Genomic DNA, 121,896 nt, shown 5'->3' with positions numbered 1-121,896 from the left:
GGAACTGCGGCGGTATCCCTTTAAGAGGGTTTGCCACGTTCGTCACAGAGACCATAGAGGTAGAAAAAATGTAGAGCGGTACAAAACATGATTTTTTTGGCAAACCGCTCTCGGGTAGCTTTGTGGAGCTGGAAGGGACCCCCAGGGTCATCTAGTCCAACCGCCTGCAATGTAGGGAAACCTCCGTGGGTTCCGACCTATTGCTTATCCGCAACCTCTTGGATGGCGTGTGAGTCTATCCTTCTTCTACCTCTAATGTGTAGAAAGGCGAGAGGGCAGTTGGAAAGGTTTGACTCCTCGGAAGGGCCTGACGCCTCTCCTTCATCTGAAATCCAATCAGAATACGGGCGACGTGTGACGTAGGGCGTTTTTTGTTTTTGTTTTTTGAGGAAAGGTGACAGGCGACGTCAACATCGCCGCCTGCGCTGCCCTATCGACCATCCAGAGTAGGCGGGGCGAACGAGACGCCGCTAATCCCCCGGCTTCATTTCCCTGAGGGTTGCAAGGAGGCGGGATAAAGGACACAAGGGCGTAGCCCATTGGGTAAGGGCGGCGACGGCTTTTCTTTTCTTTTCTCGTCGCAGCCAATCACGGAGCAGAGATTTGCCTGACGGGGGCAACGGCGGCTTGGGAGGAAAAAAGGGCTGAGGAGAGGAAGCTTTGCGGGGGGTGAGTGCTGAGGAGAGAGCGAGAGGGGGAGGGGAGGCCGGGGATGCTGGTCCTCTCCCCCCCTCGCCAGTTCCCGCGCTTTTTTCCCGTATACTGTATAGATAAGGCGAATGTCAAAAATAAATGGCATGCGAACTGTATATAGGTTTAGGTTCTAGAAATATGTATGCAGAGACGCGTATACTGTATATGCGGAACAAATGTTACACGGGCGGCTCTTAACTAAACACACATTGATCTATCCCTCCCTTTCCTCTGAAGCGCAGAGCGCAAAGCCCCCGGTTTAGTCCACGACGACCCTGCGAGGTAGGCTCGCCTGACAGGAGGCAGCCCCGTGAGCTTTTTACGGCTGAGTGGGGGATTTCATATTTCCCTAAGATTTATATACACTGCCTGATAGTAAAACAAAAATCAGAATAGAACACCTCAGAGCAAAAAGATAAAACAACAAAACATATTTATGCCTCGGCTATTACTTCAATGCCTAGCTGTCAAGTTTTCCCTTTTCTTGCGAGGAAGCCTATTCAGCATAATGGAATTTCCCTTAAAAAGGGGAGAACTTGACAGCTATGCTTCAATGGATATTTATTCTGTTTATAGAACTGCTTCTATACCACCTAATTAAAATTAGTAGTAGTAATAATAACTCCTATGTTTATAACTGTCCTTTTTTTTTGGTAAGCTGCCTTTAGTCAAGGAAAAAGGCGGGGCGTAAATAAATGTATAACAATAATTACTTCAATGGATATTTATTTTGTTTATAGAACTGTTTCTATAACACCTAACAATAACAATCTCTATGTTTTAGCTGTTCTTATTTTTTTATTTGTAAGCTGCCTTAAGGCGGGGTGTAAATAAATATACTGTACTGTATAACAGTAATGATGATATATAGACTCAAATGCACCAGAAGGGAGATTCTGACTAAACATTAGGAATAGCTTTCCCTTAGGAAAACTATTGAGTATTTTTAAACAAGAGGTTGGATGGCCACCATCTACCAGGGATCCTTTGGCTGTGATTTCAGCATTGCAGGGGGCTGAATTAAATGACCCTGCGGGGTTGGGATCCTTCAAATGCTACAATGTTAATGAATATCAGGGTGTTTTACAAAGCAAAAACACAAGACTTCCTTTAAAAAAATGCAAATAGTTGTTGACTGGCTAGTCAAAAGTACAGTATGTCTGTCTGAATATAGTAAAGCAGCCTTCTTTGTTTATGGCTTTTATCCTGTATTAAAATGTTTCTGAACCCTCAGCGATGTTTAGAAGAATATTGCCATCTGCACCCTGCTGGTTACGATGCCAGATGTATAATGTTTCCAGATACACAGCTTTAATGCAGGTGCAAGAAAAGCTAAACTTGCTAGAATGTCCTCTTCAACTGTTAAAAGCACAAGGTTTCTTGCCCTGGTAACCCAGTATGAAAATGTCACAGTATAATTCAATGCCTATAAGTATAAAGTACTCCTAATAAAACAATTGCAAGTGTTCTGCTTAGTTGTAATTCAACACAATTTAACAGTTACGTAAAAACTGCAATACTGTACACTTTGGGGAGGGGGGCAGTGGGACAACAGTCCAACCCTGTGATATGTAAATGAAAAATATTGACTAATGTTAAGGATTTAAATCAGTGCTTTCTAATCTGAATGGTTTACTTAAATTGTCACAAAAACTAAGATGCTTGGAAGCAACTCCCATTGAACTCAGTGGGACTTACTCCTGGGTAAATAAGAATAGGATCGCGCTGCAATGCAGTCTTATTTCATTTCATACGTCGGGTGTATTTTGCAAAATGGCTTGTCCTAGATAAATAATGCAACAACTGATACTTGTGGAGTTTAAAATGCAGAAATGTGTTTTATCTTTGGCTACACAAGCCGAATCTTGGGGGCAAGTTTACTTTAATTGTTAACAGTGAATGACAATTTATATAAAATAAAGGTAAGATGTCTTACATAATATCCACAACAATACCTGCCTTCCGCCCTGTAATTTGTATATAGTATAAATTGCGAAGTCACTTGTCAGTTTGTCTTGTGGGGAATGAAGACCGGTCAATACATATTATGCTAAGATGTTTTCTATTTGGTCTCCTGACTTTCCAGGTTGCTCCACAACTGGTGGGCATTTCTCTTTGAGGTTACTGCATGGGATGGCAAGAGGTTTCCTGGCCGGGACGGTTACCGTGGTTTCTCTCACTGTGACTTTAACTGCTGTTGCTGCTAAGTCTTCTTCCTGCACTTACCCACTATTTCAAGCATCCAGGAATCTAGCCTACAGGTATTTGTCCCAGAGTTTAATATTATAGTCCTATTTTATACATAGATCAGTGAGCAAGGGCTCCTAAATGTGTGGGGAACAATGTCAGAATGAAAATGTTGGTAGCTTAATAGTTTTCACAGCCAACTTAATTAATAAAATGCATTTTAATTTTATATATTTTAAATGTAAGCATAAGGGTTTCTGAGTTATTCTAGCTAGCGCCTTTAAGCTCCTTGGCTAGAATGCTGAAAGGTGGGAGCAAGTTTGCTTCTTGGTGGAACAATTGCATAGCGGAAATGGAGCCTGCAACAAAATGTTGCAGTGTATTCTCTTCCCCCCCAAATAATATTTATTGATTTTCTAACATTACAAATTACAAATATTCACACACACACACACACACACACACACACACACACACAAAACCAGGAATTAAAACATAAAAAAGAAAAAAAACATATCTATTCTAACATTTTAATTAACATTGTAGACTTCCTCGATTCCCCTCACACTGGGTCCATTTTTAACTCCAAATTAAGCAATTTACATTTATTATCTTAAATCATTCTAACACATTTTTTCATTATCTCACAACTATTTCTATTATTAAAAGCATCGACTATCTTCCTCCCGTAATTTATCTTAATCCAAATCTAAATTTATTTTCCCATCCATCTATCCTCTATTTCTCCCCTTAGCCTCAAATTTATATCCAATTTTTTCCCATACATTCAAATATTGTTTCTTTTATCACAATAACATTTAAACACTTAAATCTAATTCAGCCCTCCCTCCCCTGGACTCAGGGTCTCTCAGATGAATCAGCCAGTTCCATAGGTCGTTCCAGTTTCGGGCCATCTTGATCAGTCAGAAAATAACATCCATTAATACTCCTCACCCCACTCCTACTCTTACACCACCTATCCACCACTCTCCCTTCTTCATCCCCTGCTGCCTCCCCAATTTCCTAGCTGTTGCACAATACCATCCAACTACATTTCCACTTTCCAGCCCTGTCTCAATTTTGATACCCCTTAAGTTCTGGCCCCAGCATGAGTCCAGTCTTCCCTCTCTCACTGGGAGGGCATTATTCCATGCCCTCCTTGATTGCTCTTTGAATCAAGCATGAGTCCTGTTCCCCTCCTCTCACTGAGGGAACAATGTTTCATGCAGCTTCTTTATCATCTTTAAATTCAATTACATTGTCCATGGCTGTTAATTGTTCGTCTTGCTTCTCTTCATACATTGTTGAGATTAGTCCTTTCTCACATTCCGCACAGTTCTGTTTTATTTTTTTAATCTGTATAGCATTCTGATGCAGTTCATCCCTAAAATCCAAAAGCAATTCCAAAAGTTCCTTTTGAAAGTCAATAAAGTCAGATGATGTTGTGTCTACTTACATCCTGGTCATCTCCAATTTCGTGGGAACAGCACAGATTACAGCAGGAAATGGCGCAGTTCGTATTTCCAATCTTCAGAAACAGAAATTATGCCCAATCTGGTTACAAACTCTCATTTTTAATTCTTCTTCATATCTTAAAACTCATATATCAATTTATGAAAAAAGCCTCTGTCAAACTTCTTATTCCCAATCTTATATTTTACGCTCTCTTCAATGTTGACAGTTTTCAAACTCAAAGAGGTAAACAAATTCCATCCTATTGTGATGTCATAATGGCGGCTCGCTGATCTCTCCAAGGACTCGACTCCAGCTTCCAGGGGGACTTTCCCCAGGCCAAATTAAAGAACCTTTACAGGGATTTTGCGGAATTCAACCTTTCTCCCCTTTACCCTGCCTTAGGGGGAAAGTTTTAAGTCCGATTTTTGGTGATTAAAAATTTCCTGTCAACTTCCCAGCTTCGGGCAAGTTAACTGCGTCTCAATTTGCTCAATGGGGGAAATCGACTTCCTCTTTTAATTTCCCCCGTGTCCAAATCATTTCAATTAATTTTTTAAAAAAATCCTTTTCCTTTACTCATGGTGTCCAATGTTTTCAAATCCTTTAAATCTGGAAAAATCCACTGCTCCACAGGCTGCCGGCTCGGAGCTTCACGTTGTGAGGGTAGCAGATTGACTCAAGGCACCACGTCTCCACTCCGCTCGCTCTCGGCTCCCTTAATAGGGCTTACCGGGGGACAGAGGAGACAGAAAAAGGTGCAGCTGAGTCCCCAAGTCTCCAGACCGCTCGATCTGGAGCACTTTCGGGGGTCCGCGGTGCTCTCACGGCTCCCCCCTCCCTCGCAGCGCTAGAGAATCTCGGAGCTCGAGATTCTCCCGCCGGTCAGCAATGGTGGTAGACCGGAAGTCCAAGTGTATTCTCACCTCCTAAAAGCAGTGCTCTTATTCAGGTCTCCAGCCACCACACCTTCCTCCAAGATACTCCATTCTCTCTCTCTCTGTCCCCTAATTGTCGTTTGCTGACTTTCTTTTCCAACTAACATTCAGTGTTCCATGGCTACTGATCATACACAGTGTTCATTAGTTCTGGTTACAGGTAGGTAGCCGTGTTGGTCTGGATCGAAGTAAAATAAAAAAAATTCCTTCAGTAGCACCTTAAAGACCAACTAAGTTTTTATTTTGGTATGAGCTTTCGTGTGCTCATTAGGGTGTTCATTAGGGTGGTGAGTTTTCCCTCAGGTGTGCATTTAACCTTCATGCATATACCACCTCCTTGTTTCACAGTGACTGTGCTTTGGCTGCAATCCTATCAGCACTCACTCATCGCTCAGTAGTAGAGGGAACAATATTGCCTTAAAAATGTATTTCCCTAACTAAAATCACTAGAAAGTTAGTTCTTCATTTTCATTTTTTTAAAGCTGATAATTCATTAAGGAATATTGGGTGGGGGTATTTGCTTATAGTCTTTATTCTTTTTCCCCCTTTTTGCAAATGATTTAAGTCATTTACTAAAGTGTCCCCATCCACTTTCCCCCCCTCTTTGAACCAACAAGCATTAGAAAAGTTCACCATGCCAGCCCTACAATACCCATGAGCACCATACTTGATATTTTATTTATAATGTGATGAAACTACAGTTTGGTTGATAAATCAACAGCTTGTGTAAGGAAATTTCCACCTTCATAGAATTATAGAATTGCAGGGTTGAAAGGGAGCACATGGGTCATCTAGTCCAACCCCCTTGCATTGCAGGAATCTTCAACCCAATTAAGATTAAGAGTCTCATGCTCAACCGACTGGGCCATCCTCCTGGGGAAGGATGAACTTTCCCCCCTTGCCCACGTTTTTTTAACAGTTGGTTATTTAGTACTTCAATCATACAAGATATGGAGTTTTCCTGGATGGCTATGGTACTTGATGGCATTTGTATGCAATTTACCAGGGGTCAGCAACCTTTTTCAGCTGTGGGCCGGTCCACCGTCCCTCAGACCATGTGGTGGGCTGGACTATTTTTTTTTTGGGGGGGGGAAATGAACGAATTCCTATGCCCCACAAATAACCCAGAGATGCATTTTAAATAAAAGCACACATTCTACTCCTGTAAAAAAAACCAGGAAGGGCCTACAAATAACCCAGAGATGCATTTAAAATAAAAGGACACATTCTACTCATGTAAAAACACGCTGATTCCTGGACCATCCGTGGGCTGGATTGAGAAGGCAATTGGGCCGCATCCGGCCCATGGGCCTTAGGTTGCCTACCCCTGCAATTTACTATGTATGAAATGTCCCAGTCCTGCAACATACAACATTACATCAAGTTTATTTCCCCTCTTTGTGTGCAACTCCTTCTATTTTTTCTACAGCGCATCTTCAGAAAGTTGGTTTCACAGCGAGGGTGCTAAAATGTCGAATTGTAAAGATGCAAGAGAAAATTTGCATAACAAAGCAAGGACCTCCCCATATCCAGGATCAAACATTCAGCGCAGCAGGGTTCCCAACGATAAGGTGGATTGGTCAACTGAATGGGAGGATTACAGCCCTGTGGAATATACAGCACAATCTGTTTTGGCAGGACCTAAGTGGGCAGATCCAGAAATTGGGTGAGCATTGTTGGTTGACCAATGGGGTGCAGTAAAAGGGGAGGGCTTGTTTTTGAGAATGACTTAGCTTTTGCTTGACTAAAAGTAAATGGTGGGCATAATATTTATGAATGTGACCATATATTGCCTTTGTTCTTAGTTATTAAAAAAAACTGTTGAAAGAGGATTTGTGTTTAGTTATTAAGATGGTTCTCCAGGGAGGCTGCTGAATACAGTTCCAGTTCAGGTTTTTTATGCCCCAAGACTTAAATGGGACTTAAATTTTGGACTAAGGGAGCCACAAATGCTGCAGTTAGAATACGCAGTGCTTGAGCTCAGCATTGTGGAAATAGCTTGCTGAACAGATTTTGGCACTTAAAGGGTAAATTTTCGAATCTTGTTGACATGTAGAAATTTAGCTGTGTTCATTGTACTTCTAACTGTAGTTATATCAAGGGCAGCAAATATTGTCTTCAAGGTTTGCTAATGCACACATGCTTTCTGACAGTGGCAGGGAGTCTTCTTTCTTTCGCGATCACTCGTAGCCGAGTAAGATTATCTTCCATGAATACAGTCTTAACAGTGAGTCCGTAAGTGACTGTGGAAGCCAATTCTGGATCCACACAGCCTTCCACAGTGGGGACATATGTTTCCGGGCAGGAGTTGATCATGGTGAGGGTTTGCCAAACCATTCTCTTAGCACCATTGCCAAACCATTCTCTTAGCACCATTCTCTTAGCACGTTTCTCCCTTTTGTCCTGGGTTCCGAGCGTCTTCAAAGTCCATGACACCTTTGGTGAGAGTGGCAGGGAGTAATGAAGGCTCAAGGGGGAAGCCCTCCCTTCTGCTTGGTGAGTTGGCACTGCCACTTAATCCTTCCAGTTGTTAACTAGCAGCTAAATAAAATATAGTAGCAGCAGCTTTGGATAAGGTGCTTCCTTTGTTTTATTTAGTCTGGTAGTAGCAAACATATTAATAGGCATGAATACAATTCCATAGGAATTGTGCTGAGATCCTACAAATTAACCGAAGTGTTTAATTTTGATATGGTGGGATTAGGGAGGCTACCCACAGTAGCAAAGTTAAGCACTTTATAAATTTGTAGGACTTGTTCACAATCAACAGATGCAAAAGTAATGGATGCATTCCTTAAATTTATCATGCATCTAATATTGTATATATTTATTGTGTCATGCCCTTTTTCAGAGGTTCTGGAAGGAAGAAAACACATTTTTAAGAAGTTCATAAAAAATCATTGCATGCTTGTGGGATAATCTGAACAGTTAGCGTGAGTCCACATTCAGCACCATCTGCTATGCCATACTGGTAGCCTTAAACTTCCACCTTACTTTCATTTATTTTGCTTCATAAAATGTATAGACCACTTAGTTGTAAAAAACAACAACCCTCAAAGCAGTTTAAAAACCTTAAGGAGATTTACTAACTTAATTCCAGAGCACCAAGTAACAAATTGAAACACGAAGGTCTTACTTTACTAGAAGTAAAGTTATAAATCTAGTCTTCTCTTGGTTTACATAATGGAGTTGTTTATCATCCATTGTCCTGCATGTACTGAAAGCTTCTTTGCAGGCCAGGGTGACAACTGAGCCCAGCTGTACCCCTTGGCTGTATCCCAAAGAAGTCCTTTGCCCCTTTCATGTAGCATAGCTACCTAGTGTTCCCAGATTTTAGTACCTGCAATGCTAAAAATAAGCATGATTTGAAAGAAGCCAAATATTAGCATTGTTTTAGTGCAAAATCAATGCCATGATGACTTATTCTTTTGAACCATAAAATAACCAGAGGTTTTACCCCCGTTGGCTCTCTGACTGCATGAGAAAATCAAGAGACGGTCAACGATCAAGCAGCTGCCAAATGTTTGCCAAATAAGCTTTGGCCTTGGGCTACAAACTTCTTTATGTAAGGGCTAAAGAAGGCGACACCTTTTGTCTAAAAAAGATAGGTCAGGTGTGCACACGCTTGAAAGCAGAATGCTTCTTCCACCTACCTGAAACTCTAGGCTGTCCATGCTAAGCTTTAAATGCAGCCTTTTAACTAAGTTTTCTGTAACTGGCATCTGTCCAGCAATAAAAAATGAAAGTCTGCCCTGCATCATTGCAACAGGTAGGCTAGGCAGGTAGGCTAGACAGGTAGGCTAGACAAAGACAGCATGTGATATAGGAGTGAGTTGCAGTATCCAAGCCAAGGTGCCAGGCTATGCTAAAAAAATGAACCTTAAGTGAAAGCACAAGGCATATATTAGTGCAGAGTTCCATAGGATAAACATCACACACACACACACACACACACACTCATGTACAAGAATACCAAAAGGATAACACACGCCACTTAAGACCTATTCTTTCCCCTGCAGCCATCCCAAAAAGAGTACCCCAACAATAGTCCATTTCCCTACATACCTGCACACCACAAACTTTTCCTAACAGTTGGCACACAAAGTCATGCCAAGCACATACACAGCACATGAAGGTAAATGGATATCACAGAGAAGCACAAATGAAAGGAGCAAGCCAAAGAGCACACACAGCAATGCAAAAACAGGCTGACTAGGATTGGGCTGCCAAATTGTGATCCTGAACACAGCTAATGTTGGAAATAAGTTCCATTGAAACTGGGATGTTGCTAATGCACATTGAAGGGGCTTTAATTGTTTCTTTCACTATTATTATTTTCTTGAAAAGGGTGAAAAACTTTTCTCCAAAGTTCAATGAGAAGGATGGACAAGTGGAGAGGAAGAGCCAAAATGGTTTCTATCATGTGGAAAATGGGAGGCCCAGGTATTTGACATTCTGTGTTGGTTCTTGTGCATGCATCAAAAATCTGTGTGTGAGTGAGTGAAAGTCTTGATCTGATCACATACCTTAGCAGAAATAACCTAAGAGGTTAGCACTGATTCACTGGTTCTGAATCCTGGTTGCCTGTCTGCTAAAAATGTGTGTCCAATACATATTTGCAAGTTTCCAAAAAAATTTCTGAAGCCTTGATTGCCATTAGGACCATGGGTTTAAAAGATAATTAAAAGAGCATAACTTCAACCAGTATTGCTTTTTTGTGAAAGGCAAATTAATGGTTGTTATGTGGCCCAAGTGTAAACAATGAAGCAGGAAGAAAAGGTTTATCTTATGCTGTTTCATAGCTCCTTGAGCTGTCCTTGATAATGTTTTTCTTAACTTTGTATTTAATGTAAACCAAATTATATATTATTATTCCTCAAAAATTATATTCAGTACTTCAGCATTTAAAAAGAAAACACTGAAACTACTACATGCTTTTAAAATGCATTCTAAAAATAATGAGAATATAAGAAAAACATCTCTAACAAAATCTTGAATACTCTGTAAGCCATTTGTTCCCAAACAATCTCCCCTCCCTGCCTATTGTAGCAATTGTAATGCAGTGTGCTAGATGCTGTATTTAATTGCTTCTTTTATTTCTTACATTGTATTTTATAATAATACTATTTTCATCCCATACATTGTAATACAACAAAAACATATGAAAAATAAGATGAACGATTAAAATGCAATTAAAAAAAATCCTACAGACCACAGTTTGGGAGCCCCTGCAATAACTCTGTCATAACACTGTTTTGTTAAATATTTTTAAAATACATATGCTTCGAAGACCTATTTTGGGTCCACATGCCCAGTAGGATTCTGGTCTTTGAGCAATAGATCCACCCCACTCCCAATTCTGTATCAAAGACTGCATTTGAAAGGCTTCCATGTTTCAAAAGTAGTGTGCTAATGTGACGAGTATAGGACTCCTTTGAGTTGTTTATGACTCAATTAGGAGCCACTAAATGCCGCCCGGCACGCTTTCTCTAGCGCCTCTGCTCCGTAGACCCGGGCTTAGCAGTAAAATAGCAGAGTTCTCCTTTTTCCTTTCTCACGCACAGCGGTAGCTTGTATAGCCTTTGGATAAAAAGCTTTTTAAGAACACACAGAGTCCGAGGTGTTCTAATAACTACTGAAGTTTATTTTACAGAGAAAATAACAAACGACCTGGTGAGCTCGCAGACATCTTGCGACCGTCTCCCAGGCAAAATCGAAACCAACTGTTACACAAAGAAATGCTTCCAGTACATTCTGTAACATGATATCTTCCTCAGTGGTCAGGTGCTACACAGTTAACCCCTTGGTTACCTGTTACTCCTCACAGCTAAGTGGTCTTTGGTTAAGAGGGGGCATTGCTGTTCAAGAAAGATGAGCTGCAATCTTCTTTGGCCATGTGGAACTTAAGTTGTGTGGGCCTTTGGATCATATCCAGGCATTCATTTGTGCTCTGTTATTTTTCAGGAATCCTGTAGGCAGGACAGGAATAGTGGGCCGAGGTCTCTTGGGGCGTTGGGGACCAAATCATGCTGCAGATCCTCTTGTAACTAGGTAAGTAATATCATTCCAGATGATGTGAAAGGGGAATATTTTACATTCAAGTCAATATGTGAAATTTTAAAAATGCTGATCATGACATGCTTCTAATTCTGCTTTAAGATGACTTAAAAACTATATGGAAGCAATTGCTATATTGCCTGAGCCCCCACAATGCATCTTTGCTGAGCGGATCCAAGGTTTCCACATTCATTTCAATTATTCCAATGCTCTGGGTGGGTTCAGACAGAATACCAAACCATGGAACTGTATGAATGAACCCAGAGCTCACACCCTTTCTCCTTCTTTCTCTTCATTTCCTCTCTTTACCTCCCTCACTTCCAGTTCAGCAGCAAACCTTACATTTGCAACTGCAACAAAATCTGGCAAAACATAGTTCAGAAGTAGCAGAAAATCATGGCTTGCAGCTAAATTGCAAGCAAGAGAATCTGAGCATGTGGTATGAGTGGGAAGCACGCCGGCATTGGGCTCATAGCTATGGTTTGACGTTACATTTGAAGCGGTGTTTTCCTGCATGTCTTGAGCTGAACCACAGATTAATCTCTCCCCCCCCCCCGGTTACTCTTTGCAGGTGGAAGAGAGACGGCAGTGGCAATAAAGTAGCTCACCCAGTGTCTGGCAACAGTATCTTGCAGTTCATTGCAATCAAAAGGAAGGACTGTGGGGAATGGGCCATTCCAGGGGTGAGAAGAGAGAATTGACAGAATTGGCTTTCAAAAATGTGCTGGCCTCCAAAAGACTCTGTGTGTGTGTGTGTGTGTGTGTGTGTGTGTGTCACAGCTCCCTTTCTTGCTAAGCATTTGAAGGATTACTAAAATCTTCACCTTTTTCATCCTGAGGGCCACATTTCCTTCTGAGGGCCGCACACTAGCTCCTATGCACACCCCTCTGTATTTATTCCTGCATTGCAGGGGGTTGGACTAGATCCCTTCCAACTCTATGATTCTAACAACACTCAGCAGCTGGCTATTGTTACATGGCATATTAGGCCATGTAAGAGCATAACTGACATGTCGAGAGAACTGTCATCAGATATCTCCATTGTTTTTCATTTTTTAAACTATCATCTGCCACTATCATATTTCATATCATCCCTGCCTCACCCCCTGATGTCGTTTTTATAATGATAATCACCCTCCCTTACAAAGGGAAAGCATCCAGCCTCTAAAGGGTAGATGTAACAGGTGACAATGTTTTATTTTAGGGCATGGTAGACCCAGGGGAAAAATTGTCAGCTGCACTAAAGAGAGAATTTAGCGAGGAGGCCTTGAACTCCTTACAGAAAACTGAGGCCGAGAAGGAAGAGATGGAGAAACAACTGAATAGGCTGTTCAGTCAAGATTACTTTGTGGTGAGTGCCCTCTCTGCTCCTGTTATAATTTTGCAAGCCCATTAAATATTACATGCAGAGGTCGATGAAACTCTTTTCAATTACATTTCAAAGAGTAGCAGCTTCTTATTAAGCAGCTTTTGGTAGCAGGAAGTATAATAACCTTTAATGGACTGATTAAAATAATCAGTGTACAATATTCTCTCCACCCTGTTTTTAGTACATTTTAAAGAAAAGTGCTTTTAAAAACTGCCAGTGGCAAGCATACATTAAATGGCATTTCCCTTGTTCCAAGACATTACCTGATGCGACTGAAGCATGCATCATTCAAAAACAAATATTTTTTCTTTAAATTTCCCATCTCAAATGCACATTTATGCAGATTTATTTAGTTGACAAACTCACATGATTAGCTGCCTAAGACTTCTTTAATTGGGCAAGAGCCCAAATGGTAAACAGGACAGTTGCCAGCCTGTATCTTGGCTTTCCAGGTATACAAAGGGTATGTGGATGATCCTCGGAACACAGACAATGCTTGGATGGAGACAGAAGCCGTAAACTACCATGATGAAACTGGTGAGTAAGGGATGCTGCCTTCCTTGTTTTGTGGTCACACCCATTGTCATGTTGTTGGAACAAGGGTGGGGAACCTGTGGCCTTCAGACATTCTGCACAATTCTCAGCACGAGCCAGCATGGCCAGTGGACAGGGATGATGGGAATTGTAGTCCAACAGCTGGAGGACCACAAGTTCCTCATCTCTGTTAGAAGATGGGGAGGATGATAATTATTTTTCCAGTTGCTAACCTTTTTTTTTTGGCACATTCTTGACTATAGGAATATGGAGGATGACAGAAAAAGAAATTGAAGTAATACATGAATACCTAATTGTTGGCACACTTACCTGTGCATTGTTATGCTAGTATATATACTTTTAAAGTTCAATGCTAAAAACCAAAAAAAGGTTCCTGATGATTCAGGAGTGTTTCTTATAGTGGCACATGGGTACCATTGCACAAAAAAAATGTCATCTTGTCATTTGTTGCTTTAAGTTTCAAGCAGCCTTTTATGTTTCTGTATACCAAACCAGTCTATTGGTTTATCTACCGTAGCTCAGTATTGCAGTGGCTCTTCAGATACTTATCTTTCCCAGCTCTAACTGAAGATGTTAGTGATGGAAACTGTGACCTCCTGCATGCAAAATATCACCAAAGCTATCACCCTTCCTTTGTGTTCAAGTCTGATTCCTTGGGACAAGGTGGGCTGTCAAATCTACCGAAAGTATGAGAACCTCTGTCACAAGAGTGTTCAGTGAAAAGAACTGTTTACTTATGTGCTTTGCCGTGGAAGCTGTCATGGGGTACACGTCCTGGTGGAGGATTTAATGGGTTGTGCTTTGGGTTAAATGGAGTCACACTAATGCCAGAATCTCTCTTTGCATAACAGGTGAAGCAATGGAGAACTTACACTTGGAAGCAGGAGATGATGCTGGGAAAGTGAAATGGGTTGACATTGGTGAAAAGCTGAAACTCTATGCCAGTCATGCTGACTTTGTCAGGCTTGTAGCAGAGAAAAGAGGAGCACACTGGAGGGAAGATCCTAACCTGGTTTGCTGTGATGGGGCTGAGATCAAGGCCTAAACTAAAGCCTAAACATGGCTGATAGAAGTTTAGGGATAGAATGGGGTGTTAATGCTGCTTGGGTTAGAGAATGAGTTGGTCTCTAAGGGGCTACTGGAAGGATTTTTTTTTTATTTTGAAGAATTAGATTACTGATGTATGGATGCAGAACCTGCAGCCCTTCAGATTTGTTGGATTCCAGTTCCCATCAGCCCCATCCACCATGTGCCAATGGGCAGGGCTGATAGGAGTTGTAATCCAACAGCATCTAGAGTTTCACAGCTTCCTCATCCTTGTTTTATAGCCACAAAGGATGGGCAGCCAAATTTAAGTGAAGCTAAATCCCCATTCAATTTTCCAATGAAATAAAATCCGTGTGACTTCTAAATGTCTAGCTTTGGCTGAACAGTGCCCTCTCTTTTTATCAAGAAATATTGCTAAGGTATTCGATAACACATTCTGCATCCATTATACGTAAATAAAAACATGTATAAGAGTTTGATTTTTGTTGATAAACAGGAGTGTTGGGAGGCATTTTACAATTATAAAAATTAACAGCCGCAATCTGTTTTACTTCCTGTTATGGAAGTAACCCTTTAGTGTCAGCACTTAATATTTATTTGCCATAATCAGGAAGCGATTTAGGTTGCGCTCCTATGCATTTAATCTGGGAATAAACCCCATTGAACCCAGAGGGACTTGCTTCTGAATAAATCATGCACAGAATTGCATTGTGTGTCTTTAAGTCAGAATCTGAATGATCTCTTGCTCATCATACAAAATAAGCCGCCATACTATTGTTGTTTTTACCACACTGATCCTAGTCTTTGTAGAGAAGGGAAAAGAGATCTTTGGTATAATCACAAAGAAAATGTAATATAAAATTTGACCCAGTAGCCTATGATTGAGGAAAGAGAGTAAATACTATGTTTTAAAATATTTACTTGGATGAATGAAACGCACCTCTAGGCTTAGCTCATATTGGAATGAAACACTCCAGTAAGCTTATCTTTTATTGCCATTTCCAATTTTTTAAAAAAGACTGGAATCCAAAAAGCTCTTTTAATTATTCTCGTTTCCTGTACTGGCTGAGCTTTCACTGTTTTGGCCACGGGAGAATATTCTGATATACAGGAACTGGTTGTTTTAGTGTTTGAACAGAAGCTCTCTGACTCCAGTAACAGAATATTCTTGATTGAAACCACCAGCAGTTTAGAAACTTGCTTTCAAGCACTTAATATTTCCACCACCAAAGTGATTGTAAACTACCTTGGACCACTCTGAAGAATATCTTTGCCTCTGAGCCACTGTTGGAGTGTCTTCATGCCATGGCCTTCTTAAAGGTCATTATACTTTGGAACCATCCCTGTAATGACAAAGGCTTATCAGCAAATCACCAATAACGCTAGCCTTTTATGCTAGCCAGCTTCTCATTGGTCATATTTGTAATGCTTAGTTTTTTTCTTATGAACCTTTGGCTAAAGTTTGGGGTGGCTGTTCATTATGTACCCTTCTATTTGTTATGTCAACCTGCCAATATTTTCTGAAACACATGAAGCGATTTTATTCTTTGACTTCTGAATAAATTGCACAGCAGCCACAGTTTCTGGCATGCCTTGCCTTCTGCGTATGTTATCTGTTTTTGCTTTGCTCTGACAGGCCCCAAAGCACCATTTCCCAACAATCGTGCTTCCATCCCGGAGTCCTGACTCTGGACAAATGGGAGGGCAAAATGCTGGAATACAATATAGCTCATCAAGCAGCACAACTGGACACCTTCATCTGCCCCAGCTGCAACAAAATGTGCAGGTGCTGCAAACGTCCAACAGCTTGACCTCATCCCCAAAGGCACACTGCTCTGTTGGCTCCCGAGACAGATTGATGCCAACAAAATCCTGCCATTGTAAGGAGAATGCATGCTTATCATCCTGGGATCTGGTATTTAATCTTTTTGAATGTGAGATGGCCTCCATTTATTCCAGAAGAAAAATTAACCCAGATATCGAATGTTTGGGAAATGCTGATATAATAAAACCATCTGGCTCGCACTTTATGCTAAGGTTTATTAAACAATTTTTTGTATTAAGTGTTATATATAAATCCTGCACAGCAGCTTAACAATGGTTTGTTTACAATATGAAGTGCTTAGCTTATGAACCTTGATTTGTTTTAAGCATGGCTTGGCACTATGTGAGAATGCAATCCCATTCCTTAACCATAGGGGTTTGTGGGGTTGTTTTTTGGCCTCAGACATTCATCAAGCTGCCAAGTCCTGAGCAGCTAGAAAACAAGTCATGGTTTGTTCAGTCACTTGTGGAATGACACATTGTTAATTGTGATTCATTAAGGAAACCACGGCTTACTGTTATGTGCAAACTAGGCCAGCATTGTGATTAGGCTTTGTCAGAAGCTACTGAATCTACATGGAAGAGAAAAAAAACAGACCATAAACATAAATTTGATGTGCTCATTTGTATTCTTTATTCATGCAATTTTTAAAGGGAATACGCCTCCCACTTTCCAGCAAGAAATATAAAAGATATTGTGGGCTGGGTACTGTTAGTTACATCTTAGTACCGTGGGACTTAAGTTAGTCATAACTATTTTTTCTCATTGATTGGAATGGAATTAAAACACAATTAACTGAAAGTGACCTATTTGACTGAAATTTGTTAAGCGAGACATTTCAATCACTTACTGAGGCAGAACAGCAGACCAAAATTTATGCATTTCTATCTATTTGTTACACAATACAGCATTCATACATTTATCATCTTTAGTGGTGTTAACGAACTTTGAATCCATAGTTAAAACAGTGGTCTTTTCTTTTAAAAATTGACAATTTCAAAATGGAACTGTCAGTGCTTACATTTACCCAATCAAATATGAACACTGGTTAGATTAGAAACTGATGCCTTTATATTGCATTAGGTGAAAACAATTCTTCACAAGAGATGACAGATGGTGTATCATTGTCAAAAAAAGAAAGTACTATTACTTAAAGCCATTTAAAGTAAATAACTGCCATTCAAGATGCATACAAATGTGGCTTGAAGACTGCAGAAGGGAAGTAAAAGCAGACATGGAGCACATCCTTCATGTTCTTGCTGTCACCTTTAGAACACAAAAATCAGATTTGAAGCTGAATGAATCTGTTACAACTGGGTTTAAAAAGCATAGGCAACAACTCTTCTTCTTTTTTGCAAGATCCCATCAATCTACTCTGCTTCACTCTGTAGTAGAGCATACACTTTGAATCTAGAAGATCCCAGATAGGGTTATGAAAAAGACCTCGGCTGAAAATTCTAAAGAACCATTGCTAGTTAATGTATACAATATTGAGCTTGATGGACCAATAGTCTGGTTGTGTGTTCCTGTGAGAAGAGATTTACAAGCTTCTCTGTCACTTGCAGGGCCGGCCCACCCATGAGGCAAGGTGAAGCAACCGCCTCAGGCGGCAGGACCCACAGGGGCAGCAGATGTAGATCTTTATTCTCCTGTTCCTGGTGTAGATCTTCACTCATTCCTTCTTCCCTGGCGGGGAGGGGGATGCCATTTTGTGGTTTTCCTCTGACATAAAAAATGTCTTGGGCTGGCCCTGGTCACTTGTCTCATTGTGCTACAAATCTGCTCTCCAAGGATATAATTCAGCCAAAGCAAAGTCCTTGAAAATCCCATTGGTTTCTGTTTCTCTCACTGAAAGCCATGGGACACCCAGCCCAATTTTATGCATTTTTACTTGGGGGGTACAATGAAACCTGCTGTCAGGTATATGGAATATGATTGTAGCCTTAAGCATTTTTAAACATTCACTGGAATGTGTCCTGAATAAGTGAGGGAAGTTGGCACACATGATGGGATGCTGTACAGGTTTTGACATACTAGTATTAAACATAAGCATTTCATAAAGCATTTCATAAAGACATGAAACGGAATTTGTCAACAAAACACTTGGTACATACCGCAGGAGGGTATATCAGCTGGGATGCTATTTCTGTTGAAGAAAGTAATGCTTCATTGATTAAAAGTTCTTATTATTGTCTTGGAAAATGTTTAGTAAGGCCAATTCTGGGGTCATTTCTAATGTTTGCTTGGTTATTTTAACCTCTCTCACCACCAAAGGAACACAAGGGAACAACAAAGAACCTGCACAAGCGACGCTGACACCCCCCCCCCCAAACGTATATTAAGTAAAATAGAAACACCGTCACCTGACCCCCCATCTACTTCTATCCCTCTCTTTCTTCCCAATGTCTCAACAAATGAAACTGATTTGGAAACATGTTATGAGAGACATTGCATATATTTCTGTAAATCAATAAAATCTTTAATAATAATAATAATAATAATAATAATAATAATAATAATAATAATACAGAAAGTATGTAGGCAGAATCTGCTCAGTTCCCAATGTCTGATTCTGGTCCCTAGTAAAACTCTGTCCCAGTTTAGATGATGTTTCAAAGCTTCATCCACCACGGCCCTGGGTGGTTTATTATCCCATCATTCAGTTCATCAGTTCAGATGTAATGGGGAACTCTGGCTTAACACAAGCCATGAAGGAAGGAGAGTAGGGAGTACTCAGCCCTGAGGCTCATTCATAAACCACGATTTCCTCATAATACTATGTTATGCTTTTTGAGATGATGTTGGGGGAAGCCTATAGGAGTTCATACACATGCTGTAGTGGTTTCTTTAGGCCTCCTCTCCTTAGGGCATAGAATCATAGGACTGAAAAGTTGAAAGGGACCACAAGGGTCATCTAGCACAACCCCTTGCAATGCCCTGCAATTTGCCCAATGTGGGGCTTGAACCCACGACCCTGAGATTAAGAGCCTCATGCTCTACTGACAGAGCTACAGCTACAGAACAGGTTTTACCTGGGAAAGGTATGGGACAAGCATGGCTGTGGATGAGGGGCATAGAAACTGAACCTTGAGGTGGAAGCAAGGAGGCCATGGCCCTGGGTGCACAATTTTGAGGGAAACCAGCCCCCCTAGACGCCAGCTGGTTGTTATTAGTACTGATAGAAGTATAAAAATACTTACCCCCACAACAGGTGTGAAGCCCTAAAAATGTATAAGACAGTAAGACTCTTGAAAAGCATTTAACATGAATCTTGGTAGCCTCCAAGAAAGGTGTGGGCAGATATCAGGCAGGAAGGAATCTACTTTCTTTGGTCCCCACTTCCCGAACCCAGAAATCCACCAATAGAACCATGTGCAAAAAACATTGATTCACCTCCAGGTACCTTCCCTGGTACTCGGAAGGTACCCGTCCCACTTCTGAAATTACACTTGAAAGTAGTATTCCACTGTAGCCAATGGAATAGGTCGCAGTGTGTGACTGGTCATTGCGTGTGGTCTGCAACAGTTTCTCCAGATCTCAAATGTGTCCACGGTCCTCAAGAGACCCAAACCCACTCATACAATCAGGCAATCATTCAAAGACCTCTGAGTTTCCCCTTGGATCTCTGACTATGGAAATATGATGCAATGAAGATCAATGAACTTACCGCCCCAGGAATTCCAGGATAAGGGATCTAGAGAGAGGCAAAAAATCAGTACACTGCATTCTTGTAACAGAGGTCAATCACACGGTTATTTGGTGAACATTATGGGCCAATTCCCACAGTGCAGTGTAGCTATGCCCTCCACCTGCCCCCCCCCCCCGCCCCTGTGCTACGATCTAGTAACAATGATGAACAGTAAATTGTCTTGCATGACGAGGTTGCCCGAAATCCCCCCAAATAACTCACACCAGGACACTTAATTTTGGTTTGGGTTTTTGGCATTATTTTGGCCACAACTTTATTTAATTACAATTATTTAGTTGAGTGTTGGCTTAGGCTTTTGGTTAAACCAACTGTCCCCCGCTTTGGGACAGGACCAATTTCCATCTGCCCGTAGGGGCAGGACCATTTCCATCTGACCACTTGGGTCAGGACCATCACCATCTGTCCAATTTGGACAGGACCAGGCTCCGACTTCCCCACGCGTAAAGGGAAGTCAAGTAAACACCCAATGGGAGAGGAGGTAGCTGTGCCCAGACATTCCTCCCTCTTGTCCATGAGTGTTCCCCAAGGCTCAGTCTCTGTAAAGAGGCCCCCCAGCCCCGCCATTTGACGGGGATGTAAGGACGAGAGACAAAGCCCCAGGATTCCTTTAACGGAATGCTTCTATATGGAGCAATGTTAAGAAGAGGGTCGACATGTAGATGCCACACCCCTCCTCCAACAAATTAATTAACCAAAAGCCTAACCACCAACCTAACAAGTTGTGACGATTTGCTTATCAGTAGGCAAAAACCAAATGGCAAGGCCAATCAGCCAGATGGCAAAATTCCTACTGGACCCCTGAATATAGGCAACCCCTAGAAAGGCAAAGCAATGTCAGGCTAACACCTTAAGACAAGCGGCAGGTGGGAGGGAGATTCAAAACCAGCACGAGTGAGTGACCAAATTCAAAAGATGCCAGGAATAAATAGGGGGCCCATTAGCCATTAGGGTGCAGATCCCCAGCACCCACCCAAACCAGGAGGATTTCTACATCCCTTCCGCAACCCGCATTATCTTTGATTAGATAATGTGCTTTGCGTGACGAGGATACCCGAAATCCCCCCAAATAACTCACACCAGGACACTTAATTTTGGTTTGGGTTTTTGGCATTATTTTGGCCACAACTCTGAGTTTCCCCTTGGATCTCTGACTATGGAGATATGATGCAATGAAGATCAATTAACTTACCGCCCCAGGAATTCCAGGATAAGGGATCTAGAGAGACGCAAAAAATCAGTACACTGCATTCTTGTAACAGAGGTCAATCACACGGTTATTTGGTGAACATTATGGGCCAATTCCCACAGTGCAGTGTAGCTATGCCCTCCACCTGCCCCCCCCCGCCCCTGTGCTACGATCTAGTAACAATGATGAACAGTAAATTGTCTTACCAGAACTGGGCCACCAGCAGCTCCAGCTCCAGGGTTCACCAAGAGTTCAATCATATAAAGTTTGGTTTCAAATACTGGCTTTCTATATCAGAGAGCTGCCATAATGCTATGGCAACGAGGAATCAATGAGACCACCCACTTTAGCTAAAGTATTTACAACACCGATGCAGAATTTGATGAGTAGTGTTGTTGTCTTGGTGCATTTTATTCCTTCCCATCTCTTAGATTCGGGGAGTAACCCAGAGAAAGTAAATGACATTCCACAATGCAATCTTAGCCATGTTTGCTCAGAAAGTAACTCCCACTGAGTTCACAGGGGCTTTTCCTTCCAGGTAAAAAGGTATAACATTGAACTCAATGTGGCTTACATCTGAGTAGAGAGGTTTTGATTATTGTGCTGCAAGTGCGGTCATTCAATGATCGAAACTGACGTTACTTGATTGGTGCTCTTTGGAATCCCCACAAAGAAGTCTGTTCTGAAATTGGTTTAAGCCAGAATTGGCACTGTATATTTTTCAGTTCATTTGATCAAATGCGCACGAGTTTTTCTATGGAAGTGCATAAACTGACACCTTCTAAAGGTTCTGGACTAAAACTTCCATCAGCCCCAGTCAGGAGAGTCATGCAAGTTGGTTCTGATAGAAAGAAAGCAGGTTGGCCATGTCAGCATAGACATTCAAAAATGTGAACTTTTTTAATATTAAAAAATTGGACTGATGAAACCATTGGACAGATGGTAGGAGATAACCAAGGAAGGAACTACCCTATGGATGATATTTCACTCGTGAACTCTCATTTCTTATTCAATCTAGGCGTTAACCACGGCTGCTGCTTATGAAAGTCTGAAATCAGTGGTGGTATAGAAAGCAAGCAGAATTTTGAACTTACCACGCCTGGCAGATTGGTGAGAATAGAGGGCAAACCCTAAGGGAAAAGAAGAAAACAATGGAGATTCAATATTAATATTTAAATTTATTAGTCACTTTTTAAAAAACACACACAAAAGTAACTCAAAGTGACTCACAACAGTAAATAACTCACACATTAAAACCAGCATTAAACAAAACTGAGTAAAATCTGATGGGTTAGAATCATAGAGTTGGAAGAGACCACAAGGGCCATCCAGTCCAAACCCCTGCCAAGCAGGAAACACCATCAAAGCATTCTTGACATATGCCTGTCAAGCCTCTGCTTAAAGACCTCCAAAGAAGGAGACTCCACCACACTCCTTGGTAGCAAATTCCACTGCCGAACAGCTCTTACTGTCAGGAAGTTCTTCCTAATGTTTAGGCGGAATCTTCTTTCTTGTAGTTTTAATCCATTGCTCCGTGTCCGCTTCTCTGGAGCAGCAGAAAACAACCTTTCTCCCTCCTCTATATGACATCCTTTTATATATTTGAACATGGCTATCATATCACCCCTTAACCTTCTCTTCTCCAGGCTAAACATACCCAGCTCCCTAAGCCGTTCCTCATAAGGCATTGTTTCCAGGCCTTTGGGTTACACTATCTAGGTTGCCTCCTTGCGGCAAAGCAGGTTAATTACTAACACAGACTGATCAATACACAGAGTATTCCTTCTCCTAGGTGGGCTCCCCAGGTTGACAAGCCCCACCTGCCCCTCACTTCCCACTACAACATGGGCAGAAACCGCCTTCTTGGCCGTTGGACCCACTATTCGTTTCATCTGCTCAGTCCACTGAAGCCTGTCTTTGCATGCAGGGGAAGTCCCTATCTCACCGAGGGTTCAAGACCTGATGGCTGCCTTCACCTGGTTTATCTTCAAGATATACTCATCACAGGTGTTATGTACTGAGCTGAATCTTAGAACAATAGGATCCAGAATGCAGCAGTCTGATTGGTCCGCAAGAGCCACTCAATCCAGCTTCAGGTGGAAGTGAATCAGCAACCTGATTGGCCTGCAGGAGCAGCCAATGAGGCTGCTTGCAGAAGTGAATCCGCAACCTGATTGGCCTGCAGGAGCAGCCAATGAGGCTGCTGGCAGAAGTGAATCCGCAACTTGAATGGCCTACAGGTGCAGCCCTGAAGTAGCCAATCATGCAAGGACCATTGTGTAAATAATGTATATAAGCACACATTTTGGGGAGCCATTCTTCTCTTCTTCTTCTGTTGCTACTACAAGCCGAATAAAGAGCATGAAATTCACTCTCGACTCAGAGTATATTTCAACAGGATTTCCCACCTAGTCCTTATCCCCCCAGTCTGAATCCTTGCTTTCCCCCTCTGTGCTAGAATTCCCCCATGCATGGATATCAAGAAGTTACCTGAGCTGGATCATAGGTCACATAGATTGGGATCATCTGTAAAAGAAACAAGGCTGTGAAACAAATTGTGCTAACATATTCGCCTTTAATTATCTTGTTATTCATATCCCCCTCATGAAATTTCTCTGTCTGGTTGCTAAGGCATCTTCTCAACAAAATGGTCAGCTACATGAAATGTCATTTTTTCCTTGTGTACAATACACACCAGACTTTGGGGAAGAAAACCAAAGTTCTTATTGAGAACTACAGTTGTTTGAAACAATGGTGCCATCTGGTGGTATAGCAATTCTATAAGGGTTTTAGGAAGTGTTCAGCCATCCAGGAATCAGAGGAAGGAAGGGCTAGTAATGTGGGCTCTACGCATAACAGAACAGCATCAAACCAACTTCATACTAGAAATATGCATGTCAGTTCTTGGATGTTACAGCAGCATATTTTATTGCATTTTGTTGTATACTGTATAACCTTGATGCTATTTTTAATTGAAGGTACTTAAAAAGCAGAGACATCACCTTGCCGACAAAGGTCCGTATAGTTAAAGCTATGGTTTTCCCAGTAGTGATGTATGGAAGTGAGAGCTGGACCATAAAGAAGGCTGATCACCGAAGAATTGATGCTTTTAAATTATGGTGCTGGAGGAGACTCTTGAGAGTCCCATGGACTGCAAGAAGATCAAACCTATCCATTCTGAAGGAAATCAGCCCTGAGTGCTCACTGGAAGGACAGATCCTGAAGCTGAGGCTCCAATACTTTGGCCACCTCATGAGAAGAGAAGACTCCCTGGAAAAGACCCTGATGTTGGGAAAGATGGAGGGCACTAGGAGAAGGGGACGACAGAGGATGAGATGGCTGGACAGTGTTCTCGAAGCTACTAACATAAGTTTGACCAAACTGCAGGAGGCAGAGGAAGACAGGAGTGCCTGGCATGCTCTGGTCCATGGGGTCATGAAGAGTCGGACATGACTAAATGACTAAACAACAACAACAACAACTATGCAAATGTGCTCAGTATATAAATGAGTTGAATACAATGCCTAGGAAAACACAGAGTTACTAAGATCACCTCCAGACATCCTATTTATCCTGCATTCATAATGACTTACGCTCATGCTACTGGGCTGCTCATATGAGATCTTGCTCTCAATTCTGTTTGCGCCCGCAAAACGTTCCAGGGCAGTCACACTGCTCCAGGACCATTTCCGATCAGTACATATCCTGCAACAGCCTGCTGAGATTCTGCAACTTTTACAGCACAAATGCTCTGGTTTATTTTTGTTTTTCTTTTGTTGTGCTATAACTCTTCACTCCACCCCACCCCACCAGCCCCGACAGCAATAACGCAGTAGTATAATTGAAGAACAAAGTAAAGCAGAATAAATGCAGCATCAATGCACTGCAAAATACACCCACAATTAGGGGCGCCAACCTGCCCCCCACATTGAGGTGGCCCAGCATCATGTGAAGTCATACACACGACCTCAGTATTGGGAGGGGGGGGGACTGAGCTCCCTGCCCACAAATATTGAGGGGGCTGAATCCCCTTCCAACCCCCATAGCTGGCCCTGCTGCCCACGACAAAGCAGCAGTCAGGAGCAGCCCTGATTGAGGTGGGACTTGCACACCATCTCTTGTTGCTCCCAGGTCATCTCCAAATCCAGCCTGACAATATGGCACCCTTTAAAATGGCCTCTAGATGACGATGCAGGTCGCCCTCTTGCAACTTGTTATCAGTGGGCTCTTCCTGTTTGGGGAGCGAGGCATCCAGGAATGCAAAATCACAGCTCTACATTTTGGTAAATGGGGTGTGTGCCATTGAAGGAATGAACTTGGTACTTGCCACAAGCATAGGCATGCACCCTTCTCTTAATGCCATGCTGGTTTTACCTGTGCTGGGTATGGCTGTGCTGGAATCTGAGGTGGGTATGGCTGTGCTGGAAATTGAGGTGGTAATGGTTGTCCTGGAAGTGGAGGAAGAAACCGAGGAAGCATCTGAGGAGGAACCTGAGGAGGCACTTGGGGAACCATGATGGGAATGCGCTATGGAAAGAGCAAAACCAGAGAAACAGAAGGTGGAGACAGACAACTAACACCGCAAGTGTGGCAGAAGTGGTTTGAACACACTCTGCTGACACCCACACTTCATAGCTGCCAAGTTTTCCCTTTTCTCGCGAGGAAGCCTATTCAGCATAAGGGAAAATCCCTTAAAAAAAGGGATAACTTGGCAGCTATGCCACACTTTCTTCCTGTAATGCTCTCTCTGCAGGGCTACCTTTAAGAATGCAGCTGTCACAATGCTTATGGCATCATGTGACACCCATTCTGTTCCAATTTAATTGGTTGTGTGTGTGTTTCGAGGCTCGATGTATTTTGGTCTTCTTCAACCTGTTGCTCTCCAGGTGTTGCAGAGCCCTATCAGTCTCAGCATGGCTATATTAAAGAGCTGGTTTTGATATTTTAAGCCGTTGACAGTTAAGGACCTGGTTATTTGAAAGGCTACCTGCATTTTGGTGAACCCAAGATCAGTCATCATCAGAAGCCTATCAAAAGCAAGCGGATTTTGAAAACTTATTTGCTCTGGTTGGAATTTGATTGATGGCTTTATGCTTACACACACATCTCATACTGTTTGATATATGAAGTTTAGTAAATTTGGGGAGTGGCCTTGTGAAGAGCCTGCCCTAAAAATACTAGAGTCAACATTAAGGTAACAAACAAGCAATCATATTCATGCTGCTCTTAAAATATCTCCCAGAAATCAAAAGCATCTTGCAGAAGTTGTGCTTTTAATATTGTTTCTATGGCACTAAGGCTCTTGGACACAGGAAATTATTGATATAATTAATTTTTTTATTATATATATGTGTGTGTGTGTTTAGGGAAGCTTTTAATACTGGATGAATCATTGTATTTTAATATTCTGCTGAAAGCCACCCAGAGAGGCTGGAGAAACCCAGCCAGATGGGCGGGGTATAAATAATAATAATAATAATAATAATAATAATAATTCCACTTATATATCAGAATGGCTTCTAAGTAGCATACAACATTAAATATACAGTAAAACAAATATAACAATTAAGACAGTTAAAAAAATATAAAAGATGGTTTACCTCATTGCTGGCACTGCCACTTGCTGACCGCTGTCAAAACATGAAATAAAAACAGGGTTAGATTTCATGTTTTTTGTGGGTTAGATTTCATGCTTTATCCTCACAGGATGACATTGGGAGGCTTTGTAAAGTATCCCTCTAGAACCCAAGCAAAGGTTCCACCTATCCTAAATTCCCCATTTCCTCAGGTTCCTATCACCTCCCATGAGAATTCTTCTCACTTCCCTCATCTCACAATGCTGTTGGAGGCACAACTTGTCCTTGTCCATGGATTGGTCAATGAGAGTTTGCTGGGACAAGGCAAGAGTCCCTAGCATGGTGCTTCCAGACACCCCTCTTGCAGCCCATGGAGGCTTCTGCTTCTTCAAACAGTTCTTTTTCATTTGTTTTCTTTTCATTTGGGCAACGCTGGCCTAGCTCGAAAATGAATTCCAGGTCTAGACCCCCCCAGCCTTCCCTAACATATCTCTGAGCCCAGAGACATTTCCCTGAGCAAGGGAGGAGAAGGGCAGCTGGTGTAAGGAAAGGAAGAAGAAGAAGATTTAGAAGCTAGAGGCTGATGCCTGGCTTTCCAGCTGCCTGGCGTAACATGAAGGAAGGAAGGAAAGTAGGAAGGAGATGCTGCTTGGTAAGCCCAGGGGTGCTCCCAGCCCTTCCATTAGGCAGATTGAAGCAGCCACTTTATATGGGCCAGGACTTGTTTATATATACAGAGTTGGTTATCCCATGAATGCCAGTTTGGGGCATTCACATCTCTGAAATGGTGAACTCAAGTGTGATGAATTGCTGTTTGTATAACATACACAAGATGGAAAGAGCCTGAGAAACAGGGTTTCCCATTATATGCGCACTGGGCAAAATGCACATGCGGTGGCACGCTTGCAACTTTCTATGCAGAACTGGTACCCAGAGTAGGAAATATGCCATGTTCTTAGCAGCCCAAATGGCTCTGCTTATCTCTTGGACATCTACCCCCTTTACTTATTTTTATCTCATTTTCATGTTGTTACAGTGCGCAACAACTGTATTACGAAGAGATTCTAGCTGTGGTCGGCCTGACAGTTTTCCCCATCCACAGGTTCAGTGCTACTTACACGGACTGGGACAGCAGCTGCTATGCTCAGAATGCAGGAAAGACAAACCAGCAGTTTCATTGTGGCAGAGGAACCTGAAACAACACAGGCAAGAAACAATGGATGCAGGTTTTTGCCTGCCCCCCCCCCCCAGCTTGCTAAAGATTGGGTAGTTGGCAGAACTCTTCTTTTTACAAAAATTATCCAGAAGTTATCCAAGACTGCGCGGAGAGAGGGGAGGAGACCCACACATGCTGCTGCCACCCCAACATCTCATGACCCACTGGCTCCACTCCCAGTCCTTCATGTCTACTGGGTTTGGCAAGAATACAAATAGGTTCCTCCTGAAGGCACATCATTTCCCCTTCAGAACTTCCACCCAATGAATGACAGAGCTGGCAACAACTGTGATATTGTGGGCATGGCCAGTGTGTGACCTCACTTCCCCCCATGTGTTCTTCAAGGACAATTCCCGCACAAAATTTTTCTTGGATGTAAATCCCATTGAAATTAATTACTTATTTCTACTAAAGCAATATATTTTTGTAATTTTAGGAAGCAGCTGTTCAGATTACTTTTTGACCACTAGATATACATTTTGGCTCATAGCTGGGGTCCAATCTGGATGCCAGCCCTGATAAGATGTAATGAATATATGTCATTTTACCTGTAGAGTACATTTATAACACAACCAAGTAGTTTAGCCTCTCTAAATTGCAGCAAAAGCCTTGGGTTCATCCAGATGGGTGATTATTGTGGGATCGATGCTCCCAATGCATGAAATTTTTTTTTGGGGGGGGGCAGCAAGCACACAGTGTTGTTGTCATCAAAATGCTACCCTATATCCCACACCCTTCAGATTTTCAGTTTTCAAGGAAAATCCATTAAGTTGAAAACAAATAAACACATGTTGTTAACAAGCCATATTTGACAACTCAGGAACCTTTTTTGCAATTTGAAGCCCCCAAATGGAAGCACCCCAAGCCTTACCTTTGCTTTGCTTTGCTTCAAGGTTGTCTGAAGAAAAATCTAGAAGTCAACTTGATCTCACAACTCTATGTAAGCAGCTGGTATTTATATTATAGTCATGTCCCAATGACATGGCTTTAACCATTGAAGAAAAAAAACACTGGTCTTCATGCGTCATAATTTGTTAATACCCAATAAGATTAGGAGTTTGGGTTTTGTGTCTGTGGTTTACCTGCAGAAATCCCTGGGCCATCTTTTTATTGTGATAAGAAGCGATTGTCAGAGGAACTGCCCCTAACTGAAGTATGCAGCAGTCTTGCTGAAACTAAGGTCACTACCTCAATATTATCTGGGAAATAATATCTCCACTGCATTGAGTACCACAATGGAAAAAATGCCATCTGCTCTGGACAACCTGTACGGTGGCAACCCGGTTCAAAGAGTACCACTACAGTGGGAAGGTAAATGACATTTCCGTGTGCTGCTCTGGTTCACCAGAAGTGGCTTTGTCATGCTGGCCACATGTCCTGGAAGCTGTACGCCGGCTCCCTCGGCCAATAACGCGAGATGAGCGCCGCAACCCCAGAGTTGGTCACAACTGGGCCTAATGGTCAGGGGTCCCTTACCTTTAACCTCTGAGACAAAGTGTGACAAAAGGACAAAAGGACCTTTAAGAAGGAAAAATGGAGGCTCTCTTTTTCATTTAATTACTTGTTTGTAAAAAATAAATAAATAGGTTTTTTTTGGGAGGCAGAGAAAGTTCAGTGGGGCAGACCCCCATCTCCCATTGGCCAGGGGCCTGCTACCCTTTTCTGAAGTTTTTCCAGTTCTACAATGCCCTTTTTTAAAGGTGCAGCTACCACACAGTACTCCTTGCGCAGTCACAGCTTAGCTACCAGGCTACGCTCAGTGGTACCAGGATATCTGAAAGGTCACCTCCCCTTATGAACCCAATTGATTCCTATGCTCTGCATAGCTCCATTCTCCTCAATGTAGCAACTGGGCTTTAAATGTTGTGGCTCCCACCCTTTGGAATTCCCTCCCCTTATATATGATACAGGTGCCATCCTCTCCGTTTTCTTTTCAGCACCCGCTAAAGACCTTCCTCTTAAACACGGCTCCAGCCTGAGATCTTCAGGAATTTTCACAAAGATGTCTTTATTGTTTTATCATTAGTTCTGTGCCACCCTAGGCTTCTTTGGCAGGAGGGGAGGGATATAAAATAGATTTGTATAATGGCATTATGAATTATGTGCTTTGTACACAATACTGCCCTTTGTGTGTTCTGAGTCTCCAACCATTTGCCATCACTAGGTTCTGGAATTAGGAGCTAGGGAGGTGCTTTCTCTTTCTGTATTGCACATAATTTCATACACATCTTTCCATTCCCTCCACACTCACCTCTCCCCTCTAAACTAAAAGGACCTAAACATCGCATTATTTCCTCATAGGGAAATTTCCCCAGCTCCTTTATCATCCTGCTTCCCATTTTCTATCCCTTGTTTGAGTCTCATCCCAAGGATTTGCGCCCAACATTTTCCCACTAGAAGGAGGATGGTGGAGAGAAGAAGGTGACATGCTGGAGGTAGTGGGAACTTAGCAAAATGCACCCCCCCCCCAGCCTACTCTTTCTGTCCTACATGAGTTTCCATCCTGTGTAAAAAACCAAACACCTTAACAGGGTTAAGGAGCTGGCATGATGTTTCTTCAAGGCTTTTGTGAAAAACACTGCCTGCTAATCCCAACCATTGGCTTCTAACTCCAGTTTTACTTTGTTGTGTCTAATACTCACATGGGATTTGTTTTATTTTTGCAGGATTAAGAAGACCTTTCCAGTATGGAACTTCATCATACTTTGCCTCAGTTCGGAGAGTGCCAAACCCTCTCACTGTGGTGAATCTCCTAAGACCTAGAAAGTAACCCGCAGAGTTTACTCACCAGCCAGGGTGGGTGAATGTGTGGGTTTTGGTTTCTCTTGGTTTCTTATTTTTCTAATCTAAGTCCATTCTCCACATTTTCCCATCAGCTTGCCATGTGTTTTTTTTAAAAAGTCTCAGTGAAAATGTGTGTGGGCGCCCCGCGGCATGCCCATGCGGCTGCTGCAGAAGTTTTTTTTGTGTGTATGGGGGCTTGGCCCCCACAGCTCCCCCATACTTGGAGCCTGTGATTCCAAGTCCTCTCCAACCCCCCTCCCTTCTGATCACTAACCTCAAACATGGTTCACTGGGGCCCTACCTGAGCCACAAGGGTTACGCAACTCCACCCTGAGCACTCCCAATGGCCCAGTCTCACGACAGCAGCCTAAAGAAGGAGGGAGCTTAAGCTGTACCCACTTAAACGCCTTCCCATGGAAACCCCATGGAAACCACTGGGAGTGTTTTCATTGACATCACCATCCTCGGGATTAGACAGTAATGTTCAGACTCAACAAAAGCATTTAAGAACTTGTCCCATCAGCAGCAGTATGACACCTGCAGTTGTCTCAGTGGTTTTCTCAAAAAAGAAAGAAAGAAAGAAAGAAAGAAAGGGAAGAGGGAAAAACAAAAGTGTAGCTTTTTTGTGTGAGGGGGACAAAATAGCTCCTGGAAAACCCCATAGCACAAGTGCCAGTGGCCTGAGACACACTTCCCCACTGCTACTCTCTGGCAGGAAAGAAACCGTTGTAATTCAGTGCCTTTGATACCCATCCTGGTCCAGAAGGATGTCACGGTCAAAGGCAGGGGTCAGCAAACTTTTTCAGCAGAAGGCCGGTCCATTGTCCCTCAGACCTTGTGGGGGGCCGGACTATATTTTGGAAAAAAAAATGTACAAATTCCTATGCCCCACAAATAACCCAGAGATGCATTTAAAATAAAAGCACACATTCTACTCATGTAAAAAACACGCTGATTCCTGGACCGTCCGCGGGTCGGATGTAAAATTGAAATAGAAATAGAAATTGAAATACTTTATTGTCACTTGTACAACTTATATACAGTGAGATTACACAAGCACCCCCACTTAGCTATTGGTCTTAATTCCCCTCATTTACTGACGCGCACCCACCAAACCCAAAAGTCAGTTGCCCTGTTGTTATGTTTTCATTCAGCAGCCTAACAACCCACGGATAGAAGCTGTTCTTTACCCTGTTGGTGCGACTAATCAGAAAGTGCCGGACAGAGTGTGAATCATCCCTAAGAATTTTCCTCACTCTCCCGAGACAGCGGTCTTCCGCAATGTCATCCAGCGGATTCACAGACAGCCCATAATATCTTGTGCTGTATTCACCACCCTCTGTAGGCACTTCCTATCCGTTGATGTCTAGCCAGCGTACCACACCGTGATGCAGTATGAAAGGACACTTTCTATTGTGGACCGGTCAGCTTGCGATTTCTATACAATCTGAACATACAAATACTGCATTTTTTCCTGCCAACCCCAATTCCATTCCAGACTTAACTGGAGTGAAATGACACCCCAAACTCAAAAGGGAAGCCAACTGACTTAAATCAACTGCTTCAACTTGTATCTGTATGCCCTGTTTCTGTATGTTCATCGCAATAAATTGCGTACCATCTTAATAAAGATGCATTTCTTCCTTGTATGTGTTTGTGTGTGTGTGCGCTCTCTCTCTCTCTCTCTCTCTCTCTCTGTGTGTGTGTGTGTGTGTATGCCTTAAATTATCCTTTATTTTTCTTCAAAAATTGCCTGAAAAATATTTTAACCATAGAATGTACTTGCAGGTTATAATTTGGAAAATTATATTATCTCATACTTGGGAACATCCAAAATTAACAAGGACAGGCAACAAAGATAGAAGTTTCCACCAATTCGGAAATGGGGTGGGAACACAAAAGCCCTGGATCAGCCAGCATCCTCTCCCAGGCCTCAGAAAGTGGATGTTTTTGGAAGAACTGTGATCGGAGAGGGAGCTGCTTCCCCCCACAAGAGCCTTTTAAAAACGTGGGAAGGGCAAAAAGGAGATTTCTATTCTATACATTCCAACTATTCCGACCAATTTAAGAGGGAGAGTATCTACTAGTCTAGCTCCATCTGGCCTCCTCTCCCTCAGCTCTCAATTGGGAGCAAGCTTTCCTTTTTTGTGTAAGTAATTTTTATTTGATTTTACAAGTGTGAAATTATAACAATATCAAATGCATACTCAGGTTTAGAGATTCTTCTGAATTTCAAGACCTCCCTACATCCCTTCCATGGGTCCTATTGCCATTTTTTCAAACAGCATATTATTTCATTATCCATATTTTAAATCTCTCCATATTATCCAACGTATTTGTTACCTTACAAGTGTTGTTAAAATCCTGCTAATGTTTTCATTTGCTTATAGTGGTCTCTTAAATACAGTAAATTATAAATCTTTCCCATTCTTTCTTAAAACTTTTGTCTTCTTGCTTCCTGAGCCTTCCGGTCAGTTTTGCCATTTTGGAGTAGTCCAACAGCTTAGTTTGCCATTCTTCTCTTGTAGGAACTTTATCTTATTTCCATCTCTGGGCTAGTAGCATCCGTGCGGCCGTCATTGCATACATAAAAAGTCTTTTCTGTTCCTTTGGAATCTCGGTACCTACAATTCCTAATAAAAATGCTTCTGGTTTCTTTATAAAGGTTATTTTAAATATTTTTTTCATTTCATGATATATCATTTCCTAGAATGCATTTGTTACACATCCACCACATATGATAAAAGGTACCTTCTTGTTCTTTACATTTACAACAAATATTTGTACTTGTCTTATACATTTTTGCTGATTTAGTAGGAGTCAGATACCACCTATACATCATTTTCATATAATTCACTTTCAACGTACAACATGCCAAAAATTATTTATTTTTAAATATATTTTATTAACTTTTATTATAACAAGCATCTTATAACAATAAACATTAAGAATTTTTTTAAAAAAATAAAATTCATATATCATTTTACATACTGTTTATGCAAAATGTGGGATTTCTACAATCCCTTGACTTCCCTCTACCTTCTCTGTGGTTCCATTATTTCCTTGTTAAATCATGCATGTCCAAGTTATGTTTCCATCCATTCGTATCTGATTTTATCTATTATTCTAACATTGCAAATGTTTTTTTTTTAGAATCCTGCTGATGTATCAGCTTGTGTACAATGCTTTGACATGTATGCAATAAAAGTTCCCATTCATTTTAAAATTTGTTATTGTCCTGATTTCTGAGTCTGCCTGTTAATATGGCCAAATTAACATGCCAAAATTTTTAAATCCGTTTTCCGTAACCTTTCCCAATCAGAAAGTTGATCATGCCCCAAATCCCTCGCCCAGTGTATTATTACCAATTTAACCTGCTCATCCTTTGTGTGCCATTCTAAAAGTAATTGATACATTTCCCAGTAATTTTACATTATTTTCTAACTGGGAGCAGCCTTTCCATTAGACTGCCTCAGTGGGAGAGCTACTGGTAGGAAGCAGGACTCATTCCGTCAGCTTTGCTGAAAGCCCATCTCCTGAACTATGGAAATGTGGAGAATTGGACTTAAGATTGGGAAAAAATGAGAAATGGAGGCAAATTCAAATGGACAGATTTGCCCACCCCATTTCTCCCCCTGCTACCACATTCAAAGCCGAAATGTCTGCTTTGGGAACAAACGCCTCAGCATGAGACAACTGTACGATGCAGAAGCAAAAAAAACTAATATTATTCTAGGCTGCACCAACAGAAGTCTAGTGTCCAGGTCAAGGGAGGTAATCAGGACAAAAGGGAGAAACATGCTAAGAGGAAGGCACATTTGGCAAACCCTCACCTTGATCAACTCCTGCCTGGAAATATATGTCCCCACTGTGGAAGGGTGTGTGGATCCAGAATTGGCCCCTACAGTCACTTATGGACTCACTGTTAAGACTGTGCTCATGGAAGACAATCTTACTCCGCTATGAGTGATAGAAGAAGAGGAGGAGGAGGAGGAGAAGGAGGAGGAGTCCCACTCCTGTCTGACATCAGACCACACCTGGAATACTCTGTCCAGTTCTGGGCGCCACAATTTAAGAAGAATATTGACAAGCTGGGATGTGTGCAGAGGAGGGTGACCAAGATGATAAAGGATCTAGAAGCCAAGCCTTATGAAGAACCATTGAGGGAGCTGCAAATGTCTAGCCCGGAAAAGAGGCAACATCTTCAAATATCTAAAGGGCTGTCACACGGAAGATGGAGCAAACTTGATTTCTCCTGGACTGGAGGGTAGGACCTGAACCAATGGATTCAAGTTACAGGAAATGAGATTCCGACTAAACATCAAGAATAACTTTCTGACAGTAAGAGCTGTTCAACAGTGGAACAGACTCCAACAAGAGGTGGCAGACTCTCCTTCATTGGAGACTTTTAAGCAGAGGTTGGATGGCCACCTGTCATGGATGTTTTAGTTGAGATTCCTGCATGACCCTTGGGGGGTCTCTTCCAACTCTACAATTCTATGATTAATATGAACTGGATGGTGTTAGAAGACATGGGGAGAGCAGGGAGTATTTCACATTTCTATGTAGAGTGAACTACGATCAAGGAAATAATAATTATTATGAATTAGTCAGCCACTATAGAGAGGATATTCTCCTGTAGCTTCAATAAAATAAACCATTGCCTTAAAAAAAAAAACAGGAAACAGAAAAGGTCTTGTGATGAAATTATAGTTTCACTACAGAATGTGGCAGTGGGGGCAGGAACCAGGCAATGGAAACACACACACACACATCTTTTATTTTGTGGGTGGGTAAAGTTTCTCATATCTGTATGTCCTGAAGGAAGGAGAAACCAGAGAGGGAGGGAGAGAGAGAGAGCACATGAAACATAAGCATCTCAGTGGAGAGAACTGGGTGAGCATTATTTTCTTTCCCATAGAAAATTAGATGTTTGGGGTCTACTGGCTGAAAATCCCAACCTATTATAAATACCATGTGATTCAAGGGAGGCTCCCTCTGTTGTGTCAACAGGATGTCTGTGCAGAATGTTCATGGCCCAGTCTGAAGCCACACCAAAACCCACCCACCCACCCACCTGTTAAGTAGGCTTCACTAAGTCAACTCTATATTTAGGTAGATTTCCCCTCCAAGCACATTCTATAACTAGAATCAAAATAATGCAGAACACAAAAGGCCATTCTATACAGTCTGAGATTGGTGTGAATACATGTGTGGATTTGTATCTCTCCCCCCCCTCCAATTCTCTGAGCGGTGTGGGGTCTCTGTTTCTTCTTCTTCTTCTTCTTCTTCTTCTTCTTCTTCTTCTTCTTCTTCTTCTTCTTCTTCTTCTTTTAAATAAATCTTTATTTATTAAATAATAACTCACAAGAATTACAGGGAAAAATGCATTAAGATTTAAAAAAGCAAAAACACCACATCTTGCATTTCATTATTCGTTACAGATACATCAATTCTAGTCCAAATGCACATAAATAAATTAGATTTTTTAAGTTAGACTTTTTGGAAGATAGTATAAAAGGAAAAGGAAAGGAAAAGGAAGAGAAATAAAATAAAATAAGAAAAAGAAAGAACACAGAAATACAAATAAGAAAGAGAAAAAATATCAGCGAACCAATCCTAAGAGAAAAATAAGAAAGAGAAAGAGAAAAGTAATAAAGAAAATTTCATCAACAACTTTTGACACTTAATTATATTAATTCCTAGAGCACTTCCACCGCCTTCCGCACAGCAATTATACATTTTAATTCTTTATTCTGTCTCAAGAAGACATCAAGAAGAACTTTGAGACCGTGAGCTGTTTGCCAGTGGAACAGTCTCCCTCAGGAGGTTGTGGACTCTCCTTCTTTGGAGGTTTTTAAGCAGAGGTTGGGTGGCCATCTGTCATGTATGATCTGGCTGAGATTCCTGCATTGCAGGGGGTTGGACTCGATGACCCTCAGGGTCCCTTCCAATTCTACAATTCTGTGACTCTATTATTCAACTTTGCATCTCCTGAAGCAATACAATTCAAACCGAAACACAACTATCCTTAAAACTCCTCACTTCTCCAGACTTTAATGATGCAGATAAAAAAAAGTCCACAGGACACAAGAAAATGTCCATAAAATGGGTCAAAATTGCAAGGCAAAATTCAGCATATATTACCCTGAAATGTTGAGGACATTTAAAATAAAATAAAAAAAAGCTGTAGGCTGATGTGGGAAAGTGAAGAACCTGAACTTAATGAGAAACTGGGGAAACCAAAATTGACAGGTGAGCCCATCCCTAGTTGTCCAGAGGGATGTACAGTACATTGATTCCTTCATGGAAGCTCTCAGTTAATGCTGGCTTTCAATCTGTGGGAAGGGCACTGGGCACCCAGAGGAAGTCCATATATGGTGCTGCCTTCCCTGTTGCTGTTGTTGCCTTAAGGGATGCTTCTCCAAAGAACGTGGCAGTTACTCCATTTCCTTGAAGACGACCACAAGCAGTAGTGTGTAATTACTTCCAAGCTCAGCACAAGCAGCCCCCAGTCAAAGGTGGTATGGAAGCTTGCAAGGACGGTCAACAGTGTGTGGCATTTTATTTCCCTATAGGAGATGAACAAAGTTTGCTTCTAAAGGGACTTTAGAAGCCACTGTAAAGCTCAGACGATGGACATCGAAACCATTTTACTTGTGTTCCTGAGCAATAGTGATAAATCACTGCCACCATCAGCATAGAGCACTGTAGTGAGTTCAAAAAACTTCACATATGTACATACCCAGTGCCAACTTTTGAAAAGAAAAATTCTGGTAGCTGGGAGAGGCCTGGAAGAATCTGCCTTCTGGGTTGAGGCGAAGCCTAGAGCAAGTTCAGGGGTGTTGCCAGTGGGTGGAGAGGTTCGGAGTAGGTTCATCAGTGGGTCTGGGGTTGTAGCCCAATGCAGCGGAAAAATCTGTCTATTTGCCTACATGCATAGTTCAGGGTCAAACTATTCGCTCCATAGGACGCACCTGACCATAACACGCACCTAGTTTTTAGAGGAGGAAAACAAGAATTTTTTTTTTGCTTTCTTGAATTGTCCTAGGCATAGCAGCCAACTCCTAGAGGCCTAGGTGCCTTTACCCCCCATTAAATATTTGAGAAAGCTTCTTCGGCAAAGGGGGAAAGCTCCATTTTTAAAAGGATCAGCTCAAAGTTGTGCAGCTTTTTTTGCAAATGGAAAAGCCCCGTTTTATTTGGGGGTGGAGGGTCAGCTCAGAGTTGTCCATCTTTTTGCAAAGGAGGAAAGCTCCATTTTTTAGGATCAGCTCAAAGTTGCTGAGTTTCCTTGCAAAGGGAAAAAATCCTGTTTTATGGGGTTCAACTCACAGTTCTGCAGCTTCTCAAGGAAAGGGACCCATTCAGGGGTGTAGTGAGGTGCCGCGACACATGGGGCGGCAAATTGCCATGCCCCTGGGGGGCACGGCGTCGCTACATAACGACGCATGCGTCGCTATGTAGAGGGGGATCGCAACCCCCCCCATGGATTCAAAATGGAGCCTGGACGCGCCGTTTAAGCTCCGTTTAGAAGTCGAGAGGGATTGCGCCCCCGCGACTTCTAAAAGGAGCCTAAACGGCACATCCAGGCTCCAGGTAGATAGCCCACTGGCGCGGCGTGCCCACCGCACCAGTGGGCTATCTGCCTGGAGCCTGGGTGCTCTGTTTAGGCTCCGTTTTGAAGTCGCAGGGGGGTGCGCGATCCCGTCTACATTGTACACATGCACAGCATCCCGCTGCACATGCATGCTAGGTAGAGGGGGATCGCGCTCCCCGTGACTTCTAAACGGAGCCTAAATGGAGCGTCCAGGCTCAGGCGCCGATCCCCGAGTGCCACCCCACATCCAGCAGGCACCCGCGTGGCGCCCAATCACTCGACCGGCGTGCCTGCAGTCCCACCCCCCGAGGCTGTCTTGCAGAGGCGAGGGGCGGGGGCGCGGCCCCGAATGACACCCCCTCCAGGGTGGTGCCCGGGGTGGACCGCCCCGCCCCTTGCTCCGCCCCCGGACCTATTTCTACAGTTTCCAGACAGATAATCTAATCAGCCAGTCACATGTCTCCCTCTGCAGAGAACAATTGAGGCCTAGGCTCTCTTATCTCCCTCCCTGATCTTTTGCAATCAGCTGCTGAGCGGGTTCCTTTCTCTTTCCCACTTGTTAGCCTTTAGCTCTTTTGTTTTTTTAAAGAAGAAGCACGATCTGCCTTTTGCCCCTGGGCAATTCGGCTCCAGGGACCATGCATTCGCTCCATAAGACACACAGACATTTCCTCTTACTTTTTAGGAGGAAAAAAGTGTGTCTTATGGAACGAAAAATACGGTACACGTTACACTTAACACATAGCATGAAGTTACATCTCCATTAACTGCAGGCATGGCAGGGGGATCTGACTGGATCTGACTGAAACTCCCACCACCCTAGCAGCTACAGGCGTGAGCAAAAAAAGAAGTTTCCATTGACACCTATTAGGATTTTCAGGGTGTGTGTCTGTCATTGATGGAGATGGAAGCGATTAATTTGTCCATTGTGGTCCTGATAGCAACCTCCTCCCTGTTATCTAAAATTATGTAAGGGGAAGGTGGAGGCACACCTGGAGATGTAGCTGTATGCTATGCAATAAGAGTAACAACAACAACAACAACAACAACAACATTCAATATACAAACAAAACCAGTCTTAACAATAAACACTGTAAAGCATATTTTCAGAAATGAATATCCTGAACAGTACTGCTTGAGCTATATTATTCTGTGATGGGTAAAGCAGCTTTTGTGTTGCCCCCCAGACTTCATAAGCTGGACAGTTGCATAATTTGTATGATTGAATAAGAATCATTTTATTTTAAATGCACAAACTGATAACTTTTATGGGGTTGGGGCAATGTTATGTTATGTATTTGCTATTATATAAAAAGCCAATAAAAGTATTTTTTTTTAAAAAAAAAATACAGGAGAGAAATGACATTGCCCCTTGAGATTTTTGGTAACTGGATCCCAAACGGGCAGAAAACAGACTGGCAAAATGACTGTGTGACAGAGGATGGGAACGTAAGAAGGAGCTGGTGTATCCCCATCGTCAAGAGCAGGCACCCCCAAACTTCGGCCCTCCAGATGTTTTGGACTACAATCCCCATCATCCCTGACCACTGGTCCTGTTAGCTAGGGATCATGGGAGTTGTAGGCCAAAACATCTGGAGGGCCGCAGTTGGGGATGCCTGGTCAAGAGCTACAGAACCTCATACGGTAAATGTGCCCCATAGCACAGCGATGGAAGAACCTGAGGCCCTCCAGATGTTGCTCGTCTACATCTCCTGTCATCCCTAACCATTGGCCATGCTGGCTAGGGTTGAAGTGTGTGGCTGTCCAACAATGTCTCAATGGCACAGGTCTTTTAGTTCTGAGTTAAGTCTGGGAAAACCAAGTTCAGAGTTCAATGAGTAGCCTTGGACCCAGTGGGGTAGAAGAGCAGGAACCTGGGGGAACACAGACAATATCTGGACGGCCACAGGTTTTCTACCTCTGTCCTAGCTGGTCGTGTAGATGTTACTTTTAACATAATATTAGCAAAGAGAGACGACTTTTTGAGCAAATTAAACTTTTTTATAAAAAACAAACAAACAAAATTTTACTAAGGTTTATAGAGAAAAACGTAGTATCTCCCCCCTTTCCCCCCACCAAACCAACACTTTTATCTAGATACAATAAAAACACAAAGGGTGTGGGGGGAGAGAGAGAGAGAGAAAGAGAAAGAAATTTAAGAAGCGTAGAAAAGAGGTTAAAAGAGAAAGATACGAAAATAAGACTTGGAAAGTAAAGAACTTCTGATTCTTCATCTGCCCACTATATAAAATCAATATTCACTCAACCCAATCCAATATGTTGTCGTTTAGTCATTTAGTCGTGTCCGACTCTTCGTGACCCCATGGACCAGAGCACGCCAGGCACTCTTGTGTTCCACTGCCTCCCACAGTTTGGTCAGACTCATGTTCGTAGCTTCGAGAACGTTGTCCAACCATCTCGTCCTCTGTCGTCCCCGTCTCCTAGTGCCCTCCATCTTTCCCAACATCAGGGTCTTTTCCAGGGAGTCTTCTCTTCTCATGAGGTGGCCAAAGTTTTGGAGCCTCAGCTTCAGGATCTGTCCTTCCAGTGAGCACTCAGGGCTGATTTCCTTCAGAATGGATAGGTTTGATCTTCTTGCAGTCCATGGGACTCTCAAGAGCCTCCTCCAGCACCATAATTCAAAAGCACTCATTCTTTGGCAATCAGCCTTCTTTATGGTCCAGCTCTCACTTCCATACATCACTACTGGGAAAACCATAGCTTTGACTATACGGACTTTTGTCGGCAAGGTGATGTCTCCGCTTTTTAAGATGCTGTCTAGGTTTGTCATTGCTTTTCTCCCAAGAAGCAGGCGTCTTTTAATTTCGTGACTGCTGTCACCATCTGCAGTGATCATGGAACCCAAGAAAGTAAAATCTCTCACTGCCTCCATTTCTTCCCTTCTATTTGCCAGGAGGTGATGGGACCAGTGGCCATGATCTGGGTTTTTTTTGATGTTGAGCTTCAGACCATATTTTGCGCTCCTCTTTCACCCTCATTAAAAGGTTCTTTAATTCCAATCCAATTCAATATAACACCCAACAAAGCCACTTTCCAGCGAGTTTAACTTTAGAAGACTTAGTGAACCACCCTAAGTGTCTATGGCTGAAGGGCAGCATACAAATTTAATAAATAAAATAAGTTAAAATCCACACTTCTACTTCCCCCTGGAGAAATCTGCTGTTTGCTGCTGAATTGGGGCTGATGTCAAACAGGTTTTCTCCAGACTGTTGTTAGCTCTGATTTTGGTGCTAAAGGGTGGGTTTTCTGGGGAAAGCATGGGATAAGCGCAAAGCCACTCAGACTCATGCTTTCTAGTGGAAGTGTGAACAAGCACTCACATTTCTGAGATGATAAATAGCTTTAGAGGCAACAAGATAAAATGACTACAGGTTTGTTTGTTTTTTTGTTTAAAGAGAATTCAGTTGGGAAAAAAGAACTAACTGAACATGCCTTTCTGATAAGCTGATTTAAAACACACCCACCCACCACAATTGTTTGTGTGTGTGCGTGTGGTTCTTAGAGCTGTTATGTCTCATTTCCAAAGCAACCTGCAGAAGTAACTTCCCCTTTTGTGTTTAATACACTGTGGTTTAATCTATTTAAAGGCAGCCTCTCCCACAAGAACATTGTTTTGCCAGACAGATAATAACTGGGATGAGCACAGTTATTTAGACTGCACACCTTCTTTGACCCTGCCGAGTGCCAAAAAAAGGTAACTTTATACAACAACTCGTTTTTGGGCTTCCAGCAGTTTACCTTTTGCTGCCTGCTTACTTAAGGCTAGTTTACACCAACAGAGAATAAATGCAGTGGAGTGGAGTGGTTAGAGCAGGGTTGGGGGCACTCCAGCTCCCCACATGTTGGTGGACTGGAATTCCCATTCCTGTTCATGAGCCATGCTAGGAATTGTAACCCACCAACATGTGGACAGCCACATGCCTTCCTAAAGCAAGACGTGAATTGGAACATAGCCATCCATCTCTGGATTTTGCAACACAGTTCTCTGACCGCAGTGTGTAGCAAAAAAGAAGGAAAAAAACTGGGATAAAGTGTGCATAAAAATGCATATATTAGTGAAAAGTGTTTGCTAAAACGTGAAGAAATTGGCACTAAAATGCTGGTGAGTTTTCACGAGGGCTTAAAGGAAGTCGGCAAACTGAGCTGGCAATGTGGAGAACTGCATAAGATGGGAAAGATTAGAAACTGAGGGGAACGAAAAATGACAGATTCACCAATCCCTGTAAATAACTCACTCTGGCTGGTTATTGAAACTTCATAATTTTTGGAATACATAACATAATTTAATCATATTTGCAAAAAGGAGACCTCCACACTATCCTTTAATTTCTTTTTTTAAATGTGCTCTAGAGTTCTAGACTGATAGACAGATGTACAAAAATGTTCAAAATATGGCCTAGACATGGACAATATTTTTAAATGGCTATTTCTCAGCCGTTCTTCATGAGAATGTTGTGACACTTAACAAGATCATGTACCTTACCAGGTAGATTCACATTTCCATATTGAATGTGAACTTCTACCTCAAATTTCAAAATCTCTACCTCAAATTTCAAAATCTCTACCTCAAATTTCAAAATCTCTACCTCAAATTTCAAAATCTCTACCTCAAATTTCAAAATCTCTACCTCAAATTTCAAAATCTCTACCTCAAATTTCAAAATCTGACTGCTTCAGACTTCTTGGCTGCTTTTTTTTGGTTGTTGCTGCCAGTCTTCAAAATATGAACTATAAACTGTCAGCTGCAAATGTTGTCTAAATCTAAACACAGCATAGTGTTTGAAACACATGTCAACGATCAAATACAGTGGTACCTCTGTTTATGAACACAATTGGTTCCGGAAGTCTGTTCATAAACTGAAGCGTTCATAAACTGAAGCGAACTTTCCCATTGAAAGTAATGGAAAGTGGATTAATCAGTTCCAGACGGGTCCGCGGAGTACTCAACCTGAAGCGTACTTAACCCGAAGCATGGGTGTAATTGGTTCCGGAAGTCTCTTCATAAACTGAAGCGTTCATAAACTGAAGCGAACTTTCCCATTGAATGTAATGGAAAGTGAATTAATCCGTTCCAGATGGGTGCGCGGCATTCGTAAACCGAAAATTCATAAACTGAGGTGTTCATAAACCGAGGTTCCACTGTAGTGTCTAACACCAGACACCATTGAAATTCAACTTATCAAATACAGCGAAACACTCGATACAGCTGCAAATACTGTGTCAGATGCTAGACATACTGTTCTATGTGTGCTATGATCACAGATGGACAAATAAGTGTTAGGAGTTTGTGAGTGTCTGGCACCTATAATTCTTGGACTCAGCATGTGTTAGAATTAATTTAAGGCTTGGTGTGTGTGCTGGACACTTTTAATTTCTGAACTCAGCAAGTATTAACAGCTAATTAAGCCAGGCTAGTTCCTGTGAGGTGATAGCTTGTGTGGTGGGCCATTAAGAGAATAAAAGATTAAAAGGAACCTGGGCTGGATCTATATTGATCTGATAAGCGTGTTTTTTTAAAAAAAGTTTTATAAAGTTTCATAGGAGTTTCCCATTGCCAGTGGTTTCTGTGATGTCACATTTTAACAATGCATTGATAACTTTTTAGATGACGAGTGTAGATTAGTCCTCGGTGTGAGATGGAAAATGACGGCAGAACTTACGTGAGAGTTAGGAGTTATGTGGCAGAGAAGCAAAGTAGCAGGCAGATCTGTTTGACTCCAAGGCTGTGACTATGGGAGAAACAGGACCTTTTCGGGGTGTTAATGCTGTGAACCCTTCTGTTGAAAGCTCAGGTTCTATATGTGAGTAAATGAACCATATACCTTAAAGACACCTCAGTCTCTGCTGTGCCTGGAACCTCTGGAATCTCAGAGATCAGGTTGGCGTGCAATACAATAGAATTCTGTCAAAATATTGGTGGTTTGTGGATGGATTTTTTTGGGGGGTGATTTTGGCATAAAGGCAAGTCAGAACTGGGGAACCACAATGCAGATCCTAGAAAGCACTGAATAGAAGCTTAAGTCAGACTGTCTCATTCAAAACATACTGTATATTCCGGTGTATAAGATGACTGGGCGTATAAGACGACCCCCAACTTTTCCAGTTAAAATATAGTTTGAGATATACTCGCCATATAAGAAATATGACCTGGCGTATAAGACGACCCCCGACTTTTGAGAAGATTTTCCTGGGTTAAAAAGTAGTCTTATACACAGGAATATACAGTAAGCTAAGCTATCGCCTGAGAAGGTTGTTGACATTGAGAATAGCACTTTCCCAAGCTTTGAAGCGGTATGTGGTGCTGCTTCCCGACCCTGCTACATGCAGAACTCATATATTTAGACAAATTGGAGGCATAATTACAGGAAACAAGCCCCAAAGGATATCGACTTCCTTCTGTGAGAAAGCTTTAAGGCATTCTATAGGACTGTTCCCTGCCCTCTAAGAGTTCCTATGTTTACTTGCATTCTAGGCGTCAACTTAATTTTCCTGTCTGTTGCAGTCCCCTGCTGCTTCCATTTGTTATGGTGACATTTTTGTCAAGACTGCATGCACACGAAAGCTCATACCAAAATAAAAACTTAGTTGGTCTTTAAGGTGCTACTGAAGGAATTTTTTTATTTTGTTTCGACTCAGACCAACACGGCTACCTACCTGTTAATAGCATCAGGTCATTGCTCTATCCAGCTCACATTGACTGGCAGTCATTCTCCAGAATGTCAGAGAGTGAAATTCTGATGCCTTCCAGAGGTTTCGGACTACAACTCCCATCATCCCTGGCCTATCAGACACACTTCCAGGGGCTGATGGAGTTTGTGGAAGGCTGGTCTGGAGATCCCATGCAGGGCCACAGGGATCCACTTCCCTTCGCAAGCAGGTTTGCTGGGTAACCAATTGAACGGCAATTGCTTCTGCGCTTTTCTGACTTTTAAAACCATCGGCATAAAGGAAAAACCGAGGATGTCACGATGACCCACGAAGGCACAAATGGAGCAATCAATGTTTTATCATGGCTGTTAAGAGTAATTAATGGCCATCCCAAGGAAAGGGTGTTTTTCGTTAATAAAGGCTATTTACCGGGGAAAGTTGGGAGATTATAATGTAAAATGACCACAATGGGAAAAGAAATGTCTGGGTCACCGTGTCTGCAGGCAGCTGATTCTATATTATTTAAGAGAGGCTGTACTGGCTTGAAGTGGACTTTTTAATTAAGTGGAGGGAAAGCAGTCTAGTCACACTGGAACCAAGTTGATTTTCGAGCCCCTGAAAGCCTATCGTCCTGTTAAGGAAACGTGGGTGGTTAATATGTACTTCACCACCGAAGTTGCATCTTGCAGTGCCCCAAGAGCAATGATTGGTTAGCATCCTACCCAAACGGAGTTTAAATTCCAGCAGGTTCAAAGGTGAGGGGCAAAGCGTCCTCCGGAGTTGGTGAGGTGGAATCGAGGTCTAGAAGATAGTGTCTATCTTGGAGGTCAAGGTAAGAACTGACTGTGTCAGCTAGTTAGTTTTGCAATAAAAAAATGTCCTGAGATGCGTTCGGGCTTAACAGATTCATTGTAGCATAAGGCTTTGTAGACTACAGTATTGCCTAATCTGAATCAAACTATAAGATGAAACATCGCTCAGAATCACCCAGATGGGTGGAAATGTGAGATGATTTAGGAGGGAGCAGGAATCCTTTTCTTATTCAGCTGGTCTACTCAGTGTTATCTTTCTAGGAAAAGAGGTGCCAGAACTCACCATTCTTTTAGAATGCCAATGGTGCCCACTTGAGATGTGTCAGAACCGAGTTCTGGCAAGTTCTGGCTGGAAAAAAAGCCCTGGGTTTCCAAAGGGGTTGCAAGAAATAGATTGCAGTTTGAATGTAAAATTCCTAATATATATTAATATTCTCTCTCCCACCCATACACATATCTTAGGGAAATATTCCAGATCTTTCCTCTTCTCCAGTCCATGTGCATGTTAAAATGAAAAGTAGAAAACACTGTTTGCACTGATGTTCCCTTGCATATGAGAGTCTTGAATTACAACTGAGGAAGTTTCTTGAATTATAATTGCTTAGAAAAGGCTAGCCTGTGCCACAAAGCTTTGTTAGTGCAATGCAGGAACTCATTCTAGTCTTGTTTGGAGCTAATAGACCAACAATGCAAGCAGGAGAGTTCATTCTCATCCTCCTCCTCCTCCTCACTGGTTGCATACAGACCTTACATTTGAAGCACTTGTAAAGCACATAAAAGCACATTTAAAGCACATTACTTCACCCAAAGAATCCAGGAAACTGTAGTTTGTTAAGGGTGCTGGGAATTATAGCTGAATGAGGGGTAAACGACAGTTCCCGGGATTCTTTGGAGGAAGCAATGTATAAACTCCAAATCCATATTATGTGGCAATGTGGGCAACTCCCCAGCGAGCTTCTTGGCTAAATGAGGATTTGAGCTCTGGTCTCCATGTCCTCATTTGACATTGAAACTAATACATCCTAGGAAGAAAGAAAGAAAGAAAGAAAGAAAGAAAGAAAGAAAGAAAGAAAGAAAGAAAGAAAGAGAAAATTGGAGATAATTAAATCACACCTGAACAATACACTAAACAGTACGTACGTCATGGTATAGCAATGTGTGCTTGGATTTATAATTCAATGAATGATCTGTTTATTTGCAGTCCCATTTGTAAGGTCAGGCTGTGCCTGCTGATGAAGATGAAGAGAACAATTGTGTTTCTTTGCATTGTTGCCATAGCCTGGGCAGCCCCAGTAAGTTCCTCTTAATGGCTTGCAAAATGTCAGACATGTCCACGGGCACGAATTAGCCGTCAAATGGGCGCATGCAGAGATGTAAAGGAATATATTCTTACGTGAAAGCAATGGCTGTTAGGTAGAGGAACTCGCAGGGCACATTGTACTTAAAGACAGATGAACAGTGCATGGAATTGCTTGAGAAACATGCATGGAAGACTCCAGGTGGAGTCTGAGCAGCGGCGTCCTTAACGCGGCAACATGCCAGAGCTATGCACGTGCAACTTTGCACCCGCAAGGCACGCCGTGGCCTAGAAACGTTTTCACGCTGCAGTAGGGCTCCCAAAGCATGTGCAAAAAGCCACCAGCCTGGCATTCAACACCAGCAGTTGCAGACTCGAGGGCTTGCTGATATGACAACCACAATTCCCTAGGATGGAGGAGGGGCTGGCACACAGCACAGTCACTAACTGCCCGGGCCGTGTGCCCCTTACCCGGGCTGCCCCTCCTCCCAAGTCATACCTCCCCCTAACCAGAACCGCTGTAATTGGGCCTCCCCCTGCTCTCCTCCCAGGCACATCCCACCAAGTGCCCTTACAGTCAGTGAAAAACCGTTGAAACACTGAAAAAAGAATTTAAAAGGATATTAAAACAATTTAAAAATAATTTATAAGAGGAAGCCCTCTCTGTTGAGCAGCAGCAGCAGCAGCAGCGCTTATAAAACCTGTCAGGCCCCACCTTGGGCCAGGTAGATCGAGGCAAGAACAGGGCCCTTAAGCCAGGCACCCCCAAACTTTGGCTCTCCAGATGTTTTGGACTACAATTCCCATCTTCCCCGACCACTGGTCCTGTTAGCTAGGGATCATGGGAGTTTGTAGACCAAAACATATGGAGGGCCGCAGTTTGGGGATGCCTGCCTTAAGCTCTCAGCAGAGTGGTCCTTGCTGGGCCTTATGAAGCACGTGAGTAACTGTTAAGGAGAGGTAGGTAGCCGTGTTGGTCTGACGCTGTCGAAATAAAAAATTAAAAAATAGTCCAGTAGCACCTTAGAGACCAACTAAGTTTGTACTGTGTACAGTGGTACCTCTGGTTATGAACTTAATTCGTTCCGGAGGTCTGTTCTTAAGCTGAAATCGTTCTTATCCTGAGGTGTGCTTTCGCTACTGGGGCCTCCTGCTGTGTGCATGCCTCCGGCGCACAATTTCCGTTCGCATCCTGGGCCAAAGTTTTCAACCAGGAGCAGCTACTTCCGGGTTAGCGGAGTTCGTAACCCGAAGCGTTCGTAACCAGAAGTACTACGTATAAGCTTTCGTGTATCTGAAGACGTGTGCCCGCACACGAAAGCTTATGCCCAGTAAAAACTTAGTTGGTCTCTAAGGTGCTACTGGACTATTATTTAATTTGTTGAGAATTGACTCAAATTACAAATGGAAATTATTTTTGGTGGGAAATTCTCAAATTAAATTGGTTGTTTTTCCATAGTCTCTTTAGTTTAAATCTTTCCCTGCTCCCGTTTTGCAGAATTTTCTGTGTTGTTACATAAATTCCCATCATACCCTCCAACTCCCGGTAAGAAAAACCTGGGATCAGCAGCAGTGCGGCACCGGAAGTCGCTTCTACGCATGTCTGGACATGCGTAGAAGCAACTTCTGGTGCCGGCGCTGCCTGATTTCCGGTGCCCAGACATAGGCAGAGCGGCACCCGAAATCGGTTCTGCGCATGTCCGGATATGCGCAGAAGGAGCCTCCCTGGTAGGTAGGAAATCCGGGGGATTTATGGGATTTTTCTCTATTTGGGATAACAGCATAAAACGGGTTTAAATACGGGGGTTTCATTTGAAAAACGGGAGACTCGGCAGCTATGATTCCCACTACACATCAGACCAATTTTTTTTATCACTTTTGATATTCTCTGTTGGTTAATTCTTAAAAGTGAGCTTCAATTGCCTTTTCAACTTTGTTTTTTTATTTAAAAGCTCTCGCAGAGTGAGCCAAGTAACAACAGTAGCATCGGGGGAAATCAGGTGAGTTCATCTTTGTGAAATTTCTTGGCTATGTGATTTGATTCTGCAAAGTTGAATCATATTTCAGATTTCCTTTGACATATATTCAAGACCCACTGCTCCTAGTAAGAGCTTAACCATATTGGCCCCTACTACGAGTATCTGGGGAGCCCAGCTCTCTCATTCCAAATGCAACACAGCACATAAGGTATAGCCTGGGCAGAGAGTTACTCCAGGGTTGGCCCACCCATGAGGCAAGGTGAGGCAACTGCCTCTGACGGCAGAATCCACAGGAGCAGCTGATCCTGATGTAGATCTTCACTCATGCACTGGAGGTGGGGAGGGGGAGTAAGGCACCATTTTGTGATTCGCCTCAGGCGGCAAAATGTATTGGGCTGGTCCTGGGTTACTCTGAACATTGTAGCTCTGTGAAGGGAACAGGTATCCTCTAACAACTCTCAGCACCCTTAACAAACTGCATCTTCCAGAATAATAATAATAATAATAATAATAATAATAATAATAATAATAATAATAATAATTTATTATTTATACCCCACCCATCTCCAACAGAAGAATAAAATAACTGATTAAAGATTAAAAGCCTCCCTAAACAGGGCTGCCTTCAGATGTCTTCTAAAAATGCCTGGCAATAACAACAACAACAACAACAACAACAACAACAACAACAACAACAACAACAATTTATTATTTATACCCCGCCCATCTGGCTGGGCTTCCTCTGCCACTCTGGGCGGCTTCCAACAAACATTAAAATACATCAAATTTCACAGATTAAGAACCTCCCTAAACAAGGCTGCCTTTAGGTATTTTCTAAATGTCAGGTAGTTGTTTATCTCTCTGACCTCTGATGGGAGGGCGTTCCGCAGGGTGGGCGCCACTACCGAGAAGGCCCTCTGCCTGGTTCCCTGTAGCTTTCCTTCTCGCAGTGAGGGAACCGTCGGAAGGCCCTCGGCGCTGGACCTTAGTGTCCGGGCAGAACAATGGGGGTGGAGACGCGACCCTACTCTTGTCCCACAATACTCTGGCTGGTTTGTTGCGGATTAAGATGGAGCGGTGAACATTTGGATTATTCTAACTCTGAGGGCCACAATTCCTTCTTACATACCAGGGTTGGGCAGTGCCAGAGGCAAAACTGGGAAGGGTTCCCTAGAAAGCGGGACTGTTGAACCATTCTGGGAAGCCATGACTGTCCAAGTGTTATAACAGTGCTTTAAATGTTATACTGTGTACGCAGCCAAATAATGGCAGCTATTCCTCGGTGGAATAAACAAGACGGTCAGGTGATGCTATCTTTACACCCAACCATGTCGTTTTTGATCCTGCACTCCTTTGAAATCTGACATTTCGCCCAGGCCTAACTTGGCACTTCCTGAAAAACTAATATTTAAAGAACAGCGGTTTTCCTGTCTGTGCCAAATTAAGCTCCCGTTTTAGCTCTTGTCACAGGTTCCAGCATGTAGCCTAAAGCCTTGAAAACAGCCCACCCACCTGCCATTGTCGCCGTCAATTAAGGCTAAGCAAAATCAACAGCAGTCAAGCAAAATGTGTCAACTCTTTTTATTTCTGGTCACCCGGGAGTGACCTCTAGCAGGGAAAAAAAAAGTGTTAGAAAAGGTTTTGTTGGAAGTGCATTGACATATATGTTGCTTGAAAAATAACCCCAAAGCTATAGGAATGGCTAATAGAATGTGACAGATAGACAGGTTTTGGTGTTTTTTAAAAAAAGGAATCGAAAGAGCAATTGGATTATGGAGAGAAGACCACAAACCCACCTTCCCCAAATTTAGGCAACCAATTCTTCCTCTGAAAATGGTAGTAAGAGTGTTAGATCACCTCTGGCCATCCTGCAATTTGAAAACTGGCTTGCACCCTGCTCTGAAAAGAATTTAAAGACATGCTAGCCCAGGGGTCAGCAAACTTTTTAAGCAGGGGGGCGGTCCACTGTCCCTCCGACCTTGTGGGGGGCTGGACTATATTTTGAGGGGGAGAAATGAACGAATTCCTATGCCCCACAAATAACCCAGAGATGCATTTTAAATCAAAGCACACATTCTACTCATGTAAAAACACGCTGATTCCCGGACCGTCCGCGGGCCGGATTTAGAAGGCGATTGGGCCGGATCTGGCCCCCAGGCCTTAGTTTGCCTACCCATGTGCTAGCCCTATTCCAAGAAGAAGGGGAGGGGGAGGGCCCTCCCTAGCCACACCCCCTCAGAGCATCACTGTTGACAGCTGCATTGCCCCTTCATGCATTGGTGGCTGAGCCAGTGTGGTGTAATGCAGTGTTTTTCAACCTTTTTTGGGCAAAGGCACACTTGTTTCATGAAAAAAATCACGAGGCACACCACCATTAGAAAATGTTAAAAAAATTAACTCTGTGCCTATATTGACTATATATAAAGTAATTTTTCAATTTTTTCCACGGCACACCAGGCAACATCTCGCGGCACACTAGTGTGCCGCGGAACAGTGGTTGAAAAACACTGGTGTAGTGGTTAAGAGCGGTAGACTCCTAATCTGGGGAACCAGGTTCGCGTCTCCACTCCTCCACATGCAGCTGCTGGGTGACCTTGGGCTAGTCACACTTCTCTGAAGTCTCTCAGCCTCACTCACCTCATAGAGTGTTTGTTGTGGGGGGAGGAAGGGAAAGGAGAATGTTAGCCGCTTTGAGACTCCTTCAGGTAGTGATAAAGCAGGATATCAAATACAAACTCTTCTTCTTCTTCTTCTTCTTCTTCTTCTTCTTCTTCTTCTTCTTCTTCTTCTTCTTCTTCTGGGAGGCTTCTCTGCTTGTGGCAGATCCCCACAATTTAGAACCCTGGAAGATCAGTATTCTAAACCACACGAGAGACCTACACAGGTAGAGAAGGCTCCCTGAGGTGGCATGTAGAGGAAATGCCCCCAAAGAGATCTATTTATTTATTTGCATTGATTTAAGATCACCACCCTAGGTTCCAGTCTCCTTTTGCATTATGAGTACAGGAGGCGGGCCCTTTCCACCGTGGCACCTTCAATATGGAATTTTCTCCCTGGGTAACTCCAACAGGCCTTCTCTCGTTGAAAGCGATTTTATTCAGGAAAGCCTTTTAGGATACGTTTCCCTTCCCCCTCACCCCCATTGCCTCCAGGAACGGTTTGACATCTCTCTGGGCCCTCTATGGGCTCAAGTCCTCCTGTCACATGACTGCCACGGACCACATTATGGCTGCCACCGCATGCTTTCCCACATAGTCTCCGTAACACAAAGCCAGCCTTCAGCCGAGTATTGCATACTTCTTACTTGGGAGTCTTCCCACTTTTCTTTGAGCAAGGGCTGTAGCTCAGTGGTAGAGCAGCTGCTTTGTAAGCAGAAGGTCTCTGGTTCAATCCCTTGCATCTCCAGGTAGGACTAGCAATGTCCAGTGAAACCCTGGAGAGCCACTGCCAGTCACCGTTCAAAACTCCTACTGTTCTAGGCACATTTTGCGACAGGGAATTTCATAAACGCGAGCAGTTTCTGAGATCTGGGTGCAGTACTGCACCTAAGATTTCGCATTAAAACTGCCACTGCTGGCACTGAGAGTGTGAGAGGAGAAATTCCTCCCTGCTAGACTTCCAAAAGATCTAGGGGTCGTCTTATACACGGAAAAATACAGGTAGGTAGCCGTGTTGGTCTGACGTAGTCGAAACAAAATAAAAAAAAATTCATTCCAGCAGCACCTTAAAGACCAACTAAGTTTTTTTATTTTGGTATGAGCTTTCGTGTGCATGCACACTGGTCATACAAAAAGAAAAAACTTAGTTGGTCTTTAAGGTGCTGCTGGAAGGATTTTTTAAAATTTCGTTACGGAAATATACAGTAAGGTTTGTGAACTGAACACTCAAGGTGGGTGTCTCTGCCATCAGTTGTATAGGCCCTAAATATGTGTTTATTCTGGTGCCAGAAAGATATATTTTTATATGAAGGGAAAGGGGTGTAGGGAGAATCCAGGGCTTGTCTGCAGAGTGGAAGGAAAGGAGGACCTTTTTCTGCCTCCCCACTTCCAGCCACTCTCTGAAGACTGGAGAAGAGACCCTCTTAAGAATATTAGGGAGGTGGGCAGGGGAAGCATGGCTTTGGTTTTGTTTTTTTGCAGTCTTCTGATGAGGACTAGACCATGTGGAAAATGAGTGTAAGATTTTAGCTGCAGTTCATTCACTTTCAGCTTTGTATTCTTGTTATAAAAAAGTGTGCCCATAGCCTAGGTTTAAGGTGCCATTTAGATCCTAGCTTTCATATCTCAGTTTCTAACATTGCTGCCAGTCAGTGGAGACAACATTGAGCTAGGAGGACCTATGACTTGACTCAGTGTAAGACAGGTTCCTATGTTCCCTTTTCATTTCTGTTCAGTTCCTGCTTCCTGATTATGTTTCTCTCCACAGGATGTATCAAACGTGGACCACACCAGCAAACACGATGGTGCAGAGAATGACGAGGGGTTGTATGAAAGTGGAAACAGTGGAAATACCACTGATTGCATCAACAGAGGAGATGTTGGCCATGAAGAATGTAGAAGAATCGAATCTGCCACACCCAGAGATACATTCAATGGAGCTGATGATTTAGTGAATGCTCTTGGAAATGCTGGCAGAAGACCTGAGAGCAACCCTAGTCATTCCACAACAAATGGAAGCAGAGAAGAACCCACTGCTGAAAGGGATGTTACTGGAGAGGACATCCCTAGGGGTAACTTGGAAGGTGGAAACTCAAGTGATGGCAGACGTGGGACTGGAGATGGGAATGTTGATTATACCATCCGAACAGACCTTTCCACAGTCACTCAAAATGACGATGGAATGGAAAACCACATTGGCAACATGGTTGGAGAAGGATATGGTGGCACCCCAGGAGACCAGACTAACGACACCCAAGGCCCAAATGGTGCAGGTGGAGGTGGATATGCAAATGCTGAACCTGAAGGAAACATAACCAGGGGATCTATGATAAATATGGTCCATGGAGAAAGCATTCACTGGGCGGACGTGAATGAAACCGGCAGTAGTAATAGCGGAGATCCAAATGAAGAAGGTTCTAGCGATAGCTGGGGGGAAGGACGTGATGAAGACACAGCAGCTCTGGGGGGAAATGAGAGAGCGAAGCCTAGCAATCAGACTTGCGACGAAGACAGAGAAGTTGGCCATCCTAATGGGGGAAGAGATGTTGGTGGAGACCCTGCAACCAATGGAACTGTGGAGCTGTGCCTCAAAAAGAAACAGAATGACACTCTAGGGTCAGAGGGTGTCGCTACGGTGAGTTGGGACCCATGGTGGGGCAATGTCAAGTAGAGAAGGAGCAGGTGGGAGGAGGCCAAGCCCTGACTTTGCCCCTGCCACCCCTCCCACTTCTGCACCCTGAGACTAGAAATAAGCTTGGTCACAAGTAGAGCAGCTTGAGGGAGGGGTTGCAGGAGCCAAAAGTTGGAGCCGGGGGAAGAATGTAGCACTGCCTCCCAGCTGCTGCTTCTCTGCTTGGAATTGCCGCTTCACCCCTTTATAGCATTTTAGCACAACCCGCTTCTCTGATGCCATTCTCCTAGTGGACAGTGGTGTGAATGCACAATTGCTCAAAATAAAAAAAAATGAAGGCACATCTCTCTTCCCATCTGGAAGGGTTGTTGTGGGGCTTTAAGCCCCTTTGCCTTCAGTTGTGGGTCCTGATCCAGATCACGCTACCTGCACTGCAGCAAAAGCTCCCGTTTGCTCTAATGAGAGCTTCCCTCCCTCAATTGCAAACAGCAAGTGCATGGGCCCAGTCTGGAGCTGAGCTCCGGGGGGGGGGGGAGGCAAAGGACTAAAGCCCCTTCAATATACACCAGCCCACCCCCCGCCTGCCTGCAGTTTAAAATCAATTCATGGAATTGCGAACTGCATGATTTCATTTGGGATTTGCTTGCATTTTTGTTCCCCTTTCCTTTTGGTCTCCAGGGCACTGACGGTAGCAGTAATGGATCAGTTGTGAACCATGCAGATGGCAGCAATGTGAATGATACTGGCAGGGATGGGACCCCTGACAACAGAGAGGCCATTGATGGGCTTCCCAGTGCAAGCAGCTCTCAGGACGCCAGTGGAGGTCGCCCAGAGGATACCAGTGACCATGAGGACACCAGCGAAGCCGAGAGCAATAGCGCTTATAGTCTGAGTGTTGAGCTCATGCAAGGGGACGAGCCCGACGAAAGCCCTGAGTCTGAAGGCTCTGAGTCGAGTAGCCAGCAAGAAGCATCAAGTGAGGCAAGCGATGGGGAGGACTCAGAAGACGCGTCTCAGGGAGAAGAGGAAGAAAGTGCCAGTGAGAACGAGAGCAGCGAGCAGGCCGAGAGCAACAGCGAAGACAGTCAACCAGAGAGCAGCGAGAGTGACAGCCATCCAGACAGCAGCCAAGGTCAATCTAATAGCAGCAGTGGAAGTGAGTCTGAGAGCAGCAGCGAGAGTGGGTCTGACAGTAGCAGTGAAAGTGATGGCAAGGCTGACGAAAGCAGCAGTGAGAGTGAGTCTGAGAGCAGCAGTGAGGGTGACAGCAGCAGTGGGAGTGAGAGTGGCAGTGAGAGTGAGAAGTCCAGCAGTGAGAGTGAGAGTAGCAGTGAGAGTGAGAAATCCAGCAGTGAGAGTGAGAGTGGCAGTGAGAGTGAGAAATCCAGCAGTGAGAGTGAGAGTAGCAGTGAGAGTAAGAAATCCAGCAGTGAGAGTGAGAAGTCCAGCAGTGAGAGTAGCAGTGAGAGTGAGAAGTCCAGCAGCAGCAGCGAAAGCAGCAGCAGTGAAAGCAGCAGCAGCGAAAGCAGCAGCAGCGAAAGCGAATCTGACAGTAGCAGTGAGAGTGAAAGCAGCAGTGAGGACGACAGCGAATCTGATAGCAGCAGTGAGAGTGATAGCAGTGGTGCATCGGACACCAGCGAAAGTAGCAGTCAAGCGGGGAGCAGTGAAAACGGCAGCCAGTTCATGCAAGGGGACGAGCCCGACGAAAGCCCTGAGTCTGAAGGCTCTGAGTCGAGTAGCCAGCAAGAAGCGTCAAGTGAGGCAAGCGATGGGGAGGACTCAGAAGACGCGTCTCAGGGAGAAGAGGAAGAAAGTGCCAGTGAGAACGAGAGCAGCGAGCAGGCCGAGAGCAACAGCGAAGACAGTCAACCCGAGAGCAGCGAGAGTGACAGCCATCCAGACAGCAGCCCAGGTCAATCTAATAGCAGCAGTGGAAGTGAGTCGGAAAGCAATGGAGAAAGTGAATCTGAGAGCAGCAGCGAAAGTGATGGCAAGGCTGACGAAAGCAGCAGTGAGAGTGAGTCTGATAGCAGCAGTGAGGGTGACAGCAGCACTGGGAGTGAGAGTAGCAGTGAGAGTGAGAAGTCCAGCAGTGAGAGTGGCAGTGAGAGTGAGAAGTCTAGCAGTGAGAGTGAGAAGTCCAGCAGTGAGAGTGAGAAATCCAGCAGTGAGAGTGAGAGTAGCAGTGAGAGTGAGAAATCCAGCAGTGAGAGTAGCAGTGAGAGTGAGAAATCCAGCAGCAGCAGCAGCAGCAGCGAAAGCAGCAGCAGCGAAAGCAGCAGCAGCGAAAGCGAATCTGACAGTAGCAGTGAGAGTGAAAGCAGCAGTGAGGACGACAGTGAATCTGATAGCAGCAGTGAGAGTGATAGCAGTGGTGCATCGGACACCAGCGAAAGTAGCAGTCAAGTGGGGAGCAGTGAAAACGGCAGCCAGTCAGACAGTGATAGCGAAGACGGTGGTGAGTTAACGAGCAGTGAAAGTGAGAACGATTCGGCAAACCAACCCGACAGCGATAGTGAGAGTGCACCTCTGAGTGCAGAAAACGGTACTGCCAGCGATGGTGCTTCAGATACAGCGGAAATGGCAAGTGACGATGAATCTGCAGCAAGCGAGGAGAGTGACAGTGATTCTCAGTCAGAAGGTGGAGACACTGAGAGCGAATCCATAAGTGAAGGCAGTCAGAGCAACGACCTAACCAGTGATTATTAATGCAAAGTTGAGGAAGGATCAAATTATGGCAATGGAAGCGCTCATGATGGCAGAGGAAGACTGGACAGCGACATAGAAGCCAAGATAACCGGCCGAAACACGTTTGTCAGGAAGTTACCACCGCAAGATCTCTAAATAAGTGTGATTAGGATCATGGTCAAAGTCGAATTGGGGGCACATTACGGTAGCAGGAAAGCTGCCCCAGTCCTCATAGTCACAGGGGGTCAAAAATGCTGTGTTTATACATTTTTGAGTGCTGCGGTTTGGTTTCCAATAAACTATATGCCTTTGCACAATGGGTATTCAATTATTGGTAAACAGATACAATATAAATAAAAGCCCAGGTTCTGATACACATGTTCATTCATCAAAGACCTCCAGGGTTGGTTCTTATAAGTGTTCTTATAAGTGTTATTCATTACTTGGCTGCAACATCATGACTTGCATGTGTGAATGAAACATTGCAAATAGAATTCCTGGTAAACACCACCTGGCCTGTTTTTCTTGGTTTACTTGTTCAATATCGTGGTTCTTAGAACATTATAAATGTGCCCTGTGTGTAAACTGTAAAATAAATTATTATTTTTCATGTTGTTTCATGTATTTTTCTTGGGAATGGCCCATCCAGCTTTTACTCTCTGTTTCAAAAGCAAATCAGAGAAAGGGATGGTATTGAGCCACATCAATTTAACACTGTGCAGGAGGCAATCATGTTTTGTCTTGAATCCAGTGGTTGAGTTCCTATTTACAATTGTACGTGAGTAAATATACTACTTGATGTAAACAACATTTGGTCGTAGGAAATATATTTTCAATTTGCAGCCTTGTACAGCCACAATTCAGTGAGCGCCACAACTGAACAAGAACAACACCAGTTATTGTTATTTAACTTATAGACCACTTACATGCCCAACTGGCTTTTAATATGTTCACAAACAGGAAATCAACCCATAATTAAATTACACAATAACAACATTAATATACATTTAAAAATCAGTTAAAACAATAACATCACAAGTTCAACTCAAGGGAATGCTTCCTGAAGAGCCGGTGGAATGCCAATGCTGATAGGACCTCTAATATTTCAGCAGATAAGGCATTCCACAACACAGGCACTACCAGGCAATGGTAAAATTAAACAGGTTTTCATATGCTGATTGTAGGAAGATTATTATTTTTTCCAGGTAAGCTGGTTCAGAGTTATTTAGGGGTTTGTATGTAAGTAGCTGAACCTACTTACTACTGGTGAGTTGGTGGCTAGGGAAAATGTTACATTTCCTGAACTTTCCGAAGTATGTCAAGAAAATTATTGTTTCACATTCCTCTTTTTCTGAGCCCTGGTCAGGTGGGATAGCTGTTTCCCTTTGAAAGATAGAGCAGATTTATATACAAATGTACAGATTGAGCAGGGATGCGGATGGCACTGTGGGTTAAACAGGGCCGTCTCGAGCAGGTCGGGCGCCCTGGCGCTGAGGCGCGGAGATCACTCCGGCGCCCCTGCCCTCGCAGCGCATAACACGGCTTCCACGTGGCTTTGCCGCGCAGCGCCCCCCCTGCCGGCCCGGCGCCCTGGCGCCCTGCGCCACCAGGACTGCACCTAGAGCCGGGCCTGGGGTTAAACCACAGAGCCTAGAGCTTGCCGATCAGAAGGTTGGCGGTTCGAATCCTTGCAATGGGGTGAGCTCCCATTGCTCGGTCTTCCTCCAAGTTTTGAAATGCAGTTCTCCAGACAAGTAATGTGGATAAAAATGCATGTATCAGGGTAAAACATGCATATAATGAGTGAGAATAACATGCAAAATATTTTATACTCACGGAAATTGCTTTGCAAAATGTGTATAGTAGGCAACATTGCATTCAAACCTGTGTAAGGGAGAAATTTGCACCCGGATCCTGACAGATTTTTATGAGCGCTTTCAAATGATAATCACAAAGTGACGTGGAATTGTGGAGGTCTACATTTAAGTCTGAAAACAATAAAAATGGAAGGATTTGGCCATGCCTACCACCCAGAGGAGCCACTCCCAGAGCCTCAGGTGGAAGTCCCACTTGGAAGCAAGGTACAGTATATGCCCCCTTTATGCCAGAGACAAGTCTGTGAAGTTTTTGTTTTCTTAAGTACTTCTTCTTAGCAATTTATATAAAGCTTGGTTTCTCAAGCAAGCTTGGAGAAGCCCTTCCTGGCAGCTATTCCTAACATTCCTTGTGGGTGTCGTGAGGAAATGGCTGAGCTGAGTGTGAGGAAGTGGGGAAACTGTAGTAGCCGTCATGGATTTTCTTCTGCTTGGGTAAGCTTTCTCTGCCTCCAGTCCCTCATGTCTCACTAACAGGATGTGGCAAGGTTTTATTTAGGTCCAAGCTGGGCGCAGTCATTGGTATATGTTTCCCCAGCACCTCTTCATAAGGATAGACAGTATTATTTCTGGTCTGTGTTGCTTTCACATGTTTTCATTTCCAAGTCCGTTCCGGCCCATTTCCATGTAAATCTGTCATCCGGTGGAAATTTACACTTGGTTCAGCCCATTAATTTGGGAGCATCAATTCACAGCAGAACACACAAAGAAAACTGCCACTATATAATGCCACTATACACATCTATGGTGTGAGATAATAATAATAATAATAATAATAATAATAATAATAATAATAATAATTTATTTATATCCTGCCCATATCTTTAGGGAAGATTTTAATATTTGATGACTTAATGTATTTCAATATTTTTCTGGAAGCCGCCCAGGAAACCCAGCCACTCTGGGCGGCTTCCAGAAAAATATTGAAATACAATAATTCATCAAATATTAAAATCTTCCCTAAAGAGGGCTGCCTTCAGATGTCTTCTAAAAGTAAGATTTTTATTTCCTCTGCCTGGTTCCCTGTAACTTCACTTCTCGCAGTGAGGGAACCGCCAGAAGGCCCTCGGCGCTAGACTTCAGTGTCCGGGCAGAATGAATGATGAGCAATAATAGAGCAATAATATTATGACATATTAGAAACAGAGCCCGCTGCACTACATCAAATGGTTACAGTGCTCTGGTTAGGGCACTCAGCAGTGATCTAGCGCTAGATTAACTTTTATATGTTCCTTGAAACCACAATGATGTTCAGTTTCTGTTAATTGGTTTTCATGGGAAACTTACAGATTCTTGCTTCACACAATTAACTCAAGGCAGTGTCAATTTACTCTTGGCAGAAAGCCAAGGTCTGCCTGGCATGGAAACTACTCTCTGATTGGTTAATGACCAGCACTGAACTCTGTTATCTAGAAATGCTAGCACAGTTATTTCTTGTTAGGTGTTAGGAGTAGAAGTGCTGTGTATATGATTGGAGAGAGAGAGAGAGTAAGGATTTATTTTGCTTTGCTTTGTATGCAGAAACTCTGCTAGTTTTATTTTCTTTTAATAAATCCTGTAAATAGTTATTCTGCGTCTAGCCGACTAGTCATTTCCACCTCAACTAGCTTCTAGCACAATGGTCCAGACCTGATATTAGCTATGCAGTAGGCATACTAAGTAGATTGGTCTCAAAACCCACACTAAATGCCTGGAAAGGGGTAAAGCAAGTTCTGAGATATCTCAAACAGACAATTGGCTATAAGTTACAACTAAATTCTTCAGAGGATGAAATGTTGAGTTGCTACTGTGATAGTGACTGGGGAAATTTGCCAGATAGAAAATCTGTCACAGGATTAGTCATAATGTTCAGTGGAGCTTTAATTAGCTGGCGATCGCGCAAGCAGAACGTTGTAAGTGTGTCGTCAACGGAATCTGAGTACGCCGCATTGAGTGAATTGTGCAACGAGGTGGTTTATTTCAAGCGTTTGTTAGCAGATTTAAATGTAAATTGTGGAGAACCAGTACAAGTTTACATTGACAATCAGGCTGGTATAACCTTAAGTAAAACACAGGGTTTCAAGTCATGTTCAAAACATATTGCTGTGAAATACCAAAATGTACGTTGCAGTGTACAGGACAATGTACTCACATGTACCTATGTATCAAGTGATCAGAATGTGGCAGATATGTTAACAAAACCATTGGCAAAGATAAAGAACAAGCAAATGTGCAAGGGTTTAGGTTTGCTGGAGAAATGAGTGAACAGTAAAAGTTCCTACACAGGTGTTATTTGATGTTAATTGTCCAGAAGAATCTGTGAGGGGGTGTTCAGTTTCTGTTAATTGGTTCTCATGGGAAACTTACAGATTCTTGCTTCATACATTTAACTCAAGGCAGTGTCAATTTACTCTTGGCAGAAAGCCAAGGTCTGCCTGGCCTGGAAACTACTATCTGATTGGTTAATGACCAGCACTGAACTCTGTTATCTAGGAATGCTAGCACAATTATTTCTTGTTAGGTGTTAGGAGTAGAAGTGCTGTGTATATGGTTGGAGAGAGAGAGAGAGTAAGGATTTATTTTGCTTTGCTTTGTATGCAGAAACTCTGCTGGTTTTTGTTTTTTTTAATAAATCCTGTAAATAGTTATTCTGCGTCTAGCCGACTAGTCATTTCCACCTCAACTAGCTTCTGCGCTGTGCAGGAAAACTCTGCTACGTTTGGGCTAAAGCCACTAGAGCTATGCCTGACACTTCAAAATTCTAAGAAATGAAACTAACAAGAGGAATATTTAAATATTCCTTTGAAGTGTTTACCCAGTGCTGGATAGGCAGAGTAGGCCCCATTCCTTTTAGGGGCCCTGTGACAACGGATCAAAATAATATTGATTTGATCTTGAAAGAAAATTAACAACCAAGCTTTCTTTGTTCAATGTTACTGTATTCCACTAGAGTGCATGAATCGGAAACCTCCAGGTACGAAGCTTTCTATGAGTTAGCTTGTTGCAAGTTCCTGCTGACTCCAGATCCTAGTAGAATATTCGCAAGTAGCCGAGTAGAAGCATAAATATTGTTTGTTGCCGCTCTTGTGAGCCCCCCCCCCCCGAGATTTTGACTGCCTAGGGTCCTCCACAGGGTTTAATCCAGCACTGTGTCTACCACACACTGAAGAGGCAACCCACTTTTCAGTTTGAAATTGAAAAACGGCTTGCCTCTTCCACTGCCTAAGCCAGTGATGGGCAACCTTTTGAGCTTGGTGTGTCAAAATTCGCCAAAAAACCGAGAATAACTCGGGTGGTGTGTCACTTCGAGAAAAAATAATAATTTCATGATATTTATAGTTTAAATAACAAAAATGTATACAGTGGTACCTCTACTTACGAATAACTCTACTTACGAATGGAGCTCCGTCCGCCATCTTGGATGCATCTTGGATTTTTTTCCACTTACGAATTTTTAGATAGGGTTGCTTCTACTTACGAATTTTTTCTCCCAATGCATTCCTATGGGATTCGACTTACAAATTTTTCTACTTACGAATGTGTGTTCGGAACGCTTTAAATTCGTAAGTAGAGGTACCACTGTAATTGTAATATATAACTGTATTTAATAAACCAAAAACTTATTATTTAACCTAACCAAACCAAAAACCCCTTATTTATCACAAAGTGCCCAGAGTTGTTGAGCTTTTTGGGGGGAGCTGCTGACCAAAGTTTTGGAGGGTTTTTTTGGGGGGTGTGTGTGCAAAAGTTGCTTTGCTTTTTTGGGGGGGATGCCCCAAAGCTGCTGCGCTTTTTGGGGGGGAAAGAGAACAGAAATAAATGACGAATAATACCTTCGCTGGAACTAACACACAGCACTGACATAGTCTGCCAAAGCGCCAAAAAACCCAGCACAGAACGGGTTAAAAATGAACGCTGTTACACCCAATCATCGTCTGCCAAAGCGCCAGAAGAAACAGCACAGAAAGGGTTAAAAACCAATCTCTGGCTACCAGCAACAACAACAACAAAAAAGGATCTGGGTTTTAACAGCGGAGACAAGCTGTAGTGGAGCGGGAGAACAAATGGGGGGGGACACAACAACAACAGCGCGAATGGGCCGATGGGGCGCGTGCCAGCAGTGAGGGCTCTGCGTGTCACATCTGACACGTGTGTCATGGGTTCGCCATCACTGGCCTAAGCAGTCACAGCAGACATGCTAAAGAAACTCCTAGCTGGGTGCAAGCTTCTCTCCCTTGGCGTCTGTAGCATGCCAATTTGTTGTATCACAGCTGCAAAGGGCAAATTCAGCAGTTTCATTTCAGTGTTGCAGCTGTTCCTCCCACGTGGTGGCTGTAAGGCAAGAAGATATGGTAGCCCACAAATCTTTTTATGCTAAAGACAGTGCTCGGAAGCATTTCGGTACAAACTGTCTATTGGTATAATACATATATTAGCAGGAAGTGAGTCCGACTGGGGATGACAACACTCTGGGTATAAATGTGGGTGACACTGCAACTGTTTACACTCATAAGCCTGCATGCATGAGAAGTGGCATAAATTTAGAAATCCAAATGAACCCTTAGCAAGATCCCTCATTAAATGCAAACTGGTCTAGTCATTTTGAGAACCACATCTTATTTTTAGGGAAAACGTCCATTTGGAGGCAGAAGGGAAGCGGGGGCGGCCTGGATGCCTGATGACACCTCATGACATCACTCTCTTCCTCAAGGCTTCTGATTGGTCCTTTTGCAGCTGAAGCAGAGTTTAAATTCATGCACCGTCAAAGAAGATGTCAAAAACTGGTGTTCAAGAATTAGATCCCAAACCGATGTGCTTTGGTGGAGCAATTTTGAAAAAGAAAACCTTGCAGCAACCTCATTGAGACAAACACAAAGGTAAAATCTTAAATTATTTTCCTTGTTCCAATGCTGTTAAGAGTTAAAGCCAGCACAGGGGGCACCTGCTGGAACTGTATTAATGAGAAGTCTTAAAGATGTGGGAGATTAATGAGGAAGCATTAATGAATGATGATGATGATGAAGGAGAATGTTAAGTCCCTGTTCTCATTAACTGATGTTTATGAGATTTATGCAAAAGGGGTCTTTAAATCATTTTGATACTCATTGAACAATGGAAATGAGTGTTTTATAAAATGCAAATTTGGATGCATGTGAAGACGAAACAATAAATTGGGAGAATCTTGCCTACAAACTTTGCCTCCAAAATACAAGTTCTGTGTGTCTTGCTGTTAACCAGAAGGTTGGTGGTTCACTTCCGCCTGGGGACAGCTATGAGCAGGATTTCTGCATCGTGGGGGGGTTGGACTAGATGACCCTCAGGGTTTCTTCCAACACTACTATTCTGTAATTCTGTAATATTAATGCCATGTTTGCTAATAATATGTACCTGGTTTCCATTATTTATTGTTGAAATATGTGTGGCCCCGCTGGCTGAACAAGGTTTAGGGCTGATTTTTATGCATCATCTCCTGATATCTCCTCACTTCTTATCTAAACATTTGATGAATCCCAGCATGGTGCCACCATTCAAAAGGATTGGGCTTCCATGTTTATCAGGCAATGCAAAAGGTTCCAGCTGTAGTGATTATTATTGTCAATCTGTGATAGGAGATCTATATGCTACATATGCACTAAGAAGGAAAGGGGCAGCTTCAAAACACGGTGCAAGGATGCATGTACACTTATCACTAACAGAAGTGACTGGTGCCCATTGGGACCAGTAAGGCAAAAGACAGGGAGACCAACAGTAGGAGGAGCCAGAGACAATAATAGACAGTCACCCCCAATTATTATTATTTTAAATAGTGGGGAAGTGCCCCTTCTTCTAATAGACCATCATCCATGGATCATTAGTCCCAATGTGTTTTGAGAATACTGTGTGCAGGTGATCACTTATCTGGAGCTGCTGCAATCATTTCCCCAATGTTGTTGTCTTGGAGGTAGCATCTATATCTAACTGTACAAAGGTATTGTGTGTGGTTGTGTGAAGAGGAATGACCTGGAGGAATGCTTTACTTTCCTAATTGCATTTGCTCCCTTTATTTCATACAACTCAATCATGAAATTTACTAAGTCATGTTGCAAGCGACTTAGGATCATTCTTGTCCATTTCTTTGTGTGTGTGTGTGTGTGTGTGTGTGAGAGAGAGAGAGAGAGAGAGAGAGAGAAGCTTAGCACTTAAAAATAAAGAAGGCACATTATTTATTTATTGCATTTATCTACTTCCTTTTCTACAAGTCACTCAAGGTTTCTACAAGCCACTTAGACATGGTTCGCCCTCTCTGCAATTTATCCCCAAAACACCCTGCCTTAGCCCTCCTATCTTTGGACATAGACTTGGGCTCCACACCGCATCGCGGAGAACTAGTAGGCTTCCTACTGACCGCAGCACAATTAGCAATAGCTCAGGAGTGGAAGAACCAGACTGAAATACCCCGGAACATATGGGAAAATAATACCTGGGATCCAGCAATGTCTGAGCGCCTTACTAAACACAGGAGGGCAATTAAAGGCATAACAAATAGGTACACCTTCCAAGAGATGTGGAACCCCTTTCTTTAACTATGTTAATGACCCAAATCAGGACCTTGTTATGCCAACCGCTCAATATTCTCAGTTGAGAAGTTACGTTAAGTAATATGTTTGAACATGGAATGTGTAAGTTTATGTCTAAAGTCAATGGATAGGGCAAACATCATTAGAGGCACTGCTGGACAAGTGTTTAGTGGTTCTTTTATTGGTTTAAAAACCCTGGTCTCCCCGGTCCGAGTCCAATACTCTAACCATTACACCACACTAGTTCTTATGAGTGCTTATGTGGATGTGTGAGATATACCCTTGTTTCTTTCATGTACCGGTAGTTAGGAAACGGAATTTATTTATTAAACAATCCTTTAAATACTATTTCCATAGTTATTAGGGGCAGGGTGTAGTGAGTCACCTATGAGTCATACAAAAATGCAGGTGTTGGGTCCCGATTCTCTGTTTCCCTCTCAGCCTTTTCAGGGGTACCGTTTGAAGTGTTATGAAAGCATGGTGGGACACAAAGCAATGATGGCTCTATATGTTTTATTTATTCAGCAGAACCTGTATGCTGCTTCATTAAAAAAAAACCAAAGCTGTTTACAATTAAATATACCCTATTACTTCAACTTCTCAGAAATGCAGTCAACATTCTGTGTACAACCACTAGATTATGTGCAGGAGGACACATTTGGCAAACAAAGTTCCAGGCATGCCCTCTCTATCAAAATACGGTTTTGTTTGTAGATGTGGTGTGCTTTAAAGTGCAGACCACAGCCAGCTCAATACATTTTGCCACCTGAGGCCAAATGCAAAACAACGCCCCCTTCCCTACCACTACCAGAAAAGAAGGGGTGAGTGAAGATCTACATCAAGAACGGGGGGGGGGGGATAAAGATCTACATCAGGATATGCTGGCCCTGTGGATCCCCTGCCACCTGAGGTGGTTGTTTCATTTTGCCTCACAAGTGGGCCGGCCCCAGTGCAGCCTGTGTGCTCAAAACACATGAAGTAATAATTGCCTGGAAAAAATAAAATGCACATGCAAATTTGGTTTCCCCCTATCGTTGCATAGTTGCACATCATACATAGTTTTAGCAAGCAACACTGATTTGTTGCTCTAAACTGGCATGGAATTGGCAGCTGGCCGCATGTGGGCTGAATCCACTTGCTAGCAACATGCAGTGGGCCATTCTGCCCTGCAAAAAGAAATGACTAGCCTTAGCATGGGGTCATAAAGAGTCGGACGCGACTAAACGACTAAACAACAACAGCCTTAGCAAGCCTGGTCTAGGTCTTTCTGCATAAACCAGCCAGGTGTGTACTCTGGCACTAGCATGATGAAAAGGAGCAGTGATGGAGGGACTCTTTACCATCTCTGACCTAAAAATGGCCAATACAGTTGCTGCTCACTCTCTATTTTTACACACTGCTTTTGATGTTGTTACAGAAACTAAAATGATTATGAAGAGGATGGCACTCTTGTTTATCTCCCTGTGGGCTCTATCCTGTGCTCGTCCTGTAAGTATTTTTTTTAAAAAAAAATGCATTGCAACCCTGACATTTTAAACATGTTTGGTTTTAAGTATGTCCTCAGCTCACCCGCTGAAATCAGTAGGATATAAAAACATGTAACTTCAACTGGCTTGTTCCTTTGTGCTGACTTTCTTCTGAATAATTTCTCTAACAGCTACAGCAGGGGTGGCCAACTCTCAAGAGACTGCAATCTACTCACAGAGTTAAAAACTGGCAGTGATCTACCCCCTTTTGTGGGGTTCAGGTTAAGGTTGTTGAGCTTTTTTTTTAGGAAGGAAAGCCCTGTTTTTTGGAGTTCAGGTTGAAGTTGTTGAGTTTCTTAGGGAGAAGAAAAGCCCCGTTTGTTAGGGGTTCAGGTCAAAGTTGTTGACCTGCTTTTAGGGAGGAGGAAAGCCACATTTTGGGGAGTGCAGGGCAAAAATGTTGAGCTTTTTTAGGGGAGCCAAAGTTGTTGAGCTTCTTTGGGGAGAGCCAGCGATCTACCAGTGATCTACCACAGATGTCCAGTGATCTACTTGTTGGACGTGCCTGAGCTACAGCATTCATTCATTCATTCATTCATTCATTCATTCATTCATTCATTCATTCATTCATGTTTTTCTTCTTTTAATATATCCAGGTATCCAGGCACCTAGGTGCACATCACAGGAGCTCTGAGGAACATTGGGTAAGCAGGTCATTGTACTTTCTCTTTCATTAAATGATGAATTCTGCTACAAAATTATTTTAGGAGTCAAAAACAGGAAAGAACTCTGCCTAGTACCACTTGAGATCATCAAGTTACATTGAGTGCAACACAACCAAACAAAAAACAATTCCTTCAGATTTTGAGTTGTGCTATGGATGAAATCACCTGGCCATCTGCCACACTATAATTATTTAGGCAGCCTTTCTTGCCCTCCTCCTTGGTTTTCCCAAGTGTTGCCTTTTGTTTTCTGTCACACAGCCCACAGATGACCACTGAAGCAAGCTGGAACTCAGCCCTTGATAAAAGCAAGTCTTCCTTTGCTACCAGTTGCTGGGGAGCAGCTTCCATTTAGATCTTTGGAGGCAAAGGCTCAATACATTCTGCTGTGTGAGGCAGATCAGCAAATGGTGGTCCCTCCCAAAGTCAAGATGCATAGTACTCAAGGACACCCAAGTTATTATGGTACCTGAGGCAGAAAATCCCAGGAGTTGCCTTGCTCTACCTAATGATAGGGCCAGCCCAGCAAAGGAGTAGGACACACAAACACACAAAATTTGATAGAAATACACCTGTGCACATGTGTCCCTCCAAATGTTGCTGGCCTTCAACTTTCATTAGCCTAGCCACCATGGCCAATGATCAGGGATGATGTGAGTTGTAGGATGAAACAGCTGGAGCGTTAGGGGTGGCTGATATACTCCCATGTGATAGGAGCCACACTAATTTTGGCATTTACTATAACAGTGTTTCTCAACCAGTGTGCCTCCAGATGTTTTGGGACTACAACTCCCATCATCCCTAGCTAGCAAGACCAGTGGTCAGGAATGATGGGAGTTGTAGTCCCAAAACATCTGGAGGCACACTGGTTGAGAAACACTGTACTATAATATAACAAATGCATAAGAACAGGAGCAACAGCAAAACTGCAACAAGGCATTCCTTAATGTCCATCTTTTTGTACAGGCTACAGCAATGGAAGGAAGCTTGAATGAGGTAGCTGATTCCACAGATGTTAGTGACGAAGATACAGAGAGCAGGCTAAGCACAAGCATGGAAAATGGAAGGAAAGATGCCAGTGAACGTGTGAGCACTAGCCATGAGAGCAGTGAAGGCAAGAACTTCATCAGGAAAGTTTCCAGTGGAAGCCTAGAGAGCTCTTCAGAAGATGACCATGAATGGATCACTCGGGACAATGATGACAGCAATTATTTCAGAGTCCACCACCAGACAGTTCAGAGGAAATGGGCAGGTCACAAGGACTACCATGACCATGGGGACAGTTCTGATGATCAGTCTGCTGACGGAACATCTCTGGTAGGTATTTAAAAGGTTACCATATAAACCTTTGAATTGTAGTAGCCAGAATTGACTCCCAGGCTGTGTACCTGGTTCTTCGGGGGCACAGTTACCCCATTCAGGACCAGGGAGTCCTCCACACCAGCCCGCCCCCTGTCCCCCCAAAACAGTACTTTTGTCTTGTCAGGATTCAACCTCAATCTGTTAGCCGCCATCCATCCTCCAACTGCCTCCAGACACTCACACAGGACCTTCAGATGAGAGTCTGAAACCTGTGCAAGCAAAGTTCACAAAGCTTTATAAAAGAACGAACTTCCCTTCAAATATAAGATAATCCTTTCCTATAGACTCCTCCTTATTGGTGGAGTCCTCTTTGGTGAATTGGTGTTGCCCGTGTGGTACAGCAAGGTGATGTTCCCACTGCAACTCATTCTCTTGCTGCTCCTAGATCCTCTGCTGTCCCTTGCAGCTTAGGCTCCAGCACTTAGCTCCAGACTCACCTGCCTGCATATAATGTTTGATCACAGCTCCCGCTTCAATAGATTCACTCCCCAGTGACGTTCCTGCCTCACTTTTCCTCTCTAGTTTCTTGTGCCTTACCTTTCTTTCTCTCCTACCCAGTTGGCAAGTCTCTCTACATACTAACAGCTACTTTCTCCACCCAGCCTTGACCTCCATCTGGCTGAGTCACAGCAGCACACCAGCATGGCAGTGGTGTGGTTGGCACGGTGAAAACACGCCAGCAGGAACGCCAGATTGACTGCTCTGCTGTATTTGCGCTGTGCCAACCTTGCAACCTTGCCATCTCCCACCCCATCCTGGTATACTGCAGCAACTCACCTGGGTGGAAGTCAGTTGAGCTACACAGTCCTACCCTGCTCCCAATTTCACTGCCTGAAAGTATAGAGTGGAGAATTTTAGGAGGCCATTTTCATGCAGTTGTAACATTTTGATAGATACAGCAGCAAAACGCTGTGTCATGGTGCCGTATGGAAAATGTATCCGGAAGACAAAATGTATCGAGGAGTTAGAGGTCTGACACGGAGCCTTTCCCGCCTCTGTTCCTTTCCCCTCCCTCTCTCTTGTTGAGTTTTTTGATGGAATGTATTTTGGCTTCTCATCGTTATTTTCTAATATGAATGTTTTGAGAACAGTCTTTGATGTTTGGGGAACATTGCGAGGAGGTGAAGCCCCAACCCCCTCCCCCAGCTACCTTATCAGTTTGGAAGGATAGTACTTGGTACCTTCTCTCATGTTTGACATGTTTTGAGAAAGTGAGGCCTTGAGAGGGGGTGGCTAATGGATGATCTGCACGTAGCCAGTCTTGAAAGCTACACAGGTTGTCTATAAAATCTGACGGTTTGGGCAGAGTTTCTCTGAAGCTTGTGCACAGACTCATCGGCCGCAGGGCTGTGCAAACTGAGGCTGGGGGAGCCGCTTCTCCGCTTCTTGAGGGCTTCCAAGTGGCAGATTGAAGTGCTTGCTTGATATGAATACATTGCTTGCTGTTTTAGAACAAAAACCTTCAATCTTCTCTCTCACTTGTGTATTTTGTATTGCTTCTGAATCTCACTGTAAAAGAACCACCTTGCTTTTTGGCAAAACAGGTGCTTGTTGGGGTAGAAGCAAGAGTGCCACTTGGCCTTTGAAACTCTAAAAAAAGGTGAAATAATAAAGTTTTGTCCCCCTTCTCATTTGTCGTCTTCTATAGGAGGATCAAAATGAGGTTCGCGAAGACCACAGTGATATCAGAAAATCCAAAGAGCAGTTTGATGTTGAAAATGATGGCATGCTTTATACCCCTGATCAAGTCTTGTATACTTTCATGGGGAAAGGAGGAAGTGATCTGACCAATGATGAGGGTGCCAGTGGTGATGATGGACATAACGAGGAAGCCACTCATGGACACACTGTAACTCCAAACAAAGGAAATGATCAGCAAACTCGGGTGACCAACGAGGAGCAAGATGGTGACAATGCTATCGGCCAACGCCATGATGGCAGTAGTAGTAGCAGCAGCAGTAGCAGCAGTAGTGAGAGCAGAGACCTTGAAAAAGAGAATAACCAAATTACTGATTATAGCAAAAAACAAGGAAGTGATAATAATAATAATAATAATAATAATTTATTATTTATACCCCGCCCATCTGGCCGGGTTCCCCCAGCCACTCTGGGCGGCTTCCAAAATAGTTACAGCAGCAGCAGCCAAGAGGATAGGTATGATTTTGATGACAAAGGAATGCAAGGAGATGACCCAAACATCTTTGAGAGCCATGACAGTGATTCTCACATGCTTCATGGAGATGTCCATTCGAAAGAAAGCAGCCAGGAAAGCAGCCGAGAAAATGGGCAGAGAAAAGCCAAACATCACAGCAAATCAGTGGAACAGTTTGCCAGGAAAGTATACCATTATGTTGATGCTGATTCAGATGAAGATCACAGTCCTGAAGAGAAAAGGTCCCTGCAGGAGGAGGGTGCTGATTCCAAAGAAGAAAGCCAGTCTGTAGAAGACATTAGTCAATCAACAGAAAATGTTCCCAGTAGATCCAGAGAGCATGCAACCAGTCATTCCAGAGAGGCTGTAAAGCCTTCATCCAGAGGGCACAGCCGCAGTCAGTCCAAAGAGACCTTTGACAGCCACTCCAGGGAAGATGTGCACAGCCGATCCAGGGAAGCCAAGCACAGCCACTCCAGGGAAGATGCGCATAGCCAATCCAGGGAGGATACACACAGCCGATCCAGGGAAGCCAAGCACAGCCACTCCAGGGAAGATGCGCATAGCCAATCCAGGGAAGATGTGCACAGCCGATCCAGGGAAGCCGAGCACAGTCAATCCAGGGAAGATGCACGCAGCCGCTCCAGGGAAGTCAGACACAGCCACTCCAGGGAAGATGCACCCAGTCGCTCCAAGGAAGATGTGCACAGCCAGTCCAGGGAAGATGCAGATAGCCAGTCCAGAGAACTCAGGGCTAGTCAGTCTAGAGAGGATGAGAACAGTCAGTCTAGAGAAGATGACGACATTGCATCTGCAGAAGACTTAAAGAGTGAATCCACTGAAGACAGCAGGGGCTCCCATGAGAAGACTTTGAAAAAATCTGTAGAGATAAGCGACAAATCAGATGAACCCAGTGTTAGCAGATCTAAAGAGCAGGAGAGTGACTCTAATGAAGAAGTAGGGAAAGTCCCACCAAGGGGCAGCGAATCCAGAGAGTTTAAGAGACAACACAGCAGATCAAGTGAGAAGAGCACATCTACAGAAGAGAGCGAAGAATCATCCGAGGACACAGATGAATCCAGCCAGGGTGACAGCAGGTTGTCTCAAAGTGCATCGTCTGAGAGCAGCAAAGATTCCCAAGACAGCGCCAGCAGTGAAGACAGCGATTCGAATGCTCTCCGGTCTGAAGAATGGCAAGGCCAGCAGAGCAGATCAACAGAAAGCAGTGAATCCAAAGGCGAGGAGAACAGTCGTTCTATGGAAGGGGAATCCAGCCAATCCAGAGAGGACACAAAGAGCAGCTCTGCAAGTACGGAAGACGACAGCTGGTCAAGGAGCATGGAGCTAGAAAGCCGAAAGTTAATGCTTGACATTTACCATAATAAGCCTTTTAGCGATTACGATGATAACGATTGCCAGGATGGGTATTAAAGCATTAAAACTCTACGTAATATTTTGAGGTCAAGATGCGAGCTCACCTTTTAATTTATTTTATCATGTTTAGCAATGTGAATATTGATGACAGGAAATTAGAGTCACTGCTGAATTTCACTTAAAGTGAAATTCGAGATGGATCCTATCTGAGGAGTAAGATTAGCAGAACAAACCACGTGAGGTTTGACACACTACCAAGTTGCCACGGAATTCTATCTAAAACACAAGTCAAAGCAAATGTTGAGGTTCCTCCTCAGGTAAAACACCTGAGTAATTCTGAGGGGGACTAAAATATTTCAACACACCTCAGAACAGTGGAAGCCACCAGGAATTTTGCCTGACACAGGGCAGGTCCATGCAGAGGTGGGGACAGCTGGCTAGACTTGCCTCAGGCCTTGGAGGGCTAAGAGGGCTTGAGGGGCCCCTCCAGTGACCAGCTGCATTTTGGTTACAGGTAGGTAGCCGTGTTGGTCTGGATCGAAGTAAAATAAAAAAATTCCTTCAGTAGCACCTTAAAGACCAACTAAGTTTTTATTTTGGTATGAGCTTTCGTGTGCATGCACACTTCTTCAGGTATCTGAAGAAGTGTGCATGCACACGAAAGCTCATACCAAAATAAAAACTTAGTTGGTCTTTAAGGTGCTACTGAAGGAATTAGCTGCATTTTTGTTTGAGTTTATAACTTTATTCTAACAAGGCCTCAGACAAGCTCTGCACTAGCCGGGCACACAGGTTGGGAATCTGGGGCTGCCCCCTGTGTTGCTCTCCTACAACTCCCATAAACCCATTTGCCATTCTGACTGGGACTGATGGGAGTTAGGAGTTCAACAACATCTGAAAGGGGGTTCCTCACCCCCATCCTAGCAATCTGTTTCTGCCACTACCACTGAATTTTTGGAGGGCTGTTGTGTACGTGTCTTGCAAGGTAAAGGTAAATGACCCCTGGACGGTTAAGTCCAGTCAAAGGTGACTATGGGGTGTGGCATTCATCTTGCTTCAGGCCGAGGAAGCTGGCATTTGCGCGGTCAGGCGGAGTCCCCCAAAACCCCAGGCAGCCCCCGAGGGGAATAATGACACAGGACACAACTTTATTAAGATTCAGATGTAGGGAGACCTTGGCTCAGGCATTGGGCGTTTATCCTTCCCAGCCCCCAACCGGGGGTCTGGGTAATTTCAGGGTTATCCAGCATGTGTGGGGGTTGGGCTACCTCTGGCATTTGTCCACAGACAGCTTTCTGGGTCATGTGGCCAGCATGACTAAACCGCTACTGGTGCACAGAGGGCCAAGATGAGTGCCAGAGCGCACAGAAACACTGTTTACCTTCCCGTCGCAGCGGTACCTATGCATCAACTTGTACTGGTATGCTTTCAAACTGCTAGTTTGGCAGAAGCTGGGACTGAGCAATGGGAGCCCACCCCATTGCGCGGATTCAAACTGCCGATGTTCTGCTTGGCAAGCCCAAGAGGCTCAGCAGTTTAGACCGCAGCATAGTCTTATCGGAAACAGTAGTCCACAGTATTAGCAAAATAAAATTCCCAGAATAGGTTCTCACTGTAGCAGCTGATGCCTGTTCCATTCAAAAGAAGGCCTTTTAGTAAAGTACTTGGGGAACCATCTCCACTATGAACCTCAGCTACATTTTAAGAGCCCCTACACCGTGTTCCTTCGATTCAAGAAATTAGGTCAGTAGTGACGTAGCAGAGCTTACTTTAGCCCCTGCCCCACAGCAGTGAAATCCCCTGCTTGTCTGCATGCTGCTTGGGCCTTGTTATTGGCATCAATTGGCCAGTTCCTGTGACGTCACTGAAGAGACAACAAGGAATATATTTCATTCCCTCCATTCTTGAGCATTTATTTTTTGCTGTTTGGAGAGTAGAGTTTATTTTATTTTGATTTTTTTTTTTTAGGGTGGGTCCTCCTCTGCCTTATAGCACGATTGCTCCTTCCACTATTTAAACATGGTGAATGTATGCATGACTGTTTATTTCCTTGGTGCCAATGCAGCCTCGTTTTTAAAGAGGACAAAGAGGGAGCTGGTTTTTCCTATGCAGCTAAGTTGCTCACATACAAAAAGGCTTCACACACACACACACACACACTCCCAAATTTCATTTGAATAACAAAAGCACCCCAAATACAAGACGGGTTCTTGAGGAATGAGAGATCTAAAGGACGACCTGTTTTCCATTGCTTGTACAAAAGAAAAAAAAACGCAGCCATGCACAGCCTAGGGCAAACACTGATTCCAAATATATAGTAGCCAGCTCCAGTATGCACCTGTGTGGTAATGAAAAGACACCTGTTAACTGTAGCAACTGCACAGATAGAAAGCAAAGAAGATATTTGCCACATGCCTGTGCAATAAGTTGTTCACACAGCCTCAGAGGTATAATTAATACAGGATGTATGTAATTTTTTGTAATAGATGTATAGCTGTATTGGAAGAATGTTGTGGGCTATTTTCTAATACCTTTTTTATACAAGTGGTCCTAAATTAAAACAACAACAACATAACTCTGTATTTCCTAATAAAGAACTTTAAAAGGTAAAAGGAAAAAATTAGTTACCTGGTTTAATACATCTCTGTTGAATATTTTTGATATATTGCCTGTGGGGTGCAGGTTTCAGAGAACAGAAGCAGGAGTGTGACAAGTTTTTATGTGGAGATAAAAGACAACAAATAACAGCCCCCCCCACAACCTCCCCAAAAGCTAAACCCTCTCAATATAAATATACAGTGGTACCTCGGTTTATGAACACAATTGGTTCCAGAAGTCTGTTCATAAACTGAAGCGTTCATAAACTGAAGCGAACTTTCCCATTGAAAGTAATGGAAAGTGGATTAATCTGTTCCAGGCGGTCCGCGGGGTACTTAAACTGAAGCGTTCATAAACTGAAGCAAACTTTCCCATTGAAAATAATGGAAAGTGGATTAATCCGTTCCAGATGGGTCCGCGGAGTACTTAAACTGAAGCGTTCATAAACTGAAGCATGGGTGTAATTGGTTCCGGAAGTCTGTTCATAAACTGAAGCGTTCATAAACTGAAGCGAACTTTCCCATTGAAAGTAATGGAAAATGAATTAATCCGTTCCAGATGGGTCCGCGGTGTTCATAAACCGAAAATTCATAAACCGAGGTGTTCATAAACCGAGGTTCCACTGTACAATATTTGGGGCCAGGGGGCATTGGGACCAAGGGGGTATCTGAGAGCAACATGATGCCCAGTATATCCAATCCAGCCATATACCTGCTTCTTCTGAATCTCCAAATTTTGTTAAGCTTGCAAACAGGGGTTGGATTGGGGAATACGTCCAATCTTCTGCTTATGTTACCAGCCCCCCCAAACTCATATCTGGGCCTGAACCCAATGAACTTTGCCAGCATGTCTGTTTGTGTCACCAGACAACCACTGGACTTGGAACTACTGCTTAGAGTATTGCCTGCTGTACAATGCCGTAGCAATAAACAGGCCAGCTGCTCCCTCTTCTGGCGAGCCAACCCAGGGGTAGACAGAGCTGCATAGGTCTTGTTGACAACCGTCTCCAGTTTAGCACCCCCAATCCTTTACACTTTTCCAGCTTAACTTGATGTTCCTCAGCTACTGTTCCCAGAGCAGTTTAACAGTCCACCCTGCTTCCAAGGGAACTCTGGAAATTGTAGGTCTTTGAGGGGATTAGGGGTTTCCCAACAACTCCTAGCATCATAGCTGTCTGCAGCAGATTTCCCCAGGGTGTGCAGCCAGCACTAGCGCCAACTCTATAGGCAGGGCTGTCTTAAGCATATGCGGCACCGGGGTGCAAAGATCTGCCTGGCGCCCCCCTCCCCCGGGTTGCCCAGTCCCAGGCGTGCAGGAGGGTGGAGCTGTCCGGCTGCCTCAGCATCTCACTAGCTTGGTCACCCCCGAACTCGTGGCGCAGAGCCACACGAAAAACACTTATGTACATATGGCACTCCGACCGACAGGCGGGCTCTTCCCCAGATTCAACTCTCGGGCCCCGGACTCTCAGTTTGGCGCCCCTGGGAGGCCGGCGCCCGGGTGCCCCACACCACTAGCACCTATGGGTAAGACGGCCCTGTCTATAGGGCTGAAGTGTCTTCAGACCCTTCAATATCTGCTGGAAGGGGGCAAGAGAGGAGGAGCCACCAGCCATTGAAGCTGTGCCTTACTGGGCCCTCGGCTCAGCCTCGTCCTGATGATGCAATGTTGTGCATGTGCCACATGCATAACATCACACACACACACACGCATCGTGCGTCGTGCACATGATGACACACACTGCATGTCAGGCCCCCTCAATCCTGGGTGCAAGTCAGCATCTCTGGCAGCCAGGGAATTGTGCCTTTGTGGAAGAAGGGGCAGGACCCGGGCTGTTGCCTGAGACCACGTAACAATGCAGGGCCCCCACAGCATGTGTGCCAGAAAAGCACCCCCACAGACCTCTCTTCCCAAAAGGTGGCAAATGGTAGGCTCCTCACAAGCCAATTGAAAACACACTCCCAACCCTTGCAGGAATGGCTCTTCCCATCTCTCCTCAGCCTGTACACACCACTGTTGTCCTCTACATGTTGGTTGGGCTACAATTCCCACCATCCCTGATCATTGACCATGCTGGCTGGGGCTGATGGGAAATGTAGTCCAATGTCTGTTGGTGGCAACCGCTGTCCTAGAAGCTGCTGCGAAAATAAACTGTGATGCTTTTTAATGGCCAGCAAGTGGCACTGCTGCTTAATGTCAGAATAATCATGCCTGTTGCTTTCAGGCTGAATTGAAGATCTGCTGTGCAAACCTTTCATATAAGTTTGTCAAAAGAAGCAATGTTTTAAGAGAGAAAAGATAGGAGGGGGGGCATTTTCCAGAACTGAGTCCTGATAGAAATTTGTAGAAAGCACTTCTACAATAATCTACACGGAGCTTAGTTGTGTAAGGGGGAAAAATATTATTTATGTACTCTAGAAGGAAGACTTAGGAGTCAGGAGTAGGAAATATTCTCACAGTCTTTAGGTATAAAGATGATGCTTCAGGTCCCAGAAGAGGGCAACCAAAATGGTCAAAGGCCTGGAAACGATGCCTTACGAGGAACGGCTTAGGGAGCTGGGTATGTTTAGCCTGGAGAAGAGAAGGTTAAGGGGTGATATGATAGCCATGTTCAAATATATTTAAGGATGCCATATAGAGGAGGGAGAAAGGTTGTTTTCTGCTGCTCCAGAGAAGCGGACACGTAGCAATGGATTCGAACTACAAGAAAGAAGATTCCACCTAAACATTAGGAAGAACTTCCTGACAGTAAGGGCTGTTCAGCAGTGGAATTTGCTACCAAGGAATGTGGTGGAGTCTCCTTCTTTGGAGGTCTTTAAGCAGAGGCTTGACAGGCATATGTCAAGAATGCTTTGATGGTGTTTCATGCTTGGCAGGGGGTTGGACTGGATGGCCCTTGTGGTCTCTTCGAACTCTATGATTCTATGATTCTATGACTGCCAAATAACTGAACCTTGAGTAGGATAGGATAGTAGAGATCTCAGCTACTCCTTTTTTATTCTTTATGGGCATCCTGTTACTGAGTCTCAGAGCTCTTCCCCCCTGCCAGCCAACACACCTCATTGCCCCTTACCTGGGTTCTCAAAGTCTCTGATGATTATGGTGCCTCTCCCTCCTTTTGTCACATCCTGTTGGCCCCACCTGTTGCCATCAGGAACTGTAGAACCCTGGGTCCTGTGGTTGGAAGAGCAGGCCATGGCACATGTCTCTCCTTTTTAATCCACTAATTAATGGAACAATGAATGGAACAATCTATTAAACAATGGAACAATCTATTTTAAAAAAACAGTTCCGATACAGGTGCAGACTGGAAAACACCTCTGCTTAAAAGACATGTTGAAAAGGGAAGATCTTCAGCAAGCACTGAACAGACAACGAAGACGGCTCCTGTCTCATACTTAATGGGAGGGAATGCCCAAGGGTAATTCAGTAGGAATTACATCTGAGTAGGCATGGTGGCACTGTGGTCTAAACCACAGAGCCTAGGGCAGGGGTCCCCAGACTACGGCCCGTGGGCCAGATGCGGCCCAATTGGCCTCCCAATCCGGCCCGCGACGTCCCCCACCGTCCGCTGCTGTCGCCCACTCTTACGGCGCACAGCGCGGTGGTGCTCTTCCAGGTCGGAAAAAAGCGCCGAAAATCGTTTGTGTGCATGCATATGGGCCTCTCCCGACCCAGAAGAGGTCATTTCCGGTGCACTTCCGGGTCAACAACAACAACAACAACAGTCTGGAAAGCTATGCCCTAGAGTTTGTGCAGCGAGAAAATACAGCCAGTCTGATTATTGTAGCAAAGTTTCCTTGAGAAGTTATGACTTCCTAAGTCAAAGAAGTTTTTAAGGAGGAACCTTAAAAGTCGGCTTTGTCTTCCACCTGTTCTGGGGATCACAGAAGGTGAGCTGCCTCTGGATGTGGCGGGCTGGAGTATTTATACCATCAGGCATCCTTCCTGGATGACTGAGGTTAAGGTGGTTTGCCTGCTTGTCCTGACCATTTAAATAGATCAATAAAGCCAGAAGAAGAGGCTCATTGAAATTTCTGGAAAGGATACATTTCAACCTGTTTCAAAGGGACATTTTCTCCCTTAGTGTTTCCATTAGGGGTGTTCCAGAAATTCCCCTTTCAGTATGGTTTGGCTACTTCCAAGAGTTGCCACAAATATTTAGATATACAGATATTACATATCTGAACTATTAATTATTAATATTAAATCTATTAATATTTAGATATTATATACATTCTATTTAGTCTGGGAATGGTTAATATGTGGAAGTATATTTTTAATTGTCTTTATTTTTAGATTGTTTTAATTTGTTTTAGAACATTTCTTGGGAGCAGCATATAAATATGATTATGATTATTATGATTATACTTTGTTTTCATTTTAAAATTGTATATATATTTTCTGCCCCATGGCTCCTTAGGGTGGAAGGGTGGGATATATATTCAGTCAATTAATCAACCAACCAACAATATATTCCCAAGTCATAAGTCACAGGCACAAACTACCAATAGATTTTTCCTGTACCCATTTTGAACCAGAGGGGCTTGAATGAAGAGGTGCTGCCCAGGTATTTTTTTGGGTGGTGGTGGTAAATTGCCTGCCATGGTATAGCCCTACCCAGACCTGGAATCTGAGGTCTCTTTAGATGAGGACCAAGGAGAGCAGGACTCTCCAGCATATCTCTCCACGGCCAGCGATCTGGAGAAGTCATTGGGTTTGGACCTTCCAATCCCAGGGATGGACATCACCATACTAGCTGTCTGTATTCTCCGTCAGCTCTCTCAGACTTCTTCTCATCTTCCCCAGAGCCACAGCAGCAGAGGAGGCAGTGAACCAGACAGGAACTTCAGGCTAGCTACCTGTGAAGGTGCTCAGAAGGAGGGTGAAGTGAAGGGAAACATCACGGTGAATTGCCCTGAAGCCACTCCAGGAGGTATGATAAGAGGCTGAAATAAAGGGTCTGCTTCTTATGACTGGAGCCTGAAAGGTGGACCTCTCTCCTTACCTTGCTAGGTACCACTTAAATGCAATGTATATTTTTACCTTTATGGCAAATTGCATGTTCTTCCTCTACTTAAATGAAGCTGACATCAGCTATTGACAAAGCAAATGATGTCTCTTTCCTTTTACTCCTGGGTTGGGCACATACAAGAAAAAACAAGGGGCAGTAAAGTTGCTCAGGTCTATTGGATGAAATGTTGTTTTGATGATTTTCCAGGTGATTGCCTTCACATTTATTAAAAACACAGTCATTGGTTTCATTGAAGCACCATTAAAAAAGAATGTTAATGAAGTGCACGTAATGCTAATACAAACTATGGCTTAGCAGGAATATGTGAACTTGCAGGCTCCCAGAGTGGATGGTTTGTCAGGAGATGACAAACCATGAGCCAAGGTTTGGACGGCATGCTAAGCCAAACCAATGCTTATACGTTCATAATAAGCTATGGCTTGGCTCAGTGCTACATGTGAATTATCTGCCAGTGGTTTACAAAGCGAATCTTTGAAATTTTCATACTGGATTTTAAATTGCTTCAAAATTGCATTTCTCCTTTAATTCAAGCCCACCAAACCACCCTGGCAACACAACTCTTGGTTTAATATGATCTTTGCCATCAATTTATAAAACTTGGAGCGTTTGCCTCAGAAAGCATGCCAGAATCTCACTGAAGTGCCCACTCCAAACCGTCCTACAGAGTTCTAAATATGTTTCTTGTTTTTGACCACAATGCTGTGGATTTTAAAAAAGCGAAGTTCTCAAGCTAAGGTTTGTTACACATGGCTACAGCTCTCTCTGCCATCTTCGGGAGCCCAAGAGGACGCCATGGCAATAGGAAACCTTTGTGCGCTTTCAAACTTTCGGCAGGCAAATGTCTTCCCATTGCGTGGAGCCCCAGCTTCCCAAGTATAATAACACACCGCCAAGAGCGAGATGAAGGAAAAGTAAGGAAAAGGATTTCAAAGTGTTCTTTACACAAGATCACTCTCTCATTTTGCCTTTTAGTGAGAACCCTATTTTTGGAACACCACAGGAATGCAGCCGAGAGAGAGAGAATGAGAGATTCTTCTCCTCAACCACTGCCCTTACTGTTACACCTAGTACCCTTGGTCTAAATCAGTAGCCAAGCTACAACTCAAATCCAACGTTTTAAATGTAGCAACTCTAATGTTCACTACAGTGCTTATTCAAGGTTTCCCTTATCTCTTGGTGGTACTATGAGGGCACTTTGAAAGGCCAAACTTTGGTGCCCTCCCCCAGCCCTTGCTCTGCCTTCCCAAGGGTGGGTAAGGAGACATCAGGCTTTGGGAAGGGGGTGTGAGGGCTCTGGTAGGGTCCTAGAGCCCCCCACCTCCTTCCCAAAGCTGGGAAAATGCTAACTAGACTTTGGGAATGAGGACCCTGCCAGAGCCTTCACACCTCCTTCTCAAAGCCCAGCCCCTCGCTCAGCCCCTTTAGCTCAGCGCCCAATATGTCTGAACAGTCCTAAATTGACCCCTGTTCTGGTCTAGGGATGGACACACTTCAGGCTTGTGCTATCAACTTCGTTTTTTTTTTTGCTAGAACCCCGAGGGATCTAGTAAGGCCAGGTGCAGAACGGCGATTTCGGGCAGTGGTGGTGAATGTTCAAGAGCCATGTGAAAAATGATTATGTTAAAATTAGTTACAGGTAGGTAGCCGTGTTGGTCTGACGCAGTCAAAACAAAATAAAAAAATCCTTCCAGTAGCACCTTAGAGACCAACTAAGTTTGTCATAGGTATGAGCTTTCGTGTGCATGCACACTTCTTCAGATACACTGAAACAGAAGTCACCAGACCCTTATGTATAGTCAGAGGGTGGGGAGGGGTATTACTCAGAAGGGTGGTGGGAATGGGTGACTGCAATTGGTCTTGCAAGAAAAAGCAAGGGCTGAGTTGCTAAAGAAAGCTTGATCATGTATAATCAGATAAGAATCCAGTGTCCTTATTCAGACCAGGTCTCTCCGTGGTTTTAGGCTTGGTAATGAGTTGCAATTCAGCAACTTCCCTTTCCAGTCTGTTTCTGAAAATTTTCTGTAATAAAACAGCTACTTTGAGATCTTCTATAGAATGTCCTGGGAGACTGAAGTGTTCACTTCAATCTCCCAGGACATTCTATATCTCATTATACATGATCAAGCTTTCTTTAGCAACTCAGCCCTTGCTTTTTCCTGCAAGACCAATTGCAGTCGTTAACAGTCGTTAACAGTCATCAACAGGTTTACCACTCCTATCAGCCAATCACCCATTCCCACCACCCTTCTGAGTAATACCCCTCCCCACCCTCAGACTATGTTTAAATGACACACTTTCTTGCTTAGCAATGGCCGTGGTCTAGTTTGAGGACAATATATCATCTGGATATCAGGCTGACCTTGCTGCAAGGCTTCTAGCCATAGCTGCCAAGTTTTCCCTTTTCTCGTGAGGAAGCCTATTCAGCATAAGGGAAAATCCCTTAAAAAAAGGGATAACTTGGCAGCTATGCTTCTAGCTCTTTTTGTTTTAAAATAAATGAGCCTGTGTCAGGCTTCGGGGAACCCTCCCACGGAGGCAGCCAAGAATCAGAGAAACGATCAAAGTCCTTACCACAGAGAGCGATGAAGGAATCCAGCCTTCCTTAAATATGGCATTGCTGAAAGTAAAGTCCCACCCCTCCTACATCCACCCTATTCCTCGTCACTCCTGTGTCGGCTAATCTGAGCTTTCTGCCTCTGAGCTCTCTGTTCTAGTACCCTCAATGCCTGCCTGGTCTTGGGAAGGGGGGTCAGGAATGCTCTCCAAGGACACTGAGTCTGTCAGCTGTCTCTCCCCTGGTGGTTCTTCTTCTTCCTGCTGTTCCTCTTCCAATATTTCCCAGCTTCTGCCCTCTGCAGGCTCTGAACTATGCCCTTCTGCAAACCACGGTTCTAAATCTATACTGTCCTCCTCTTCTCGGGACGGTGCAGGAAGAGGAGTGGCCGTCCCCACCATTCCTCCTCAGTCCAGCCCCTGACAGCCTGAGAGCCAGACTTCCTTAAAGCCCCAAAGAGCATTATGATAAACAGCTGCCTGTCAAAGGTGTGGCATAAAGGCAAGAGATCGGCCCCAGTGTTCCACAGTGAGCGTTTTCTATATTAAGGAAGACACCGGCCCTTTGCAATTCAAAAGCCTTATGCAACATCTCACCGGTCTTGCTACTAACACCACCATGTTTTAAATCAAAAGGCTCTTCACTGGTTGTAAACAAGTCCAGAGGTTTGGCCATCTGTTTGGTTATGTGATGTTATTTCCTTGCCATCCCAAAACTTGAAGAATTTGTGCCCACACTGTTTGACGTCCAGAACAAGTCCCCTGTCATATTTGCTTGCGGCTCTATTTAAATTCAGGCCTTGCGCTGAGATGTGAACATTTACCTGGCACCTGGTATTTTAGGAGTCTGTGCTGGATAGGCCTATCCTTTTCATTTTGGAGGGGTGGGGGTATTTTTGTAACCTTTCGGTTGTTGCTCTTGGGAAATACTAATTCAGGATCAGGACTTGTATAGAAATAGAAAATCAATCCAGCAGAAAGGGAAATGTTTGAACAGCTCTGGGTCAAACCCATGGCCGTATTTTGATACGTTGCGAGGGAAAATGCTGATTTAAGTAACTACTTCCCACTCCCCATCAGAAATATTTGCTATCCAAACAAAGCAGGTTTCTGTGTATATCTATACAGTGCTTTTTTTCTTAAAAAAATGTTTAGGGGTACTCTCATTTTCCTACTCATATTGAAATCCTACCCCTCAATGATTCACAAAATGTTTAGGGGTATGCGTACCCCTGCAGAACCCCCCAGAAAAAAGCACTGTATCTATGTGAAACACAGGGGCAGAACTCCACGACACTGCATAAAATTTGCATTGACTATTTAACATGCATAGATGCAAATTTACAAATAATTACTATAATTTAAATAGAAATGCATCATCATTGTAATTATTATAAATATTATTAACCTTTATTAAATCTCAGAAATATAATGTAATTACAAATACTTAAATACATGCTACTATATATATGTATATTTATCCACATAGAGAAACTTTACCTTACACAGTATCTATTATTCATAAATTTAATTAGAATTCACTTATCTTTAAAAATTATCTCTCTTGTCTGCTTCTCTCCCTCTAATAAATTTTCTGTGTTTATATTTATTTATTTATTTATTTATTTATTTATTTAATTTATATCCCAATCTTTCTCCCAAAGGAGTCCACAGTGGCCAACATACAGCAATAAAACAATAAAATGTGGAATAAGTAGCCTCATGGAACCATCACACTTAAGTCTAATTAATGCATGAAGGAGTTTCCCATAAAACAAGGTTTCCGAAACTTGGGTCTCCAATGTTTTTGAACTACAATTCCCATCATCCCTGACCATTGGTCCTGTTAACTTGGGATGATGGGAGTTGTAGTCCAAAAACAGCTGGAGACCCAAGTTTCGGAAACCTTGCTATAGAGTAATCTGCCCAGCCAGGCTTAGTGATGTTCACTTCCTCTCACAGTGCAAAGAACTAGGTAATCAAGCCTTTGTTCCCTCCCCAGTCTACCTGATGAACTCAGCATGTGAAGAGGCTAAGCTGGTATGGTTCTCAACAGCCATTCTTGTGTTCCTATGCCAATGATTTAGGAACTTTCACCACTTTGTTAACTAAATCAGGTTTTACTGCCAGTGCAACTTTTCTGACTGAGGTATGGTAAAAGTACATGAACCAGACCTTTGAAGAATTTGTAAGTAAACCATTTTAACTTACTAAATGTGTAGTATTTTTCAACGCTAGGGGACGTGAAAAACATCCAAAGGAGCTTGGAAGGGAATATTTTAAAGGTTATACTGTATTCAGATGCTTTAATTTGCTGCATATTTTGTGCTTTTAAATCTCTGCTGGGGTTATCTCACAAGAGAGTACTTGCCCCAAACCTGGATTGTGGCATCCTGGGAATTCTCCTTTCTATCCCCCCCCCAGCCCCTACACCAATGAAAACATATTCAAAACCATTCCAATACAGATACAGACTGGGAAATATCATAGGGTTGCCATATTTTAAAAAGTGAAAAATGCGTTTTAAAGCTTTTTTTAAGGAAATTCGCCAAAAAAACAACACTTCTGATATGGGATGCCATTTCAACTGGTTACTGTAAATTCCACCCAGACACTATTTTCAGTGGACGAATCTCATATATGTCTGGGAAATTCCAGACACATGGCAGCTATCACACTAAAGGCCCAGACATCTAGAGGGCAGCTGGGGAGGCTGGAGGAGACAATATGAGCTCGATCAGCCTTCCCCAAACTATTACTGTCTAGATCTTTTGGACTACAGTTCCCATCAGCTCTAGCCAGCACCTGTAGGACACTAGGCTCCGGGAGGCACTGGGGTAGATGAACACATCTCACACATTCCTACTCACTGAGCACCACTGATTTAAGAGAGCAGAAATATCCTTCAATAAAACCTGGGAAATGGCTGTTTGTTAGCAGAAGGGACTCCTACAAACAAGCACTTTGTCCATCTACTGAATGGTGGCAGACTTCCCGTCCTATTTGAAGCCCTGGCTTCCTGAGAATGCAAATCTATAATTTCATCAGAGCCTCCGGGGCTTCGCTTTTCAATAGCGTAATGACTACTGTTCACTCAAGGGTGCCCATTAGGTATATATATCACATACCTGCGAAATCTGCAATATAGTATATAATAACTATTTTGAACAAACACCTAAGTGGCTTTTTAAAAAAAAAGCAGGGCCAGGAGCTACTTTGCTAGAAAAAAAAGGGCTTTATATGTTATATTTGGTTGGTATGAATTTTTTTATTAAAAAGAAAGAGAGAATGCCGAAAAGTTAATGTGAAGTCAGAAATGAGCAATAAAACTGTTAGGACAGTTTCACACAACCCTGTGCTTATTCTTCATATTTTTATAGCTGTTCTCTGGGCAGCTCATAAAGCAAACAACATACAATAAAATCATAGAATTGTAGAATTAGAAGGAACCATGAGGGCCATCTAGGCTTGTAAAGAAGGGATGCTGTTCACACTGTAACTATGGTAGGTCTGTGGCCTTCTGTGATAGCTCTGCCCAGCAACCAGAAATCTTTCTCTACTGACCAAAATTTTTTGGGTTGCCATACATCCGGATTTTTGCCGATTCTTGGTTATGTCCAGGAAATTCCAGTTATGTCCGGGAAAACCTCAGGAAGCACTTATTTAAATGACCGGTTTCTGGAATTTGCTTGCCCTTAGCATTAAGTGGATTCAAAGGTGTATAAGGCAAATTCGACAAGGTTGTATATTGTCTCCCTGCTTATTTAACTTATATGCAGAATTCATCATGCGAAAGGCTGGACTAGATGAATCCCAAACCGGAATTAAGATTGCTGGAAGAAATATCAACAACCTCAGATATGCAGATGACACAACCTTGATGGCAGAAACGAGGAGGAATTAAAGAACCTTTTAATGAGGGTGAAAGAGGAGAGCGCAAAATATGGTCTGAAGCTCAACATCAAAAAAACCAAGATCATGGCCACTGGTCCCATCACCTCCTGGCAAATAGAAGGGGAAGAAATGGAGGCAGTGAGAGATTTTACTTTCTTGGGCTCCTTGATCACTGCAGATGGTGACAGCAGTCACGAAATTAAAAGACACCTGCTTCTTGGGAGAAAAGCAATGACAAACCTAGACAGCATCTTAAAAAGCAGAGACATCACCTTGCCAACAAAGGTCCGTATAGTTAAAGCTATGGTTTTCCCAGTAGTGATGTATGGAAGTGAGAGCTGGACCATAAAGAAGGCTGATCGCCGAAGAATTGATGCTTTTGAATTATGGTGCTGGAGGAGACTCTTGAGAGTCCCACGGACTGCAAGAAGATCAAACCTATCCATTCTTAAGGAAATCAGCCCTGAGTGCTCCCTGGAAGGACAGATCGTGAAGCTGAGGCTCCAATACTTTGGCCACCTCATGAGAAGAGAAGAATCCTTGGGAAAGACCCTGATGTTGGGAAAGATTGAGGGCACTAGGAGAAGGGAACGACAGAGGACAAGATGGTTGGACAGTGTTCTTGAAGCTACGAACATGAGTTTGACCAAACTGCGGGAGGCAGTGCAAGACAGGAGTGCCTGGCGTGCTATGGTCCATGGGGTCACGAAGAGTCGGACACGACTAAACGACTAAACAACAACAACAAGGCAAATTCATGGACAAAATTCATGGACGTATGCCCAAAATTGAGGGAGAGGTCATTGGCTACATATTCAGTATTGTTTTGTAATGTTAAGGTGATTGTAAGCATGTTTAGATTTTTAACCTGAACATACAATGATTAGATCTTTTACATTTTAAAAAACCCACTCTCTATGGTTGGCTAGAGTTTGTACAGTTAAATATACAGTATAACAAACACTTTTTTTTTAAGTAAGTGAAAACTATTTGGTGCAAAAAAGAGAGAAAGGTTTATTGACAAGCTGACTCTCAATGAGTTTTGGACATTGTTTTTCACGGTACCTTCTTTTTTTCCAGAGATTTTGAGGCCCTAAATATGTGAGACTTTAGTGAAACATGACTTCATTAACAGGGCTGCTTCAAAGCCCTTCCACATTCCAATTGTTCAGTGAATACTGGAAGTTTGCTGTGCCACCACAAAGGTGGTTTGTCAGCTGTGACATCGCAAAATGTCAGCATGCATTGAAATACCAAGATCAGGTGTGTGGTGAAAAACACAGTTCGTTTGACTGGATGTGTGAAAAACCTAGTGTGGCTAAAGTCTATCATCTATTCAGAGATGGGATGCTAAGTGATGGATAAAAAAAAGTAGCTGCTGAGAAGGCTTTGATGACTGCAAAAATCAAGGGACATTGCAGTGGGAAACCTAGTTGTCTGAACAAATGGAAGGCTTGTGACAAGAACCAGGCTATTTGATTATGGAGCATCACCAAAAAAAAAAAAAAAAGCTATTAAAGGGTAGACTGATGGGTAAGTTAACCGGATCAGGAGTGTCACCAAAATTCTACCTTTCAGTTAGAATGCACCTGAATATCTCAAAAGGAAAAACGTAGGTAAAGGAATATAGTAATCACAGAACCAGGGATTTGCCTGGCATTCATAATATATATTATCTTGCAAAAACAAGCCATGGAATATACTTATCTAGCCTTCTGCATGAGTGGGAAAGAAGGAGAATTTCAATTTAGTGCAAAGGCACATATAATCATTTCAAGGACAAAAGGGGGGGATTAGCGGGTTTTCGCTTAAGACCCTGTGTGAAGTCACAGTTAAGTTGCTAGGCTTTGATTGGTTGCCTAGAAGCTAAAGCACTATTTAAATTCTTGCAGGGTACTTCCATGGGTCCTTACCTCAGAGAACTGAGGCACAGAGGCATCAGAAAACACCACTAATGATTTTAAGATTGTTCACTGCAGCACAGCAAAGAAGGTAAGTGGCACATGCTTTACTTTGAAACAGGCAGTTTCTTGCTGGATTTATTTAATTTTGTAAAAGGACAAACAATGTATACATATCAAGTATTTCCTACAATTAATACAGCGATGAGTAATACAGTGATAACTAATACATTTGCATGTGTGCATTGATGTTTAGCAGGTAGCAAAGCTAGATTTTTTAATTAAAAAAATCAACAATTTTGCATAGGAAGATTAACAGCAATTAACATTCTGTGGTTTACTGGAAGGAGGTAGAGGTACTTTGCAAATTTATCACACAATTATATGTGTCATCAGTTTACATGATCATTTCTACTCAGCAGGCAGAAATCTAAACAGCTTCAGCTTTTCCCAGCAGAGAGAAGTTGTGATGAGGGATGCTCCCTTTTGAATTTCTGTTTGCTGTAAAAGCAGATAAAGGCACAGGAGCCATATAGGGAAAATTGGTGGCTTCCTTGGCTAAGGACAGGTTGGTATGAGGTCATCACTATGGCAATAGCAGCTCCTGTGCTATCGTCCATGAGAAGATAACAGCTCAAAACTGGCATTCAGAAGGTCCCAGGTTCCATCGTTGGCATCCCCATTGGAAAAAAAAAACTTTCTCAAGTAGCAGAACTGGGAGGGATACCTGCTTAGTGCAGACACCACCAGAGCAAGCAATTCTGGATCAGAAGAAGCAGTGGTCTTACTTAGGTCTACATTATGCATCATTGCATCTAAAATGTCTCAGGGTTGTTGTTCTTATAATAAAAATGCAAATAGCATCAGCTAGTGGTGCTGATAGTCATTGGTAACACTTTTCTCCCTCGCTGTGGTCTTGAGGAAAATCCCCCCCTTTGGGTGCTGCTCATTGACATCACTCAGGGACTTCCCCTCCAAAGCAAATGCTGGCTTCAGGGACGGGATTCTCCTCATGATCACAGCAGGGGAGGAATGTGTTAATTTTTCCCATGGTGCCTGCTGCAATGTTGATAATTGTCAGGCTCCCCATGATGTTATTTGATTTTAAAAGTAAACACACACACACACACACACACACACACACACACACGAGTCTCTGCACATTAAATCAATGTCTAGATTGCATTGGTGGTGCTAGACAGGGGGCAAGCAGCCCCCACAAGCAAGGAGCTCATCCCCCATGTGCCCCCCATTTCTGAACTCCTACCAGGTCAGGTTCAATGAGTTACCATTAGTATACGAAGCCCTTAACGACTTTGGACCAGTTTACCTACAGGATTGCCTTATTTGTTTGTTTGTTTTTGTCCACCTAGAAATATACTTTGCTCCTGCTGTGCCCTCCAGAATTCTTTTCCCCAGGATTTGCTTTGAGTGGGGGAGTTACCCAGGTTTAGTGGCAGGAAACTTACCACATTAAGATGTGGCGATCTGATTTGGTGACTGATGCTACAAAGAATGCAAACTTTAGATTTCATTAAAACTTGGTTCATCCCGGGTTCCCCTTCCTAAAGGTTCCCCTGAAGCATCTGCTTACATTTCCATTTGGAACATATGGACATAGGGAGCTACATTATAGAGTCCTTGGTCCAACTAGCTCAGTATGGGCCACACTGACTAGCCATGACTCCAAGATTTTGGACCAGGGTCTCTCCCTGCCCTGCATGGAGATGGTGGCGATGGAAACGTGGGATGCAGATGTTCAACCACCGAGCTGTGGCCCTTTTGGTAACGCTTACCAAAGACACTGGGTACCAACAAAACCCACTTGACTCCCTTGGCGATTGCTTGTGAATCACCCACCCATCTGTGGAAACCGTGAAAGCCAAAAATGGTTTGAAAAGAATTTCTCAATAGGTACATTGGTTTAAACCATGCACCATAATTAACTCTTAGCTACTTTCAAAAGAGAACGTTGGTTCCCCCAGCCTTCCTTTTTTACCATGTGGAATAGTGGATTTTCTCATGTGTCTGGAGATTTCCCCTGTAGCTTTTTTTCTTTCTTTCTTTCCAGACACAGAAGGAGAGCATTTTCTCCACCTAAATGGGGATGTCACACTCATGACTGAAGGAAACCCATTATTATGAGTTTTCTGCCTCCCCTGTGGTTTTGCAACGCCTAGAACCCTGAGCTAGCTGGAAAATGCCCTTTGCTAAGATTGCCCTTTGCTTCATGCAGAATCCTCTAGTCAGCCATAGAAGTTATGATTAACCAACTGATGTGGCTTCTCTGGTCTTGGGTGGCACATCAAGCCCCAGGCCTGGTGTCAATAATTGAGGCCTAGATGTGTACATTTAGTGCTCTGCTGCTTGAGAACAAAACAAAAAAAAGTAAAGCGAAAAACCTCAACCAGCTGCAGCAGTGTTTATTGTTACCCCTGCCAGATGTTTTCAGCATAATTTACACCTTTGGAGGAACGGGCAGTGAACATTAATCAGTCTAAAAAGTGACTAGGTTTGTTTGTCATCGTGTCACTCTCTCAACGCAAGAAAGGAAACCCAGATCTTGGACTTCGCAAGGGAAATGTATTATTACTCAGGCAGTAAAATTATTACTCTGTATAATATTAAGTAGTCTCAATAGGCTTATTGAGACCGGCAGGTGAGCAACAAAGAGGATTTTATCGGATTGCATGCAAATACCATACAGTTCTCACCCTAATTCTTGTCAAATATTCTAGAGAGAGGAAATAACAGATTAGGAGCTCTCATAGTCAGAGCTCATTCAGCCACCCAGGGAGCCCTGTCCTATATATAAATTACATAGCTTAAGCAAGGATTTAATGTAATTGTGAGGGCTACATTTTGCATTCAGCACACTTCTACATTTCCAGGAATTCTTCCCCTTTTTGGAGAGGCTGGTATATTTTCAGATGGGTAGTGGCTTGTCTCAGAATAGTACTGCCACCTTTCAATGAGCCCTGGGAGTCTGTGTTACACGTAGGGATGTGCCAAACTCTGTCCTTCGTTGTCTCTGATTCAAAATATAAGGTAAAAGGCAAAAAAAGAGAGTAAAGGTAAAGGACCCCTGGATGGTTAAGTCCGGTCAAAGGCGACTATGGGGTTGTGGCGCTCATCCTGCTTTTTAGGCCAAGGGAGCCGGCAGTGGTCCACAGACAGCTTTCCAGGTCATGTGGCCAGCATGACTAAACCGCTTCTGGTGCAACGGAAGCCGTGATGGACACCAGAGTGCACGGAAACACCGTTTACCTTCCCGCTGCAGCGGTGCCTTTTTATCTACAGGCACTGGTGTGCTTTTGAACTGCTAGGTTGGCAAAAGAAATTCAAAATATAAACAATAATAAACCATAAAATAAAATTTTATTTTTCAAAATGAAACAAAGCCTAGAGTAAGATGGAAAATAATGTTCATTTTGTATACATTCACTTTATTTATATTAGAAAAAATTCTCCTACTTTTTCTAATTGCAGAGGCTTTGATCAGATCCTCAAAACTAATTTTACATCACACATCTGCTTCTATATTTGCTGCATAGTTGTTCTGTTGGGATTTTTTTATATACTTCAACTGAGGGTGCTATTTGCATTCTATGGCAATATTGTAATGTCAGTTTTGATTGTGGGCCAATATGAATATGTTTTTGTTCTTTTGTTATTTCCCCTAATGGTTTACTTGTTGGTTCTTCTGGCATAGCCAACCCCCCCCCCCCGCCCCAATGCAAGCTATATGAGCCTCCCTTGTATATCTCTGCTATGTAATTAAATACTCAGTGTTAGTAGTGAAATATATAATACCCTTTCCATTTCCTCACAGAAAGCAATCCCAAGCATGAAGACTCTGCTTTTGCTTATATATATCATTGGTATAGCCATTGCTTCCCCGGTAAGTATACAAAATATGAAAAGTCCTAACACCAGATAAATAAAAGATTTAAGGAACGTTCTGAGCTTCTGCTGAGCTTACAAGAGCAGGTATTTCATGACTGACCAGTGTTCTGCCTTGCTTCCTTTCACAACTAAGCTCTGTTGGGTGCAATCCAAAATGTTGCAGTCTTTAAACAGCTTAAAAGTCCTGCTAATTGCAATACTTGCATGCTTGAAAATTAGGTGGATGCATAAGTTCTTTGCAGAATATGGACTTAATTCTTTGGGAAACACAGGAGTTCCATGGAAGCGCATTTCAACAAGAATGGAAAACCTGTTCGTAGACATCCATTTGGTGAATTTTGCTACCGTGTTTCTCCAAAAATAAGACACCGTCTTATATTTCTTTTTCCTCAAAAAAAAAAACACCACGGTGGCTTATTTTCAGGGGATGTCTTATTTTTTTTATTAAGTATGGTACAGTCTAACCTACAAGGCTAAACTGCCTATCACTATGGCTTATTTTCGGGGTATGGCTTATTTTCAGGGTATGGCTTATTTTCGGAGAAACACGGTATTTCACTGACAATCACAGAATCGTAGAGTTGGAAGGGACCACGAGGGTTATCTAGCTTTCTCCCTGCAACGCAGGAATCTTCTGCCGAATGTGTGGCTCGAACACATGAACCTGAGATTGAGAGTGTCACGCTCTACCGTCTGAGTCATCTCAACTTCCTCAGGTTTTCTTTTAGCTGTGTATCATACATTGCATTCAAATTGTTTTAATCTTATAGATTGGTTTCTAGGTATGTTGTTGTTCTTGTTGTTTTTTGTTGTTGACTGCTACTTGGAGTGTGACTGCAGAACAACAGGAGATAAACAATAGCTGACTAACTGGCTTCCTGGCCCTTCTGCAGTGTATATTTAAAGCGGTATCAAACAGTCATAGTTTCCCTATCCCTAAGAATACTGGGAACTGTAGCTTGTTAAAGTTGCTGAGAGTTGTTATTCTCCTCGCAGAGCTACAATCCTCGGAGTGGTTTAACAACCAATTCCTCTTCCCAGGGAACTCTGGGAATTGTATCTCTGTGAGGGGAATAGGGCCCCCCTAACAAGAAACTACAATTCCCAGGATTCTTTGGCTAAGGTGGTATGATATTGCTTTAGAAGTAGAATGCAGATGAGGCCATATACTGCCTTTCTGCTCACCATCAACAGCGCTTTACAAAAAGAGACAAGTACAGTATACAAAATACAACCAATAACAGCAAATATAAAAAGCCTAAAACAGCAGCAATAAGTTTAATAAAGCCTTTAAAAGCTTGGGGGGGGCACACCTTTGCCTAGCGCTGAAAAAGTAGGAAATGTTGGCCCTGGTGAGCTTCATAAATGTCCTGGTACTTAGGAGCAATTAGTTGAGTCTATTAGTGTCAATGTGGCAGGATTTAAACTGACTGTCTCCTCCTTTTTCTGGAGATTCCATATATACCTTTGAATTGACTTAACACACTGGTGTTTTATTTTACTTCCGTGTGACAGATCCAAAGAAGTGGAATTCTATTCAGGAGCGGCTATGAGGACAATATTAATTCCATCAGTGCAGATAAAGGAGTCTTAAAGACCAGCTCTGCCATTGCGAATGGGAACCAGCAGAATGGAGATGAGGGTCACCAGGGAGGAGAAATATTTCTGGATCTCACCAAAGACTATGCCATTGCTGAAGAAGTTTCTACAGCTGATCCTATCCATTCCCAAGGGGGCTATCCGCACGAAACCGAGAGACTGCTGCTCCATGAGGACAACAGCTTTTTGCTGGCCAAAGGCAACCATCAGCCCAACAGAGAAAAAACCAGGGAGACCATTGTTGAATTTCCAACAGAGAAAGAGGTTGACAGCCAGGATGTAGCGCTTCTTAAAAAGATTAGCAATGCAGAACAAAATGGCTTGCAGCATTTGAGAGAGAAGAATGCGGTTCATGGTCCAGTGTTGACCACAGGGGAGTCCATCGTTTCGGAAGCAGATCTGTTTGCTGGCAAACATCTGAACAGCTACCATTTCAGCGATGAAGGCATGCAAGGAGATGACCCAGGTTGTACTGATGACTCTGAGTCTGGTCAGCAGGTGGAGAGCCAGAGCAATTTCAGTCAGCAGCCTGGAGAACCAAATAGTTCAAGTGGTTCAAACGAGGAAGAGGTGAAACAGGCCAGCACTTCAGGGAACTCTGGAAGCCCAGAGTACTCCAGTGGGTCCCCTGACTCCAGCACCTCCAGTGATTCTAGTGACTCCAGTGATTCTAGTGACTCCAGTGATTCTAGTGACTCCAGTGATTCTAGCACCTCCAGTGATTCTAGTGAGTCCAGTGATTCTAGCACCCCCAGTGACTCCAGCAGTTCCAGTGATTCCAGTGACTCCAGCAGTTCCAGTGACTCTAGTGACTCCAGCAGTTCCAGTGACTCTAGTGACTCCAGCAGTTCCAGTGACTCTAGTGACTCCAGCAGTTCCAGTGATTCCAGTGACTCCAACAGTTCCAGTGATCCTAGTGACTCCAACAGTTCTAGTGATTCTAGTGACTCCAGCAGTTCCAGTGACTCTAGCAGTTCCAGTGACTCTAGTGACTCCAGCAGTTCCAGTGACTCTAGTGACTCCAACAGTTCCAGTGATCCTAGTGACTCCAACAGTTCTAGTGATTCTAGTGACTCCAGTAGTTCCAGTGACTCCAGCAGTTCCAGTGACTCTAGTGACTCCAGCAGTTCCAGTGACTCTAGTGACTCCAGCAGTTCCAGTGATTCCAGTGACTCCAGCAGTTCCAGTGACTCTAGTGACTCCAGCAGTTCCAGCGACTCTAGTGACTCCAGCAGTTCCAGTGATTCCAGTGACTCTAGTAGTTCTGGTGACTCTAGTAGCTCCAGCAGCTCCAGTGACTCAAGTAATACTTCTGAGTCTAGTGATTCCAGTGACTCCAGTGATTCTAGCAACTCTTCTGACTCCAGTGACTCCAGTGGACAAAGTGATTCCAGCAGCTCCACTGATTCCACTGATAGTTCCAATGACAGTAGCACCTCCAGTGACTCTGGCAATTCCAATAATTCTAGCACTTCCAAATAAGTGAGAAGTTGCTCAGATAGTACTGGTGCCACCCATAGATATCAGTACTAGGGCGAAAGCTGAAGCCTGTGAACAAAATAAGGCAAAATGGTAGAATTTGGGACAAAATTGCAATAGGGGAGTGAATGGGGACAGCAGGTCCTGTAATACTGAGGCAATATTTTATGGAGTTCCAAAGCACATTTCACAATTGAAATGGCTGCCTTGCTCCAGGAGGCATGGAAGGCGAATGTGATGATTCTGTCTAAAGATGAATTTCCAACTATTTCAAATGAGCCCTGCTCAGTTGTATGAAGGGGCAGCAAAAGAGCTTTGTCATTGTTGTCACATGGCTCCTTCCAGCTTCCCACACATTCTGGACCAACATTTGCAGCATGGAGCCTGCTGTACTCAGGGGGCCTCCTTGCAGAATTTAGAACCTTGATTGTGCAAGGACGGTGCATGAGGGAAGCTGGAAGTGACATGTGACAACTGTGGTGGACCTCACAGCCACAATGGACTCGCATATCCCCTTCACATACCCATGACCAGATTTTGAGCGTCTTCCATCCTGATTGTTCTCTTGACTTGGCCACAGCAAAACGGAGGGCAACCTCTAAAGAAGAAACATTTCCCATCATTATGAAACTCTAGGGCAGGAGGGAGAAGCATCTCCACACACCGTTCTGAGCAACCTTTCAGGAGCCGCATGTCATTGGTGGGTGGGGCAAAAGTGGGTGGAGCAATGAATGATGATTTCCCTTTTATACAGCAAGCTGGTTTCTACACAGAACTCATGCTCCCCTCCTTGCCCTCCATCCAGACCAGCGAGAGGATCATCAGAGCTCAAGGACCCATTCCAGCCCCACAAAAATACCCGAGGGTGCAAAGCATGTCTAGTGGTTGAGGAAGTGTAACTATGCCATGCCATTGCTCACCTCCAGCCCGTCACTATTTTGCGGGAGGGATTCCATCGCGTCTCGGCAAGTTTAGGGCTCAAAGTGCTCTAGTCCTCTTTTGCAACAAGCCTGTTTTGAGAACCACCAGGCTTCTTGCGGAAATGAAAGTGATCGGGAAATCTACCAGAAAGTGTGGGAGAACTATGGAGCGATGGGAGGCCATATAACCTTCATGCAGACAAGTCAGAATGAATGCTCAGTAAACAAATAAATAGTGGGCATTGTATGCATAAGCCTTTTGCTAACAAATTAGGACACATGCTCAGTGAGCAAGTCATCTGCAGGTACCTGTAAGGCTTCAGGGAATCCAATCTCTCCCCTGGTGGGCAGCCAAGAAGCAGATAGCAGGGTTTTTACCAAGTCCTTTATTCAATATGCCTCTCCATCTCTCCATCCCAGTAATGGTGTTTCTCCGAGTAAAGTCCCACCCCCTCCATCTCTCCTACTGTACATCATCCTCGCGCTGGCTGATCTGTGCTTTCTGCCTCTGAGCTTTCTGTTCTACTACTCTCAATGCACGCCAGGTCCTAGGAGGAGCAGGGTTAGGAATGCTTTCTAATGATAACGTGTCACTCAGCTGCTCCAGCTCTGCAGCTTCCCCCTTCCTTCTCTTCTGTTATCTCCCAGCTTTCCCCCTCTTCTGTCTCAGAATCAGGACCTTCTGCAAACCACCGTCGTAAATCTATACTGGCCTCCTCTTCTTGAAAAGGTTCAGGAGAAGGAGGGAGGGATGTCTCCACCATACCTCCTCTGAGGTCCAGTCCTTGACAGTACCCTTTAGTGCAGAATGGATGTTGCTCATAAGATTGTCCTGCCATGCATACCCACCAAACCCTATGGACATATATCCCTGCACATTGATACCACTACCAATGCAGATGGATTTCTATTATCAGGGTGGTCGAAACAGAATAAAAAAATTCCTTCCAGTAGCACCTTAGAGACCAGCTAAGTTTGTCATTGGTATGAGCTTTCGTGTGCATGCAAGCTCATACCAATGACAAACTTTGTTGGTCTCTAAGGTGCTACTGGAAGGAACTTTTTTATTTTGTTTCGACTATGGCAGACAAACACGGCTACCTACCTGTAACTACCACTATTATCAGGGTAGCTCCTTCAAGCAAGATTTGGACACACACACACAGAGAGAGAGATCTTCCAAATACTACCGTGAGAGGGAAAGGGACTGGCTGGAAGGCCACGGCAGACAAATCCCTTACTCTTGTATTCTCTGTGGTTTTTCTGGGGCATTTGTTTTCTTTTTACTTATTTTGGGGATTGTGGCTTCCTTTTTTGAGCTAGGGCGTGGAAACTTGACAACACAACAAAGCTAGTGTGCTGAAGCTGTCAGAAGGACAAGTCCAGGCTGTGCTGTAAATATCCTGGCAGAAAAGAAACAACAACAAAAAAAACCCTCCGCTTTCAACATGCCTCGGAAAAGTAATAATAAAAAATTAAATGTCCAGATTGCAAACTGCGCCATGAACAAAGGTCTTTTGTAAGCCTCAGGGGCTGCTTTATTCAAAGCTTCAGCTATTAAACAAAATAGTACCCTTTTGTATATTTGGCCACATTCATGGTTTAAGCAGTCCAGTTACAGACTGGGTCATAATCTTCAGGAAGGAAGAAGTAGTTCCCACCAAAGAAGAATGAATAAGTAAGGTGGTGAGCTGGTAATTGGCAAAATTACCAGCCAAAATAAGAGAGCCTAATGATGATAATCTTGTGGAAGAATGAAAGCCTTTCTCGGATTACTTAAAGAAATACTACAGTATGATGAATTCACGAGCAGGATTTGAACCACGAGCAACAGAAGGAATTAGAGATTATTGTATTGTTGTTATGGCATAGAAGATAGGGTGCAGCAAAGGGGGAGAAATGGGGGAAAACACACACAATGGAAAATGGGGTGGGAAGTCGACGAAACAAAATAAAAATGTATTAAGTATTGGAGTGTATATGTGAAACTTTTGAGATTTAATAAAATATAGCTGAAAAAAACAAAACAAAAAAGCAGTGAGGTCCTGAACAGGTGAGATGCCAATAAATAATCCAAACACTGGAAAGGAAGAAAATGGTGGTGAGGGAAGCCCTCTGAGGATGGAGCTACATTTTACGAAAAACAAGAGGCTGGGAAAGTATATGTAGCAATGAGGTCTAGGCATCAGTTAGCTGTTACCTGGGGGGGGGGGGCAGTAATAAAATGGGGAAGGAATTTTACATTGAAAGGCAATCACATTGAAAGGCAAATCTACCTAATTTGCACATCTCAAAAGAATACATGGACCAGCCATCCTTGGAAATCTGCACGTCTCTGAATTTTGTGTGCGACTCTGAATTTTGCAGTGCTATCCTCCATCCCAAAAATGTGCACAAAAATGCATATGCTTGATTAAAGTGTGCAAATAAATGCGTATATTGCTGGGAAATAACACGCAGAAATGCATGAATTGGGGGGAATTACTTTGCAAAAAGCGTTTTTATTAGGTGAAATTGCATACAAAAATGTGCAAGAGAAATTCTCACCCAAATGGTGGTGAGTGTTTTCTTTAAAAAAAACCAACACAATAATTTCAAAATGTTGTGGAAATGTGAAAGACTGGACTTTTGGTTTAAAAAAATGAGAAACAGAGAGAAAGGACAAGATTGACATGTCCTCCCATTCTTGGGAAGTGGGCAGAGTTCTTTTTTATTTAAAAAAAATACAGCTCAGGGGGGGTTATGGCTTACCTTCCAAGTTCCGGACTGCAGAATCCGGGACCGGCAGCCATTTGACACCGGAAGTTGCGTCGATGTAACTTCCGTTGTCGCTTTGCCCTTCTATGGGCACCCAAAATGGCCACCGCCGGCTTCGAAAGTCGCTTGTACGCATGTCAGGAAGTGTGCCGACGCAACGTCCGGTGTCGCTCCGCCCATCTATGGACACCAAAATGGCCACCGCCAACACCGGAAGTCACGTCTATGCACTTCCGGACATGCGTAGATGCGACTTTTGAAGCTGGCGGTGGCCATTTTTGGTGCCCATAGAAGGGCAAATCGGAAAGAAAAAAATGGCCGCCGGCAGGAGAAAATAACGGAGAAAAACGGGAGATGAAGTGATACGGGGGACCACCGGGAAAAGGTAAGTAAAAAAGGGGTTTTCCTGGGGGAAACGGGAGACTTGGCAGCTATGGGTTATAGTATGGGTATTGAAAATTGCCCAATGTAGAGAAAGTTATGCCCAATGTAGAGAAAGTTAGATGGTTAGGTGAAGATTTGGTCTGATCCTACAGGACACTGATTATACAGCTTCCACAGCAGTGCGCATCCTGACTTCTTTATAATACATGCTTCTGCCCTGAGTAATGTCGCCTCTTTTCCCTCCACTCAAAAGACTTGGTTTCAGAAAGCGTTTGATTTCACCATAGCTGCCAAGTTATCCCTTTTTTACAGGGATTTTCCCTTATGCTGAATAGGCTTCCTCGTGAGAAAAGTGAAAACTTGGCAGCTATGGATTTCACCTCCTAGGCAGCCTTAATGCTTCATCTAGTATACGAGAGTGGAACCCAGCCCACATTCCCCTTTCCTTTCCCTCCCTAATTTTCTCACTAAAATGCTTACTTTCAGAAAAAAATGGAGTATTTATAGACAAGGGGTAGGGATCAAGAGAAAGCTGAAAATGCAGTTTAAGTATACAAGCTGATCCTTCCATAGGGCCGTATGTAATTTGGAGAGTTGTCCCTTTACTTTGCTGGAGTCGTCAAAGTGATCATGGTTACTCGGTAAAGTTTTCCAGCGTGGTGCCATATTGCCTTTAGGTGAATCACCAGCACTGAACATGGCTTCAAAATATAGTGGTACTTTGGGTTACAGACGCTTCAGGTTGCGTGTTTTCGGGTTGGGCACCGTGCCGAACCCGGAAGGACAGGAACAAGTTGCTTCCAGGTTTTGGCACTCGCACATGCACAGAAACGCTAAATCGTGCTTTGCACATGCGCATAAGTGCCAGATTGCGACCCGCGTGTGCGCAGACACGGCATTGCGGGTTGCGAATGCTGCGGGTTGCGAATGTGCCTCCTGCACGGATCACGTTCACAACCCGAGGTTCCACTGTACAGGCTCCAAATCTTACTGGAAGGGACAATTGACTTGTGTATTCTGGGCTGGCTTCAGGTTTGAGGACAAACTGGGCAAAGGGTCTTCTGGTGAACCTCCTTCTCTGTTAGGGTCAGTTTTCCTTGCTGTGGTGGCTGTGCTTTGTGCCAGTTTTTACCAGCCTGCTACCTTCCAGATTTACTGGACTACAATTTCCATCAACCCCAGGAAGCACAGCGGAGGCTGCTCTATGCAACACTGCCTAGCCCATTTTTTAATGTCCCACAATGCACTGAGAAATGCTAGGTTGTGGGCATTATAGGAAATGGACTGAAGGTCTGGCAGACTTGGTCACAGCTTCTTTTATTACTCCTCAGCTTACCCCACCCCCCAGCAAAAAAAGAAATAACCTCCAGCATTCCTGGAGAGTATGGACTAGTGGGGTGCCACAGGGTTCTGTCTTGGGCCCAGTCTTATTCAACATCTTTATCAATGACTTGGATGATGGGCTTGAGGGCATCCTGAGCAAGTTTGCAGACGACACCAAATTGGGAGCGGTGGCTAATACCCCAGAGGACAGGATCACACTTCAGAATGACCTTAACAGATTAGACAACTGGGCCAAAGCAAACAAGATGAATTTTAACAAGGAGAAATGTAAGGTACTACACTTGGGCAAAAAAAATGAAAGGCACAAATACAGGATGGGTGACACCTGGCTTGAGAGCAGTACATGTGAAAAGGATCTAGGAGTCTTGGTAGACCACAAACTTGACATGAGTCAGCAGTGTGATGCAGCAGCTAAATTCTATGATTCTATGATTCTATGATTCTATTCTTAAGTCATTGGAAAGGCTTGAAAAGGACTCACTTTGAAACAATGGTATAGCAAAGCTTGGGAAATTGCTTTGACTGAAAAGCTATCTCAACATTTACAGTTAGAGGTCAGACGAAAAGGGGCTCTTTTGCAGGAGAATGGTGGCGCTTCATTGCCTTTCCAAGCACAGTAAAGACGGTGACCCCAATATTCAGGAACATCTGGCATGTATGAGTTCTGCTCTTAGATTTTTTTATTATTATTTTATTTTGGTATCAAGTTTTACTTTATTTTCCATGCCCAATACTTACCTCGATATCCATTATTGGGATATGCACTGCTGCTTCTGTGTGGGGTGTGTGTGTGAGCTTTCATTAACTGAAAAGTGAATTAAACAGATTGATGATAACAATAAGAAATATTCTCTCTTTTTATATATAAAATTTATTTATTTGGTTTTTCAAATTAAAATTTTACAGAGATATCAAACATAAATAATAAAAGCAAGATTCCAAGGAATCTCCTGGACTTCCAGCCTCCCCTTTGTGGGTCCTAATATTAATTCTTTCCTCCCGCATCTTTTATGATACTCCAAATCCTTTACCTCTTCTGTTATGTCCAGATTTCAACCTTAAACTACAAGTGATATTCAAATCCTGTTAATGATTTTAACTGTTTACAATGGTCTTTAAGGTAAGTTATAAATTTCCCCTATTCCTTGTTAAAATCTTGGTCTTCCTGATTTCTGACTCTTCCGGTCATTTTAGCCATTTCAGCATAGTCCATTAACTTCATCTGCCATTTTTCTCTGGTAGGAATTTTATCTTCTTTCCATCTCTGGGCCAGTAGCATCCATGCAGGCATGGTCGCATGCATAAATAGTCGTTTCTGCTCCTTTGGGATTTCGGCACCTAGAATTCCTAAAAAGAAGGCTTCAAGCTTTTTAACAAAAGTTATTTCAACTCATTATATATCATTATATATTTCCCTAAATCCTTTTACTACCTTACAAATCCACCACATGTGATAAAAGGTGCCTTCTTTTCCCTTACATTCCCAGCATACATTTGAGCATGTTTTATACTTTTTTTTTTTTTTTGCTAATTTACTAGGAGTTAAACACCGCCGGTACATCATTTTCATATAATTTTCTTTCAACGTATAACGTGCTGTGAACTTTAAATCCCAATTCCATAAACAATTAGAAATATTCTCAATGAAAACTCAGCACCCTTACTTTCAAGAGAAAATATGTAGTTTTAGTGTCAGCTGAAGAAAAACACAGGTGTCTGTGGGCTTTCTTACTGCTTTTGAGTGTGATGAAGTTGGGCAGCTGTAGCTTAGTGGTAGTCTACCTGTTTTTCATGCAAAAGGTCCACGTCTCAGTCCCTAGCATCTTCAGGTAGGGCTGAGAATGCTCCATGTCTGAAATCCAGCCAGCCAGGGTAGACCAGGGGTCAGCAAACTAAGGCCCTGGGGCCTGGACGCGCCCCACCCCAGACTCATAAATCTGGCCCACGTCGCAAAGCTGAGTCTCCTGGCGATGGTGACGGGAGGAAGAGGCCGAGCAGCAGCGGCTCTGCCACTCAAACGCTTGGTTTACCTCAGCTGCGTTTGAGTTGGCAGAGACGTCCCTGCGCCGCGCTGAGGTAAACCAGGCGCAGCATTTGATTGGTATAGCTGCCGCTCGACCTCTTTCTCCCATTGCCAGGAGAGCCACCACCGTTCAGCCTCTTCCTCCTGTCGCCGGCAGAGTTGGCGTTGCTTGGCCTCGTCCTCCCATCGGCATTGCTGTGAGTCTCGGCTTCGCGGTGGGTTCTGGCTTCACGGCGCGGCCTCTTCCTCCCGTCACCGTCACCATCGCTGCACTGGTGCTCCTATGGGCCAGACAGCGGAGCAGATGAGCTCACTTTGCCTACCCACAAGAAGAAGAAGAAGCAGCGGTGGGGGGGGGGGTATGTGGCAGCGGCTGGGGCTGGGGGCTGGGGAGCAGGACTACTTACCCCCCCCCTTGCCTCTTCTTCCAGCTCCCCCCGGTGCCACTTCTTCGGCCCACCACAAGGTCTGAGGGACAGTGGACCAGCCCGCGGCTAAAAAAAAATGCTGACCCCTGAGGTAGACAATACTGAACACCAGTGGGTCAGGCTGCCCCAGAGGTTGCATTTCCCCACACTGGAATGCACTTGCATGGGGGGGGGGAGAGACAAACAACTGGCTGGAGTTTTTAAGGAGGGCTCCCTAGAAGCTAAATGTGGTCTGTCTTCTGGGAATGATGTCTCAGCAGTAGCATGGTGGTTTGCCGTCTTCTGTGAGTACAGGGATAATTTTTTGCTGCACCATGTCTTCAGCTATTATTGAAATTAAAAATAAAAACACATCCAAGTAGAATTTTTGTTAATGTGTTTCTTGCCTAAGCTTTGCTCCATATTTCATTCAGTGGATAAATACAGATGCCTCACCTACACCCCAAACTTAAGCAGTTTACTTCTGCGTAAGCCCATTGAATCAAACGGAACTGGCTTCAAAGCAGGCGTGTTTAGAAGGGGAGCTTCATGCCACAATGTTTACTTGGAAGTAAACCCAATTGAAATCAACCAGGCTGAGTAATTGTGGTTAAGATGAGGATACTTTAAAATTGAGTGTATGTGTGTCCCCTTTCTACCACATTTTTGGCATTAGCATTGTAGTTAAAGCAAACTGGTGAGCATTAACCCAAAGAAATGTGTTGACATTTCATAGAGGAACAGTGGAGTGTTTAATACAATGGGCAGCCAATCCTCTGCATATTTACTTAAGTATGATTGATTTCAATGGGACTTACCCTGTGTCCAGAACAGAAGTATTAGGCTACGGATCTAAGACTCTTTGCGTTTCAGCTTAATCAACATTCATAGCAATCTCTGAATCCTTTTCTGACCTAGGGTTGTCCAGTCTGACTGGCTGCAGCTCTCCAGGGCAGGTGCCATTACACCACTTTCAGTTCACATTTAAAAGGCAAATCTAGCAAATTCACTCTTTTTGTGAACTTTCGAAGTTGTCCTTTGAAATTTGTGCTTATCTGAATTTTTTGAGGCAGTTGGCCGACTGAACAATGGTCAGCAGTTTTATTCGGCCCACCCCCTCAATGAAGACAAAGAAGGCAGAGCGGAAGAAGCATGCCGTGGGGATATTTGCTAGGCAAAATCCCTTTTTGCTTTTGCGAGGAAGTCAAGCGAAGACAAATTCCCGCCTTTGCTTTTAAGTACCAGCAGAGATGGGGGGTGTCTTAGTCTGCACTGTGCAAGCTCAAGATGGAGAGGTACAATAGCCCAAAACATCATAATTCACACTTCCCAAAACAGTACACAAACTATAAGAAAAGCATCCTTTGAAATTTGCACTTCTCCAAATTTTGCAGTGCAGTTCTCTAACCAAGTAAGGTGTGCAAAAATGCATACATGAGTGAAAATAGCATACAAAGTGCATCATATAAGCAAAGATTGCTTGCAAAAATGTGTACATTGGTCAAAGCTGCATATAAAAATGGGTTTGTTAGAAGAAATTTGTACTAAGATGCAGATAAATTATAATGCAATTTTTTAATTTAAAAAAAACCACCAAATTGCTGAAGAAATGTGGGGAACTGAATTTAAAATGAGGAAAATATGAAATTGAGATAAATTGATAGATTCCTCCATCCCTACTTGCTACCTGATCCTGTTAAACCTGATCCTGTTAAACCTTACTCTATTACCCAGGAGGGGTGAATAATTTCCCATTTTCCCTGTTGTGTTCATGATCAGTAGCTTAACTGTGCATTTTTCCATTTAAGGCTTAAGTAATAATGAAGCTGAAATTTGTCTCTCCCCTTGTTCACCGGACTAAACCTTGCTGTAGGCCTGCAAAACTTCAAACATCTGACAAATGATTTTCTTTTTCTAGCAGGCATGTGTTCAGGTATCGTTTTCTTTTATTATGATTTTATTGTTTTTCTATATGGTTTCTCTTACGTTCCAGTAGTTAGATACTTAGATGATTAAGCAGAATGCAATTGTGTATAACCCAGAAGCAAAAATATATTAGGAAAGCAATGCAGGAAAGAGATTGCATGTTCTTTTCTTTTTTTAAAAAAGATACGTTGTATCTCCATATTGCAGATACTAAAAGTTACATCTCATTTCCTGGCATAATCAGACTCTCTGCAAATATCTTTGGCCAGTCCGAAACCACATATTTAGATCACAGTTTTCCCCCATGAGAGGATATTGTGACTTGCAAACCTTCAGATTTCTACAGATACACTAACAGAATATGAAGAAGAAGAAGAAGAAGAAGAAGAAGAAGAAGAAGAAGAAGAAGAAGAAGAAGAAGAAGAAGAAGAAGAAGAAGAAGAAGAAGAAGAAGAAGTCCTCTCAAATCAGCTTCAGAGCTTTGTTAACCTTGTCTCAGGGCTGTTCCTACCATTAGGCAAAATGAGCCACAGACAGCAAGGTTGGGATTTGCAGCGAGGTCTTAGGACAGGGGTCCCCAGACTACGGCCTTTTGAGTTCCTTTTGGATCTCATCATAGAATTGTTAGAATAATGTCCCATGAAGATTCAGTTTGGATTCGATTTAATAAAGTTCTTTAGCTACCAATCAACATTTTAAAAGAAAAACCAATAGTCAACTCTCAATAGACTACGTAATACCAAGCTCATGATTTACCACAAACACACAATATTTCTGCTTGGAAAGCTAAAAGAATACCACACAACTTCACAAACTAAAGCTATACAGGTTTTCAGTGAAAGTCAACAACAACAACATAGCAGTCCAGTCATTTGACTAATATGCTTGTTCAGGGTCCATGAAAAAAGCAGAACACTGAACACCAGTCCTTTCTTTTCTCCACTTGAAGTGTGCTGAGCTGGCATCAGATGACAAGGTCTACTTTTGATTTTGTAGGATATTTTTGGCCTGGAGCTTCAATCGAAACCCAAACTGAGCTTCAGATCCTTATAATTAGGCCTCACTTGCAACAGCACAATGGGCTTCAGCTAGGCTTTGAAGTAAATGCCTCAATAAACCAAGTGGTTTGTGTAACTGTTAACACTAGCGTGACACAGCCAACTTGGTTCCAAAAGCCTTGGGGCAACCCCAGCCGTTGGAATGGCTCTGCACGTTCTTTGTCAAAGCAGTAGACATACGGAGAGAAGAATACATGGCTGATTAAGATAAGGAAACAACAGCTGAAACTACTCCCTGCAATTTAGCAATTTATGGAATGTGAAATCAAAAAGATATGAAGACCTCCCTACCAATAACTGGCAGTGCTGGATTAGCCAATAGGCAGGCGAAGGACGTGCTTAGGACACCAGGAAAGCAAGGGCACCAAAAGAAACGAGAAATATAATGGGAAAGAAATTGACACTTGATATTTCAGTCTTCGTGGGGAAAATCAGAACTTTTGTTAGACTTCCTTACACTCGACTCCACAGTCTCCCTCCATTCTTCTGTCCTCTTTTTATTACTTATCCCCACCAAACCACAGTTTCCTGGATTCAGAAGAAATGGAAAACTGCAGCTTGTTAGAACGTTTGACTAGAACCTTTAAATTCCTTCTCTCGCATGAGTTGAAGAGAGAAAAGGAAGCTTCAGGCCTGTGACTCTCTCACTAAATGACAAACCATGTTTTTGCCATTATGTATGAATCTATCTAAAATATTGTACCTGGGCTGGGATAAGTTCAAATCCCAGGTTATTCATAATGCTTACTGGATTTCCTCGGGCCAGTAATTTCCTCCCAACCTTAGCCTATCACAGATCTGAGGATCAAGTGGAGAGTAGCACCATATATTGGGGGGTGGGGGGTGTATCAAACTCCCTGGAAAGCAGGGGTTAAAACTAAAATGGCTTATAAATATTCCTGATGACGTTAAGGGTTCCTAAGCTGTCCTTGAAAAAGAACCAAAAATGATGTGTTAGCCCATGAGCTAAAGTCATCTGGCTATTGCATTGCATTATTGCCTTTTGCCCAATTTTCTTCAGCCTGGTACAGACCATGCTAATGAGATCAGATTATGCAAAGTCTCTTTATCAGAAAAGGCAACATGGAAGTTCTTAGTGAAAAGTATAATGGAAGGCTTGTGAAAGAGATTTATTTTGTCTGTAAACTATTGAAAGGCATCCCCCCCACACCCCAAAAGGATGCTGGGTCCATACAAAAAAACCTCTTTAATCCACCACACACAGACAACACCTTTCTTAGAACCAACTAACATGTCATAAAATAGTGAGTAAGCTTTCAAATTCTCCGAAATTCCTAATTAGGCAGGATGTTAACGTGTGCATCTGGGTAACTGAGCAGGGATTCATGATCTTGTTTATTTGTCTCATTTGACAGCACCCAAATTTAAACAGCGAGTTTCATGCCTGAGTAAGGACTTGAACTCAGCTCTCCTTACACTCAGGTCCAACACTAAGGGATTATACCTCATGACTCTCATTATAATGCAAGAAGGAAGAGTCCTGTGTATGATAATGCCTTCCCTGAGGTGTGCCTTTGAAAACTCAGGATTAATAATCTGTGGCACAACTTCAGTAACTCAGCAAACTTTGAATGGGAGCAGCAAGGGTAGTGGCCATCTTTGCCAGAATGTCCCAACCACATTATTATTATTTTTACCAAAAACTTGGGTCTCGTAGCCAGGTGTTTATAAGCCATTGCTGTGAAGGAAATCCGCCAGGGGTAAGGAATTTGAAGTGACATAACCTTGGTTTTCCTGTCCTACGGAGTTTTCCAGTTTGATTTGGAAATAGGACATACGGTCCTACTCTTGGGGTTTGTCCTTTTTAAAAATAATAATAATAATAAACACCAATAGGTAATTTTCACTCTCTTCTGTTTGCTTTGCTGGGTTGAAGAATATCAAGCATAAACTTGTCTCTGTGGGATTCCTAAGCTCTTGACATGATTTACCCCATAGGCATTGAAAGGCTCACTTTCATTGCTAACCTCACCGGGGCAATCACAAATTATTAAAAATCATGCTTGTGGGATGCATACTCTTACCTAGCTGTTGGGGGAAAAACTAGTTAAAATTCTATAGGTCCCTGCAGAAAAAGTGCTTAATCAATTGGAGCTTGTTGACCTAACCGCTGTGGAGATTTTGGAGAAGCAATAACACCTCTCTCTCTCTTTCTCTTACATTCCATTGGTTGACTTAGTTGCTTCACGCTCAGCTTTTAAAACATTCACTGCAACTGGCCCCATATGTTCAAATGGGGCTTTGAACTTGTGTTCCTCTAATAGCATCCTCCCCATGACTACAATGCAAAATGCTTTTGTTTATGTATGCATTTATTGGTTTTATACGTCGCCTGTGTTCACTGCATCTTACTTCTTCTTAAAATCATTTTTATTTGATTTTACAAATCCAGAGTTATAAAAATCCATATATATATATATATATATATATATATATATATATATATATCCATTTACAGAGATTCCTCCAAATCTCAGGACTTTCCCCCATGGAGTCCCATTTTAAACATTTACAACTGCATTTTCTTCCACACTCTAACTTTTATATCAGTCCATATCATCCATGGTATTTGTTATGTGACAAGTGAAATCAAAATCCTGCCAATGTTTCCATCTGCTTACAGTGGTCTCCTAAATAACTTATAAATTTTTCTCATTCTTTCATAAAGTTTTTGTCCTCCTGGTTTCTGAGTTTTCCAGTCAGTTTTGCCATTTCGGCATAGTCCATCAGCTTGGTTTGCCATTCCTCTCGGGTCGGGACTTATCTTCTTTCCATCTCTGGGCTAGTAACATCTGGGCGGCTGTTGTTCCATACATAAAAAGTCTTTTCTGCTCCTTTGGAATGTCAGTACCTGTAATTCCTAATAAAAAAGCTTCTGCTTTTTTTTGAACAAAGGTTATTTTAAACATTTTTTTTCCATTTCATTATATATCATCTCCCAGAAAGCTTTTATTACAAGTCCACCACATATGATTATAGGTACCTTCTTTTTCTTTACATTTCCAGCAAATATTTGTACTTGTCCTATACATTTTTGCCAACTTAAAGGTAAAGGTACCCCTGACCATTAGGTCCAGTCGCAGACGACTCTGGAGTTGTGGCTCATCTCGCTCTATAAGCCAAGGGAGCCGGCGTTTGTCCGCAGACAGCTTCTGGGTCATGTGGCCAGGATGACTAAGCCACTTCTGGAGAACCAGAGCAGAGCACGGAACCACCATTTACCTTCCCACCGGAGTGGTACCTATTTACCTACTTGCACTTTGACATGCTTTCAAACTGCTAGGTTGGCAGGAGCTGGGACTGAGCAACGGGAGCACACCCCATCACGGGGATTTGAACCGCCGACCTTCTGATCGACTTACAACCATTTTTCCAAACACAAATATTTCTGATCACAGTTTAAGCAATTAGCAGTTCCCACTTGGGCTAGCCAGGATGGGTTTTTCGCCTACCTCATAGCAACTCGTCACAACTTTGGTTTGGCGGTTAGGCGTTGGAAATTAGCATAACAAAAAAGGGAAGGAGGGGCAGGTTACGTCATTATCCATTAAAGGATTCCGGGGACGGGGCTTGGTCCAGAGCCTGGAGATGCCAGGGCCGTAAGGCATGCCCCTACGGTGGCCACAGGAGGAGTTCCGGTAGATGTACATCACTGGGCTCCTTACTGGTGGTTAACTTCTCACGGACTTCACCACATGGATTGGAGCCGGATATAGTTTGATAGGTTCCAACGCCTAAGCCAATACCGCCCATCATCCGTAATCAATAAAGTTTTGGCCTTAACCACCCACTTATAACTTAATTCTTGTGTCTTGTGTCTTTATTTCTCGGGGAAGGAGGGACATTGCCACACAAGTAAGTCCCATTGAGTTCAATAGGGCTTACTCTCAGGTAAGCAGTTTAATTCTCCCTGCCCCTTCTCCTATCACTGAAAACAAAAAAAAGACAGAGAAGAAGACAGCCATCTGTCAAGAATGCTTTGATGGTGTTTCCTGCTTGGCAGGGGGTTGGACTGGATGGCCCTTGTGGTCTCTTCCAACTCTATGATCCTATGATTCTAAGAAGCATCCATTGTGGATGTTTGCTAGACAAAATCTCTGGTGGCTCCTATGAGAAAGTCATAGAAGAGTAATGCCTACTTTTGCCTTCAAGGACCAACAGAGACAGTTAGTGTCCCGTTCAGCACTGTGTGTGCTAAGGATGGAGGATAAATTCAGCCCAAAGCTTCCTCATTTATGCTTCCCAAAACAATACAAGAAACAAAGCCATCCTTTGACATTTGCACTTCTCCGAATTCTGCGGTGCAATTCTCTAGCCGAGCGATGCGTACAAAAATGCACATATAGGGTAAAATGTGCATACAGATGCATACAATGGTGACAATAGCACACAACATGTGTTGTATTAGGGGAAACTGCTTGGCAAAAACATGAGTTTTCAGGGAAATTGCATACAAAAGTGTGTGTATATCGCAGGAAATTCGCACTAAGATGCTGGTGGGTGCTCATGTGAATTTTTAAATACCATAAACTGCTATGGAAATGGAGAACTCAACTTACAGGTCCTCACTCCTGTGTGAGTCAAGTGACTCATGCAAGATCATGAGCCCCCATAAAGCACTTTTTTTCAGGCACAGCACCCCAAAACATGTGCTTTTGGGCACCATGCCTGGACAAAGTGCAGCTGGAAATTGCACGAGATTGCTGCGGCCATTTTGGCCTCTGTCGTCTTGTGAGAGAGAAAAAGGATGTCACTGTTTTCTGGGGCAGTTGACGAGTACAGTGGTATCTCAGGTTAAGAACTTTTGTTCTGGAGGTCCATTCTTAACCTGAAATTGTTCTTAACCTGAGGTACCACTTTAGCTAATGGGGCCTCCCACTGTCGCCGCGTCACCACCGTGCGATTTCTGTTCTCATCCTGAAGCAAAATTATTAACCTGAGGTACTATTTCTGGGTTAGCAGAGTCTGTAACCTGAAGCGTCTGTAACCTGAAGCATCTGTAACCCAAGGTACCACTGTATGTGAGTTTACTGGGACTTACTCCTTGGTAAGTGGGTATAGGATTGCAGCCTTAGTATTATTACTTGTATCCTGGGCCTCAGAGCAAGATACATGGGTTTCCTTCCACCCAAGACATCACCCACCTTGGTATTGGTTGGTTCAAAATCTGCAAAACTGCAGAGACGGCACAACATCAGTTACCTTCAAACCTTTCTCCAGACCTCTATTCATTCTTAAATCTTGGTTCAAGTCAGAACATCCAGTACTGAAACTTTTATGCAACATCATCTTATAAAGATTCTTTTTATTCCAGCCAGACACTGGATCCCAGGAGAAACTGGAGAGATTCCTATTTTCAGCATGGCTTACAATTACTTTCCATCATGTTGGGTTTGCAACAAAAATGTACCTAGTGTCAAATGGGGTTATTTCGGCAGGAAATGGCCTTCCCATCTGGATTTTCGACACAGGTTGCATGCTAGAATCCATTTCTGGTTTGCAGTTCTCCCATGTTTGCATCAGAATGACACGTATTATGCTGTTTCAAACATAGCACTAACATGCTTCTTTCAAATTTGGAATGTGCATAACATGCAAATATTCGCCAAGGCATTTCCAGTTTAGGAGCTTGTGTCCGTCGCAAATCCCAGCCAACTGCTTCTGCTGGTTGTCCCAGCCAAGTGTCAGACCACCAAGGAGCATGTTTTCTGGAAGTTGCCCTGAATGTAGGTGGCCATTTTCCCTCTGAGTCAGCATGGAGTCCCAAACCTAGAATTGTGTTGGGAGGTCACAGCTTCAGAAGGTGGCAGTCTTCAACGGAACCAAAAAGCATTGCAAATATCACTTGTGGCCAGTTGCATTTCTTCAGGATTAGGGTAGCTGGCCCTATGGTACTCACCATAATCCAACTTTAGTGCCTATGCTCTGACTCGGTAATTTATGACAACACCGTTGCTCCACATATATAAAGTATTCCATCTTCATTGACTGCTTTTAGGTAAAGGTAGGGACCCAGGTGGCGCTGTGGTTAAACCACTGAGCCTAGGGCTTGCTGATCAGAGGGTCAGCGGTTCGAATCCCTGTGACGGGGTGAGCTCCCGTTGCTCGGTCCCAGCTCCTGCCAACCTAACAGTTCGAAAGCACGTCAAAATGCAAGTAGATAAATAGGAACCGCTACAGCGGGAAGGTAAACGGCATTTCCATGTGCTGCTCTGGTTTGCCAGAAGCGGCTTTGTCATGCTGGCCACATGACCTGGAAGCTGTATGCCGGCTCCCTCGGCCAATAATGTGAGATGAGCGCGCAACCCCAGAGTCGGTCACGACTGGACCTAATGGTCAGGGGTCCCTTTACCTTTACCTTTTAAAGGACCCCTGACAGTTAAGTCCAGTCGCGAATGACTCTGGGGTTGTGGTGCTCATCTCGCTTTACTGGCCGAGGAGCCGACGTTTGTCCACAGACAGTTTTTTTCTGGGTCATGTGGCCAGCATGACTAAGCCACTTCTGGCAAAACCAGAACAGTGCACAGAAACGCCATTTACCTTCCCGCCAGAGCAGTACCTATTTATCTACTTGCACTTTGACGTGCTTTCGAATTGCTAGGTTGGCAGGAGCTGGGACCGAGCAACGGGAGCTCACCCCATCGTGGGGATTCGAACCTCCGACCTCCTGATCGGCAAGCCCTAGGCTCAGTGGTTTAGACCAGAGCGCCACCCACATGCTTTTAGAGCTGCTTTTAGAGCTGTCTGCAAATGACCTACCAAAATTTTTCAACCTTGTTAATGGGCAGGGGGGAGAAAAGGGAACATTTCACCAACTTTCTCCTGGGGAAGGAAAAGTTCTCCAACAGTTTCTCAAAATTGAGGATCCCAGCACAGCTTCCTTCATTTTTTACCTAGGTTGTATTGTTTTCCCCTTGCTGCTGCTGGAACTGTTGTTTGCAACCGAGCCACCATTTTGTTTCATCCACAATGCCACAACCTAGTGTCGTTCTGGGCATTGCGAAAATTTGAAATGCATTTTGGAGGTTGGAGAAACATCCAAAGTATTTTGATGGAATGATGGGGGAACTGTTTTGAGGCTACTGAAATTTCTCAGGAGATGGGGTACTTATCAGAAAGAAGTACTTCTTCACAGCCTGCACAATTAATCTATGGATGTCCCCCTGCAAAAGGATTTGGTGATGGCAGCTCATTCTGATGGACTTAAAAGGGAGGTTAGACAAATTCACAGAGGAGACGTCTATCAATAGTTATTATTTATGACAGCTCTGTGTAACCTCAAGGTTCAGAAATAGTTTGCCAATGAATAATATTTCCTGGGGAGCAACTCAGGAAGGTATTGTTGCCCTTATGCCCTGCTTGTGGGCTCCCATAGGCCATAGCTGTCAAGTTCTCCCTTTTTTTAAAGGGAAATTCCCTTATGCTGAATAGGCTTCCTCGCGAGAAAAGGGAAAACTTGACAGCTATGCCATAGGCGTCTGATTGGACAGTGTGGAAAACAGGATGTTCAATGAGATCGAGGGTGGGGAGCCTATGGTCTTCCAGGTGCTGTTGGACACCAATTCCCACCAGCCCCAGCCAACATGGGCAATAGTCAGGGATGATGGAACTTCTAGTCTAGCATCACCAGAACGGTCTCATATGCAAAGTGCATTGAACACTTTAAAAAGTGCCATCTAAATGCTAAATAAAATGACTGTTCCCCACATAAAAGGGGAGGCGCATTTTGCGACCCCTGGGATCCCTGGAAGTTCAGAGGCCAGCACTGCCTTCCCGGGCTGGATACTGGTGATCTCCGCCCACGCAGTTACCTGTCCAATCCAGCTTGGGGAGGCGTTGCCGGGGGGATTGGCCAGGTAGGAGGAGGTAACCTTACCTGGAACACGGCTGAAGCAGAGTTATTCCTGGGAAGCAGTCGATGGCTCCAGAAGCTTCCCCACCCTCTACTCCCAAAAAATAAAAATTAATTAATGATTGCATTACAGGTTATTTTCTTCCACAGGCGTATACGCACGCAGGCGCTGCTACGACAAGGCTGCTGTTGAAGGGCCGGAAAGGAATTTTCCCTGCATTGGCAGGTTTCGCCTTTCCCGTAGCAATTCGTCACAACTTTGGCGGATTCAGGCCTTGGGCGGAATCCTTTAGTCATCTGCATAAATAGGGGGGCGTGGGGCAGTGACCCCCCCACCCCCATTGCGGCGGCGATAACAGGGTTCCTGTAAATGGGGCTAAGGGGGAGGCATTGACCATACGCAATAGGCTGTCATTGCCCTCCCTCTTCAGCAGCTGTGATCGAAGGGGGGCGGGCTATCTGCTTGAACATATGTTCTCCAGAGCTAGCCCAACCCCCCAAACATGCTGGATAACCCTGAAATTACCCAGATCCCCGGCTGGGGGCTGGGAAGGATATACGCCCAATGCCTGAGCCAAGGTCCGAATTCTTAATAAAGTTGTGGCCAATTGTAATCCCATAGAACGTGGTCTTGTGTCATCATTCCGCTCGGGGGCTGCCTGGGAGCTTTGGGGGACTCCACCTGACCGCACAATATGCTGTTAACTGTTGACTGAGAAAATAGTACAGGTGTCTATTTTAATGCAATGTATGCTTATTTGCAGCAGCTCCATGCAGAAATAACATCACAGGTGAAGTGGCCCTTTTGATGTCAGAGTTAATTCTAATTCCCATTCAAATGACTTCACTCTGTTTGTAGAGAGCATTACAGGAGGAAATAGAGAAATTCTCACTCCATCCCTTTGCAATTTCTGCCTCCCTCCCACAAAAGAAAAAGAAAAAAACCACACTCTTTTTTTTAAAAAAACCCATCCAACTAATGTTCCCGATATTTAGTTTAATTTAAACCCAGACCATCATTATGCAGCTCGGCATCCAAACCTATTCATCTCTGGTTCAAACCTTCAATTAAGTGGAATGATCCAAAACTCTGGGCACTAAAATGGCACTGTGTGTTTATAAATGAAATCTGTGACTAGAAAAATGTTGAAGTTTGGAGAATTTCTGGTAAGAGTCCACTCAATGACATCATGCAAGGGAAACAGTGATTGGCTGGTGGAGGGTAAAAATAGTGCTTATATCCCACTAGGATGGCCGAGAACAAACAGACGAACTGTTAAATCTCTGTCCCCTCACTCCTTTGAGACTAGCCTGTACACTCTCAGGACTGCAAGCTGGTAAGTGACTGGCAACTGTAATTTTTTCTCCTCTTTAGACCATGGATTTCTGACTCTAGCTTTGAGGTAACCTATGTTTCGTTTTGTAGGTGTGAATTTATCAAGAGTACAATTTCTGTTACTTAAATCATTCTCTTGCTAGCCAGAAATTGCTTAAACAGAATAAAACCTGGAATATTTTACATTTTACAAGCTAGTAGTATTCCGTAGCTCTTTGGCTTCAAAGATGCTCGGCTGAACTTTATTTTACATCATTACTTGTGGGTGGATGGGAGGGCAGGAAGTCCAAAATTATTAACAACCACAATAGCAAAAGTTTTCTCTAGCTCTGTGTAATGAGCCTATGCCAATACACCCAGTAATAATACTTAGCATTTATTTAGCATTTTGTGTATGTTCAAAGTATTCTCCATTCATTTACTCAGCAATCCATACATTACTGAGTAGGTCACTGTCATACTCTCTGCAGTCTGTAGACAAGGCTGAGCCTAGCAGATACCTGTCATGCTTGGAGCTACCTGGGTAGCTCAAACGTCACATCAGCCGCGATCTCATTAGGAGGCCATAAGCAAAAAAAAACTATCTATGAGAATTCATCTGCTGTATGGAGGAAGTAAAATAAATGACGAGGGACTTCCTGGATCAATCTTCATATCAACCTTCCCTAACCAGGTTCCCACCCAATGTTTTAGACAACAGCTCCTATCATCCCCTTCTGGTTGGGGCTGATGGAAGTTGTAGTCCAACAACAGGTGGAAGGCACCAAGTTGTGAAGATTTTATGCTGAGAAAACCAAACTAGGGATGTGGGTACCATCAATTACTTTAGACCATTTATTGAGGGGCCTTGGTCTATTTTAATGAAGTGAATGCATATAAAGCTGTAACCGTTGTGATTTATTCCAGAATATTCAAAACTCGTTTACTCAGCCCCCTGTTCTATGATTTCAATCCTTACTGGCAAGGAACTTACCTAACATGGGTGGCTAACTCCCAAATTCAAGGCCTGATCCAGCCCCACAAGAAAGTTTTCTGGCTCCCCAAGACTCCACCAATTTTGACTGTAGTGGCAAAGGTGGGGGGGAGAGACACAGAACTGGGGTAGGCAGAGGCCAGTGCCCTGATGGAGATGCAGACATCCCCTTTAGTCACCAGATTGATGATTTGAGCAGAGAAGAGGTGTTAATCCACCCTGATCAGTTGAGGAAGAGGAGGAGCTGTGTTCAAGAGAGCATGTGGCTAGCCACACCGATTATTGGCAATGTCTACCACTGATATGAGGACAAGGATGACCTTTGGATCAAAAAAATAGCCGCCACCACTCCTGAAGTTGTTAAGGAATGGATTGACATACCAGTCTGTTAACAAGGGATGGATGACTGGGAAGAGATAAAGATATCACCTTCTCTCAACCTTCCCCACAGTTGGCCCATGGAATCAGTCCAGAGTTGGTGTTTTGAGGTTTGAGGAGCACCAGCCTCATTCAATTAACTTTGTATTACTTCCTATCCCACTGAGATCCATGGAGCTGTTCCAGGGCAGCTGTTCCTCGCAATATCACTGCCAAATTCTCAAAAAGAATGGGTAGTTGGAGCTAGAGTGAAATAAGAGATGCCTATTATATCACATGAGGCTACGATGGACTACATTACATGATAGGATGATGGTAACATAATAGATGCCTATACAGTACATCTATACAGTACATGTGATTATGATAGGATCAAGAGTTGCTTTTGAGTATAGGACATGTTTGGCAGCCATATTTCAGAAAAACATTTTTTTTAATTCCATCTTGACAGCAAATGTGAGGTCAAGTACAACATTTTTTGTGTCTCTGTTTTGCTTAAGTTTCCTCTGCTGCAAAGAAATAGCAAAACAGCTATTCTCATTGCATGTAGAAAGACTGAAGGTATATTGGCAATGCTGAAACATGATGAAGCGTGTTGGTCACACTAAAACATGACCAAGGGAGAGAGGAGGAGGAGGAGCACCAGATGAAGGGAACAGACCATATGGTGAATGCAATAGCGGCAGCCCTTTTCAAACCTGGTACAAGCAGGCAGCAACCGCAGGCAGCTGCCGAGGGTCTACCATTGTTGAGGCCAATGGCCTACGTTCCCTTTTCCAGCAAGTTGCTGTGGGGCACTGTGAGCAATTGCAAAGGCACTCATCAGAGGAGTGCTACTTCTGCCCTTGCCCTGCTCCACCTGCTCATCTTCTACCAAGTCCAAGCAGAAATATATAGGAGGAGGGACCACTCACTAACCCTGGGAGGGGGAGGCCATCAACATGGTAGGCAGTACCAGCTCAAGGAACATTGCTGCCTGAGGTAAAGGAGGACAAGATGGTTCCTGCCCCAATTCCACAGACATAAACCACAACCAGCCGGAACTGGCAGCTTTCTTAGCACTGCCCAGAGCACAGCATCCTCCATCTATCTGAAGGCAGCAGGCTAGCTTAGCGGGTTCATGGCAAACCATGCATGGCCTACATAACATCTTCTGAGGCCCTCCTTCGGGTGCCTCCTCCTTGAGAGGTCCAGAGGGTGGCAACACGAGAACAGGCCTTCTCTGCAGTGACTCCCCGTCTGTGGATTGCTCACCCCAGGGAAGTTCGCCTGGCGCCTTCATTATACACCTTTAGGCGCCAGGCAAAAATGTTCCTTTTTAACAAGGTCTTTGATTGACCTGATTGACATCCTGTACCCTTTTAAAATGTGGCTGGGGGTGGGGTTATTGGGTTATTGTTTTTTCTTTGGTTTTATATACAGTATTGTGATCTTTTCTGTGAACCACCCTGAGATCTCCGGATATATAAATTCAATTAACAACAACAACAACAACAACAACTCTGTCCTCCGACACCTTACCTAAACTCCCTATTCCCTCGGCATCTGTCCCCTCGGCATCTGATGGTGGGGGGGTGGGCTGGATCTGGCCCTGAGGTTTTTGACCTTCTTGGTCTTTGGCTCTCAGTCAAGACGCTGCAACGCTTTGTAAGTTTGCCAAAAAATGGGCATGTAGGCTCTGCTAGAAACTTAGGAAATTGCTTTATACAGAGTCAGATCATTAGTCCATCTAGATGACTTCTGTCTACACTGACCAGGATTTCTCGAACACATGGAGGTCATTGGTGGGCCCAGTGTACACAACCTTGTTTCCTCTTTCATGTGTTTACTGCACATTTATTGTGTGAATAGGACAGTGAAAATAACACCTGTCGTGCATAAATGCCTGGTGCCCCAACCTAGAAGATTCACAAGTGTATTTTCTTTTTTATTTCCAGAAATCAGAAAAAATGAAGGCAGCCCTAATCTTCCTCTGCATTTTGGGAATAGCTTGTGCCTTCTCGGTGAGTAAAAGCAGCAATTATTTAGGTAGCACGGGATTCATTGTGAACATGTACTTCAATGACACTTCTTGTAACTGTTTCTGAAGGGTACTGACCCTTCCGTTCTGCGTTTTTGCATCTAGCAATTGAATTTCCTACCAGCTGGCCCTGCCTGCTGGCGGTCCGTTGAAATGCTACAAGACAATTCTGTGTATATTGGCAATATGCCTGTCTCTTGCTCAGGTCACACAGCCATGATGGCGGATATGCAAACAGAACGGTGTGTGTGTGTGTGTGTATAAGTTGGCATGAGGTCCCCAGTGGGACTGGTCATGGATTGATGTCCGAGTTGCCTAGCCACAGCCACAACCACAAAAGTCATGGTTGAGGAGAAAGACATACCAATATCATTCATCAGACAAAATCAAACAGCTGCCGCTTAGCATCCAAGGAAGATGTGTACAAGGAGCCTTCCCATACGGCTCCAGGGGGCCTCTGCTTCTCAGTCCCATCTCTTCTCCTTGACTTCCACGTTGACTACAGAGTAAGGGGAAAGGAACAAAATGCAGGTGATGGGGACGTGATCGAGTTTGGGACCCTGGAGAGAGTGTGTGGAGAGACTCCCCCCCCCCACACACAGCAGTCACAAATGCAGATTAGGTCCCCTTTGCTTGCAATTTGCATTACCAAAAAGGATCTCTCTCTCTCTCTCTCTCTCTCTCTCTCTCTGCGTGTGTGTGTGTGTGTGTGAGAGAGAGAGAGAGAGAGAGAGAGAGAGAGAGAGAGAGAGAGAGAGAATGAGAGAATGAGAATAAATGGGTGATGGATGAATAGGATGCACTTGTGTGTCAATTTGAATAGATGGATGGGAGCTGCTGCTATGCACCCCCCTTGGCAAATAAACCCCAAGGGAATGTGGCTCTTGGGTTTGTGGGAATGTGTATCCCACCTAGAGCTTTGATTATTTGAAGTTAACTCACGGAAGTGAAAATATCAAAATATCACCTCCTTTAGGAACGCAAGGTAAGTCCATCGGAAATGGAAATGTGACCAGAAATTGCTGCAATTCACATGTTCATCTGAGGTTAAGAACAGAAATCATGAAACGGAACATAAGTGAAATTCGCTCTGTCTTTTTCAGTTTGCAAATGTTACATGTTTCTGAGGTTTCCTTTCCAGTGAGATGCATTGAAATTACTTACAGAATTGATTTGATTGCTTTTGGCCACAGCAAATAGCAAGATGAATAATGTAGGGTGTAGAAGAAGCTGAACTGCAGCAAAATGGAAGCGACGCTGATGGCAAAAGCAAAAGCAACACAGGATGGGGTGGAAACCTCTGGCTGCTTATATCCCTGCACATAGTACATAGTACAGTTTAGAATGATATATATCTTTCTCTTATCACACTGCTGCTCTTTTCTGTATCCCATCCAGCTGCATCCTACAGATATAAAGAGAGGTCCACCCCACTACAGATAACTGTTTTGGTTCTTTGCTCAGCAGAAATCGCTTTAATCTGTGAAGGCCAATCCTTCATACATCACTAGGTGTCACTCTGGTGTTGTTGTTTGCTGTGTGGGGTGGGTGGGGTGGGGTGGGGTGAAGCTAATGCAGAAGCAAACAGCACTTTAGTGCAACGTATGGACAAAATACAATTACTTCAACACAACCCCAGATCAGAAGCCTGAAAGTGTGGAAGAAATAAAGAACACTTTCCTTTCTATTGTGGATATTTTGGATATGCACCAAAACCCAGCTAAGCAAGCAGGAAAAAAAGGAAAATCACCACCGTCTTAAGTAATCTCTTCTTTTCTTGTAGGTAAAAAACTTCAGAAGAAGATTCAAATCAGAGGATTCTGAAGAAAATGCAGTATGTTGTCAACTAAATCAAATTCTCGGTTCAAAATGAAATGGGTTGATGCTTTCTTTAAATTCGACAGCTGAAATACTTTTCTCTTTTTCCGACAGGTATTCAAGAACAGATATAGGTATTTTCTACATAGGTACCCCTACCTCTACCCACCTGTAAAGAGATATCAGGTAAATGCAATTCCTTTTTAAAATGCCAAACCTGAATCTTTTAAAATGTAAGAACCATTACTGGGACACAAAATCAAGGCAAATACAGACGCTGAGTTAGAGGCCCGTTTGAGCCTAATTAATTTTTATACGATGGCTCTAGTGTTTTGCCTCTGTGTAGTAGCGACTGCTGTCCATTGAGATTGGTGTGGCAGAATGGTAAGAGGCCAACAGTAGGAGAAGTCAGAGCCAATAAGAGGCACAGACAAGAAATTATCGTTTTGCTGTCGTTCTCCTCCCTTCTGAGTTCTATAATGGCAATGTTGAAACTGAGAAGGAAGCCACAGCTACTGCCACCTTCTGGAATGGATGTAGGTAAGCAGGCAGACAAGTAGGAGTTGGCTAAGGGCAGAATGAGGTTGCTTGAACAGTGCACCATTCCATACCATTCAACATTTGCAATAATAATAATAATAATAATAATAATAATAATAATAATAATAATAATAATTTTATTATATATACCCCACCCATCTGATTGGATTGCCCCAACGATGCTGGGTTGCTTCCAGCGCATATGAAAACATAATAAAACGTTAAACGTTAAAATCTTCCCTATATAGCGCTAACTTCAGATGTCTTCTAAAGGTTGTATAATTGCTTATCTCCTTGATTTGGGGGTCACATAACTCCAGTGCTTTTTTTCTTTAAAATGTTTAGGGGTACTCTCATTTTGACTCAGGAAAATCACCATTTTACAGTTCAAATCGGGGAAAATAAATACAGTAGATGGACAGAAGTACAAAGATACACAAAATGTTTAGGGGTATGCACCTGCATACCCCCAGGGGGGGGGGAAGCACTGCATAACTCTATACTCGCCAACATTTCTCTGATGAAAATAAGGATGTCCTAAGGAAAAGCAGGACATTCAAGGACCAAATCAGAAACCAGGACTGTCCCTGGAAAAGAGGGTCTCCCATTCACCCTAATAGACCATCTCCATCTATGCGGGACGCGGGTGGCGCTGTGGATTAAACCACAGAGCCTAGGGCTTGCCGGTCAGAAGATCCGCGGTTCGAATCCCCGCAACGAGGTGAGCTCCTGTTGCTCGGTCCCAGCTCCTGCCAAC

At 43.4% G+C, this 121,896-nt stretch overlaps 6 protein-coding genes across 16 annotated transcripts in view; 5 read left to right on the top strand and 1 right to left on the bottom strand.

The window, feature by feature from the left end:
* Positions 1-248: 248 nt before the first annotated feature.
* NUDT9 (nudix hydrolase 9) lies at positions 249-16,741 on the top strand. Of its 3 annotated transcripts, none has more exons than XM_035113699.3 (9): positions 249-543; positions 2,780-2,954; positions 6,700-6,936; positions 9,618-9,713; positions 11,235-11,321; positions 11,899-12,010; positions 12,532-12,678; positions 13,149-13,233; positions 14,103-16,741. In XM_035113699.3, exons 2-9 carry the CDS (start codon positions 2,827-2,829, stop codon positions 14,294-14,296), a joined length of 1,086 nt encoding a protein of 361 aa, XP_034969590.3. In that variant the 5' UTR covers positions 249-543; positions 2,780-2,826; the 3' UTR covers positions 14,297-16,741. The 3 variants fall into 3 exon arrangements, with proteins under 3 accessions (XP_034969590.3, XP_034969589.3, XP_088516687.1); XM_035113698.3 differs by having other exon boundaries at positions 498-669; XM_088660561.1 differs by lacking the exon at positions 249-543 and adding an exon at positions 634-975.
* On the bottom strand, positions 16,733-45,025 carry LOC132592676 (uncharacterized). 3 transcript variants are annotated; one of them, XM_088660565.1, is made up of 11 exons: positions 44,870-45,025; positions 27,713-27,786; positions 26,619-26,648; positions 25,393-25,545; positions 23,509-23,544; positions 22,113-22,148; positions 21,022-21,048; positions 19,791-19,817; positions 19,324-19,344; positions 18,238-18,269; positions 16,733-17,389 (listed from the first exon to the last, which is right to left on the bottom strand). In XM_088660565.1, the coding sequence occupies exons 1-10, from the start codon at positions 44,880-44,882 to the stop codon at positions 18,264-18,266; spliced, it is 423 nt and encodes a 140-aa protein (XP_088516691.1). In that variant the 5' UTR covers positions 44,883-45,025; the 3' UTR covers positions 16,733-17,389; positions 18,238-18,263. The 3 variants fall into 3 exon arrangements, with proteins under 3 accessions (XP_088516691.1, XP_088516689.1, XP_088516690.1); XM_088660563.1 differs by lacking the exon at positions 44,870-45,025 and adding an exon at positions 27,941-28,041; XM_088660564.1 differs by lacking the exons at positions 19,324-19,344; positions 44,870-45,025 and adding an exon at positions 27,941-28,044 and having other exon boundaries at positions 17,251-17,389.
* LOC118083500 (uncharacterized) lies at positions 43,865-57,541 on the top strand. Of its 5 annotated transcripts, none has more exons than XM_088660549.1 (6): positions 43,865-44,016; positions 45,608-45,695; positions 46,877-46,967; positions 48,925-48,972; positions 53,377-54,243; positions 54,919-57,541. In XM_088660549.1, exons 3-6 carry the CDS (start codon positions 46,908-46,910, stop codon positions 56,950-56,952), a joined length of 3,009 nt encoding a protein of 1,002 aa, XP_088516675.1. In that variant the 5' UTR covers positions 43,865-44,016; positions 45,608-45,695; positions 46,877-46,907; the 3' UTR covers positions 56,953-57,541. The 5 variants fall into 5 exon arrangements, with proteins under 5 accessions (XP_088516675.1, XP_060134418.1, XP_088516677.1 ...); XM_088660551.1 differs by having other exon boundaries at positions 43,933-44,093; XM_088660550.1 differs by having other exon boundaries at positions 43,950-44,016; positions 45,611-45,695.
* A 5,992-nt stretch (positions 57,542-63,533) lies between these two features.
* LOC118084548 (uncharacterized) lies at positions 63,534-72,620 on the top strand. 2 transcript variants are annotated; one of them, XM_035114170.3, is made up of 5 exons: positions 63,534-63,661; positions 66,759-66,829; positions 67,464-67,511; positions 68,496-68,846; positions 70,540-72,620. In XM_035114170.3, exons 2-5 carry the CDS (start codon positions 66,767-66,769, stop codon positions 72,472-72,474), a joined length of 2,397 nt encoding a protein of 798 aa, XP_034970061.3. In that variant the 5' UTR covers positions 63,534-63,661; positions 66,759-66,766; the 3' UTR covers positions 72,475-72,620. The 2 variants fall into 2 exon arrangements, with proteins under 2 accessions (XP_034970061.3, XP_088516679.1); XM_088660553.1 differs by lacking the exon at positions 63,534-63,661 and having other exon boundaries at positions 66,528-66,829.
* A 19,610-nt stretch (positions 72,621-92,230) lies between these two features.
* DSPP (dentin sialophosphoprotein) lies at positions 92,231-95,466 on the top strand. The gene is made up of 3 exons (XM_088661167.1): positions 92,231-92,299; positions 93,820-94,634; positions 94,671-95,466. The coding sequence occupies exons 1-3, from the start codon at positions 92,246-92,248 to the stop codon at positions 95,383-95,385; spliced, it is 1,584 nt and encodes a 527-aa protein (XP_088517293.1). The 5' UTR covers positions 92,231-92,245; the 3' UTR covers positions 95,386-95,466.
* A 19,863-nt stretch (positions 95,467-115,329) lies between these two features.
* IBSP (integrin binding sialoprotein) overlaps positions 115,330-121,896 on the top strand; it is a 19,803-nt gene continuing 13,236 nt past the window's right edge. Inside the window, exons 1-4 of one of the 2 annotated variants that reach the window (XM_035114091.3) lie at positions 115,330-115,411; positions 118,699-118,764; positions 120,565-120,615; positions 120,714-120,785. In XM_035114091.3, coding sequence (XP_034969982.3) covers positions 118,711-118,764; positions 120,565-120,615; positions 120,714-120,785 — 177 coding nt within the window. In that variant the 5' untranslated portion in view covers positions 115,330-115,411; positions 118,699-118,710. Of the gene's footprint in view, positions 115,412-118,698; positions 118,765-119,119; positions 119,313-120,564; positions 120,616-120,713; positions 120,786-121,896 lie in introns of those variants that run through there. The other variant, XM_088660544.1, reaches the window with a different exon arrangement.

The sequence above is a fragment of the Zootoca vivipara genome, chromosome Z1, assembly GCF_965207765.1.
Source record: "Zootoca vivipara chromosome Z1, rZooViv2.hap1.1, whole genome shotgun sequence".
In the NCBI taxonomy this organism is placed as follows: domain Eukaryota; kingdom Metazoa; phylum Chordata; class Lepidosauria; order Squamata; family Lacertidae; genus Zootoca; species Zootoca vivipara.
This window is presented reverse-complemented; position numbering and strand designations above follow the sequence as displayed.

Coding starts and splice junctions, on each gene's coding strand:
- NUDT9 (XM_035113699.3), top strand. CDS start 2,827: ATGGCAAGAGGTTTCCTGGCCGGGACGGTTACCGTGGTTTCTCTCACT. Junction 6,937..9,617: donor TGGGCAGATCCAGAAATTGG/GTGAGCATTGTT, acceptor TTTCTTGAAAAG/GGTGAAAAACTTTTCTCCAA. Junction 12,011..12,531: donor GGGAATGGGCCATTCCAGGG/GTGAGAAGAGAG, acceptor GTTTTATTTTAG/GGCATGGTAGACCCAGGGGA.
- LOC132592676 (XM_088660563.1), bottom strand. CDS start 27,998: ATGAAGGACTGGGAGTGGAGCCAGTGGGTCATGAGATGTTGGGGTGGC. Junction 26,649..27,712: donor CAGCTGCTGTCCCAGTCCGT/GTAAGTAGCACT, acceptor ATGTTTTGACAG/CGGTCAGCAAGTGGCAGTGC. Junction 22,149..23,508: donor TGACCTATGATCCAGCTCAG/GTAACTTCTTGA, acceptor CTTTTCCCTTAG/GGTTTGCCCTCTATTCTCAC.
- LOC118083500 (XM_088660549.1), top strand. CDS start 46,908: ATGAAGATGAAGAGAACAATTGTGTTTCTTTGCATTGTTGCCATAGCC. Junction 46,968..48,924: donor CCATAGCCTGGGCAGCCCCA/GTAAGTTCCTCT, acceptor TTTATTTAAAAG/CTCTCGCAGAGTGAGCCAAG. Junction 48,973..53,376: donor GTAGCATCGGGGGAAATCAG/GTGAGTTCATCT, acceptor TTCTCTCCACAG/GATGTATCAAACGTGGACCA.
- LOC118084548 (XM_088660553.1), top strand. CDS start 66,665: ATGGAGGGACTCTTTACCATCTCTGACCTAAAAATGGCCAATACAGTT. Junction 66,830..67,463: donor CTCTATCCTGTGCTCGTCCT/GTAAGTATTTTT, acceptor TAATATATCCAG/GTATCCAGGCACCTAGGTGC. Junction 67,512..68,495: donor GGAGCTCTGAGGAACATTGG/GTAAGCAGGTCA, acceptor CTTTTTGTACAG/GCTACAGCAATGGAAGGAAG.
- DSPP (XM_088661167.1), top strand. CDS start 92,246: ATGAAGACTCTGCTTTTGCTTATATATATCATTGGTATAGCCATTGCT. Junction 92,300..93,819: donor GTATAGCCATTGCTTCCCCG/GTAAGTATACAA, acceptor TCCGTGTGACAG/ATCCAAAGAAGTGGAATTCT. Junction 94,635..94,670: donor ACCTCCAGTGATTCTAGTGA/GTCCAGTGATTC, acceptor TGACTCCAGCAG/TTCCAGTGATTCCAGTGACT.